General features: G+C 32.7%; 6 protein-coding genes across 9 annotated transcripts; 3 read left to right on the plus strand and 3 right to left on the minus strand.

Moving 5' to 3' along the window:
- Positions 1-9,247: 9,247 nt before the first annotated feature.
- On the minus strand, positions 9,248-25,531 carry Droj2 (DnaJ heat shock protein family (Hsp40) member A4-like). Its single transcript, XM_072546826.1, has 4 exons — positions 25,035-25,531; positions 21,142-21,374; positions 20,666-21,085; positions 9,248-11,173 (listed from the first exon to the last, which is right to left on the minus strand). Exons 1-4 carry the CDS (start codon positions 25,310-25,312, stop codon positions 10,899-10,901), a joined length of 1,206 nt encoding a protein of 401 aa, XP_072402927.1. The 5' UTR covers positions 25,313-25,531; the 3' UTR covers positions 9,248-10,898.
- Positions 25,532-26,106: 575 nt separating this feature from the next.
- LOC140452526 (uncharacterized) lies at positions 26,107-44,836 on the plus strand. The gene is made up of 2 exons (XM_072546852.1): positions 26,107-26,367; positions 41,038-44,836. The coding sequence occupies exons 1-2, from the start codon at positions 26,214-26,216 to the stop codon at positions 41,781-41,783; spliced, it is 900 nt and encodes a 299-aa protein (XP_072402953.1). The 5' UTR covers positions 26,107-26,213; the 3' UTR covers positions 41,784-44,836.
- LOC140452536 (uncharacterized) lies at positions 26,402-33,433 on the plus strand. 3 transcript variants are annotated; one of them, XR_011952204.1, is made up of 5 exons: positions 26,402-28,407; positions 31,758-31,833; positions 31,982-32,196; positions 32,415-32,861; positions 33,035-33,432. XR_011952204.1 is itself a non-coding variant. In XM_072546859.1 (4 exons), the coding sequence occupies exons 1-4, from the start codon at positions 28,254-28,256 to the stop codon at positions 32,420-32,422; spliced, it is 453 nt and encodes a 150-aa protein (XP_072402960.1). In that variant the 5' UTR covers positions 26,402-28,253; the 3' UTR covers positions 32,423-33,433. The 3 variants fall into 3 exon arrangements, 2 of the variants coding, with proteins under 2 accessions (XP_072402960.1, XP_072402971.1); XM_072546859.1 differs by having other exon boundaries at positions 32,415-33,433; XM_072546870.1 differs by lacking the exon at positions 32,415-32,861 and having other exon boundaries at positions 33,035-33,425.
- An 8,168-nt stretch (positions 44,837-53,004) lies between the features above and the next one.
- On the minus strand, positions 53,005-71,994 carry LOC140452520 (nucleolus and neural progenitor protein). The gene is made up of 2 exons (XM_072546838.1): positions 71,726-71,994; positions 53,005-53,977 (listed from the first exon to the last, which is right to left on the minus strand). The coding sequence occupies exons 1-2, from the start codon at positions 71,796-71,798 to the stop codon at positions 53,055-53,057; spliced, it is 996 nt and encodes a 331-aa protein (XP_072402939.1). The 5' UTR covers positions 71,799-71,994; the 3' UTR covers positions 53,005-53,054.
- A 15,091-nt stretch (positions 71,995-87,085) lies between these two features.
- Positions 87,086-119,497, plus strand: LOC140452551 (uncharacterized). Of its 2 annotated transcripts, XR_011952210.1 has the most exons (6): positions 87,086-87,665; positions 95,551-97,292; positions 99,303-99,375; positions 112,008-113,705; positions 116,398-117,506; positions 118,632-119,497. XR_011952210.1 is itself a non-coding variant. In XM_072546881.1 (2 exons), the coding sequence occupies exons 1-2, from the start codon at positions 87,203-87,205 to the stop codon at positions 97,299-97,301; spliced, it is 2,214 nt and encodes a 737-aa protein (XP_072402982.1). In that variant the 5' UTR covers positions 87,086-87,202; the 3' UTR covers positions 97,302-99,290. The 2 variants fall into 2 exon arrangements, 1 of the variants encoding a protein (XP_072402982.1); XM_072546881.1 differs by lacking the exons at positions 99,303-99,375; positions 112,008-113,705; positions 116,398-117,506; positions 118,632-119,497 and having other exon boundaries at positions 95,551-99,290.
- Positions 119,498-120,857: 1,360 nt separating this feature from the next.
- Positions 120,858-138,100, minus strand: LOC140439886 (uncharacterized). Its single transcript, XM_072530058.1, has 2 exons — positions 137,740-138,100; positions 120,858-121,571 (listed from the first exon to the last, which is right to left on the minus strand). Exons 1-2 carry the CDS (start codon positions 137,999-138,001, stop codon positions 120,919-120,921), a joined length of 915 nt encoding a protein of 304 aa, XP_072386159.1. The 5' UTR covers positions 138,002-138,100; the 3' UTR covers positions 120,858-120,918.
- Positions 138,101-144,179: the final 6,079 nt, after the last annotated feature.

Here is a 144,179-nt window from a genome sequence, read left to right on the forward strand (position 1 = left end):
TCATCACATTCCTTGCATGCATATCGTTTAAGTCCTTCATGGTAGTATTGCAAATGGGTATACAAACTATACAAAAAGACGATTGGGCGTTTGAAGGTAAATATCCCATAAGATCAAAAATAGTAATTGACGTTCATCCACTAGAACAAGTGGGTCATTTTAATTATCTAAGGCGTAACAAAAATTTCAAGACACATTACCACAAAATTGACCGCTTTCAGTATCAATGCGAAACAATTCACAGAGCAATGAAAAACAAGACAAAAACGATACAATGATAAAACTTTATAAAACAGTGAACAATTCTCTTATATGGATGTGAAAGCTAGATAATGACGTTTAGATAACTCTAGAATCCAAGCTAGCAAAATTAGATTTCTCAGAGGTAGAGAGAAATGCAGACCTAAGACAAGAACTAAATATCTACTCCATAAATGAGAAAGTAAAGTAATATAAAACAAAATAGAAAACAACATAAAAAGAAATTGGATGAAAATCGACTAACTATAAACAAATACTAAATAAGAAAACAAATGGAATAAGAAGTGTAGAGGATGGATTGAAGTTTGATGTCGGAACAGGCAAAGAATGCCCAACTTCTGGATTGAAGATGTCAATTTCCCAAGTACTAGTTTTCCTTTTTTTTCCCATTATTTTGTCTTAAGGAGGTATAAACAAAAATATCTTGATTTATATCTCTTAACTCTTAAGGTCCATTCTCAAAAGTTGTTCATTTTCATCAAAAGGCAATTTATGATATTGGATATCTTGTTTAAACAGTTAAAATTGGAGATCTTTTAGATTTCTAGATATTTTAATCACTAATAAAGGTATTTTATATGTTTTTTTATGAATAAAAGGATATATACGAAGGATAGTGAAACATCCAAATTATGCGGATTACTTTAATTGATAATACAGATTTATTTTATGTAAAATGAAGTAGAATATTATTCACTTTAAAGACAAGTTAAATATAAAGAAATAAAAGTGAATACTATTTAAGTAAAGAAAGTTATTTAGGATACAGCTTTATAAAAAGCTAATAGTAAAAAACCACAAGTATGCCTTCAAACCTATCTTTTTCTATTATAGCCCAGTCTGGTTAAAAAAAAGGTCGAAAAATTTTTCGCAGATATCTGAAGCTTTTAAGACATAGGATGGGGTTACTAGATGACAAATAGATGAAAAAGTAGTCGTATTTTTACCTTGCGTTTTTTTTTTAACAATAATTTATGGTCACAATTTGATTTTTTGTCTAAGTTTTTTCCCTTATATTTTACCTGAACAATATATCATTTTTTTATATCAAGAATATCTTTATTTTCCCGTTTTTTAAATTAAAAATGATAAATAATTTACGAAGATATTTGCAAAAAAGCAGTTTTTTGCTTGCACTAATTTATAAATTTTATTAATTTTTTTATTAACAAAATAAAATGTTATTAATACATTTGAACATCGAGGAATTACCGTCTTTTAAATTTGTGCGAAATTTCCTCCCGATCGGTCAAATAGTTTAAAAGTTATTTAATTTATTTATCCCGCAGGCTAAATATTTAAACTCTATCTCGATAATTTAAACTATTGAACTTGCTCTATTAATGATGCTAGACACATTTAGCAAATTTCATAGGATTTTTTAAGACTTAAACTATCTCAGAAGTTAAATGCATATTGCGTTTTTATCGACATTATTTACAAAGTAAACATTCGAAAAAAGGGTAAAAAGGTGTTATTTACTTATAAACAATTGTCATAACTTCTATATTTTTCAAGCTACAGACTTGTACAATCATTGGATAGCTGGTAAAAAAACTCACATTTAAAAAAAACCTGACAAATAGAAACGAAGTTAGGGACTATTTTTAAAAAAATCTTATCTCCATTGTTTATAAAGATTAAGAAGTAAAATTTGCACAAATTTTGAATTAAATCTAAACTTTATATTGAAACTTATAGCCATAAAATTCATCCAATTTTTCGAAACTTACAGCACTTCGAAACGAAGGTACTTTCGAAAGATCGACATAGGAAAGTTGAGGGGATAACTGTTTCAGCTCCTAGCATCATTAATAGAGCAAGTTCAATAGTTTAAATATTTAGCCTTGGGGATAAATAAATCAAATAACTTTTAAACTATTTGAACGATCGGGGGAACTTTCGCACAAATTTAAAAGACGGTAATTCCTCGATGTTCAAATGTATTAATAACATTTTATTTTGTTATTAAAAAAAATTAATAAAATTTATAAATTAGTGCAAAAAAACTGCTTTTTTGCAAATATCTCCCTAAATTATTTATCAATTTTAATTTAAAAACGGGAAAATAAAGATATTCTTGATATAAATATCCTTTATGTAAAATCTATTCGTCATCTAGTAACCCTCACATAATATGTCTTACAAAGCTTCAGATCTCTGCGAAAAATTTTGCCGTGAAATCGATGATTTTTGCATAACTAGATTGGACTATTAGCTATATGGTTCATATACTTTCTATCTCTAACTGTTTCGGAAATATGTGTTTTCAGATAATCAGAAGGCAATTTATGACATTGGATATCTTGTTTAAACAGTAAAAATTTGAGATTTTTTACTTTTCTAGATATTTTGATCACTAATAGAGATATTTAAAAAAAATCAAATGAATAAAAGGATATGTATGAAGGATAGTGAAACATCCAATGATGTGGATAGCTTTAATTGATAATAGGTACAAATTTATTTTATGTAAAATGAAGTAAAAGATTATTCACTTTAAAGACAAGTTAAATGTAAAGGAATGAAAGAATACTATTTAGGTAAAGAGATATATTTAGGATAAAACTTTTAGAAAAAAGCTAATAGTGAACAACCTGAAAAGTATGCCTGCAAACCTATTTTTTTCTATTAGCTACATGGTTGCTTGCATTTTTGCCTAAATATATACTCTTTTATTCCTTTATAAAAAAAATTATATATATGAGATGTAAGTTTATTTAGCAAAAAAAATTATGAGTTTTCACAGAGAAGGTATGTAATTCCACATATGCACAAGCCGTAAATTAAGCGATTATACTATTTACTTCAAACTTCGAATGATTTAACATTTATTCCGATACTAGTGCAATAATCTGCAGAAATATTTATTGCTTAATTATATTCAATGAAGACCGCCTATACGATACAAATCGTCCAGTAAATGAATAGGAATGCACTTCATTCCTATTAATAATATTGGATAGTTTTTTATTTGAAACTATATGTGACAAAATTATGTGCCCTATTTATGTTTACAATGCAACACAGCTCAAATTATCATGATATTCCTTTATTTTTAAAATTATTTTGTACAGTGTGTATGTATGTGTGTTAAATAAACGCATTTTTACTAAGAAAGTCTACTTTCTTAAGGCGACCAACGGGAAGGAATGAGTAGTGGAGAGCCGTCTGCCGTCGTTTGAGGTGTCGGATTTTCGGAAATGCACGCAGGGCGCTTCAGCGTTACAGTCACCGGTCTGCACTCCTAGTATCCGAGACGAGCTCTCGTGGGACCACGCTGACGCAACTCATTCCACATAACCAAAGTGAGCTGCAAACTTTACACGTACTCTTCCCATTGAGGACGTAAGTTTGCGGCACGTACCCACTATTTGGACAAGAATGGTAGAGTAGGCACCTCGGCGGCTACCGACCATAGTACATACTTATAACTCTTGGATACCATTCTTATTGTCATATTTTTTCTTCGTGATGTTAACTTTTTACTACCTTAACTTACCTATATTTACCAGAAATAAGCCAAAATTACAAAAAAATACTTAATATTTCGATTTGTTCTTTCAAACAGCTGTATTTATAAAATACTTTGTGAATGAGAACATTTTTATTTAGGTGAAACATCAAGACCATTAAATGTTAGAATAACTGAACATCAATCTGATATTGAAAATAGACAATTTGATAGAGCTCAAATATGTAAACACATGGGAAACTCAACATAGAGTTCAGTGGAAAGATTCAAGTATAGTCCTGAAAGAAACAGATGGTAAAAAGAGAAAAATCAAAGAAGCGGCTCTAATTATGTCAAGTGAATTAAATTGCGTCGCAAATTCCTCGGCAGAGTGGGATCTGGTTACCCAATATTAAAAGAGGAAATCAACAGAAAAAATACAATTATTAGTACATAACACACATATATATATATATATATATATATATATATATATATATATATATATATATATATATATATATATATATATATATATATATATATATATATATATATATATAATGAACCAGAAATATTTGCTGACAACGTAAGGAAGTAAACATTAATATTAGAGAATAAAATTAAGAATAATAATGTCATGAATGTGTTTAGAATAATTAAGTGTTGTGGATGTAAAGTAATTTTTGAATTTTAAACATAGAAATAGATTTTTTATATTGAACAAAGATGACAGACTGATAAATTTTATCAACATTACATAACATCATTGATACAACCTCATTAAGTTTCTCCCTGATGAAGGACATAACCAATGTCCGAAAGCTTGGAATAAAAATTTACAAGAGTACACGTTTCATTTTTTATTGCTGCAAACCCAATATTTAATGTTTACTTTATATATATATATATATATATATATATATATATATATATATATATATATATATATATATATATATATATATATATATAAATATATATATATATATAAATATAAATATATATATATATATATATATATATATATATATATATATATATATATAAATAAAGTTTTATTTTGAGGTTGCAGTCATTAATAGGGCAGGAAAGTGAAACTCTTTGTTCTTATATCAAGCTTTCGCAAAATTTATTTGCTTCTTCAGGATATGCTAAAATATGGTATCAGTAAATACAATAAAATTAGAATTAAATAACATTGTATAAAACTAGTATAAAAACTTACAACATGAGGTTAATCCATTAAATTTTTAAATTGACAAAACATTAAAACTTAACTTTTAAAATTATATATTTATGTAAGTACAATATTTTAATTTTATTTAAAAAATATAAGAAATATAAGATATTTAGAAATATAATAAAAAGAAAAATATAAGAACAAAAAAAAAACAAACAACGAAAGCTTGATACAAGAACAAAAAGTTTCACTTTCCTGCCCTATTAATGACTGCAACCTCAAAATAAAACTTTATTTTACATAACGTGTCAGTCAATAAAATAACATACATATAACCTAGTTTGGTGTTAATATTGAGAGTAAACTAAATGCAAGACCAAATACTTACCATGTCGGGATATCATGAGATTTTTTCCTTAAGATCTACTAGGGGATCACTAACAGGAGAATTTTATTGTCATTATTGCATGTGGTTGTCTTTTTAAAGACAAATCACATGTTATGATTTTTGTGACGGGTATTCTTAAGTTAAAGTTAATTTTATGTAATCGAATGAACTATTCTTCCCATAAAATCACCCCGGGAACAAAACTCAAAAATATTGACAATATAATTTTAAAGTCATCTACTTTAAAATGTATAATATATGGCATATGAATGAGACAGATAAAATTAAATTATTAGAAGAATTTTTTAGCAAATAACAAAACAAAATTTGTTTAATTTATGAAGTTTTGTATTTTGCGAACAATTTTCGAACTGCAAATGTTAACGTCAAATAAACTATTTCAAAAAGTAAAATTGAGGCGTATTCCCAACAAAAATATTAATTACCCTATATATTATTCAAATTTTTGGATTTCTCAGAATACTAGATATTAAGTTAAAGATAGAATATTAAGTGTTTTCAAATGTATTGCAATAAAAAACAGAAAATTATCTTAGGGACAGAAATTTGATACAACATACTGAAAAACTAATAAGTGATACTGTTTATTTCTTGATAATATAAAAACAAATAAATACATTAATATGAATGTGGATATTCAAAAGCTGGCCGCGAATGTCTTGGCAATGTTATAATCTTAAATGGAATTTCTTCTAAAGTTACTCAACATCAGAAACATGACCGATCTAATCGCAAGCGTTATCCGTCTTCTTGTCAGCTAACGCGAGGGGTTTAGTTTTATATACAACATTTCTGACATATTTCCATAAGAAGTCTAATGGCATCAGACCCGGAAATCGTGCTGATCATTCCATCGATTCTTGCCTCTCATCCACCGATTTGGAAATATTCAGTTAAGATACTGCCAAACATTGATTTTGGGTGATGGGGTGGTGCTCCATCTTGCTGAAAGTATATCATATTCGCTGGAATTTGTGAACGAACACACAATAAATAAAATTTTAAATCAAAAACTACATAAGAAAGCTGTGAAAAGTTCTGAAATTTCACATACATTCAAGATATCAACAAATAATATATATCAACGAGTAATACCGGCTTTTAGAACAAACAACTTAGACAAATATAGAACAACAAGAGCCAAAAGAAAAAGCAACTACACAGTGGGGTATACAAACTTAAATGTGGCGTCTGCCCAAAAACTTTAATTGGTCAAACTGGTAGAACTTTTATCAAACGTATAGCAGAACATAAAGGGCTTTCAATAATAGAAAAACAGATTCTACGTACGAACATTCACCTTCTAGACTAATCATTTTTCTAATAACGAATATCAAATTCTACACATTAAAAATAAAGACCTTAAGCTGTCTTTATTAGAATCTATGGAAATTAACAAATTAAAAAATATAGACATAATTCTGAATGACCAACTTGAGACAAACAGTTCTCCCCTCCTTAACTTATTCAGTTTAAGACTATAAAGTGTAAACACATACCAAAAATAGATCATTTGAGAAAGGCACTCTGCCGAAACAGCTGTAGTGATAATAATTTAAAATAAATTTTGTGGTAGTGTAGAAAACAAAAGTTTTCAGTATTTTACTGTTATATAAAATTAGTCCATCAAGTAACGGTCGAATCCATCACTTTGTTAATAAGTTAGCAGGTAGCGTTAGAAACAAACATATAACATTTATTAAATTATTTTAATACAATGTAACTTGTTTAAAATATAAATAATAAATAAATAAAAGAATTGTTTTAATTTTAAAACTATAGAAAACATAGTATAAAGCTTCTCGCTAGTCTACCGTAATATTTATTTTTATTTCATGTCAACATGTCTACATGGGAAATAAGCATTGATTTTGTTGTACATAGGACAATATACATGAGATATGTCTAGAATATTTCGAGGAATCCAAAAATTGAATATACAGGGTGTTGTATTTGAAATATGTAAGTTGGTATTGGCCTGTTACATGATACGACCTGTATGAAAAGATGACATTGCAAAAAATGCGCAGCTAACAATACCGAACGACGTATCCAATCTTTTTTTAACATGTCCCCATTTATTTATTATCGAATTTATTCCTTTTGGCTGTTCCACTCTCCATGGCATTTTGAATAACTTCGGTAATTATGTTAAAAGAATGGAATAGGTACTGCATGGTATAAAACGTACTGAATGTATAAAACTATCATTACGCATAGAAGTTTTAAAACGTGTACAAAGGAAACACTTCGTGTACCTATGTAATTAAAAATACGAATCACCACTGGTGGTTACTTTGACATAATATATGACTGGTGTTTTTACATATGTCTGGTAAGTATATAATTTTATTGCATACGTTTTTAACCATCGTAGTGAAGATGTTAACAGTAAAAAAACGGCATTCTACGCCACGACATTACGCTATGCAAAATTAAGGATAGTTTTTTTCATTTACTGTCATACTTCTTGAACCTACAGTTTGATTCATAAGGTTACATATCAATAATATGTGTAAGTTGCATTGCTGTTTAAAAGATCTATCGTATACATTGTTCTTCTATATTCTCTTTGCTAAGTTCGCTTTGAATACAGTAACTGTTCTCGTTCTAGAATTTTCAAAAAATTTGGAATATTTGCGGCTGCACTTAGGGAGCTCTTTAGATTATATAAAGCAAAAATGTTCGAGAGGTTTTCTCCTCCACCATACAAAAGGTATGGGAGGCTGGGGCACATTGCACCGAGCGAACCGAAAGGTCTAGTGCAATGGAATTCTGATAGAGAATGGGAAAACAACATCAATTTTATAATACATCATGCTTCGTGAACACGGCTGATCAGAAAACCATGACGCCTTCCAATATAATTACAGGATTCAGAAAAGTGCGATACATTCATGACATGTTTTTACCAAAGCAGACTTCTTGTGCAATTATGAGTGATCGACCGCCTGCTGGCACTGTGGATCATCAACCACCCAAGACACACGGTTATACTGTGTCAAGCGAATCGCCCAAATCATGCAGAAGTCAGTGCCCTTGATCCAGGAGCTGGTCCAAGTCAAGCTTTCCTCTCTCCTGAAGATTTTCGTGGTTATACAAAAGTAGAACGAAAAACTGATTGAAAGTAGAGGAAGAAATGCAAGAATATGATAGCTAGGAGCACTCCAGAAATGAAAGCCATTGCAGAAAAGAACAAGCTGGTTCCACTTTCCATGGCAGAGGTAGCAAAAAGAAGGTTATTTGGACCCAAGAACAAAAAATCTGCACAGGGACGTTGATTCATCAGAGGATGACGGATGGTACTCGGAGACAAAAAGGTGTAATTTCATTCGGGATCGATTTTAACATGGGCTAAAAATGATTTCGTGTTTGTGTCTTGATAGGACCAGTTGAACTTATTTTTTACTCCAGATGCTTTTTCTTACTACTTTAAATTAATTCGATAAAGTTTTTCTTTAAATATGGTGTTTTTTTCAATTGTTTCATGGTTTCGCTTGCTCTGTTTCATCATACCTCGGACATGATGCGCAATGAAACAATATTAGGTTTTTGGAAAATGGTTCATGGTCACAAATAATGCATAAAATAGTGGTTGGCGCATTTCTTACATAGATTAGATCCTAATGTAACCGGAAAAAATAAAAAGTTGAAAAAAATCTCAGTTGTGATAGCTCTGGGTAAAACCAACTTTTTTCTTTCATTTCTCCCCAGTCTCATCTATTTTCTCGCATACTTTTAAGATTCTCGACTACTTCTTCGTAGAGTGTCTTGTAAACATTTCCGTTACTATAATATACATATTTTTGTTAAGATAAGTAGAATATGTATTTTCTCGTCCTAAAACGTGTTTTTACGATGCTCTTAAAGCTTGAAGTCCGAGTGTGGAGAGGTACAGAAAGCTTATTTTTGACTTGTATTTAAAATGAATAATAAATAATTAGTCTGTATATATGTGTGTATTTAAATAAATTACCTAATTTAACACGACATAAACAGCCTGTTATACAACTTGCTGAGGAATTATAATGCATACAGTACCAAAGAGGGACAAAATATATAAGAAGAATGTCTACTTATGATATATTTCAGTCACTACGATTTTAGTAGAGAAGAAACGTCACGTGAGAAAATTAAATTAATAGTTATTAACACAATAAATATATTTGTCTAAAGTTACAGTAAAGTAGGCTTCAAAAATTAACGTCCAAAATGTAAACTTGCAAAGAAACAAAGCCAATTTTATACCAGTTTGACATGTAAAATACATGTGCCATAGTGAACTTTTCAGAAAATCTTGAAAGAAGCTCATGGGTCATAACAAGTATGTTTAAATGTAGAATTTTTCATTATTTATCTTGTTAAGTAGTGATAATTACACCTCTTATATCAATGTTTTCTTAGATGAATCTAATTTGGAAGCACTAAGTACCGAAATAATTTTTCTAAAATTGACGTTTAAGTCAACTACTTAGTTATTATTTATTAATACGTATTTATTTAAATATAAACTTATAATGAAGGGTGATATGTGATGCTACAACAAATGTATAAATAAAAAATCTTTACAATTTCTACTGCTACATAATTTATAAAGTGGCATCACAAATATAATTGCATGTTCAAGGTGACTGTAAATTAAGGAATGATATCTTAAATATGTAAAAAGTTTTTTCTTATTTCTCTCTCACCTGATATTTTAAAGAAATCTTGAAATCTTAAGTTAACAGTTAATTAAAATAAAATAGCACCAAAACTAACCGATTATATAAACTACTATGAAACTGACATAGAATTTAGTTAAGAATAAACACCTCATCATTTAATTTAGAATCCACTTTTACGGAATTAAGTTTATACCTCGTCATCAAGGCACACTAACGCATCTTTGCGTAATATTAGCCACAGAGCTAAAGTAATTTCTTGATATGTCAGATTTCTAAATTTTTGACACAATTTAAAAGAACATTCTAGAAAATACTACAAAGCAAAAAAATCTAATTAATAATAAAACACCTGAAAATTCTTACTAAAAAGCTCAACTCCTTTAAAAATGGTATTAGAGAAAAATTTGTCGTTTTTAATAAAATGGTTCATAATAAATAGACAGGTGTATACAGATATTTTTCGAACTACCACTTGTCTAATTTTGACATAAACAATCATTATTCAATTAAGACCAATTCAAATATATTTCAATTCGAAATTAAAATCAATCAATTCAAATAAAGAAATCAAATTAGATTATCCTGAAAATGCACAGCATATTCATAAATACAATAAACATATGATTGTCATTGGAGAGCTGTTATAAAACTTTGATTCTTTCAATATTATACTAATTCATCTTGATGTATTGAACCTGCATTAAACCAAGCGAATTAAACAATTAATACTGTTTTACAATATGTTTAGAAGTTTAAACATACTAATAATAATTTCTTAAAAATAATGCCAAACTTGAACATAACTGCCAAACATTTTTTGGCTTTATATTAGTAAAAACCTATATTTGCTGACCCATTATTCCAAAATATATTGTCCCCCTTTGTTAACATATCTCTAATTTGGAAAGTAGTTTAAAATTGTATTTAATTTGTAGCACATTGTACTCTTTGACCTTGTCCATGCATGTCATCATCTTCATCATAGGCATTCCTGTGAGATCTTCTTCGGGCTTCAGCTTCTGGATCAAAGTCAACCAATGTCACCTCTTCTGCATGGTCAGAGATCATGATTTCTTCTCTGGGTGGCAGAACTCTTTCTAAATCTGGAATTATTTCTGGGGGAAGTGTATCGGGAAACTTAACATAGAACTGAATAATGAAACGTCCTTTTTCAAATGGATTCTTGTATTGTGGCATGCCTAAACAAAGATTAAGTCATATTACTATAAAACAATAATATTAAATAAGCCCTACTAATATATAATAAGACCTAATAACATAAAATACTACAATATCATTACAAACTATTATAAAGAATATGATCCACCACAAGTTAGTGGAAGAAAGAAAAATCAAGGTAAAGAGACGCCAAAAAATTAATGAAATTGAATGTTAAGTAATTAGCCAAAACTTTCAATGTTTCCTTTGTTGACAAATATAAAAAGTAGAATGATGAAAATGTAAAAAAGTGTAAAATTATGATTTTTCTTTGTTTGATACAGAATGTGAAATCAAAATAAAACAGAACACCAAGGATGGATATCAACTACAAACGAACATGATGTTATCATAGTATAACTGTGACAGTGGTTAAAATTGACAATGGATCATGGGAAACACACTTCACGAACTATATAGAAGCAAAGAAAGCTCTGGAGAGGAATAATGCACAATGGAAGACATGAGAGATAAAGAAATAGGGATACCAACATATGATGAATATTTACACATCAAAAACACCTGGCCCAGATGAAATTCCCAAAGATCTAATTAAAAAGAGAGGGGAAAATATATTGACAAGTATCTAAAACCAATTGTTTGAATATCGGAAGCAGAAGAATGCCCGAGGATCGGAAAGAATGCAGAATTATATCAATATTTAAGAAAGGAGGAGTAACAGACTGTAACATCGATAGATGACTAGATAGATAATCACTCAATTCACAGAGAAAAAAATTGGGGACACCAATAAGGAATCAGGGAAGGCATATCCACTACAGTTGCGATCCACATAATTACACAAACAATCGAGAAATGCCACAAACACAACATAGAACCCTACACCCTCTTTGTAGACTTAAGACAAGCCTTTGACTGTATTGGAAGAAATAAATTATTTAATGAAATGGAAAATCAAGATAAATCTGACTAGTAAAACTAATCAGATTAACCAAAATGACTATCAAGAAATCTTGAGCTGAAATAACAACAGAAGAAGGTATTACAAACTCAAGAGCAATAGAAACAGGAGTGCGATGAAGTGATTCCTGTCAACCACACTATTAAACATAAATAGTAGCATATGCAGATGACATAGTTCTTATGGGAAGAGAAAAGGAAAGATTAAAAGAAGAAGTAACAATACTGGCAAATGACGCACGAAAAAGATATCTAGAAATTAACGAAGGAAAAACAAAATATCTACTCTGTTCTAGAAGAAAAAAGAACAAGACGAGAGAAATCAAGATAGAAAACTACACTTTTGAAAGCATTCACCAATTTAAATATTTGGGAGTAATTGTGATTGGCAAAAACAAAAAAAAGTGATAAAGTAATGGAGTGAATACTAGCAGACAACAAAACATAATGATTATATCATAGGCTAATGAAGGACAAGAACTTATCCAGAAATACAAAACTGAATATATATAAAGTTGCAATCAGACCAGTAGTTACATATGCAGCTGAGACAATGTGTCTCACAGATAAAGATGAAGAAAAATTAAGAATATTCGAAAAGAAAATTCTCAGAAGAATTATGGGGCCAATAAGAATGGAAAACGGAGAAATGAGAAGAAGAATGAACCACGAACTAAGAGACATAATGAAGAAAGAAGATATAGTTAGATTTATTAAAGCTCAGAGACTGAGATGGCTGGGACACATAGAGAGACGTAAAAACAACCTACTAATTAAGGTCACCAGATGGAAGCCAGAAACTAAAAGACCCAGAGGTTCAACCATGCACAGATTGAAATGAGGAAGAAAATTGTAACGATAGCCAAGTCATACAACAAACTCTGATAATATGCAAGAAGAATGACCATTCACCTCAATAAGCGAATCAGAGAGCTCTAAGTATGAGCGGCAAACATTCCATCAGAAATGAAGGCCTTGATGGTGATTGCATTTTTCTTTAACCTTTGCACTTGTTCCAGTCCTTGTTATGTCTCACAACACAAATAAAAAATCAATCAAGTAACACATTATTGAGCCACACCACAAAAGTAAAAAGAAATTTAAATTCTGCTACAAACATTATAAAGGTATGCATCATATCTCAGGAAACAGTTTTATGTTTAGTAATGTTGAGGTTTTAGTAAGTATTGATTTTGCACACATTTTTATTTAGTCTCTGTCTAATATTTTCAACAAATTATAGAAATAAATGTTTATTTTTAATAAATCAAGACATTTTTTTATTGAACACTTAAAATAGTGAGAGGAAATAATAATTTAAAGAAGGGAGCTACTTTTTCAGGAAATTTTAAAACATGTAGTAGAAATCCTACTAACTCCTATAAAATTAATTTAGTCAACACAACTCCCTAAATTTCTGATAATTATATTAACTAATAAGATCTTAGCTAAGAGCAACAAGGCTTTTGACAAAATATGTCAACAATAGATGTTACATTCATAGCCAGACAAACTGCTGAGATAGCATGGGAATACAAAACACAGCATTTTTAAATTTGACTAAAGCCTATGATTGTATATGATAATACAAAAATCAAAATTAAAGTTGAGTACAAATTGACATCAAAAGTAGATATCAACTCAGAAATCTGACAAGAAGATGGCTTAAAGCCACTACTCTACAATTTAGTAATGGACATAATCACAGAAAAATGCAGAACAAGGTACAGCCTTTGTTATGATACAATCTTTCAAACCAATTAGAAATATATGACATGAAATATATAACGACATAATTGAACAATTCTCCAAATTCTAGTATCTTGTAGAATAGAATACTTGGAATAGAATACTAGTAATAGAAACATTCAGCTAAGGAAACCTGAAAGTAAGTTTAACCCATTTACGGCCAAAGGTGCGTAAACGCAACCTTTATTGTTAATTTTTTTTTGGCCCGAAAATAATTTTTTTAATGTTCTCTTTTTATTGAAGTAACATCTCAATAGATTGAGGTATATAGTATCATTTTTCTTTTGACAAAAATATTACTTTTTAAATATTTTAAGATTATTATAATTTTGCATAATTTAATGATTTATGCACATCTTCATACAAAAAATTTTTCCGATACTAATTATAAACTTAATTCATATTTTGTATTCTATAATTATAAAAATATGTTGAAATTTTTATTATTCTAAAAATTTATTCATTCATACTTTAAAAATAAGGTCTATAATTGCATGTTTATACGATGGATTCGTATACGCACCTTTTCTTGACTTAAATCAGTTTGAAAGTTTCCTTGTGTTTATTTGTTTTATATTCCATATAAGTTGAAATGAGGCTAAATTATTATCATATGAATGCGTGTATATAGTAGTAGTAGTGCATGTTTTTGTTTATTTTAGTAAATTCTCGAAATAGGAAATGAAGAGGGCACTAATTACTAAAGAGTTAATGGCTTTGTTAGAAGAAGACTCAGACTGTGAAAATGCTGACTCACTTGATGTGGTTTATGTGCCGCCGGAAACAGATGAAATTTCCGATGTAGAAGACATTGATGATAATATTATTGGTACACAGAGCTGAAAGTATCTTTAGTAAAAAGATAAAAAAAGTATTTAAGATACTAAAAGTATCTTAGATACTTTTATTTAAGATACTTTTTGGTTCATTTAAAAATTACTTTTACTTTAGATACTTCTTAAAAGTATCTAGTATCTTTTATCTTTAAAAGTATCTTTAGATACTAAAAGTATCTTAGATACAAAAAAGTATCTTAGATACTTACTCAGGACCTGAGAAATAGATACTTTTCATGGTCCGACAAGCTTCGACCTGTCGCGCCGGCCGTAGCGGTAGAGACGATGTGTATTGTTCTTTGCATCCCGCCCGCCGGCCCGCAGCATTATTAGAGATACTGCTCAGAGATACTGATCTAAATTATTTAGCAGAATTATGCCAAATACTAAAATCGTTTGCTTTGGCACTTGACATTCTTCAAGGCAAACAAAATATGTACTACGGTTTCCTTCTACCATCAATCGTAAGCTTGTTTGTTAAAATTGAAAAGCTTAAAACCAATAAGTTTAAATATGTGGAACCTATTTTGAACACTCTGACAGTATCTTTAAACTCCAGATTTGAAAAACTTCTTAAGTTGACTAACCAATCTGCAATAATTGCTGCAGTTACTAATCCTTTATTTAAAACACGTTGGCTTACTGCATTTCGAGGAATCAGGAAGATCGAAAATGACCTTAGTGAAATTAAGGATTTGGTAATTACAGAAGCTATAAAAATTATGAAGGAAAATGAGGAACAATTAAAACAATTTGATGTAAGTACAAATAACATTACTACTGTAATGAAAAGTAACAAAATGCAAAACGACTTCTTTGAATTTGATATTAACTCCGAATACTCCGATCTTCAAACGTAAAACGAAAACACTGGCTATACTGATTTAGATTATAAACGACAAGCTGAGCTGCAACTATTACAATATTTAACCGATTCTGAAACCAACATACAAAAAAAAATATAATATTATAGAACAATTATTTAAAAAGTTCAATAGGCCATTACCTTCTTCTGCAGCCGTTGAAAGAATGTTTCCTTTTGCAACTTTTATTAATTCACCCCGACGTCATGCCTTGTCTGATCATACTTTTGAAAATTTAGTTTTACTAAAAGCTAGTGGTTATACTAACTAGTTATTGGCTACTAACATGTTACTATTTTTTATATCCTATCCTATTGTGTTTAAAAATTTAATTATGTTGAATGTTCTGTTTTTAATGCATAATGCATCTTATGCTGTTTTTAACACACGAATTTATGTTTATTTTATATTGTTTTGAAAATTTAATGTTGGATTTTTGTTTTCAATACATAGTTATTAGTTTGTAATAACTTAACGTCTTTTATTTCTTATCTACCCCAAAGCCCAAAGTATACCAATATAAATAAAGTATACCAAAATAAAGTACCTGCTGGCTTAAACTAAAATTGTATGATAATTTAAAGGGTTAAAATGATGTTTTTAAAACAAAAGTATCGACAATCTACTGTAGAGTAGTAGAGTACCGAGTACCTTTATATTATACCTAAAAGTATCTTAGTTACTACAAAAGTATCTAAGTATCTTAGATACTAGAAAAGCATTTAAGTATCTTTGATACATAAAAGTATCTAAGATATTTTTACTCTAAATACTTTTCCGGTATTTTGTATCTTTAGATACTTTCACAAAAAAGTATCTTAGATACTTAGTATCTTAGATACTTAGTATCTTAAGATACTTTTTACCTCAAGTATCTTAAAAGTATCTAGATACTTTTAAAAAGTATCTTTTACAGCTCTGTTGGTACAGAAGGAATAAAAACAGATATTGCAGGTATATATGAAATACAAGTGAATGGGAATTCTGATGATGATATTCCTCTGAACCACAGATCAAAACGTCCAAAGAAAGAACCAGGCAAAAATAATAAATCCAAATTTGTCCCAAGTTGGGTAAAAACAGATACTCCTTCGTACTCGGCAGTAATTCAACATCAGTCTGATCGATATTTAGAAAATATATTAGCCAACCATGGAGGCAAGTCACATTGAAGTTTTTTTACTCTTTTTTTGATAAAGAAGTAAGTGAGAGCATTCGATATTTTACAAATATTTATGCATCGCAGAATAACCGCCACAGATTTAAAAAAAATTATTGGCATATGTATATTATCTGGTTATCACAGTCTGCCTCAAGTTGATATGTATTGGTCGAAGGATGAGGATAAAGAAGTGCACATTGTAAGAGAAAGCATGAGCCGACATAGATTTCGTTCAATCAAACAGAACATACATTTGTCAGATAACACTTTACTGAATAAAAATGATAAATTTGCAAAATTGTCACCAATTTTTGAAATAATTAACCGAAAGTTTGCACAATTTGGAGTCTTTGCAAAAAATCTTTCCATTGACGAGGAAATGGTTCCATATTTCGGGCGACATTCGTGCAAAATGGCCACATTGTAAAAAGAGGCGATAATAGTGCAAGAAGAAAATGTCGGATGTGCAAAAGTAATACTATTTATTTATGTAAAACGTGTAAAGTGCATCTACACCCCGAATGTTTCGAAAATTTTCATCTTAAAATTTAATTTACAGTTAAGATACAATATGTTCCTTTTTAAAAAATTGTATGCGTATTCGGCCAAAGGTGCGTATACGCACCCACCTGTTTTTCCTTTCATGAGAAAAAAAAATTCTTTTTGGTTGTAAATTAGTCTTAATTTATGTGTTTTTAATCCAATCTAATAAATCAATTGTCAAATTTCTCTTTGTTTATTGTCTCTGCCCTTAATGGGTTAAGAAAACAAGCAAATAAAGTAGCTTATCAGGATATCAGGAGAAATGTCATATGCAGGAATAAGGATATGAGATTAGATGTGAAAGTATGCATATATAAATTATCTCTAGAGGACCAAAATATAAAATGTTTGTACAGAAAAGAAAAAAAGTTTGAGACAAACTCCGTAACAAAGGAAGAAAATGTAAATGAGCTGTGAGCAAAAATATAGTGCAACATAAGACAAGCAGGAAAAAAGTATAGGAGTCAGGAAAATTAACCTTAACACAACAAAAATATTAAAGCCATAGACACGATTGGCCAAAGATATAAAACATGACCTAGATGGAGTGCAAAGAAAAGTTTGGAAAATCCTCAAAAGGTAGAAAAAACAAAACAGAAACAGAATAATAGATATCTTATATAAAACACTTAACAATGATGGCAATATTATGCCTACAGCCTGGCATATTCTTCCTTAGCTTTTCCCTTTTCAGAAGTCTCTGCTCCTTACTCTTCTTTGCCACTCATTTCTGCCCATAATTGTGTGTTTTTCATTTAAACATTTATCTTGTAAGTCTTTTGCCACACACTCCTTCCATTTCCGCTTAGGTTTTCCTCTACCTCCATTCGCCTCAACTTCTAACAGCTCCGTCCCACACAGTTCTCATTTCTATTTCTGATGTGACCAAATCATTGCTGTTGATGACACATGTTGCTGACACCATAAATTAAAAAAAAATCAGGAATAACCTATGTAAATGAAAAAACAGAAAAGCTCCAGGACACTAAGGCATGCCAAATAAACTCTTAAATTACAGTGGGAAATGATAATTGAAAACAGAGTTATTATAGGAAATATTAATAGCAAGCATGTATCAGACCAGTGAAAGACTGGCATTAAAATACCAGTACACAAAAAAGAAATAATATTTTTATGGTTATGGTAGGTTGGGTCAGGGCTCATTTATGAGCCTTTCAGACATTTCGACCTCCTAACATGGGTCCATTGTATCATCCCTATCATACGGAATAGGTCCATAATGACCTAGTCTTCACCGTTTCTGAATCTATTACAGGCTATATCTGTTATAAGCAGCAGGGGCTTCAAGTCTAAGTCCTTCCTGCTGTTCTGAATGACTAATCCTTTAGTAACTTTGTGGCCTCACAGAAAGCCAAAAGTCTCTAAGAAAACACCCTCATTTGGCTCAGCTGCATAAAGAAAATAATAAAAATCCTACCAATTATTGTAGCTTTACACAATTCCTCCACACAACTCTTAAATTGCTAACAAGGATATTTGCTAATAGAATTAATAAAAAATATATAATCAATGAAGAACAGGGTTTTTAACAAAATAAATCCACTAGTAACAAACCTACCTATATGTGCTTTGCAGATTTGACTAGAGCCTTTGTCTGCTTTTAGATTAAAAAATGTGTTACGATTACTAAAAGAAAAAAGCCAGTTCAAAAAAATGGTAAAGGAACAAATTAACACTAAAAACAAAATGAAAATTGAAACTGAGAATGAAATAACATTAGAAGTAGAGATCAACTCAGGAATCTGGTAGGTAGAACCTTTGAGTCCACTATATTTAACTTAGTAATAGAAGAAATCATAAAAGGAATTAAAAGGTAAAACAATAACACAAACTATGCAGAAAACAACTAAATATCCTTTAATTTGCAGATGACACAATCCATTAGATAATGAAGATAATCTGCAGTGAATGATGTTTTGAATTTGCACCACTCACTGTAGGCTGAGACATACAATATGAAAATATCAATATCTAAGACAAAATCTTTAGTGATGGGAAGAGAACCCAAATGATAAAAACAAAATAATCAAAAGAATCTCAAGATTTCAGAATGTGGGATTAAAAAATCGTTAGCTATGGAAATCTAAAAGAGAGTGTAAGAAAAGCAGCTTATGTATTAGAATGCCTAAGGGATGTTATCTGGAAGGATAAGAATATGAGATGGGAAAATATGTATATATAAATCATATACAAGACCAATAATGACATGATAAAAACTACAGCAAATACAGCAGAAACAAAAAGAATGTTTTGGGCATAAGAAATTAAAGGCTGAGATCAATTGCTGGGAAAAAATTAAAAGACTACCAAAGAACCAAATAGAAGATCTCAGTAAAATACAGGATATTGTACAATGGGGAAGACAATGAAGACAGAAGTGGCACTATATTTCATTTGTTCAACTTGGGAAGATTTTGACAGATTCATTATTGGAAACATACAACACAAAAATACCAACTTCTAACTATTAATGGCCCAAATAAACTTATTGTTGCAGCCTTTGTCTATTTGAAAATGCTATTTGAAAATATTGTCCAATTGAAAATACTTATCTATGAGTGAATATAAAATTTCAAAAATAAAAATTGTAACTTTTGTTCTAATTGATGCAGTTTTATTTTGTTATAATAAGCTGCATATGAACAATTTTTACATTAATTATATTATATATTTACAATAATTTACAATTAATATTGGCTTTGGGCACATGTGGTTGGTTGTATAGTACTTTTTAGCCACTTGTAACTGGTAAAAATTTAACCAATGTCGCAAAAAAATAATTACTAAATTTACCAGTCAGTTAGGGTTAGGACTGAGATCAATGAACTGAGGATAGCAAGTTATATGAATGGATAGTGAGAGACTGATCAGAATATAGCAGTGGATTTAAAACCAATAGGCACAAAACACTACTAGTAAGATACTTTAAAGATGCTGGGATAGCTGGCAATCATAAATAATATAGCCTTATGATCACAAGAACAAACTTAAGGCCTAATATAAGACAAAATTGATTTCATCTTCCTCCCAAAAAATATATATTAAAAAATTATGGAAAAATATGTTGCATTATTTGATGTATGACACATCTTCTTTATTCTAACCAAATATAAACATTTTAAGATAATTAATATAAAGTAACTATAAATAAACTTGACATATGACTTGACTTGGTGATACAGATATAAAATAGTTGAAAAACAATTGTCAGGATGTAAGCACCTCATCCATAGAACAAGCAGTGTGATGGGCATGCTAGCTATGACAATTATCTATATTATTTATTTATTTATTTATTTATTTATTTATATTTATGTCCCAACAACATAGTATAATTGAAAAGAGCTGTAAGTTGAATAGAAGATTAAAAGTACATACCTTCATTTAAAATACATTTGTAGTCCCCATTTTTAATAACTTCACCAGGCAGAACAGTAATCACTAGTTCTCTGTCATCTAATGTTTTTACAGCTTTCTGAAAACCACACAAAGCTTCCACTAATTGAATTTCCATTCTCATGTATAAATCATGTACATTATATCTCTTAAATACTGGATGTTCTTTTTCATCAAGTACTATAATAATATCACCAGGTTCCAATTCAGGTTCTTGATCACCTTCACCAGTGAATACTATTTTTTGTTCATCAACCATACCTTTGTCAATGTGTACTTCTAATACTTTACGTTCACGAACTACTTTTTTACCATTACACTGCTTGCAACGATCTTTAGGATTAATCTTTTCCCCTTGTCCTCTGCAATCAGGACATACTGTTTGAATTTGTTGAAGCATACCTAAAAAACAGATGTAATGAATAAATGCATTAAACTTAAAATAATTTAAAACCTACCTAATCCAATTTGTTGCACTTGTACTTGTACACCTGTACCTCTACATGTTGTACATTGTTCAACTGCTCCTTTTTTGCCTCCTCTACCCTCGCATTTATCACAAATAACATTTTTCTGCAATGCCAACTTCCTAACTGCTCCTTTGTAAAGTTCCTCTAAAGTAACAGTAAGTTGATGGATGACATTTTTGCCCCTATGGTCTTTCCTCCGTCGACCACCACCAAATCCACCACTGAAAATAATTTTTTGATATAATATTGAACTCCTATTTTATATCAGGAATTACAGTTAAGCTTTTAACTAACTATATAAAAGTGAATAAATGGCAATTACAGAATTGGAACCACTTTATTTGAGATTTTGGTGTCCATACTTGAAGCCATTTTAAAAGAAGAGCCTGTTTGTAGCATGGAGGACAAAAAATCGAAACTTAATCTTTCAAAAATAAGGTTGTTTAATTGCCCATTGTTCATTACAAAGTGGCCAAAATGTGCATATTAGTCCAGTTAATGATCCAACAATCTTACAGGAAACAAGTGAAGCAATCCTAAAACTAAAAAATGACAAAGCACAAGGAACAGATAAAATTTCTGCAGAACTCTATAAATTTTAAGGAACACCTTAAAAGATATAGGAACACAATCTGTAGATTTTAAAGTAATATATTATCTTGTTTTGTATGACACTATCATAATTATATAAACCAATGGAACATTTCGGATTCCCTGGCAAACTGGATGTATACTTAAAAGAGACTACCATTATATTTTGATAATTTAACTTTCATAATTATTTTTTTCCACAGTTTTTTAAAAAACATAATGTCAATACATATTTGACTTAAATGCTAACAGGCATTAACCCTGGCAAGGCACCTGGCATGAATTGCATACCCCCAGAATTCCTGATCCATTTTGGGAAATTGCAAAAATTTGTTTGGGTTTTGAACTTTTGGTATTATTTTCAAAGTTGCCATGTATAAGTTTTATTCACATCACAAAGTTACTACAAATTACTACAAATAACCAATCATTTATTATATTTCATAAAAAACAAAATGCCAACATAACTTGAAGGGGTAAGGAACTTATGCATTTTTTTGGCTGGTTGTATATTTTGGCCACTCTGTTAACTACAATTTCTGGAAACCAGCAAGCCTAACCATCAGATTTGCAATTTTATTTAAAATATTTCATTTCTAAAACCAAATTGAAATATGTCTGTAGATTATAATACAAGCAGTAATCCATTAACTCAAATTTTCAAAGTATGTATGATTTCTGTTATATGTAATTTTTTACATTCATTTTGTTTATTCAAAATAAATATTTATAATTTTTAATCGTCCTGTTCATTTCCTACACAGTATTGGTGCACATTTTTTCAATGTTTGACGAACTTGATTTAGTTAGCTTGATTAGTTTTTGCAAGGACATTAAAACTGGAATAATGAAGTTTTATTGCAAAAAAAACTGCAAAAAAGATATATTCACACTTAGAAGACTAAGACAAAAATTTATTTTCAAAAAATTGTCCCAAAAGTTGAAGTTTTAAAAATTAAGAATAATAATGTCATGAATGTGTTTAGAATAATTAAATGTTGTGGATGTAAAGTAATTTTTGAATTTTAAACATAAAAATAGGTTTTTTATATTGAAGAAAGATGACAGACTGATAAATTTTATCAACATTACATAACATCATTGATAATTCAACATCATTAAGTTTGTAAGTAGTGAATTTTTTAATTAATTATACCAACGTTAACAAACTATTCATCACATTTGTAGCTCCCTGATGAAGGACATAGCCAATGTCCAAAAGCTTGGAATAAAAATTTACAAGAGTACATGTTTAATTTTTTATTGCTGCATATCCAATATTTAATGTTTACTTCTTTACGTTGTCAGCAAATACTTCTGGTTCATTATATATATATATATATATATATATATATATATATATATATATATATATATATATATATAAATTTATTTTCGAAAAACAGTCCCAAAAGTTCTTACGACATTGTTGAATATGAGTAGAATTTAAGGGTCAAAACTGGAATGATTAGATTGGGGTCTTTCTATTTTGTAATAGTAGGTTAGGTTAGAATCAATATGAGGTTAAAGTTGTCCCTTCAGCCAAGACTTTTTAACAAAGTCTAGTATGCCTAGTGTGACCAACTAGTCAAAAAAATCCGAGACATGGCCCGAATTACAAAGTCATGTCCTGGCGACCTGGACAAGGCATCCAGGCCATTCGAATTTTCCATGTTTTGGTAAAATTCTATTTTGAAATTTTGAATACTCTATTCTTCTAAGAATTCACATCAAATTGAATTGGTGGGACAAAAACAAGTCGACAATTTCTAGAGTGCAATACTAATACCACATCCAAAACACATGCATTATATATTGTGGTATTATAGTTTTACAAAAACTGAAACTGTGGACTTTTTTCGTTCCTATATTTTAATTATCATCTTCTGAAAAGACGATTCAAAAACAATAACAATTCATATATACACATGAATCAGTTGTCCAAGGCATGCCATGTGCAACGATATATAATGATTGCTCAATTGCTGATAAATGTTTTTTTCCAGTTTTGTCAATCATTTTAAGTAAACAAACTTCTTGATTTTATTCACACTATATTCTTATGAACCATAAAATCAATTAGAACAAATGTTTCTTTTCCAAACCATTACTTACTTTGACCAATATCAAATCTGCTGTTGCAATATGATTTTATGTAAGCATTTATTTTATGTCAATAATCAGTTTGAAGCCACAAATCAATTAGTGAAAAAAATGGCCTGATTTTTATTGAAAAGTCCGGATTTCAGGTATTTTCTTAGCCTTGTCTCAAATTTGACTTAATTGGAGTTGGTCACACTATATGACCTTAGGTGACACTTCTACCAAGTTGTAAGGCTGGAGTTGGTAATGCTCAAATGTATGGAGCCTTATCCTATTCAGCCCTGGGCAGTTGTACAGAACGTGTTCTGCCATCTCGTGCCTAACAGAATCTGCAATTCATACTTTCTACTAGTCTGACTTTGTTCATGTGCCCTTTGAGGCGACAGTGTCCTATTAGGAGACCTACGTCGATTAGCAGATCACTCCTCTTCACATCTAGTAGATCTTTGGATCTCTTCTTCAAAGGCTCATGTATAAAAGCCTTCGAGTTTTTAAGACCAACAATACCAGTGGTGAAGTTTCATCCGTTCCACTCAGTTCAATAATGTTTTTTTGGTTGTGGTTCCTGCTATGCCAATGACAGGTTCTGGCCTATGAATGTTTCTTCTGCCCATCCCCTGCCAAGTAGGTCCACTTTTTTGTTTCCTTAAATACCATCAGGACCCAGATTAAAATTACTTTATTACTTTTTCCAATCCAAATATTCTGAAGACACAAGATTCTGCAATGAAGACACTTCCTAAATTAAAATGTGATGATGTCACAATACCAAGACCATCAAATTACTGAGCGTAAAAACTCCATTATCCAATTATAACCTAACATAAGTTATGAAAAAATACATTGTTAAATAATATTATACATAGGCTGTTTTGTTTATTTTAAGCGTATTTTGGGGATGGGATGGCTTCTGATATTAAAAATATTTGTCACTAAACCCCAGTGAAGATATTTAAGAAACTCAAAATGATAAAAATGACTACAAGGAGGTTGTGAAAATATCCAAAAAAGATAAACAGGAAGTTATTATAAGAGTAGATATTAGGTTTAATTTAATACAAATTACTTCAAAGTTCAGTTAGATTAAATAAAGTGTTTTAAAATATACATACTTTTCTCACTGCGTAACAAAAGATTAAAGTGTTGATGTAATATAGAATAAAATTTTCCTTTGCAAATATGGTTACCTGAAAAACATGTCGAATAAATCCATGGGGCTCGAAAAACCTCCGCCAACTCCTCGTTCCTTCAATGCCTGTTCACCCCCTAAGTCATATATTTTCTTTTTTTCGGGGTCGGAAAGAACTTCATAGGCTTGAGAGATCTGCTTAAACTTTTCTCCCTCATTTGGATTTTTATCAGGATGATATTTTAAGGCTAGTTTTCTGTACGCCTTCTTTAAATCTTCAGGTGAACAGTCTGGTTTGACACCCAGAATATCATAAAATTTAGTTTCATTCACCATGCTTCCTAATACTTGCACGCTTTTTACTTAAAATATATGTATATAGTTCTAAAAACACTGTTCTCGACTAGATATTTGATTCTAAATTAATCACTGCAGATTAACTGTAAGTATTGGAATTCTGGAAGTCTGGAATTTTCTGTAATAATCGACAAAATGTTCTAATGTCGAATGTGAGAACAAGGAAACAACAAAGAGGAAAAGGAAAGAGCGATTCTAGAACTATCGATAATGCTGTCGTCAGAAACGTCATTTTTTTCCTTTTTACAACAGTCAAGGTTACATAATTTTGTTTGTTTTTTGCCTCTGTATGCCTTTATTTAAATATTCAAAAATAAATTAAAAAATACATTAGCTTTAGAAAGAACATGGAACACTTTTTAATACTATATACTTGTATGTCAGATCTCTTTAGATCTATTTTTTTGTAAATACATTTAGAATTTAATTTACTGATACAAAAAGAGCACGCATGTACATCCCATGTGATAAACAAAGATAGAACTAGATTTGTAAAGCTCACTACAATACGTAATTGTATTTGAAAGATAATAATGTGACCACAATATTATCGAATTACATATGTTTTAGTAAATGTTTCTGAAAATGATATTTATCGAAGCATAGTTGTAAAATTCAATGAAACTGCAATATTAAAATTTAAAATAATATCATTGACAAATGACACTGAGACAATAAATGTGGGGTAGGTGGTATCACGTGGTATCATGTATCATAGTACATAATGGGTGGTATGTTGTCATCTGTCATTGCTGTCGTGATGTATACTTGTGGACAAATGACGTTTATGAAGTTTAGTCGTTTATAGGTGTTTATAGTGACGAAATAAATTTAAAATAATAAAGTTATAATAAGAATAATATAAATATAAGAGCAGATTATGGAAAACCTTAAACCATCTATGTATTGTGGTGCTTCTAGTCATCACATTCATTGCGAAAATTTTGAATTTAAAACTGGTGAAAAGTTACTCGTTTTTGGAAGAGATGAAGTTGATAATAAAACCACCTGGCTAGATTTAAACAATTGTACAGGTATATTTTGTTTTTAATAACATATTACATCTGTTTTAAAGCCAAACAATACATGATGAACGTTATTTGTGTTGTTCTATTAAAAATATATATTTAAATATATTTAACTCTATCTTTAAACAAAAAATGTAGGTGGAGTACTGATCCCCTCGCCTTTTTATGTTTCTTTAGTCGTTTCGGTGTTTATTCAGTTAACGTATATCTGTGACTACCTCCTTTTGCTGTCTTAATTGTTTTTATCAATTATATAATTTTAAACAAACCACAATTCGTCATTGACAATGCAATACCTATGGTCAATATTTTCAGAAAATGTCTATTTACTATTTGGTGTTCTATCCATAGGCAGAAAATATCTCTTATTTGTAGGATAGGGAGTTTCTATATGGCTAATATTTATGCTCCCTTAAGAATATGTGAGAATTGACTGCACATATCAAATATTTTAGAACCTAAAAACAAGCATATAGCTTTCATTTTGTAAATATAGACACAATTTTATCAACATCTAACAACCACATACAATCAGTCACCAAAAAATGACTCCAACCAATCAGGAGCATAAATGCTAATATTAGAAAAGAAACTGAATACATATGAATAGGTAAGCATAGCCTCCATGATAAAACTTATGAAATTGGAAATTTACTAATAGACTTCTCTGCTAGTAAGGAAGGGATCATAAGTTCAACCATTTTTTCTAAAGGACACATCTATAAGTCCACATGGCTCTCACCAGATGGTCAAACAACCAACCAGAGAGACCATATGTTGATAGGCAGAAGAGCAATTATAAATGTAAGTGAATGTGAGAGGAAGAAGGGGAGCAGTATGCAGTTAGGATCACTTTCTATTACAAAATTATAAAATTCAGATACTGTATAAATAGATAGGAAAAGAACAAACACCTAAACCAAAAAATTAAACCTGGACAACCTGAAAAATCCAGAAATAGAAAAGCAATTGAAAGAAGATTAGATAGAGCAACAGCTTAAAGAGTGATTGGAGGAATTAAAAACATCAAAGAAGAGAGCTTTGGTTTAATGAAGAATGTAAACAAACAATAAAAAAGGAAGTGAACTATACAGTCCCTGGCCAAAATATTAGACGCACTTCTGTTTTTTAATAATTTGATGTTTTATTCGAGTTTATATGCAGTTCTTTCACATACAAACATACATGAAATGGATTTTTATTCAGGAAATTTATTATATATTTCGTATTTGTCTAAAATGGCAACACTGTCTTAATCAATTTTGGCCTGAACGTAATCAAGTCTAAACCTGCTCCCATCGCGTTCGCAGGTGATTCAGTTGCGAACGTGTCTCTGTGGCTTTATGTGTTGTGTTTGTTTATTAAACAGTTTTATATTACGCAGTTATTTGTTTATTTCGTATGCAGAGTTTAAATAATCTGTTTGTACACTTTCATCATGGGTAAAAAATGCGATCTTTCACCACGTAAAAAAACTGAGATAAAGGCCCTAGTGAATACTAAAATATTTTCAAACCGCGAAATATCACGAAAGTTAAAAGTTTCTGAAGCTAGTGTACGACGCATAAAGAAGAAGATTGAATTAGGGAAAGAATTGAGCCCAAAACGAAAGAAAAAATGTGGCAGGCAGAAAGCCTATTTTCACTCCAAGGTCAGAAAGATCTTTAAAGAAAATTTGCCTGGAAAACAGATTACATTAAATGTGGGGTAGGTGGTATCACGTGGTATCATGTATCATAGTACATAATGGGTGGTATGCTGGCATCTGTCATTGCTGTCGTGATGTATACTTGTGGACAAATGACATTTATGAAGTTTAGTCGTTTATAGTGACAAAATAAATTTAAAATAATAAAGTTATAATAAGAATAATATAAATATAAGAGCAGATTATGGAAAACTTTAAACCATCTATGTATTGTGGTGCTTCTAGTCATCACATTCATTGTGAAAATTTTGAATTTAAAACTGATGAAAAGTTACTCGTTTTTGGAAGAGATGAAGTTGATAATAAATCCACCTGGCTAGATTTAAACAATTGTACAGGTATATTTTGTTTTTAATAACATATTACATCTGTTTTAAAGCCAAACAATACATGATGAACGTTATTTGTGTTGTTCTATTAAAAATATATATTTAAATATATTTAACTCTATCTTTAAACAAAAAATGTAGGTGGAGTACTGATCTCCTCGCCTTTTTATGTTTCTTTAGTCGTTTCGGTGTTTATTCAGTTAACATATATCTGTGACTACCTCCTTTTGCTGTCTTAATTGTTTTTATCAATTATATAATTTTAAACAAACCACAATTCGTCATTGACAATGCAATACCTATGGTCAATATTTTCAGAAAATGTCTATTTACTATTTGGTGTTCTATCCATAGGCAGAAAATATCTGTTATTTGTAGGATAGGGAGTTTCTATATGGCTAATATTTATGCTCCCTTAGAATATGTGAGAATTGACTGCACATATCAAATATTTTAGAACCTAAAAACAAGCATATAGTTTTCATTTTGTAAATATAGACACAATTTTATCAACATCTAACAACCACATACAATCAGTCACCAAAAAATGACTCCAACCAGTCAGGAGCATAAATGCTAATATTGGAAAAGAAACTGAATACATAGGAATAGGTAAGCATAGCCTCCATGATAAAACTTATGAAATTGGAAATTTACTAATAGACTTCTCTGCTAGTAAGGAAGGGATCATAAGTTCAACCATTTTTTCTAAAGGACACATCTATAAGTCCACATGGCTCTCACCAGATGGTCAAACAACCAACCAGATAGACCATATGTTGATAGGCAGAAGAGCAGTTATAAATGTAAGTGAATGTGAGAGGAAGAAGGGGAGCAGTATGCAGTTAGGATCACTTTCTATTACAAAATTATAAAATTCAGATACTGTATAAATAGATAGGAAACGAACAAACACCTAAACCAAAAAATTAAACCTGGACAACCTGAAAAATAAAGAAATAGAAAAGCAATTGCAAGAAGATTAGATAGAGCAACAGCTTAAAGAGTGATTGGAGGAATTAAAAACATCAAAGAAGAGAGCTTTGGTTTAATGAAGAATGTAAACAAACAATAAAAAAGGAAGTGAATTATACAGTCCCTGGCCAAAATATTAGACGTACTTCTGTTTTTTAATAATTTCATGTTTTATTCGAGTTTATATGCAGTTCTTTCACATACAAACATACATGAAATGGATTTTTATTCAGGAAATTTATTATATATTTCGTATTTGTCATAAATGGCAACACTGTCTTAATCAATTTTGGCCTGAACGTAATCAAGTCTAAACCTGCTCCCATCGCGTTCGCAGGTGATTCAGTTGCGAACGTGTCTCTGTGGCTTTATGTGTTGTGTTTGTTTATTAAACAGTTTTATATTACGCAGTTATTTGTTTATTTCGTATGCAGAGTTTAAATAATCTGTTTGTACACTTTCATCATGGGTAAAAAACGCGATCTTTCACCACGTAAAAAAGCTGAGATAAAGGCCCTAGTGAATACTAAAATATTTTCAAACCGCGAAATATCACAAAAAGTTAAAAGTTTCTGAAGCTAGTGTACGACGCATAAAGAAGAAGATTGAATTAGGGAAAGAATTGAGCCCAAAACGAAAGAAAAAATGTGGCAGGCAGAAAGCCTATTTTCACTCCAAGGTCAGAAAGATCTTTAAAGAAAATTTGTCTGGAAAACAGATTTGCTACCACAAAATTGATAAAATTGCAACTCCAAGATGTCAATGTGAATGCTTCTGAACATACTGTGCGAAGAAAATTAAAAGATTTATCATGCAGTAGCAGATTTAGAGGTAACAGATCAGAACCAGAGTAACCAGGTATTAACATACCCAGCCACAATACAGAGAATAATGGATGCCATTTTAAAGCACTGAAGAATAATAAAGACCCAGATATTTGCAACATACCAGGTAACATTCTCAAAAATGGAGAACACACATGATTAATAGATTTCATAAACTAATAAAAGACATGTGGAATACAGAAGAAATTTCAGGAAACTGGAAAAAGCAACTAAAGGGGTTTACATGGGCCATAAATAGGAATTTGAGTTACACATTGATAAAATATTGTTACATTGTTCTGTGGGTTGAGAGATTAAGTGAAGTACAACATGATTTAACCAACTTTATTTTACTTAAAAACTCACTTAATTACAAATACCACAATTACTAATTACTACATTACTTATTGCTTAGAAAAAATTCACATTGATACATAGAATCATCAATACTACTCTCCAAGGCCGCCTCTGCTGGCTTATATAATGAGAACTGAATGTTCTCGAAAAATCTTCAGGAAAATCTTTTCTGATAAGATAGCATTAGTTCGTGGAATATTTCGGTGGCAAAGAAAGATCTCGATTTATCTAACGCACAGGCCACAATCAGGTATCTGACTCACAACATCACCTCCTCCTTTAAGGCTGTTCGCCTCGAACAGCACATAAATGTCCAAGGTCGATGGATTCTGCCCTTCATAACGACCCAGTCTCTCCAGGTGGACAACCTTTGGCTTACACCTTGGCATCAGTTGCACCCCATATACAAAATCGTTTATCCTCAGTGACCAGACACTAGCATTGCTGGAGTGTAACCACTAGCAGAGCTAACAAGGATAGCAGGAAATGAGGCACCAGTTTGTCCCAGTCTCTCTAGTTTTCATGTACAAGCAGTGACAAGTGATAGTCCGGTTATGTCTTTCTATCATGCCATTAGACTCAGAATGAAGCGGTCACATTCTGGACTTCCTAATTCTCAACAAAGCAATCATGGTCTTCCAAACTTCTGATTCAAAGTTGCACCCCAGGTCACAACCCCAGGGAACCCCATGTCGGGAAACGACATTCTCTAGCAGGGTCTCGTCTCTTGGTTAGGTCACAGAATAAGAAACAATCAGAATACCCACTCTCCTTGTCAAGATAGTACGCGCATCTCGTTCACCCAGAGAGAATCAACCATGTTTTAAACGGAACCAGTGCTGTTCAGTGAAAATTTATCTGGCGTGCGTTGAAAAGTTCAGTGGTAGTGTGTGTTAGCACAGAATAATATTCTAAACCTAGAGTATTTTGTTACGTCTCATTTTTAACTTTAGACTTTAATATTCCTGTGGTATTAGTGTGTTTACTATTTGTCATTTGTGTTATATATAAATAATATAAATGTAAATATATTATTGACATACAATATATATATATATATATATATATATATATATATATATATATGTATAAATTATATACAAATATAAATTATTTATATAATTATACAAAATATATGTAAGTTTAAATGTAAATGTGTCAAATGTCATACGATAAATAAATAAATTTATATAATAATTGTAGATAAGATTGGCAAGTCACGCAAAACAAAAAATTGCGATAATGTGCCTTTTTTCAGTTTCCCCAAAGATAAGGCAAGGTAAGAAATACTGGATATAATACACATGGTAGTTTAAGTTAAAAAAGTTTAAATTGAATTATCAAATAATGAGTATTGGATTGAAGTTTACTTAATATCATGCAATAGATTTTCTTTTCTTAGTTTAATTTTATTTATGTATTTACAGAGCTGTAGTATGGTTGCTAAAATGTGGAATACAAGAGTCAACAATTGATAAGCTGGATATCTATAAAATATGTGGGGCTCATTTTGAGAATAATTTTTTTAAAAATCATTTGAAGAGTCGTTTGTATCCAGACGCAGTACCAAAAATATTTCTCACATTAGAAGGTTCGAGTAAAGAGAGCCAAAATGAACATAATTATGATCAGAATGTATTAAGTAAGTACTTCACTTTTTTTTATTCTACAGGGCGTCAAATCATGACTTAAATTTGATGTCATATATAATGACTACCATGTAGAATTCTATTTCTGATTAATCCTAAACTTACATTAAATTCAAATCATATTATTGAGGTTTTTGTTAGCCAAATTACATCTTTCACATACAGGGTTCATATGTGGTACATATTTCTATTAAAAGAATATATTTTTTAGATCCTTAAACTTCTGAAGAAGATAATGAATCTCCTAGCAAAATTAAAATTTTACAAGGCATAAGGTTAGTGGCACCTTTTACATCTGCTTCTGAAATGCCAAGTACTCTTACTCATACAGTACCTGTTCCAATACTCTCTTCCGGCAATACACAAACTGACTCCAATTTGTCATCTAATTCGCCTAGAAAACACCCACTCAGAAAATTAGTTAAACAACTTAGAAATAGTAAAAAAACAATAGTGTTGAAAATATTTGTCTTTACCTGTAGTGTGGGTTTATTTTCAAACTGTAGGAAGCTAAGAACTAAGCTCAACAGTTTATTTATGAATGTATCCTATTCCCATTACAGTATTATCATATTCAATGAGACTTGTTGACGTGTAACTATGCCAATGAAGAGCTGCAGTTGTTTGACCTCAACCTATATAGAACTGATCGCTCCAGGTAAACAAGATTTTTTATCACAGTTCTATTGTGATAATTTATTTTTAGGAAAACCACTTAATCAAATTGTGAATATTTTTTATGATATAGTTTACTTAGCTATATAATTATTGTTACGATAAATTCTGACCCAAAACTGTAAATATATTATGACTAATTCTTTTCTGTTGTAGTTATTTGAGAGTGCGGCGATTTCTCATCGAAGACCCCAGACTGGTTTTTGTCCTGCTTGGAAGTTTCGAGTCGTGGAGATGACTCATCATAGGCCTTTCGCCGAAATAGCAGTCTATTCGATGGATTTCGAGATACAGCTGTTTTCATATATAATAACGGATTTTTCATTGAGGGAAACAGTTAATTTTGAAGATTCGCGCCGCGTGTAAATTGTATCGTTCGTATAGATAAATTATGTATTATTAGTGGTTTAATAAATTGATATAAATTATCGTGTGTTTTAATAAATTAAAATAAGAACAATATAATAAATTCATAACATTATTTATTTATCCCCCTAAAAAGTTATTCAAAACATAGATTCCCTTCTTGGTTCTCACCAGAGTTGAAGGACCTGATAGCTGAGAAAAAAAAAGCTCTTTTATCTAAATCTCTTCTGGATTGTCGCACTTTTTCTCAGCAGTAGTTTTCTCGCAATATTCAGCAGTACATTGTTAACTCATAAGTTTTGTCCGCAGCAGGAGACAGCAGATTTCATAAATATGCATATTTCACAACATCACAAACTTCCTAGAGGACATAGATATTAAGTGAGTGTCTTGCTATGTACTTTACAGGTCTAAAGTTGTATAAAACAAAATTGAGAAAACAGTTTTGTTTGCCAAGTTCAAAAACTTTACTAAAAGAAATTGGTAAATGAGAAATAGTAGCTGGGTGCAATCCTACACTTTTTGAAATTCTTAAAATGAAAGTTAATAATTTTTGTGATGAAGACAAATTATGTATGCTATTTGTTGATGAAATGACCATCAAAATTAATTTATTTTATGTCATTAACTCAGGTAATATTATTGGACTGGAAGACGACGGTACAGGTTCCAAAAGTTTCAAACCAGCATTAACTGCCACTGTATTCATGGTTAGAGGTATAAAAAATAAGTGGAACTAACCTATTTGTTTAAATTTTTTAATTCTTGTTGTCCAGTTAAAATTGTAAAATCTACACAACGTTAAAGGAAATGGGCTTACAAGTATGTGTCTTAATCAGTGACATGGGGTCCAATAATATTCCAATTGGATAATCTCTTAAATGTTGATCCAACAAATCCGTATTTTTTGTAAATGATCAAAAAATTACATTTATGTTTGATACCCCACATCTTCTCAAAACTGTCAGAAATAATTTAAAAAAACATAATTTTATCAAAGAAGGTGGACATGAAATTTCCTGGAAGTATATAGAAATCTTTTATAATTTAGACAAATGATATCCTCTAAGAGCTGTTCCAAAATTAACAGATTCTAATATTTATCCAAATACACGGTTTGGAGCATTTCCTGCTAGTGCCAGTAGCACAGCAGAGTTTGTAGATATGACGGACAAATTATTTGATCATTTAAATTCTTCACATACTACTAAAGCCAAACAATTTGGAGGAGCTTTTAAGGGATTACAATATCAGGTAGACTTTTTAAGGGATTGTGAACTAATTTGAAAGTAATTGACAAAGGTGGAGATGATGTCACTAACAAAATAAAATTTTTGAAGTGTTTCCGAGTCACAATAAATGGGTTAATAGTATTATGGGACATTTTAAAAGGTACTTTTAAATTCATTTTACTCGAAGGCTTAACCAAGACTGCTTAGAGAATTACTTTGGTAAAATTCGACAACAAAATGGTAATTGTATGAATCCAACTGCAATACAGTTTCAAAGAACTTTTAAAAAACTTATTTGTGTACGTCTGTTAAATTCAGGAACAGGTAATTGTGAAAGTGGTATGGATAAAATACTATTTCGTTTACACGACATTCCACGATTCCATTTACACGAAAATAGTATTCTTGAGAATCAATTGCCAGTTCCCCAGTTATTTGGAACTGAACAGGAAATAAGTATTCGTCGTGAAATTCAACAAAATGATTTACTTGAAAAAAATTTTTAACGTTACGTGTGTGGTTATCTTGTTAGAAAATGTTTACAAGTTCATTCGTGTTCGATTTGTGAAAAATATGCCCGTGGTGTAGAAAATTTAGATTAACAACTTTATTTTGCTACTTCAAAGCCTATGAATGTGGCAGCAGTATGTTTGGAAAATTAATGATGCTGAATTAAAATTTTGTTATTTATATTTCACATTTAGAAGTTTTGTTTCAGAATAAGTTTGAGGAAGATTGTGTTCAAACAGATATCCTAAAACATTTACTTATTTTTAGTGAAAATATAGTGTTAGATCATCCGTGCACAAATTTCCCTCGAATTTATCTTGTTAAATTGTATTTCAAGTTAATGTTATTGTCCACTTTAAAATCCATAAATCGAAATTGTAAAAAGTAGTAATAAGAATCTGATTATTTGGAAACATGAATAATAGTCAAATCAGTTCAAGAATTTCATACTACATTTTCATTAAAGGATTATGTTACTTTTGAATTATGTGGAATTCTAATTTTTTTGTTTATTTAAAACACATTTTCGAAATGTAACAAAAACATACAAAAACTTAATTATAGGTATTTCCAAATTTATAATTTTTTTTGTTAATATTAAATTGATTTTTATAATTACGATTTATATATTTTAAAGTAGAAAATAGTCATACTCGAGTATACAACTTTAAAAAATATAGATATAGATTGTATAAAAATAAATTTTTGCAACATCTGTAAAAAATTATCAACATTATTTTGCAATATTTGCTATGTGCATAATTTGCATAAAAACTTATTTTAAAGAAGATATTATGAAAAATACAAAATTATTGTCTGGCATCCTTAAGTTGCCATATGTATTCAAGGAGCCAGTTTCATAGGTTTTAAAATAACAACAGAGAGATTCATGATCTAAATCTTTAAAGGTTTTGAATAAGTTTCACAAATTATTGTTTTGTAAGTGTGTGCTGGTGTTGACTCAAATACTTCACTTCGTTCAGAAAAATCTGAATTTTGTAATAAGATGGCGTCTGCATCATCTTCGCAGTTTTCGGTACCAGAATTTAACAAATTTAAACATAACAATTTCTAAAGCCCCTTTGAAATTGAATGAGAGTTGTATTGTTGCAATTACAGTGCTGTCGTGTCATTTGTCAAAAAAAATTCCAAACATCTTGATTCAATCTTCTAGACAGAAGATACTCAAATCCAGAAACTTCTAGTACATCCCGCAATTCCATCACACCATCAATTGTTATTCTTCAACTCTTAATAAACTTTAACCGGTTTGTAACATTAATGTATTTCTGAAAAACTTAACCGATTTTAAAAAGTGTCAGTCTTTTAAAAATGTGATTTGGTACTTCAACCCCTTGAATGCCCTATTATAATTTTTGACATTAGTAGTTGGAGAATTCAACAGATTAAATAGCGTATCAAATTTTTCTACTACTTCTGCAGTGGTACTTGCTTCTGAAGACAAAAAACCAAAACGAATACTTATATAGTGTAACAAGTTAATGCTTGTTGCTACTGTTGTACTTAATACCTGAGTAGCATATATTTCACTTTCATTTTTTTAAATTCATTTTTGGAAATATGATAATCTGTAACTTTACAAGTGCTCGCAATGGACACTGTTCATTATGTTATACAATGCTTTAATATGGTCCCATGAAGTTTTTTTACCATCAAGTAAAAAATTACTTCCTAATAAATTATTCCTGCTCGATTTAACAAGTGAGGTGTATCAAACATGTAAATTACTTTTTGTTCATTTACATAAAAGAATGGTTTCTGAGGACTAACTCACAAGTAAACTAGATAATTTAGAATTATTGGAACGTAAATCACTTGTTACAACACACACTTTTATGCCACATTTTGTAAGTTTTTCTGTAGTATTAGATAAAATTTCTATTAATTTAATACCTACGTGATGTAGATAATATGATAGAGGTTGTTTTCAGTTACTATAAAGTACTCTTAGCATAAAAGTGGTCGCTTTATGAACAGGTTTCAAGCCTTTTCTGTCATCTCAAAGTCTTCTAAACCTATAATTTCATCTGCATCCGAATTATAAAATAAATTAGATTTTATTGCAACTTCATCAAACCATAACAAACAAAATTTACTTTGCTCAGAGATATTCTTTACTTTCAACTGAATTTCAACAGGTTTCATTTTTATATGTTCAATATGCTTCACTAAAGTTCTGTAACTGGGCAAGCTAAAGGTTTTTGTCAATTTATTTTTATATTGTAATTTAGGACCAGTGAAATACATGTCAAGACACTTTGTTTTAATTTCAGATAAATATCTCCGCCCTTTTGGTTTCTTTAGAGCTTGTGACCCTTGTACTTTTATAAAATTTTCTACTTTTGTAGATGGATAAAATCTGAAAGTAGCTTCCTTATATTCTTTAAGTGAAATATTTGGACAAACTTCTTTTCTCATTGTTAACAGTTGATCTTCTAGTTCACAAACTTGAAGCTCTAAGACTCTAAGTGGTAGTTCTAATTTCTCAGATGTTTATTACTATTTCGAAAAATGAATATCCACTGTAATTCTTAGACTTGAAACTGTTTTAAATGTATATTTTAACTTCTAAGATCGAAAAAGTAGATCAACTGGCAAAAAAAGTCGAATGAGCTCAAACCATACTGCAAAATTGAAAACATATCCGTACATTGATCTAAAGAACCTGGTTGAAATCCACTGTACTAATACATGGCAAAATCGTTGGGAAAAATTAGGTGCAAAATTAAATGTAATTTGCCCAAAAAGAAATGATGTCCTGGAGAATCCTTCAAACAGAAGAAACCAAGTTATTATTAACCATCTAAGAATTGGCCATACTGCCTTAACACACAAATACCAATCTACTTCAGCTGCTCTGATCCACTGACCGTTAAACATATCCTGCTTGATTGTCCGCAATTCATGGAAGAAAGAAGATTCTGCGGAATCACAGATGATAATCTCAAAACAGTTCTCACCAAAAAAATCTCAACAGTGTTAACCTATTGAAAAGACATTAAGGTATTCAATTCTGTTTATTGTAATATTTATTGTGTTTGTTATATCCACTAATAACCCTGCGCGGTTGATGTGGTTTTGTGTTCAAATAAAAAGAAATCTTCTAATATCTGAATACATAAATTCTAATTGTTCTTTTTCTCACCTTTCTGGATCCTTCGGAAAAGTAAACAAAATTTCATTTCATTTCAAACATGTATTTTTACAATTTTTAACGGCAAATATGTACCCATCACTTTTTCTCGACTTGTATTCATTTTACTTCTAAAATAGTAAAAAAAAACGTACAATATAGACAAAATACGAGTATCATATACTTTGTATTTGTTTATTAGTTATGTGAAAATTAAAAATAAACCATTTATGAATGACATTTGTTTTTTATTTCTAGTAAATTTCCACTCAATAAGTAAATTCCATTCAGTTGTTTATTGATTTTACATCCATTTGTATTTCCAATTTAAAAGCATGTCTTTACAATTATATTATTTATAGAAGAGCATCGTCCTATGAGAAATCAAATGAGGGGGGGGGGGTCTTATTGGTGCAATGGCGAAGGTAAAACCCCTCTAAACCTCGCCTAGGACCCAGAAAGTCCCGATTTAAAAATACAACTCTGATATAAAAGTCTACAGATAACATCATTACTTAACATGGCTTTAAAATTCAGACCTAACTTAAGTATGCATACATATATTTTATGAAATTTTACTATATTAGTAATCAAGTAAAACATATTTATAATAATGTTAAATTAACTAACTTTCTTATAAATAAGCCTATAAAATATAATACAAATTCAATACAGATACAAAACAAAAAACACATGTGAACTACAAAAAATTTTTAATCATTTTTTTTTTAAGGACAATACTCCTGCTTCTCCATTTTTCGCTTTTTTGTAATATTCTTTGCCTTTTCCTGAAATGCTTCCTCCGCCTTGCGCCTTATTCCTTGAATGTCTCTCATTTAAAATAAAAGGGTAAAAGTTTCATTGTCTAATTTCTCTATGAAATTTCTTAAGTCGCCCATTTGAAGTCTTCGTTTGTTTTCTTCCTGGATGACATTTGTCTGTTCCAGCTTCCCTCTGACAAACTCATTAATTTCCTCGTCATGCCTTAATTTGATAACTGAAGTTTTTCCCAAACACATTGCAGCATCATCTAAAACAGAGTTAGCACCCATGCGCTCCTCATACATTCTTACCAAGTGCACATGCGTACACAAGGTATTCCTCACCACATATTCGGCACTCTCACACTGTTATCGATGAATAAAAATTTTACACACTCTACATATCTCCAGTAAATTTTGTTAATTTTTTATTATGGGTTGTATGGTTGTTTTGTATGTCTGTATTTTTGTCTTCATTTATAAATACTTGATTTTTAACATTCCATCTATTGCCTGCGATTATTCTAGCTTGTATTTCTTAGTTAGTGTTCAGTTTACCTGTGATTATTGCTTTGAGATACGTGAATATTTCGGCTATTTCGAATTCGTATGCTTTTCCTTCTACTTCTAGTTTTAACTTTTCTCCATTTCTGAACTTGCCATTTGTTCATTCGATACATTTATTTATGCATACCCAATTTTCCTTTTTACTTTGACTAGCCTTTGTACTATCTTATGTACTTCTTTTTTTCCTTTTGTGAGCACAACCATATCGCCCGTCGAAATATTCTTTCCATCTCTCCACGATTTCTGGTTCTCCGCTTAAACTATTTCCCGCTTTATTTTCACAGCCTACCAAAAATAGCTGAAAATGTGAAATTCCCATTGACCGCGCGAACAATGAAGTGAGAACGTACTCGGAAGGAACAGGATATACTCTACGCGCGGGCTGGCTACTACAATTGCAATCTCTTCTCTCTTTTCAGCTCTTCAAAATTTAGCTGTCCATTGTCGGATGTTTCTTAGCCACGATATTCTTTTCCTTCCTGTTCGTCTCTTTCTCCCGATCTTTCCTTTCACTATTAATTGAACATATCGGTACTTATTTCTCAGTATGTGGACCAAGTATGATGTTTTTCTAACTTTCACTGTGTTGAAAAGTTCTCGTTCCTTGCCTATTCTATGGAGCACTTCTTCGTTTGAGGTATGCGATATCCATGGAATCTTGAGGATTCTCCGGTAGATCTATATTTCAAAAGCATCCAATTTACTTACGGTTGATGTTTTAAGAGTCCATGTTTCAACTGCATAGAGGTGAGTCGACTAGATGTAGCATTTTGATAAACGTAATTTTGAGTTTCGAGTTTTATTCGAGAATTGCATAGGAGTCTTGATTTTTTCGAAAGATTTTCAAATGAGCGTAATATTCAATATTTGGTTCATACTCGAATGCTACACGAAGGAACTAATCAGATGTAAATACTCGATATACTTGTTGGCATTGTCCGTCATTTGCCCGTGTGTTAACAAAGAACCACCGCGCCTCTTTAGCTTGTACCTCTTGTGATTGTGATTCACACAATTGTTCCATGCTTACATTCACATCTGCATTATCTTGTTGGATTTGTTCACTGTTCATTGTACTCTTCTATTTAGCATGTTTTTAGGTGTATTCGTTCGACGGCCCAAATTATCACCTTGGCGTCTTGCTGGCATTGTTCACTACACATCACAGAAATAGATCAGTTTGATATACTTATTGATGAAAAACAGCATGCTGGTAATGTTTTTGTTCTTTTATTATTTTACCGACCCTTCACAATCATAAAACACGAATATAAGTATTTCTTTGAATTTGAAATGATTCGAATACACGTCACTGCTACTATCGATCGATGCACAAACAATATCTAATAATGGCCGAAAACTCTGTAGGGAGTGAGTGTTGATAAAAGTAAAATAGTATCACTATTGAAAAATAGCGACTGGTAGCAGAAGGGTGAAAATTTAGGGTTTTATGAGTTATTTTGATGCCAAATCGAAAAAAAAATAAAAATTTTGGAGGGAGAAACTCTTATCATCTATTTATTATTATTATATTTTTTTATTTCTATTTATTTATATTTTTTATTGTAGGAATAATTACTCCAGAAACGTTCAGTTTGTTCACGGCTCTAGACTATATTAATTTCAAAAGATGTACTTTGGAATTTTCTGCCAAAGCATTTGCAGCTGTAAAGAATATAAAAGCCATAGACATAAGGGAAAGTAAAGTCTCTATTTTTAAGGAGATTTTTGAAGACTGTGAAACATTGGAGTCTGTTCGTTTAAAAGATTTGAAAATACCAGATCAAGATTGTTTTTCTCCTCTAAAAAAGTTAAATATGTTGACAATAGAAGAGTGTCAGTTCGAAAACAGCAATAGTAATATTTTCAGAAATTTATTTTCGTTACAATATTTGATAATCGAACGGTGCGAATTGCCAATATTCGGTGATGTTCACCAGGATTTAAAAAATTTGGAAATGCTTATTCTTATGCATAACAAAATTGGAGAACTAAATTGTGACGGAATATTTAATCTACTGAAATTAAAAGAAATTGCCATATTTAACAATGAAACTGTATCTGTTATAAACTACGAAGGGTTTCAAACTATGCCTTTGCTGGAAACCATACTTTTTGAAAACAATGTATACAAAACTTTAGATTTCCGTGCTTTTCCTAGTTTACAACTTGTTAAAATTGGTACATTAACTGATGTACCAACACCAGCAGATGTTGAGCTTTTCAAAAAGTTTGATGATATGAATATAACATACCAGTTTACCTTTTGTGGTAAGATCGAAGTTGATATGAGTAAAGTTATGATTTGTGCATAAAGATCTCTTTATTTTCCACACTATTAACTCTATTAAATACTAAGATTAATTAGAGCTTCATTTGACATCTTTTGCACTTTTTTACTAACTCTAGAATTATTGTATGATTATATGTGTGGAATTCTGAAGGTTTTATTACAATGTTTGTCACTCTATTCTTTGTCGTAAATCCCAATTTCTTTTTTATGCCTAATATTGACAGTTCCATATTATTTTTTAAGTTACTATTAATTTTAAATCACCATTTTTTTTTATAAAAGGCATATATCAGTACCATGTGTTATCACAGCTTCCTCACCATACATATACAGTCTTTATTTAACTGGTTATAATTTACCTTCTTGATATGAAACCTTTATTGACACGGTTTGGAAGCAATTTACTAATTTGCCATACCGACTTTATAACAATATAACTACCTCCGAAAGTTGAGAGTCAATGTAGAACAATAAAACTCACAACTTTCTTTAGGAGCCAATTGTTAGGCCTCGTTTAGTTCAAAATCCACAAGGAAAATAATTCCTGCAGCTGGCTGTATACCACGTATCACAAAAAGAGGTTAATCTTTGTATATGGGTATATTTTATAAAAACCCTTAAAAGGGCTACATTAAAAACACGAACGTTTTCGGAACAACAGTTCCATCATCAGGTTAAAATACAGGTTACCATGCCTGAGCCACCAAAATATTTGGGTAAAAACACTTTAAAATATATTATGTTACCAAAGATAGTACATGATGTTGATAATATTATTTGATGTTTAATATTTTAATTAAATTTTACTTCAGGTAACATACACCCATGCTTTAAGTGAGTTCCAGTGTCCGGAGAGTAAACCTCTTCAAACGGACTTCAGCTGGTAACTACCAACTGAGTTACAAGGGAATACTTGATTAAAAAAAAATTAATAAATTTCTTGGCATGATATTTTTCCAAGAGCGTAATTAATTTTCAGGTTGCTTACTGTTATACTCTTGATATACAGCTTCTGCTTTTTTATTTATGTGTCGTACGATGATATCAACTATTTCAATAGATATGATTTTCTTGATCGTATCCGTTATTGATAACATTTCTATACTTGTGTGAGTTCCAGTCCTTTGCCTGACTACCTGACAATGTTCCTTAAAGGAGTTTGATGATTGTTTACTCCAAAAAGTTTTATCTTTCGCCAAATACGTTCTACTTATTTACCTGACTTGAGACTTAAAAGACAAAAAAGTTATGAATAAAAATGTCCAATACCCCTCATAAACTAACCGGTTATGACTTCAATTTAAAAAATTATTACGTCAAACTATTGGGTACATTCCACTAAATAAATGTACAGAACAGTTTCAAAAATATAGCGTAAAGTTGAACAACAAAGCAATCATGAGCCTATTTGCCGATTAACTCATTTTTGGAGATCCGCTGATACAAATCTTTCCTTTTCCTTTAACCGGATGGCTTATTCAGTGCTCTCGATCTGCTCGTCGAGGGCTCCTCCACGAGAGAGCATTCTACCAGTAGTCACACTGACAGTGAAGGAGGAAATACATCAATACAATAGGACATCAAAATGGAAGAAAATCCAGAGATTTTAAAATTTACAACACTGAAGCGTATATAATTAATTTGTATTACTATATGCACAAATCAGTTAAACCTTTTACGTAGAATATTTGACTTAAGTCTCTTTATTACTAAAGTGCTTCCAACATATGCTTGAATATTATAAATTGTTAATATAATAAAAAAATGTTATAATTACATAAGGGTACAAAACATGTAAAATAAAATATTTGAAAAACAACTCATATTGTTAAACTTTTATTTTTAATATATATCAAATAGTTTTATACAAAGTAATGTTAGTATTTTGCAGCTTATTTATTTTTATATATTTATATACCTACTCGTATTAATGTAATCTAGTCACTTTAATAACTGTTATAATTGGAAACAATAAACGTTTTGCGAGCTGTTGTTGTTTTTTTGTAATTTTCTTAATTATTTAACATATAAAAACGGAAAATATCCCAACTAACCGGGATCTATTCCAAGGAGATCCGTTGAATCGATTACCGTTCTGTCTAGCGATTGAACCCTCTATAACAGCTACAGTCTCAGCATTAAAATTAGTAACATAGTGGTAGCTTAATCGCCCGTGATAGACGGATGAATTGAAATTAATGACTACTACCCGAAACCATAATTATAGATCATATCATTCTGACTTTACAACCCTGACATATAGATCAGATACCTACTTAAAAACTATAAATAGTGTCTCAAATGACATCAATATGCAATTCTGACTAGAGAAATACTGTATTCTAAATAGGGTCAAGTGATGCAAAAAGCCGAAATTTCTGTCAAAAACAAGACATTCAATTTTTCCTAATGCAAAAAAAACAATAACCTTATAAAACATACGTTACAAATTACTTCCACATATATACAATTGAAATATGTATTGAATAATAAATAAACGTAAACACAAACATGAGGAAAAAACTATCGCATCAGGCTGTGAATTTTGCTTAAAAAAAACTTTTAAATTGTATATACGAACTTTTCCTGTTGCGCTGCTGTACGAGATCCTAAAGACTTGGTAAGTATCGGATTTCTAAAATAGCACAGGCGGCTTTGATATTCCGTAACAAGTTTAGTCTATCTTAACTCGTTGGCAAGCTAGCACGTCGTAAATAACAGGTGCAAAAACGAGACACTACCAAGTTTAAAAACGAGACACGTGCCAGTTAAAAAACAAGACGGAGTTTTTATACCTTTAAAGAATAATGCCTAAGGTTTACGTTCCCAAAAAGCGCCCCTACGACAAAAAGGAGATGGAAACAGCCCTAAAGCTCATAGAGGATAGTACTTTATCTCTTAGAAGTGCAGCTACACAGTTTAAAATTGACAAATCTGCTCTTTCGAGAAGACGTACTCGTGTACTTGGTAAATAGGGAAGAAAAACTTCTCTAACCAAAGAAATTGAAAAAGACTTAAGTGATATTCCTGCTCTCACTAAACCGGAGATACAAGCAATAGTTCAAACCTATGTACAAGAAAACCACCTTACTATCCAGTTTAAGGAAGGAAAGCCTGGCAAAGAGTGGTTTAAAAATTTTTGCAAGCGTAATAGACTAAGTCAAAAAAAAAGCTTGAGCAACTGGAAAGATGTAGGTCAGCTACAAGTGATCCATTCATCATCTTTGGCTTTTACGATCGCCTGAATACTTGCATATCTGATTTGAAATTGCAAGACAAGCCCGGTCATATCTGGAATTTAGACGAGACCAGGTTTTCTTCCGATAAAATCAGAATAAAAGGCGTTGCTGGTATTGGTCAGAAAGTTCACCGGAACATAGAGGGGTCTGGAAAGGAAAATACCACCGTAATGGCCTGCATTTCAGAAAGTGGTACTTTGTTGTCTCCTCTAATAATTTTCCAAGGACAAAATTTATGGAACAGTTGGAAAGGTAATATGTCAACCTTTTGTTAAAATATATTTAGTAATAAAAATATGTTTTTTAGGTAAGGCCGATTTACCGAATACATGCTACGCAGTCTTTGAAATGGGATGGATGACTTGTCAGATTTTTCAAGAGTGGTTCCAAAAGTTTTGTGCACTGGTTCATGAACGCCCACTTCTTATCATACTAGATGGACATGTTACCCATTTGGATAAATCGACGATAGAATTGGCTGTGCAAGAAAATATAACTTTATTGAAACTCCCTGCTCATACAACTGACTTACTGCAATCGCTTGACGATGTTTCTTTGGTCCATTGAAATGGAATGAAGCTTTGATTAACTGGCAAAGACTTAATCAGAGAAAACCATCTAGAAGCGAATTTAGTGATTTGATTTGTAGCATTTGGAATGAAGGTTTATTTGCAGAAATTATTAAATCTTCTTTTGAAAAGGTTGGGATATTTCCATGCGATAAAAACAGATATCCAGCAGAATGCTTAGATTCTGCAAAGCTACTTGGATATAAAGAACATGGGGTGTTTAAAAATCCACTTGATATTTTCGAAGATTGCGATGAAGAAACTCCACTGTCGCAGACCGAACAGTTTATTGAGTCTGTTTCAGATCAATCTAACAGTGCTTCTCCCAAGCCATCTTGTTCCTTTGAATTATTACTACTGGAGAAAATTCTAAGAACCCCAAACATAACAGCAAGAAGAAGAAAGATCGACTCTATGGCAAAAGTCCTAACAACAGAAGAACTTAAAGGAAATATAGGAGAAAGAACAAAATGAGAAAAGTAAAGGTGAGAAATCTACAAAATCAAGAAAGAAACAAAAGGCGAATAAAACAGTACCTAGTTGAAAGTGACAGTAAAAGCAGCATTGACGAACAGCAAGTTTACCAAGATGAAAGTGATGTAGATTATTTGACTCTAGAAGATATTATTGAAGATGACTATGATGACGAGCCTTCAGAAAATGGAGAAACAAACTTTGATATTACGGAAGCATATGAACTCTGATTACGGGAAAATTATTTTATCCTAACTAAATTTAATACTAAGAAGGGGCAAGTTTACTACGTGGCACAAATTCTTAAAATTTTTAAGAGCGATGTAGAAGTAAAATATCTGAGATTTAAATTTATTTTTCCAGCCATTGAGGATTTCATCGACAAAAGTGACATAGAAACGAAACTGCCCCTGCCAGAAATAGAAAGTACGACCTGTCGTATCTCTCAGCAATATTGGTTTCCTATCGACTTTGAAAAGTACGTCGTTCAATAATATGTAGTACGAAGTACCTAGAATAATAATGTTTTTTACTTTAGTTCTTTACATCCTAATAAAAATCTTTTTACTTCGTTTTTGAATTAGGTATGGTTTATTTAACTTGTTTTTTAAATAGTTTTCTTTTTAGTTTAATAGCAACATATTTTTGTATTTAGTTATGTGAGTTTTCTCTAAGAATATTCTTACAATTTAAAACCTAACTATGTTATTTGATTTAGTAAACGCTTAAAACCTTTGCACGTGTATCGTTTTTATTCCCCAGTGGCTCATTATTTGCACACTCATAAAATAACTAAAAGCGCAGAAAATAGTGTCTTATTTTTAACCTCTCACTGTCTCATATTTAGCCTAAATAGTGGTTAAAAACGAGACACCGTTTTTTAAAAATTACGCACTTACAAATTTTTTGCCGTGAAGTATACTACATGGCTTTCTATGTACAGGGCAATATGACAAAGCCTTAAAATCGGGTTTTTTGGTTACAAAAAATTAAAAGATTTAAAAATCGTCTCGTTTTTGCACCACGACCCTATACTGAGAGGAAGGATTCATCCCAGAGGATGAGTGAAAATAGTATGTACAAATATATCGAAAGCGTAAAACAAGCACGAAAAATCGACTAAAAATAAATCAAAACCGATTTACCTTAAAAGTTCACACGCAGGGTAAAGACAGTAAACATTTGTTCCTCGCTTAGCTATTGGTTTGGTATTGTTAAGTGGACTAAAACGGACATAAAAACTCTTCAGCGAAAGGTAAGAACACGTCTTGCAAAGGTCTAAATACACCATCCTCATAGTTAGTAGAAAGAACATTACCGCGGTATGTAGAAAGAAGAGAACTTTTGAATATAGGTCGGCAATTAGTGCTAAAAACAGATTACTAATTTAAGTACTTATTTTCAGAAGCAAGCAATAATTTAACCCAGCTTAAGAGACTTGCACGCTCTTTAAGTATGACATTCTTCTTCTTCAAGTGCCATCTCCGCGGCGGAGGTCGGCAATCATCATAGCTATTCGGACTTTTGAGACGACCGCTTTGAAAAGTTCATTTGATGTACATCCGTACCACCTCTCAGGTTGCGCAGCCATGACATTCTACGCCTCACTATGCTTCTATTTCCTTGGATCTTTCCCTGCATAATCAGTTGGAGCAAGGTGTATTTCCCTCCACATGTAATAGGGAAGTATGACATTAGGGTGATACAATTCATTGGAGCGAGGAGGATTAACTCTCGTAAACAAGAATCACTCCACCCTACTCTAGACCATCCACTCCCGCCGATAGCGCTCTGATGCGCTATAGAGGCTTTCTGATCAGCAAAGTGCTTGTCATGTGGGATTCTTAGGTACACAAGGCATCCCACACGAAATCCTACCCCGAACAATGCAAGACAGCGTAAGGCGCTCTATTCCTACTATCTCTAGTGACTTATCATCGATCTTGTATGTATTGCTTGCTGGGGCCCCGCGTTCCCGCTCTGGGCTTCGCCCAGTTGGACGCTCGAAGATGTGGGTCACTCTTGCCCGTTTTTTTGAGTTTTGTTAATATTTTTTTGTGGTTTGCGCCTTTTGTTAGTGTTTTATTAATTTTTTTGGTGTTCTAAGTCTTTTTTCGAGGGCTGTCTGAAACATATAAAATCAACATTAGTAAATATAGTGTCATGCCAAAGGTGAGCGCATTTTCTTTTTTGCTGTTTGGTCTTCTGTGTTTCCGTCTATGGTACACATCATGCCTTAATATCTCTTACAGGATTCGGTTTGGGTGGTCTTCTAGCTCAGCGAATTTTGATCTTGCTTTTTTCTCCATCATGTCCAGCACCCTGATTTGTTTTAGGTCTCTGAATATGAACCGTTCAGGTATCTGGGCACGTTTGCAGCTTCTCTAAGGCAGTTGTTGTTTGCTGCTTTAATCTTCTTTTTGTTGCTGTGACTTGTGCGCCGGTGCCCCCATGCAAGAGATGCATATGTAATTATTGCATCGTCAACAAACAGTGTCGTCAGTAGATTTCTTATAGCCACGTCCAGGTTCCTATGTTTTGCCGCGATTGCAGTGTCGTCTGCATAAAGGCCGATTAGCGTTCCGGGTGTTCCTGGAACATCTGCTGTGTATATGATATACACGAGGCGTGATAAGACTGCCCTCTGTGGTACTCAAGCTTTCGGGATTCCGTGTGTAGATAGAACTAGTCCTATCTGGATCCTAAATCTCCGGTCATTTAGGTATGAGGAGATGAGTTTTGTCATGGCCCTGCTGTATCAATAATCTCTCATTTTGTATGTCGGGCCTTCATCCCACACTCTGCCGAAGGCTTTGTTTAAATCCAGGAAGGCTGCTCCTGTATATTGTTTGTCATTAAATCCAGCGGCTATGTATTCTGTAAGTCTGAGTACTTGTAGTTCGCTGGAATGTTGAGCTCTGAATCCGAATTGTGCTTCTGGGATTAACGCCTGTCTCTCTCTGATAAAAGTCTGGTTTGGATGACTCGCTCTACTTACTGACTGCTGGAAGTAAACAACACCATTAATGGAAAAACAACACCAAAACAAATAACTCTGATACGAAATAAAGCGAAAAATAAAATAACTCAACCAAAGTTTCGCGATCTAATTGAGTTAACTAAATATCTCAAGAATCCTCTTAATAACAGCGGCGGATCCAAGGGGGAGGGTTCACGGGGGACATGACCACTCCCAAAACAAAATTAAATATCAATCAAATAATCCTAAAAAAAAAATAATTTAAAATTCATCAATCCTATAAGCAGGAAGTCAAGAGTTAAAATGATTCAAACTCATTTATTCTAGGGGTAAGTGTAGGATTATACGGAAGCCTTTTTAAATTGCTCTTTAAAAAATCAACAATTCTAAATACAGTAATACCTCGACTAAGACTTTCACTAAGTTACGCGATTTTTAAATATTGTCAATTCGTCATTTAAGTGCCAGAGAATCGTTCGATTATTGATGAAATAGAATTACCGCCCACATATTATTGCTCATTCAATGTACATGACATGACTTTTCGCACGAAATCAGCACATTTTTATTTTGTATTAGGTATTTCTTATCTTAAGTTTTTTTCTACGAATTGGTTGTTTGTAATTTGAATATGCATTATCATTGTAATTTGAATATGTATTATCATTGTTGAGACTGTATGCTCCATTTTATAACTTATATATAATAAATATCAAAGTGAATATTGTTGTTGCATTAGCTCTGTCTGATACGCTAGTGAATACAAATAAAGGAGCTGGGAGCTGCTGTCCAAGGTATTTGTGAAACAGTAGTTTGTCTTAGTGATGTTTTAAGTACAACTGTATCACTTAGTCGTCTTCTTCAGTCACCAAAATTAGATTTTAAGTAGGCTTCTGAGGCCATAGAGGACACTAAATGCATTCTTTAAAATAAAAGATCAAATGCTGAATCTGTTTTTAGCAAACTTTACTATGAAGTAAACAAATAGCTGAACAACTAGACAATGAATTGAAGATGGCTCGTATAGTTTCTCGTCAAAACCAATCTGCTAACTTTTGCGAAGAATATTTCCGAAGATCTATTTATTTACCTCTTTTAGACAATATCTTAACTGATTTAGAAGAACGACTTTCACCGAAAGTTATGAATCTATTTAATCTTCGAGTTGTTTTACCTAAAACTATAACACACCAGAAGATAAAGTTGCATTAAAAAAAATTGTTGACACCTTCCGGGATATTATTGGACCAACTACTTACTGCATATTCCACAGTAGAACAAGAGTTTTCACTGTGGATTCAAAAGTGGAAAAGAGTGGTCATCATCATCATCATCAGTAGCTCGACAACCCTTTCTGGGTCCTGGCTTGTTCTAGGATTTTCCGCCATTCTGTTCTGTTCCTTGCTTTGTTTTTCCAGTTGGTAATCTTAAGTGTTTTCAGATCTTGTTCCATGTATCTAAGTTTGGGTCTTCCCTTTGACCTTCTTCCTACTGGTTTTTGCCTCATAATATGTTTTGGTGTTTCAGTCTCCAACATTCGTTCAACATGGCCCATCCAGCGCAGACGTCCGATCTTTATGGATGTTATGATCTCGGGTTCATTGTATGCTGTGTATAGTTCAAAGTTATATCTTCTGCGCCATATGTCATTTTCCTTTGCCCCCTTATACCTATATATGTCTAAGGATTTTTCGTTCAAATGTGCCTAATAGGTTTTCATCGCTTTTCGACAGTGTCCATGTCTCTGATCCATATACAAGGACCGGTTTTAAAAGAGTGGTGCAAAATAATGAAGTATTAGAAAACTGCGATATTCATATGTATCCAAATATCAGAATATTTCTGCAAATAATAATTACACTGCCAGTCAGTGCAGAAACAGCAGAGTGTTCTACGCTTAAGCGTCTAAAGACTTGACTTAGAAATAGAACTTCTGTGGTAAGATTAACTGGTTTAGTACTCATCAATGTGCATCCTGAAATTTCTCTAGATGTTGATGCAATCATAGAGCGATTTGCTAAATCGGATAGGCGAAAAGAATACATTTTTATATAATTATATAATATTTACTTATCTTATTCTTATAGTATTTTTAATCACTGAACTTTTATTTACCACTCGTTACCGGCTGTTGCTGACAGTTCGTGAGAAAAATTTCAATACCTAGTAAAAAAATATTTCACTCACTTATAGCCTAATATGCCTAATTATAGAAATAACTATTCCTTATTTATATCATGTTTTTTGTTGAATAAATTAATTTAAATAAAATGCTGTTTACACTTATTCTTAAGGTTTCTTCTTCATTACGGAAGTTTGGCTATAACTACAGCAAATTGCTCTCTATCTTGAGCTGTTCTTAGTATCGAATGTGTGTCCAATCCTGTCCAATCTCTTACATTCTTCAGCCAGGAGCATTTTTTCTTCCTGGACCTCTTTTTCCTTCTACTTTCTCTTCCATTATGAGTCGTAGAAAGTTATATTTTCTTGTCTGTTAATTACAATATTTAGAAGTTCTCTCTGTCCTCATTCTTCTCAGCACCTCGTTATTGGTCACGTGCTCTGTCCACGAAATCTTCAGCATTCTTCGAAAAGCACACATTTCAAAGGCTTCTATACGCCTCATACTTGTAATTCCGAGAGTCCATGTTTCCACTCCGTATAGCAATAAGAAATAAATGAATTTTTTTACAAATTGATATCGGATATCCAACGATAAGATAGAGTTTATTAGGAATGTTAAATACATTCATTAATGTTTACACTTACATTGAGTTATTGCCTTTAAATTACTTAACTTTAGTTTATACTTTTGTACACTTGATTTTACTGTCGTAGAGTATGTGGGTTTAAATTATTTTTTTTTGTTTAAGTTTAAGACCCCTTAATGTTGTACCCTTCTTTGCACCCGTAGGGTATTTGGGTTTTAATAACTTCTCATTGGGTTAATATATTGCTTAAAGTAATTATTGAGAAAATGGTTCCCTTACATGAGGCACAAATCATATCATAAAGGTGCAAAAAATCTAAATTCTATATCAAAATCGCCCTTAAGACCCATGACCCCCCCCCCCCCGACAAAAAATTTCTGGGGATCAGCTACTGAAAGGTGCAAAAATCTAAATCCTGTATCAAAATCAACCTAAAGACTCATGACCCCCTCCCCCTGACAAAAATTTCTGGATCCGCCACTGCTTAATAAAGAATTTTATCTTAATCTACAACCAGAATCTGGGGAAACGAAGGTCCATACACTAGTCGCAGAACTATGTAGCAATGTTAACAAGCAGTGGTGGCTATAGGCATCATAGAATTTTTTGTTATTTCTACGAGGATATTATATATGTTCATTTTCCAATATATTTTGCTAAGTTTCTACCGATTTTTGTTTAAAATATCAATAAAAATATGAAATCAACTTATACATTTATTTTGATATCCACATTCCTTCCAATGAATATCTTAGTATAAGTAAGATTTGAAATAAATTTAACCTGGGCAGTTTTTCCTGAGTTGCCAAAATTTTAATTTTTGAACAAGTGTTGTTTTTCAAATAAACGCTGCAATTGTTAAGAACTGGTTATAAAAAGTATGAAATATTCCATTCTGCACCCACGTTCTACGACGTTTTCTACCTCTTCGTTTACGTAATAACAAAATGAGAAGAAGAGTCTCTCTTCGTCCGAATCCGTGTTGCAACCGAATTGAATACGAGCGGCCGTGTTGCAGTCGCACACGATTTCAACCGGACAGCAGTCAAGTTGCAGCCAAATCCAACCGCAGTACGACCGCTCTCGTGCAGTTTAGTCTCGACTGCTCTAAGCACTCCTCTATGGGGCATTAAGACCAAAATAATATAACCCGACATGCACTCGAATACCAACCGAGCGACTCGAGACACTGTAATGTATAGGATTACTTTTTAAAAGCAGTTCTGATTCAGTACCAGATTCATAGATAGCTGAATAAATGCTACAAAAGTACACAATTTTAATAGTTCAAGTTTATTTTAATAACATCAAGATATGCGATTATTTCTTATTAGTAAAATATCTTGATTTATGCTTCAGTTTCTGCTTCTTTGTTATATTTCCTTTGTTCTTCTCTTTTCGATAGATTTTGGACATTGTCCTTTTTCTTTTTTTAACGGGAGACACAATATCATCTATTTCTATAACAACTCCGGGATCCTCATCATCATCATCTACTTTAAATGTAGTAATTGGTGTTAATAATTCTAGATCCTTATCGTCCTTTTCTTCTTGTATTAAAATATATTCATCACAAAACTCTATATCGCTATCATCTACCAAATCGAAAAACTTCATGATCTCCGAAGTTGGTAGAGAAGGCTCGATTATCTGAATGTCATCATCCAACCAACTGATGTTCAACCATTCTTTGAGATCATCTGGCAGTATATAACCTTGCGGCAACCATTTCTTTGACCCTAAAAGCATTTTGGAGAAGCCTATCAACTTTTTGTAGACTTCACATAGCTGATTTACTGTAAATTTGGCTAAAGTATATATCCTAGAAACAATACTATATACAATCAAGGCCACTTTCCAAAATTGTCCCGTTTTAATTCTAACGAGTAAAAGGTCTGCAGCCTCCTTACAAAAATCCACCATTTTTTCTAGTAATTTTGTAGCGCCTTGTACTCGAATAAGTATATAATCTAGTAAATTTCTTGATGGTAAACGAGTATCTAGTTTGTATCTTCTTGGAATAAGTTCTGAAAATCTGTCTACATATTGTGGAAGATTCATATTAAAATACACTTTAAGACACTTGTAAATTCTTTCTAAAAATTTAAAATCCTTGGATGTGCGAAACTTCTGTTTCATGCGATAAACTATTCTTGATAACACCAAATATTCTGCTTCCATGTGTCTATCCTTCTTAAAAAATCTCTTGAACTCATTGCATATATGAGTTAAACCATCTAAATCTGAAAAAAAGAATTATAAATAAATCACTAGGTACTACTTTTATATATTTTTTCAAAAAATTAATAGTAAATACCACGAATTAAGCATTAGAGAAATTTAAATTGTCCTGAACAGATTGTTTATTATCTTCATAAATTATATCTCCAAATTGATGATCCAGTTATGTCCATAGTAAAAAACAACACAGTCTCATAGTATGCAATGAAATTAAACACTAAAAAAAAACATGATACATTTCATCTGCGCAAGAAATTAAAATAGACCGAAAGAAACGGAAACAACTATGCTCAGTAGTTAAGACGTATTGGGCTCAGTGGGACTCATTTATCATGGAAGATAGCTTGCTCAAACGTTTTTGATCCCAAAGAGCAGAATAGCCGAAGTACTTCATCAGTTACACGACAGTCCATCAGGAGGGCATTTCGGTGTAAAGAAAACCATTCAGCGAATTCGGGAACGGTTTTATTGGATGAACAGTTCCGACGACGTAAAGGACTGGTGTAAAAAATGTACTATTTGTGCTACGAGTAACGGGCCTTGCCGAAAAAGGAGAGCTCCTATGAGTCAATATAATGTTGGAAGCCCGTTTGAAAGAATAGCTTTGGACATCGCTGGGCCATTTCCAGAAAGTGAAAATGGAGCCAAGTACATGTTGGTAGTAATGGACTTCCGGATGGACGCACTTCAAGACCAGAAGGCCGCCACCGTTGCAGATAAGTTGATCCAAGAATATATCAGCCGATTCGGAGTGCCTTTGGAGATCCAAAGTGACCAAGAAAGGAACTTCGAAAGCGATCTATTCCAAGGAATATGTGATAGACTAGGCATGAAGAAAACAAGAACTACAGCGTATCATCCGCAATCGGATGGTATGGTAGAACGGATGAATAGGACAGTTAGCAAGTATTTGACAACGATGGTGTCCGATCATCAGCGAGACTGGGACCAATATCTTCCGTTCTTCACAATGGCCTACAGATCTGCTGTTAACGAATCAACAGGCCAGACACCAGCCAGAGGCCTATTAAGACGCGAGATGCGACTACCTTGTGATCTAGAGTTTGGGTGTCGACCTGGAGAGGATGTAGCAGGTGAAGATTATGTGATCGAATTACGAAGAAGAATGGACGATGTACACAAGTTGGTCCTTTCCCATCTTTAGATTGCTAGCGACCGAATGAAGAAACGGTACGATACGCAAGCCGAAAAGGGGTACTTTAAAAAGAACGACAAAGTCTGGCTCTATAAATCCCAAGAAGCGAAAAGGTTGTTCTCCCAAGTTGCAGCAGTTTTGGGAAGGTTCATACCTCATTATGGAGAAGATCAACGATGTCATCTACCGAATAAGCAAGATCCCGAGGGGAAAGACGAAATAGTACACCATAACCGGCTGGCGTCTTTCGAAGGTGACCACGATGTAGATGAAAAAGTGGAAGTAAACCAAGTCCAAGATGTGTCTGACCTCACGTTTGCGGAATTCATGGGGGCCTATGGACGTACCGGTAAAGCAAGACATGGTGTTACTACTGAAGAAAAGCAAGATCTACTCGCGCTTCCCGATGACTACTCGCTGGCCCTTACCATCCCGGGTAGTATCAAAGACGCACCAGGGTTGGCATCCGTCTTTCGAAGCAAGTTCGGTCGAGTTGCATAACTTCAATGCCAAGTGCCAGCTGCTGGGAAAGCCTTGAAACTCCAAGATGCATCACGTTACCTTTTTTACCTGGTAACAAAAGACACTGCCCGTGACCAACCGAGATGTATGGGAAGCCTTACTTCAGTTGAGAGAGCACATACTAGAGTCCGACGTGCAAAAGTTAGCCATGCCAAAGTTGGGGTGCCGCCAATTAGATTGGAGGGTTATCCGAAGTATGGTGGAGGAGATCTTTAAAGACACCGAAGTCCAGGTGTTAGTTTGTTGCAATCCGCATAGTTACTGGTGAGGAGAGAAAACCGTCCCTTGTCATTTTTATACAACTGGAAGTTGTAAAAGAGGGTCCAGTTGCCGATACCAGCATACCGTTCCAGTTCCAGTCCCGCCAAGTTTCCAGGAGGAACCATTTTATAAGAGGGGGTCAATGTTACGATAAATATGACATTTGACCTGTAAACATGTTAATATTCTAAACAAAAATTCTTTCGTAGGTTCTGTGAGCCACTATAAAACCGGTTTTCTTTCCATGCCTTTCTAGTATATTCTCCGACCCGCTAGAAACCTATCTGGCGCCCCCCTTCTGTTCGAGAAAGGTCAACACAGGTTGCCGAGGGGATTCCAGAATAACGGATATCTTATATAAATAGAGGACCTTTTCATTTTAAAGTTAGTCAAAAATTAATATCGGGTCGAGTTTCGAATTGTAACGCGGAAATAAATATTGTAAATAAATAATATAAATTAAAGTAGTTGTGATAAGTGTAAGAATATTGTATATATAAATTAAATAAAGACTTTAATAAACTAAGTGTTAGAATATTTTTTATAATAAATAAAGTTATTAAATTAGACTAATAAACTCAGCTCAATACATATAATTTAGAAAATTATGTAGCGTTGACGGGTACCTAGTTGCCTAGTAAAGTGACTTCTACTTAAGTACTCGATCGTGAGAGTACTTTCACAATGTCAACGGGTAAAGTGACAATTGCCATAAAGGTTAGTATTTTCTGACATTGTATGGTGAAAATTTTATTTTATATTTATTTATATTTTCATTAAAATATTTTAAATGTGCCATATTATACTGAAAAAGAACAAACAGTAATATTAAAATTATAAACTACAAGCCCGTGGGCAAAAATATTGGCTCCAGTAGCAGGGACAATCTTTTATTTTCGGCAGGGTTGGCAGGTTTAAACCATGGTTTTTTTATTGCTTTTTTGACGTGACAACGTCTTAAATTAGGTTGTGGCTCGGAGTCACTCATGAAAAAGTGTAACGCCCGCTCACGTCTGTTACGATGAGTCACCGAACGAGAGAGAGGCCCGCCGGACCGGCGACTGTCTTGCGTCCCTCTCCCACTCAAACATGATCGGTCCGCTGGTGCGATGCTATTTCTCCTATCATCGTCCTATCCTCAACAAAATCATTCAAATAGAAATTAGTTAAGTTTAAGTTTACATGTACAATGTTTTTGTAAACAAAATATATTTCTATAGTTAAAATTTGTGCAATTCTTATTTTCATTCAATTCCTTGTTCCTATTGTGCAATTTAATAATATTCATATCAATAAATATTCTACCGAGAAAAAGACGTTGTCACGTAAAATCTTCGCCCGTAAAACCGACTTTACAGGCAACCGATTTTTTTTCTCTATGTTGTTGATATTATCCTAATAATGAAAACTACAGCTCAACAAACTACAAATACAAATTTGATGATTAAATTTTTAAATTAATATATTTTAAAGTTTCTAATAATTAAAACAACTCTAATTTTACACTAGTAATATGTATTTAAATTTTTCCTCATTTTGTTATCTCAACAAAAATATAATAATTCAAGACCGGTCCTGATGGAGATCCCTTTTGAATATCTCTATTGTATTTTATTATTATTCAACAAGGTGGTTCTCTCATAGCATCGTTCACTGTGAGTGATGGTGCGGCGATCAGGGGATTCCCAAGTTGATCTTCTGTAATTTCAGCATAATAGTTTATAGTTTTGACTTGTCATTTAGTACTTATTTTAAATATTTTACTATTTTTATAAAGACTTGTGTAGTGATTATTAAATTGTAAAAAAGAGAAAATGTCAGGTTTAAGTGGACGAAGACGTGACTTAGTATGGAATTCCTTTGAAAGTATTAAACTTAGCAGCAGAAAAGGTGAAAGAGCAAAGTGTAAAAAATGTGGGATAACTTTAGAGGGTCAGGTATCAAGAATGAAGAATCAGTTAATCAAATGTTCTTCTGGAAATAATGATAATGATGATGACATTGAAGGTACGAAAAATAATTTTCGTACAAAAAATTGCACTAATGGCAAATTAATAATTAACAATATTAATTTTTTACATTTTTATAGACGAACAACCGTTGTATTATCTAGCTTTTATATTGGCATATTTCTTCACTTGGTACAAATTTTGAACAATGTCAGAGTTATTTAAAATTTGACTTGTGATGTGATCACAAGAGATTTTAATATTCCTGCATTTTTAAAATTTAAGACGGCAGAAGCATGACAAAAAATGAAGAAAACCCAGATTTTGTTTTTTAATACCATATTTATAAATTATAGTTGAATATTAATTGTTTCTATTGTTCCTCCCCATTTTTGTGTATTTTGTATTTGCGAATCTATTAAATAAGTTTTTATAAAAGTATAAGGAACTAGAAGCTTTTCATGCCTTATTTTTTGTTTCTTTTAGCCCTATTAAATACTTCTTTGTTACGTAAAAGAATTTCTTGTTTTCAGATACTCAAGAAACTGTGACTGCTAAGTAATAGGGCTTCTTCTTTCTCCTCTTCTGCATCCTTTGTTTCAACAGAGCGAAACGATAGTGCAGGCACTGAAGACAGAGGTGCAATGATGTCCAGACCAAGTACTTCTTCTAATCCCCAATCATCTCAACTAGTAGCTCAAAATCGAAAAAGACGCAAAACTGAAAGTTCCGTGGAATCCTTTCTTATCAAAACAAGTACAAACCAAAAGGAGACTCTAAACAGGCAAATAGCACGTTATACATTTGCTACAAATTTGCCATTTAAACATGTTGATCATCCACAGTTTATTCGTCTCATAGAAGAACTTCGACCTGGTTACAAGCCACCTTCTTCTTCTTCTTCTTCTGGTTCCTATCCGTTTCGGATGTTGGAAATTATATTGGCAATCATGACCTTGCTCGCTGCGGCTCGAAACAGCTCCGTTGAGGTTTTCTTAAACCATGTTCTTAAATTCCGCAGCCATGATATTCTCCTTCTACCGGGTCCTCGCTTACCTTTGACTTTACCTTGCAATATAGACTGCAGCAGGGAGTAACGGTGCTGATTTCTCATAACGTGTCCCAGATATTGCAATTTTATGCGTTTGATCGTAAACACAATCTCTGGTTCCTTCTTCATTTTTTCTAGAACTTCGTTGTTCGTGATCCTTGCTGTCCATGATATTCTCAGCATTCTTCTATAAAGCCACATCTCAAATGCTTCAAGTTTTTTAATAGTGGTGTCTGTAAGCGTCCATGCCTCCGCCCCGTACAACAACACAGAGAAAACATAGCATCTCAAATGTCTCATTTTTGTATCCAGGGATATGTTGTGACTTTTGAAGATGGCGCTCATTTTGTTAAAGACCGTTCTTGCCTTTCCTATGCGGCACTTTATTTCCTGTACATTGCTCCACTGTTCGTTTATAATAGTTCCCAGGTAGCAATACTGTTTTACTCGCTCTATCTGCGTCCCATTAATGTATAGATGAGCCCCATTTATATTCTCCTTGCTGATAATTATTTGTTTGGTTTTGTGGGTATTAATGTTTAGTCCGTACTGTTGACTGTACTCGTTTATTCTGTCCATTAGCCTCTGAAGTCCCTCTAAACTATCTGCTATCACCATGGTGTCGTCGGCATATCTAACATTGTTTACTCTTTCACCATTTAGAAGGATGCCTTCGTCTATTCCGTAAAGAGCCTCGTTAAAAATTTTTTCTGAGTACATATTAAATATCAACGGCGATAGAATACATCCCTGTCTAACTCCGCGTAGTATTTTTATGTGATCTGTTTCTTCTCCGTTAATTTTCATGTATGCGGTCTGATTCCAGTATAGTTCTGAAATTATTCTGAGGTCTTTGTCATCCAGGTCTGCTTCTTTTAAAATGTTTATCATCTTTTGATGTTGAACTCTGTCAAATGCCTTTTCATAGTCGATCAAGCACGCGTATACGTCGCAGTTAACGTCCCTGCATCTTTGAATCAGTACCTGTACTCCGAAAAGTGCCTCTCTGGTACCCACTGCGTTAATGAAGCCGAACTGTCTGTCTGATATTTGTTCCTCGCACTTCTTATAAATTCTTCCATGGATGACTCTAAGAAACAGTTTCAACATGTGGCTCATTAGGCTGATTGTTCGATATTCTTCACACTTTTTAGCCCCCTGTTTTTTAGGTATCGCTATGAATTCTGATTCTAGCCATTTATCAGGGATGATTTCTGTATTGTATATTTTATTGAAGACAGCCGTGATCCAATTTATTCATTCATCCTCCAAGAGTTTTAAAAATTCAGCTTCGATATTATTATCAGGCCCTACAGCTTTTCATCCGTTTTATTGCTTCTTCTACCTCGGATTTAAGTATGTCCGGGCCCGTCATCCTCTCTGAAAATGGATGCCTATAATCCGTTCTTTGATCTTGAAAAAGTGTCTCCAAATATATTCTCCATTTGTCCTTCATCTCTTGGGTGTCAAGTCACCTAGTCGAAGAGACATAAGCGGACACTTGCTTGACAGTATTTATGATAAGGAAATGCAAAAATTTCGCGATTTTATACAAAATAAAGTTGTTTGCTTAGGTTTTGACGGTTTGACGGTTGTCCATAACGATCCCATATGGTGTGTTGCAGTTACCACATAGTCTGGTGAAGTTTATTTATGGTCAGGCCATGCTCAGACTGCAGAGAAGTGTGTATAGAATTAAGAAGTATGACGGCGAATTGAAATGAAAAGTTCGCTCAGTAGTTACAGATAATGCTGCTAACGTGAGGGAAAAATAAACACTGTAACATATATGTATGCTTGTGTTGCTCAAAATATATAAAGAAAGTGATGTACCTTAAAGCAACCAATGATAAAAAAACTCAATTTAAAACTGACAAAAATGTTTAACAAAAATGACAACTTCATTTTGAAATTCCATGAACAAAATCTAATTAATTATGATCTAATTAGCAAATTAAAACAAAAAAATATTTAATGAATTTTAATGTAGACGCCAGATTAATAAATATATGTTTTTCTCATCTCAGGGTTCTTAATTGAGTTCAAAGACATTACCTTTTCTTTTAATAGTGCTTGAGAAAAAAGAGGAGTAGAAGGAAATAAATAAAAGAAATTAATTGGTGCAATAAATTAAAATTATAATGACCAAATACCTTTGTAGATTTTCATACACTAAATAAATATCTTATAAATAAATGTTTCCCTAAATTACTCCGTTGCATATACAATTAACCACAAAACAATTCAAATTTTTTTTTTTTTTTTTGCATAGACTTTTAGTCATTCAGCCAGACTCAACATGGTATAATTCAAATTTAATATAGTTCAATCAACGTCTCGATTCCACAATTTGCTTAATATTGTTCTGAAGCTATTTTCTTGTTTATTTCCACTTCGATTTCCGAAGTGGAAATTGAAACGTCAATAAACGTATTTTAACCTTTAATTGTGGCTTATTCCCATTTAAATATAAATCCACAATTTGCCTTTGTACTTTTATAAACGGATTTACTTTAATTAGTTCCCTATCCAACAAACTCCTTCCCGGATTCTGCTTATAAAACAAAACTGTCGACAAACTCCCAACAATGTTTATTTCTCCTATTGGAAGGCCAAAATTCTCCTTAGCTATGCTTCGCTCCAAAAATAGTAAATTATTTTACTTACAAATACTGCAACTACAGCTTTTAACACTTTCTTTGCACTACTTTTCGCCACAATAATTTTTCTTTCATCGGTTTAAAAAAACAAACTATCGGCACACTCCTTTCGATTTTGTCTTCACTCGCTTCAAGTCCATCAGCAGAATATCGTCCTTGCTTTTTCAATCTCATTCCCACCTGTCTATCTCTTTCATAATTTCTTGTAACCAATCAAAACATTATTTCTTTGCATTCAGCCAAATTCCAAAACTCTACAAATTCTTAAAACTCAACTAATTTCAAATTCCCGTAATTGTGTACAAATCATACAAGACAATAACTTTCTTTCTTTCTCCTTCGCCGTTAATGACCGCTTTTGAGATAACAGAAATGAATCCCTGAAAACGGCAGGTAGAATCATATTTCAATGCAACCTATTATTTACAAATTATTCTTAAATCTATCGATTTTCATAATTTAGAAAGTCCCAGTTCAAACATAAATCTAAAATTGAGAAAGTCTCTATTTTAGCACTTCACCAACACTATAAAATTAAAACCGTATATCTAGAATATAACTATAAGATAATTTTACAAATTGTTTGTCTTCTTATTTTTCTCTATACATTTTTGTCTATATACAATTTCGGATCATATTAACTTCCCCGCCTTTGATTTTTACATACCAACATTACTTTTTATCTATAAACAAGAAATAATTTTATAAAAAAATAAACTCTATTATTCATTAATTTCATTTTGCCCGCTAATGTATCTTTGTTCATGTATCTACGCAATTAAATAGAAAATTGAATGTAGGTTTGATTTATTCATGGTAATTGTATATATCACTTATAATGCATATTCCCCTGATGTTTCCAGTCTCTAAGTGCTCTAAGACATAACTGTTGATTCCATTTTCATCAGGCACCCTGTATGGGCCTTCAAATACTGGCAGCAATTTGAAACAGATTAAATTTGACACTCTCAACGCTCTTACAATTACCTTTTCTCCTGCTTCAAAAGTAACTGGCCTTCTTTTTCTTTGTCTCTGTTGGCGTTGGAGGTATTTTTCTCCACTTCTCCTTAATCTTCTATCTACTATTTCTGTTACTTGTTGGTATTCCCTTTGTTCTGGTTCTTCCCAACGTCTTGGTGGTGTTATCCCTTTCATCATAAATACGGGTGCCTCTTTCGATATTGTGTGGGGACTGGAATTCAAATACTCCTCTATTTCTGGCACTTTTCTATCACAATGTCTGTGTTTGCCATCCGATGCTATGCGTAAAAATTTTGTGACCTCTTGTATAAACCTCTCTGAAGGGTTGCTCTGTGGATGCCGTATACTCAAAAATTTTGTATCGATTCCTCTTTGTCTCAATTGTCCTTTAAATCTATCATTTCGGAAATACGTGGCATTGTCTAACAGTATGTGTCTCAGTGTTCCAACTTCTTCAATAAATTGATCAATCTTTCCAACTATTTCCGTACCTTTTGAGAATAGGTCCACCATTACCAAAATATGTTTATTTCTTTGTGTTGTTTGGATTAGGTCACTTAGCATATCCACTGCAACGATATTGAGTTTCTGTCTGGATGTTATGTTTCGTAGAATGTTTTAATTTTTAAAGGTGCTTCTTTTATATTTTTGACATATGTCGCATTTTCTTGGGATATCCTTTGCTATTTTATAGTCATCTTTACTAATATAATTTTCCCTGAATACGAACCAGACTTTCCTGCTTCTGATGTGTCCGTTGTTCTGGTAAATATTCTCTATTATTCTTCCTGCTAATTCGTTATTTATAACATACAATTCTCTTCCTTCCAATCTCTTAATATAAATTTCATTTTCTCTTTCTACCCTTCTTTGTTCTGTTTCATCCAAATTTTGTTGATCTCGCATGACTTCTCTCATATAATAAATACCATCCCTATCGATCAATCTATTGATTCCTACTTGTAGTATTCTCTGGTCTTCCTTCATGAAATTTTCATCTCTAGTAAGAGCGTCTGTGATTATGTTATCTTTTTGTTTCATGTATTTGAATTCGAAATCATATTCTTGCAATAACAATACACCGCGATGTATTCTATTATTAACAAACCTATTTTTCATTATGTGAATTAAAGCAACGTGATCTGTTTCGACTGTAAATTTTGAACCCGATAAATAAAATCTTAATTTGTTTATACAGAAAAGCACATATATATTTCCTTTCATGAGTTTTTGTTACTCTGGAAACGAAACATATCGGTACCTCTTTGTCTTCGTGTACTTGTAACAAAACCACTGTAAATTTATGGATCGAAGCATCTGTCCTTAAAATAAAAGGCAATCTGTAGATGGGATGATACACTCTAACTCCACACTCTAATTCCTGTTTTAAATTAATAAAAGCATTTTCTTCTTCTTCACCCCATTTCCATTTTATATTTTTCTTTAACAGACTGATCAATGATAATTCCTTTTGACTGATATCCGGGATGAGCTTCTTGAAATAATTTATCATTCCAATAAATCCCCGTAACATTCTCAAATTTGTTGGCCGTGGATAGTCTTTAATGACCTGTATCCGATCTTTCTTATCCCATTTCGATCTAGTTTAAAACCTAAATAGATGACCTCTCTTTGAAAGAATTTACATTTTTCTATATTTAATTTTAAACCAGCCACATCCAAAGCTTCAAGTACAATTTTAATATGTTTTAGATGACTTTCAACATCAGGTGAAAAGATTAACAGATCATCAATAATGTACTACAAATTCGTCATGTTTATCTAAGAGAGTAGGTATGTAATGCACAAACTAAAACTGCCCAGGCACTCTGTAAACCGAAAGGTACTACTATAAATCGGTAAACTACCCCGTCGATGGAAAACGCTGTATAATCTCTACAATTTTCCGCAAGTGGAATTAACCAAAAACTATGCTTTAAATCGATTTTAGAAAAAATATGTGATCCCGTTATTCTCCCGAAAATTGATTCTATATTCAAAGGTGTCTCATATTTACATACCGTATACTGATTAATATTTCGCGCATCTAAACAAAATCGCAAATCTCCATTACTCTTTTTAACAATAACAACTGGAAATGTATATGGAGAATCGCACCTTTCTATTATCTTATCATCTATCATTTTTTAAATTTCTTGGTCTTGGTCTCTTCTCAAGGTAAGAGTCACTTGGACTGATTTTGTTTCATTTATTTTAATTCTCCACTTGTATGTAGGAGAGCCTGTTGACAAAGGGTGGTAGTTGTTTTCATGTATTAAGCTTACTAGTTCTCTGCCTTTAGTTGTTGTGAGACGAGATCCAAATAATATATGTTTGCTGTTGAAGTCTCCCCCTGCAATAAATTTATGTCCTAAAGTTTCGAAGAAGTTTTTGAAGTCTTCTTTCTTTAAATTGTATCAGGGTGGACAGTAGACTACTGCGACTGTTAGTTCGTAAGACCTCATACTGACTTTGATCACTGTAGCTTGCAGGCAATTTTCAGCATACTTTGGTAGTTCTGCATGTTTAATAGTATTTTTTGTCAGAATAGCTGATCCAGCGTGGGCTGTATTGTCTGGGTGGTTTGAGGAATAGGTTGTGTAGTGAGATATCCTAAAGTAAGTTTGACTTGTAAAATGGCTTTCACTTATTAACAGAATGTCAATTTGTGCTTTTGAAGTCCATTGGCATTCCACTCTGCTATTTTAATGAAGCTATTGAATTTTAGATAAACGTTGTCAGCATGTTTAGGACCATGCTGTTTTGTTGCAGTAATTGTTGGAACATGTTTTTGAATTTGTTCATCCTGTCATTAATGTTTGATTGTTGTTCAGTACCATTTCTTACTGCATTAGCATAGCTGCCTTGAGATTGTTTTGGGTAATGGGTTAGAGACACTGATGTTGCTGTGCGCATTGTAGGTCTAGTCGTATTGTTAGCGTTTTGTTGAATATTCATACGATTGTTGGCATTGTTTGGCTTGAGTAAGTTATGATAGAATTGGTATCGTTTGTAGTTGGCTGGATGGGCACCATCACATAAAGCACACCTAGCAGAGGTATATTTACTTTTTTTGCAGGCTGATATATCGTGTTCTCCACCACATTTGACGCACACAAATGGTCTGTGGCAGTATGATCTTGAGTGGCCATATTGCTGACATCTCATGCATTGGGTGGTCCCTTTTGTTATTTTTGGAGGTTCCACTTGTATAGCTAATTCCACTTGTCTATTTTGAAGATTTGTCAGTTTGTAAATGTCTTTCGTTATTTTCTGCTGGGTCAAAGTCAACGAAGAATATATTTAAAGGTTGTTTCGTTGTTCTACTTATGCAATTCATCGCGTTTCTAACCTCATGTCCATTTTTTGCTAATTCAGTTTTTATTTCATCGATGTCCGTCATATGGTGTAGGTGTTTGATGACTATTCTATAGGCACGCTCTTCTTTAGGTTGATAAGTATGGTGTACTACATTTTTGTCCCTTGTGTATTTTATTATTTTCCTATATGTGTCCGGTGTATCGCAACTTATCTTTACTGTGTTGTCTGCTAAGGATTTTGTGATGTATTGTGTGTTTTCTGCTATTGGAGGTGGTTTTGATGTTTTATTTGCGTTTTGTGTTAGTTTTAGTTTATTCTTCTTCCTCTTAGAGTAAGATCCCAGAGCGATCAGACATAACTTATTTTCACACAGATGAAACCTTAGAGTCTCAGTAGCGTCTCGCGTGCTTTGAATACCTGCGTATTTATGAAACTTGCTGAGTGACACCTGGGCAGGTACCAGGTGAGATAGGTAACTAAAAATAAGAGCTATTTAACTTAAATTTACATAACTGATTTTTATACATATTTTGTAGAATATTATTTTGAAAATACTGTAATAAGTGTCAGACACTTGTCATGGACCAGAACTTTTGTCAGACGCTTTAAAGCTCCACTAAAATTAAATGAACTTTACTTACTTTTACATGTCTGATTTTTAAATATGTTATTGATGGAACTATAATAAAGTTATATTTAATCAGTCAGACAAATTAGAATGACCAAATATCCCTCAAACACAAAAAATAGTAAACCAGAAGTATGAGCGCGAGAGTGCTGTGCTTGCATTTCAGAGTGAGTGAGACATTGCGATAATTATGTAACGATATATGCATAATTTAAAAAATGATGATTCGAATGTATGGTTAAACGCAGGCACCGGAAATAACCAGAGATACATTAATTTGACAAAGGTTTACGAGTACTTGGGACCATCTTTATGTAGAAGTTTGCCAGGGTTTCACGCTCTAACTGGATGTGACTTTAATCCCGCCTTTTTTTTTTAAAGGGCAAACAAAGACCATTCAATATATTAATGAAGAAACATGAATATTAGCGAGCTTTCATGCAGTTTGGAGAATCAGAGTTGTTTACCGATGAAGCCACCCAAAAAGATATTTTCAAAATAATCCAAAAATTTATCTGCGAAATTTATAGTTTTCCTGATACGTGCAACATTAATGCTGCCCGGCTTCAACTGTTTTTAAATAATTACAGCGTATCTAATATTAACGAAGAATTCGATCGCAAAAATTTAAAAAATTTTGATGCTAGCAGTTTACCACCATGCTAAAGTGAGTTATTCCAACAATTCCGCCGTGCTAATTACATTTTTAGCATATGGAATAATGCAAATGCAAAACAACCAACCATTTTAACTCCTGAACACAATGGGTAGAGATTAGAAGAAAACCAAAATCACTTTCATTGGTTTGATGGTGACCAATTACCAGCAAACGTTAGTGAATTCCTTCAAACTTCAGGTATTATACTTTGATTTCAGGTTTAGAATTTATTATGTTTGTGATTTTCTGCTTTTTAATTCTTTGAACTATTTTTTGCAGAACAACCAGCCAGCAACAACATAACTGATAATGATGAAGATGATGACTCGGATGAGCAGCATCATGATTGGTTGAATGATGAAAATTGTAATAATTGCGACAATGAATATGATGATTAAAATATAGAAAAATGTTTGTTTCAATCAATCCCAGTTGAAGATTTTTTACAAAAATTATTTTTTTTTAATTATCCTAACTATTGTCTTTTTTACAATAAAGTAAATATAATTTCTTATGAAACCAAAGTGCTCCGAATTAATTAATTATCCCAAATATCAATACATTAATTTACTTTAATATTTATCTTAATGCTAGAGTTCATCATATTAAAATAGAGATGCCAAAATATTTAATCGGATCGAAAATAGTAAGTATTCTTAATGAATTTGAATTGTTTACTCTGAGGCTCATGCGCACAGCACTCTCGCGCTCATACCTCTAGTTAACTAATTTTTGTGTTTGAGGGATGTTTGGTCATTCTAATTTGTCTGACTGATTAAATATAACTTTATTATAGTACCATTAATAACATATTTAAAAATCAGACATGTAAAAGTAAGTAAAGTTAATTTAATTTTAGTGGAGCTTTAAAGCGTCTGACAAAAGTTCTGGTCCATGACAAGTGTCTGACACTTATTACAGAATTTTTAAAATAATATTCTACAAAATATGTATAAAAATCAGTTATGTAAATTTAAGTTAAATAGCTCTTATTTTTAGTTACCTTTCTCACCTGGTACCTGCCCAGGTGTCACTCAGCAAGTTTCATAAATGCGCAGGTATTCAAAGCACGCGAGACGCTATTGAGACTCTAAGGTTTCATCTGTGTGAAAATAAGTTATGTCTGATCGCTCTGGGATCTTGGACTATCTTGGTCTGGGAGTGTTATTTTAGGTGTGGGAGAGAGGGAGTGGGAGAGAACTATATTTGTTATTTGTTACTGTCTCTGATGGTTTATTGGTAACATCTACTTTTTTTCTTTTCAAGGTTTTTTTGACTACTTGCCAAGGATTTTCTTTATTTTGCTCGCTCTCATCAAATCTTAAGAATTCTTCATTGCTAGTTGATGATCTTCTATGGTGGTGTTGGCTATTATTTATTGCCTACTGTGTGGGAATTGGTTGAGCTTCAATATTCTGAGATTGCTGGTGTTGTGGTGTGTATGTGTTGCTAGGTGGGACATCCTGTATAGTAAGTCCATTATTTGTTGACATTTGTTGATTGTAATTAATTCCTGGCCCATTAAAAGCATGGTCATGTATTCATTTTTTATCTACTAGTCAATTAGTTGACCACTTTTATCAATACATACACTGATAAGCTAATTTGTTTTGTTTTTGTTGATTTACACTTTTCATAGCACTATTGATAACGGGAGCAATCGACTGTATACTACGAAAGCTAAGCGGGTACTAAAATCCATACATGAGACTAATGTGTTTTCTTTGCTTTCGAATCAGGGATGCTCGATCTGTTAAATAACTTCTGATAGCTTCTTTGCAATCTTCAAAATTACCGGTGTGTTGAAATTTATTTTTTATTGTTCTAATGAATGTCACTGGATGTTGTTTTCTTACGTCCTCGCCAAATTTGATCTTAATGTCACTCGAAGTTTGTATGATAATTTCTCGATTTTCCTGGACAACAGTCCTTTTTCCTATTTCTTCTACTGCCTTCTGGATTTCTTTAATTTCCTTTTTTGTTTCAACCTTATCTTCTTGTAAAGCTCTCTCCAGTTTCCATTCCACTTTCTCTATTCCTTCTTGTATTTCTTTGCATGCCTTCTATTCCACAGTTTCTATTTGCTTCCTCTGACTCTCTAGTTTCATTTCTGTTTCTTCTGTTAGTTACTGACTTCTTTTTGTATTTGTTGTTGATAACTCTTCATTTCATATTTTCTCATATGCTCACTTCAAATTTTGAAATACTCATGATTGGTCAATTCAATTTGCTGATCATTTGAATGACAATCTTTAAATCCCTGTAATTTGTCTTTACCAATAATTCTTTTTTGAAGTGCCGTTATAAATATTGCTGTGTAGCTGCTAATATTTCTTACCACAACCTGGCGCTGTGATCTTTTGTCAAATTTGACATTTTCAACAGTTAACAGTTATGGTATGCTGAGAAACGGATTTTAAAGCATTCTTCAATAATGGGCAAAATGTTATTTTTGTAACTTGTTTCCAAAATTATCAAGCCTACATTTTTGTTCTTCATCTTTCCAGGCTCTCTTCAGTGGCCTAATTCCACCTATATCCATTGGTTGCAGTAAATGAAATACAGACAGATGCAAAGTCATATGAGAAACATGGTCATCAACAACAAAGATTAATACAGGTCATTCAATTTTCTCTTTGGTAAGCCAAGGTAAAAACATATTGGATATGTATTCATGAAAAGTTGGTCCACACATCCACCTGTTTTCTGAAGTACAAGTTACTCATTATTTTGGAATACTACATGATATATAACTCTGAATCCTTGTGTAATTAAATAACACCATTAGTGGAGCAAAACTGACCAGCAGTGTTAGCGATAATCAGTATGGTTAGGTTTTCCTTCTTATCTACTCCTAGGCCCTGATTCTAATTGAGATTTCGACTCAAAACATGTCGAAATTAATATGGCGACATCGAAATGCGACTTTGCGAACCTTGTGGATTTCAGCTGAACTAACCAAACGACGTCACTAATTTTCGATTTATCGAAATTGATTGCAACTTCAAGAAAGTGGTTGAAATTTCATTTCGAGTCGAAATTAATCTGACATGACTGGCTGGACTGGGAGAACAGAGAAGTGAACTTAGGTTCAGTTTAGGTAGGCGGTGTTGTGTTTTGATCCTTGCAAGGAAAACTGAGGCAAAAAGTATTAATATGGCTGTGTTTTACGGACATTTGCTAGTTTTGGAGGAATTAGAGAGGATAGATATCCAACGCTTACAATGGAGGATAAGAAGAATGTTACGGGATACTCAAAATTCTTTTTCACTAAGTGATGCTCAATTTAGGCAGCAATTCCGGCTTAATAAACAAGCTGCAAATTATTTAATAAGGGTATTAGAACCATATTTGGAAGAAGGTGAAGCAGCGTGCAGCCAATAAACAACAGGGCCAACCCAAATTTTCAGCAGTGTCAAAATGATAAAGTAAATATCTCCAGTTTTAACTACAATCGAAATGAATAAGAATCGCTAGCGATTGCGACTGTCATGGCGTAGTCGCTTTTAAATTTCGACATCAAAATGAAATAGAATCAGGACCCTGCACTGGACATTTTTTTCACCCTTTTTTGCTAAAAGTTTATCTCTATTTGGCTAAAGGAAAATACTATTTCAGCAGCATTAAAAAGTCTGTGTGGTTGATCAGGAATAAACAGTACACTCTTGTCCATTAGACCCCTTCTCTAGCTGGTGTTAAGATAAAAGAGAAAGATAAAAGTGTTAAGTTCTTTTCAGAAATTTCAGGATGCAAACCTAGAAAACTTTTATATACCTTTTTAGCCCAGGCCTTCCATTTACAAATTTGGTACTTATCTCTTTTGGTTTCCTTCACTACAAGTTTAACTTAATTTATAAGTTTCGTTTTTTAAGTGGATAATTAATTCTAGAAAGTTCTAATCATCTACTGTACCAAAATGTTTTCTTCATTTTTGTTAAGGTTGGATAAGCACCAGCAACTGACCTTCCTCTTCAAACAAGTAGAAGTGCTGCAGCCATTTGATCTAGAGTATAGTTTTTTTCAGAGCCTTAGTAAATACCAATGTTATGAACATGTAGTATCCTATGATTGAGATCCCCTGATAATGACCGGAAAAATGTATTTGTAAGAAATAAGTCTTATAGTGGTAGCATTGCCTTTGCATGGCAAATTATATGAGAGTTTCCTTGTAAAAACATAGTTAATTCAGTCACTGATTGAGGTGTCAGTAACTGGACAGACAAAGATGTATATATAATCCAGTAATTGACAGACACATTCAGCTCTTGTGTCAAATTCAACATGTCCTATTACCTTATTCATTTGATTTTAACAGAACAAAATAAACATTCTTACTGAACATAAACTAAATGAAATTAAATAACTTATTTTTCTAGTGATTGGAATTAAATTTTAAAAATCGTTTGATGCCCACTGATCATCCCCTAATTACTACACTGTCTTCTTATATGGCTTTTACTTTAGGTGTACCTTATAGTTGCATAAATAAATAACATAAAGGATAATTTCATACTTGCAAACTATCCTCTTTTTATATTATTAATAACATAAATAGTCTCATACCTAGATCATGGTTCACAGTTTTAAATGTAGAAATTGCTGGATATGGTAAAAATTTTAAATTCCAGGCATCCATGTTCGTTTAATATATATATATTGTATATTACATAGCAGTTTAATTTTGCTTTTTCCGTATTTTGATAGATGTAAGCAATTTTAGAATCTTATTTACTCAAAATAAAAATAAAATTTTAGGTTAACATTTACGTTCCTGTGGTTCCTGTTTAAAATACAACTTCTTCTTTTTATCGACTTTCGACTTGCTTACTTTTGTGTATTCGTCAGCACACTTGATGATAGAATCGGAGATATAGTATCAGAGCATGGTACAATGAATGTGTACCACAGAATACTCCAGTTGTGATTAGTAGTATTCTGTGATTGTACCATGCTATCAGAGTGTATACTAAAACGTGTACCGTTTTTGTATACGCATGCCCGATTCTGGTTGCTTAACTGTCATCAACACGTGCTTATTCTTTAACTCTGATTGTTTTACGATAGTCCGTAGGCGCCTGTGGTAAATACTCGACTCAACAAGTGCATTTGACCATTTATCTAATTTATTTAGTAGTTAAAAGTTTATAGTTAGTTATAGTTAAAATATATAAGTTAAATGTATAAGTTTATAGTTATAGTTAAAAGTTTAATTTATATTTAAAATGTCTGGTTATTGTTGTGCGTTTCGCGGATGTTCATCTGTGACAGGAAAAGGAATAAGTTTATTTAGATTTCCTAAGAATAATAACAGGTAATTACTATTGCTTTGTAATTATTAATAGTTATTACATAATAGTATTATGTAGTTTTACTTTCGAACAGTAAGCCGACGCCGACGTGTCCGTCCGAGCTCTCGTTAAGGGAGCAATAAAATGTCATCAAGTGCCACCAATCACGCACTTCGATGTTCATCGCCCTTTCTTCTGGAACATATAATTAAATTTAATTGGTTGAGAAATGAAAAAGTTTCATATAAAAGTTAATTTATCTTTAAATATGGGACATTTTCGGATCTCGAGTCAGTTGTGATGGTAGTGTCTAACTCATGGTTTTACCCGTGTAGGGTAGCTCCCTAGAGCACTTTGCTCGAAGGGCTCCGTTTCTTTCTAAGACTCTGAAGCTGAGTTTTTTTCTTCTTAGAAAGAATGTGTTTTATTTCAACCACCTAATAAAACCACAATGGCATTGTCTCTTCAAGATAATGCCACAATAAGAGCGTACCGGCCAACTACGCAATATAACACCATATTGCGCAATAGTTGGATAAATTAATAAACATGGAAACTTGCACCAAGTTGCAATCAGTTTTTCATACGTTTATTAATTACACCGGAGACGACATGGCGCCCAACCTTTCAACGAACTCTACCACGACTCCGAGATGTCAGAGTTCTCATGCTCCGCGATCGAAAATCGCAAACAGTTCCAACACGATGCCTGCATCAAAACCACTCAAGAAAACAGCGGGGAGAAGCATCGGATGTTAGTACACCAAACTAACATGCCGATATCCACCTTCTGCAGCCTTGAAACCGTCGATGTGCCATATCTCCGACGAGCCAGCCTACTTGATGCTAAGTACCTGATGCAATGGATGTCTCCGCAGTAGCCAGTCACTGCCTGCCCTACCATTATGTGGTCCAGAGCACCACGGAGGCCCAGGCAAACTCACCTACGACACACCGGCGACATGCAGATGGGAAATGTACAGCTAGAGAGGACGAAGCCGCCGTAGAACGAGAGCACAGGATGGACCTGCAGATGCTGTCAACAACACCGACCACCGCCTGTGAGTGTTTTTGTGCAGTGTAAGTGCGCGCTACGCGAGTGTACGCGAGTGTAGTGTGTGTTAGAGGACTTGTAAGTAATTTGACAATATAGACATATTCATTTTGATATATTTCATGTTATATTTGATATATTTTATGCATTTTTTTTCTTTTCTATATGTGATTTGTAAAAAAAAATTGTTTTCTTAAGTTTTTTTAATAAAATCATCTTTTTTTATCAGCCTCAGAGTCTCCAAAGCAGGGGGGATGTCATCAAGTGCCACCAATCACGCACTTCGATGTTCATCGCCCTTCCTTCTGGAACATATAATTAAATTTAATTGGTTGAGAAATGAAAAAGTTTCATATAAAAGTTAATTTATCTTTAAATATGGGACATTTTCGGATCTCGAGTCAGTTGTGATAGTAGTGTCTAACTCATGGTTTTACCCGTGTAGGGTAGCTCCCTAGAGCACTTTGCTCGAAGGGCTCTGTTTCTTTCTAAGACTCTGAAGCTGAGTTTTTTTCTTCTTAGAAAGAATGTGTTTTATTTCAACCACCTAATAAAACCACAATGGCATTGTCTCTTCAAGATAATGCCACAATAAGAGCGTACCGGCCAACTACGCAATATAACACCATATTGCGCAATAGTTGGATAAATTAATAAACATGGAAACTTGCACCAAGTTGCAATCAGTTTTTCATACGTTTATTAATTACACCGGAGACGACAAAAAAAATAAACTTTGGTCTGCCAAGGGATAGTTCAAAATGAAAACATTAAATTTGGTATCTCCGAAGGCTCAGGTCAAAAAATCAACAGATGGTGGCCAGGAGTCAGTGCGCTCGAAGACAACAATACGAATATAGTATTTTTAGGAAATAAAAATATATAGAGGGTTTTATACACTAGAATATTTTATTTAAACGAAACAAAGAAATTTCTAAAATGCTCAAACTAAAAATTGTTGGAAACATAATTAGACCGATAATTGGGAAAATCTTAAAATTACAACAGAACATGACTTCAAAATTTTAAAAACATGGTTGCAAATAAACAAACTTACATTAAATTATGAAAAAACTAAATACTCATCTACTTTTTGCTATATACAAAAGTTGTCTGTCAATGTTTAATTTTCACTGACGAATTGTGATATTTTGTAAATATTTACACATTATATATATATATATATATATATATATATATATATATATATATATATATATATATATATATATACATATATTACAGTGTCTTGAAAAACGAATAAAACCATTCCGAAAGCTCGACGAAAAGTCAAAAGAGTGTTTCTCTAACATCTCGGCCCACCTTCTGACTGCAGCCCTAATAAACTGGTGTTTTTGGTTATACATATATATATATATATATATATATATATATATATATATATATATATATATATATATATATATACATATATCGCACCTTGAAAACCATATGGCAATATCTGCAATTATTTCGTAAAATGACCTGTTAATGCAGTCTAATAGAAAAAAAAATCTATTTTTTAATGCTATTTAGCAGCATCTACAAGGAATTTTAAATTCGGCACCAGAAAGATACGTCCTTATGGCTTTTGTAAAAAATCTATTCATCTTTTTATACCATCAGGCATTATCTGCAGTTGGTGCTCTATGGCTCTAAAATAGGAACAAAAACTCAGATCCATATGGCAATATCAGCACTTAATGCCAAATGGTTTTTCAAGCCTGGCAAAAATGTAACATTGCCTGGAACTACTTTTATCTATTGTGTTGTGAGTAAACAATCGTTTTTAATTTAGTTAAACGTAACATCCCGTAGTAGCAGCTTGCCTAGTACTTCACGAGTACTTTTAGCACATGCATTTGACATCCCCTATGAGAAGGAAACAATTTTTTTCCATTTATGCCACTGAGGAGCACGAGCGTCTCTCGCTCAATTACGTGAGGAGATGGAGTCTACACACCTTCTTTTTCTATTGCATTTGATACGCTCCCTCTAATATAACGTTCTTTAAATCAAAATTGGTATTACCTTTGCTTAATTTTTTTCTTGCAGTATGACTCAGTGGAAACGAAGAACATTACGGTTGATTTAATTACTACTATACTTGAGGAAACGAGAGGAAATGAGAGCACCAACACGGTTATTAAATCATACAACATTGGTGATCAAAATGAAATATCTGTTTATAACGATCCAAGTGATATTCAACCGTCATCAAAATCAAGTGATAATGAGGAAATATGCTCATCCGAGTCATTATTTGGAGAACTCAGTGATGACGATCATACCTAGCACCCTCAAACCAAATCGAATTTACCTTCGGATGACAACACAGAAGAAGAAATTTGTCCAAGACTGAATAGTGTTACTGATTCTAATACTCTTAAAAATAAATGTATTGTGGAGATAAGCCCTCAAAAGAAAAGTAGAAAGAGGAAATGTCAATCGGATATATGGGGCAAAAATAAAAGAAAGAAATTACGCAATTCAGGAATGGATTATGTTAATGGCAAAACTATGGAATGGAAAAACTAATGTGAAATATAGAAGAGTAATTCCAGACAGTAATCGTGAAGCAAACTATGTCTATTTCTTCGAAGTGGAAGGCAAGAAACAGAGTGTGTAAGCACAATTTTATTGCAACACTGGGAATAAGCGACAAGACTGTAACAAATATAAAACGTCGTACTGTAGATGGGTTTATCCCAAAAGACAAGCGAACAAGACAAGAGGAACTCACAAGAATATAAAAAGAATCGACCAAGTCGTGAAACAAAACATAATGAGTTACATCGAATCCATTCCTAGAGTGGAATCTCACTACTTAAGAAAACAAACTATCAGAGAATTCGTCAGTGGTGACAAAACTCTGGCTAATATTCATCGCGATTATATAAAATTTTGCGAAGAGAAAGGTTCGGTGTTCGGAAATTACGCTACGTTTAGGACCATATTTAACACGGAATCTAATATAAGTTTCTTTAAGCCCAAAAAAGACCTCTGCTCGATATGTGAAAGTTACAAAAATTCATTAGATAAAACTACATTAGAAGCAGCCTATAATACTCACCGTCAAGAAGTGGAACTTAGTAGCAAAGAAAAAGAAAATGACTCAAAATCTGCAAAATCCAATACTTGCATTACTGCTTGTTTTGACTTACAAGCCGTATTACCGACACCTTCAGGCGATGTCTCCTTATTTAATTGCAAAAGGAGATTATCAATTCAAATCAAGAGATTTATAAAACATTAGTGCGAAGTATTATGACATATGGGGCTGAAAATTGGATCATAAACAAGAAAAACAGCAGTAAGATAGTAGCAACAGAGATGGAATGCCTGCGAAGATGCTGCAGAGTAACAAGAATGGATAGGAGAAGTAATGACAAAATAAAGCAAAGAACATCAATAGAAACAGACATACTAACATATATAGAACAAAAAAGACTAAAGTGGTATGGACATGTAAGAAGAACTAGCGACAGCAGATGGATAAAGAGAATAACCGAATGGAGCCCCATAGGAAGGAGGAAAAGAGGACGACCCCGAAAATCCTGAAGGAACGAAGTAGACGACGCCATGAGTAAGAGAGGACTAAACGATGGAGAATGGAACAACAGAGAGAGATGGAAACGGTTGAGCGAGGGAAGGCAGTGAATACTGTAGAATCCCTAAATATATATATATATATATATATATATATATATATATATATATATATATATATATATATATATATATAGGAGATTATCAACATTTAATTTCACAATTTTTGACCTGACCACAAATGCAGGACACTGCTACCTTTGGTTCGAGGGAATTGCTAATCGTGGTCCAAACGAAATAACCTCATGCCTGTTACAATTTCTGAGCCAGAGAACAGGAAATAATATTATATTCAGATAACTGTAGTGGGCAAAATAAGAATAAGTATAGTGTCTGTCTTTATCTCTATGCAGTACAGAAATTGAACATACCTAAAATTACCCACAAATTTTTGATAACAGGTCACTCCCAAAATGAGGGAGATAACACGCATTCTTTGATTGAGAAACAAAAAAAAAGGGCATTAAAAGGAGGACCAATTTATGTGCCTGCGCAATGGGTGACAATATGTGACTGGCAAATGTAGTTCAAACAGCGAAAAAAACAGGTGAACATTACAAAACTAATGAAATGTCTACATCGGATATATTGGACTTTAAAAAATTATCTAAGGAAATGGGGAACAATTATAATATTGACGAAGAAGAAAATCGGTTCGTCTGGAATGAGATTAAAATAATCAAGGTGGAGAAGACACTTGAAAATAAGTTTCAGGTTAAGACAAGCTACAATGATACAGAGTTCAGAACCATTAATATAAGGCGAAAACAACGAGGGTTGGTGGCTAATATGGAACTAAGTAAAGCATATTCACATCCACCAGGAATATCCAATCTAAAAAAACAAGATCTGCTCTCACTGTGTAAGGCTAATGTTATTCAAGAGCACTACCATAGGTTTTATGAAGATTTGCATGTGAACAATGGAACAGTAGAAACCGAACAAAAACAGAATACAATATGCATGATTTTGGTTAAGTGTTAAAACCAAAAAATTGTAATAAATAAGTACAATCTTAAATAAAAAAACTTTTATTTGATATGAATTTTTATCATCATTTAGCATCATTTTCCAAAATTGATATATATTTTAAAACCATATGGCCGTATGTGCTAAAATACCTATTTGCTGAAATAAATTTCACATACTCCTTACTGCATATAAAAATATGCAAAATTAAAGACAATTATGCTAAATACCAGGTTTGTAGCTTAATTTTTGGAATAACAGTAAATAATATTAAGTATAAAAAAAATTGAAAAGCTCAAAACTCAACATTATGATTTTTGCAGTTATATATATATTTTTATATTCTGTCGTTTGCTTATTACGAGTATTTTGATCAAGACTTGCTTCCTTACAGCTCTCAACAACACTGTTAATTAATGTTTGCAGATCTTCTGGAGTAGAAGCTAGGAGTACTGTATCGTCCGCATATCGCAAATTATTTATGAAGTCACTGTTCATAATTATTCCTTCTTGTTTTTCAGAAAATGCATTTCTGAACATTCTTTTGGAGTAAACGGCGATGTGATTCCAAACCGTCTACTAAAACTTGTTTGATTCCAATAAAAATTTGCAATTATGCGAACGTCTCTGCCATCCAAACTAATGTTTCTTAGAACTTCGATCAATATAGAGTACTTAATACAATCAAATGCCTTTCGGAAGTCAATAAAAATAAAAAAAATCATGGGCGTACAACAGTACGCCCAACGAAAATATGTAATCCACCATTTTGTTGGCGGCCATTTTGGATTTTCTATAATGAACTCTTTTCTACTAGTCAAGCCCTTTCATTTGATACCCATATTGAAGTAGTTGTGAAAAAATCCATCTTGGATATACAATGATACTGAATGTATGTAGTGTATGTATAGTCGGTTCGCTAATCTCAGAAACGACTATCTAGTATTTCAGTAATTATTTTTTTGCGAAAGTTAGTTACATTTTAACAGACTAAAAGTGGACGACAATTACTATATTTACAACCAAGCACACATGCTCATAGCTAATATTAAGAGTAAACAAACATAAATCTTACTCCAATCAATAATTATTTATTTACACCATAATATAATTACACAACAGACAACGGAAGATTTGACCAATTATTTAAAGGTAAATGCTCCAAATATACATTTCCACTGCAAGAAGTTAAAGGTTACGGAGTACCAAGCAAGCTTTAAAGTTTCATATCCATTGGATTTTAAAAATGAAGTTTTCAATCCCAGCATCGGGCCTGAAGGTTCAATGGTTTGTCGTTTTGACTTCAAGTACAAGAATTGTACTAACCGCAGTTAACAACAAAACCATAAATAATTGTTACAAATCCGGCTTAGGCAAACTAGATACTACAAATAATTTTAAAAGCAATACCAATCAACCAAAAATCGTATGTATTAACTCTGAATCTATTGTAAACAAAATAAATTGTATCAAAATATTACTTAAAACTAAAAGTATGGATTTACTATGTATATCCGAATCATGGTGTAATGACAATAATATAAATTCTTTTTATCTTCCTCATGCTCTCTTGTAATGATTCGTAATACTTTTTTGATTATTTTTTAGGTTATTACATTTTTATATTTATAGAAATATACTCGTACAATACTTCTTGGTTTTTTATTCGTTTTAGTCGAATATCCTTTACTCCGATATTCGACTTTAAAGAAAAAATGTAATTTTAATAGGTTTCCAAGACATTAACAATCGATTTCAACATAAAGTTTCTTGTTGTCGATCACAAACATTTGTCACCCAAAGAGAATTTGAATTTTCAGAGTTTGTGAAATTTCCGTGGCAGTTACAATGGCTTTGTAATTTTTCAATTATATTACGAAAGATAATTTATTAGGAAATTCCACGACGAACAAATTATATCTTGTATCAACACAAGCCAAAAAGAATCGGTGTATTATTGGTCTATCAACACCAGAATAAACAAAAAAGTATTTTCATCTATGGTTCCATCAATACGATTTTCACCATTACTTTGCGTTGTGCGATGCATTTGCAACCTTTTGTAAATCAAAAATAATTACACCATTAAGAATGTCAACAAAAGCCGGCCCTGCATGTAACTATTTTTTCAGTGCAATATTTCATATTTATTGAAAGTCAACATAAATGCTCAATTTTATTTAAGAATTTATATTGTGTGATATGCCCACTGACTATTAGTTTTCTGGTAACTGTCATTGGCGGCTTGCCCACGAAACTTCAAAGGAGTGTCGCTTCTCTGTGTTCGTAGTTTCTCTGATAGTATTTAGTTTTGAACCATAGAATAACAGAACAACACATAGAAGCGACACGGCGGTCCAAAAGCGTGTACCATTTTTGTATACGCATGCCCGATTCTGGTTGTTTAACTGTCAAAAACACGTGCTTATTCTTTAATTCTGGTTGTTTTCGATAGTCCGTAGGCGTCTATGGTAAATACTCGACACAACAAGTGCATTTGACCATTTATATAATTTATTTATAGTTAAAAGGTTATAGTTATAGTTTATAGTTATAGTTAAATATATAAGTTTATAGTTATAGTTTATAGTTAAAAGTTTAATTTATATTTAAAATGTCTGGATATATTTGTGCGATTCGCGGATGTTCATCTGTGACAGGAAAAGGAATAAGTTTATTTAGATTTCCTAAGAATAATAACAGGTAATTACTATTGCTTTGTAATTATTATTAGTTATTACATAATAGTATTGGTTTGACTTTCGAACAGTAAGCCGACGCCGACGTGTCTGTCCGAGCTATAAAAAATAAACTTTGGTCTGCCAAGGGATAGTTCAAAATGAAAACATTAAATTTGGTGTCAGTGCTATTTCTTTTATTGAAAGACGCAAGTCTCCGAAGGCTCAGGTCAAAAAATCAACAGATGGTGGCCAAGTGTCAGCGCGCTCGAAGACAACAATACGAATATAGTATTTTTAAGAAATAAAAATATATAGAGGGTTTTATACACGAGAATATTTGATTTAAGAGCGTAGGCGCAAAATTTCGGGCAAATGTTTTTTAAATGTATTCATTTTTTTCGAATCCTGAAAAAACTAATAAGTATTTTTGAAAAATTTAAACGCAGAATGAAAGACCACATTATTACTGAGGGCCAAAAGTCCCCGAAAACTTCTATAATGTTTATTTTAATAAGTTACAGGGGTGAAAAAAAAAGAGAAAATTTAGTGTGATTTTTAATTTCAAATATCTCATTCAAAAAAACTTTTTGTTTATTCTAAGGGACTTTCGGCCCTCGGTAATAATGTAATCTTTCATTCTGTGTTTAAATTTTACAAAAATATTTGTTAGTTTTCTCAGGATTCCAAAAAAATCTTAAAAAGCATTGGCCCGAAATTTTGCGTCTACGCTCTTAAACGAAACAAAGAAATTACTAAAATGCTCAAACTAAAAATTGTTGGAAACATAATTAGACCGATAATTGGGAAAATCTTAAAATTCCAACAGAACAAGACTTCAAAATTGCAAAAACATCGTTGCAAATAAACAAACTTACATTAAATTATGAAAAAACTAAATAGGTACTCATCTACTTTTTGCTATATACAAAAGTTGTCTGTCAATTTTTAATTCGTTAAATATAAATAAAAAAGATCAAATATATGGATCGAAGTACATAAAATATTTAGGAGTTTTAAATTCTTTTTAAATGCAATCATTTTTTTCGAATCCTGAGAAAACTAACAAACATTTTTGAAAAATTTAAATACAGAATGAAAGATTACATTATTACCGAGGGCCAAAAGTCCCTTAGAATAAACAAAAAGTTTTTTTGAATGAGATATATAAAATTAAAAATCACACTAAATTTTCTCTTTTTTTTTCACCCCTGTAACTTATTAAAATAAACATTATAGAAGTTTTCAGGGACTTTTATTTTTATATTGTGTGATATGCCCACTGACTATTAATTTTCTGGTTGTTAGCACAAACCATACATACTGTATATGTATGGTCTGTGGTTGTTAGCTGTCATTGGCGGCTTGGCCACGTAAAGACAGTTTTACATTATGCTATTTTCATGCTAGGCAAGAGCCATGCAAGACAGATCATGGAACTGCGCATGCCCACGGGCTATTTCCATGCAATTCCTGTGCTAGACGAAAAATTAGAACATGTTCTATTTTTCATGCTATTTTCTTGCAATTTATCGTTAAAATTCATGTTACCAACATAACAATTTATAATAGATTACAGAATAAAACATAACCTTATCTCTATCTTTAGCGTATATCATAAATTGCTCTACACACAATGGGAATAAATTGAGATATAGCTGATTCTGATACTCTAAAATTGTACATTAGAGATCGAAACGTTTCACCAGTTGCCAGATACCTTAAAGTTATAATTTATTTTGTCCTTGATGGAATGCACTGGCGAAAATTGGTATCTCTTTTCCGAATTAAGGGATTAATTTTTTCCAGGAGCTTAAGGAAAGTGGACTCGTTCATTCGAAGAAAGTTTTTAAAACTTTGAAGGTCTCTAGCATCCAAGAACTCTTGGGGTAACTTCAAATTTCCCAGTCCTGCATTCAACCAAGGTTTGACCCAGCATTTTCTAGGTTTTCTTTTTTTATTATTTTTCATGATTGTTGCTACAACAGCAATATTCAACAATAACAATGTTTTCTTTTCTTTGGTTGACATCCTTCACCCTTTTAATAACCATAAATAGTATATATTTTTTTGTAGTACTTAATTATATTTATTTAAAATAAAATAACCTCAAATTGATAAATATTTTCTCTGTTGGCAACAATGAAAGTGGGATCTAAAATTGCACAGAAATATCTCTGATGTAAAAAGGTCAAGCTAGGCAAGAGATGTGCCATGCAAGACGGACTTGCATAGCATGAGACTTGCATAGCCTAGATGTAAAGCTGCCTTAACGTAACTTCAAAGGACTGTCGCTTCTCTGTGTTGGTTGTTCTCTGTTTTGAACTGTCAAATAAGTCATTTTTGTCATATCTTCACGGCGACAAACACGAAACGACCAAACCACACCAAACCATCGACAAACCACAATCCACAATATCAGAATCGAATCAGATATCAGCCACAATATATACTAAAACTCAATAATACTTGATAATACTCTGGCGACCAACAACAATAGAAATATAATTGGGGCGCGTTCAGCAGACGGAGCTGCTCCACAACTGTTGAGTAAAAGTCTGCAAAATCAAACCGCTACCGATACGCTACTTCCGGAGCGGCCTGTCAAATTTGGTAGCGTAAAAATGTATCGCTACCTCCATCCAACATGTTGAGAGAAATGTCATTCATGACATTTCTGTACTAAAATTGAGGGTTAGGTCAAAGAATATAGCGTCTATATTCTTTGGTTAGGTGTTTGTTTGTTTTGTTTTTACGTTTTTACTTCCAGCCATATATTACTTTATTATATGGACATATCCATTGAATTTATTTAACTTGTTTAGAGGTATTTCTTGATTGGATTTCTAATTCCTTTCCAGCTGTTTCCTAATAACAAAAAGGTGATCCATTATTTATCTTTACAATTTAATGACTGTTTGGTTCCATTCCTTCATGTTTTGTTCATACTTTCTTTTCACTTCATATATTAGCTATTAAAAATGTTTACGTCGAAATTGATCATTACTTATAGTTAATGTTATCTAAAAAGAAAACTCTGAAAACTTTTGTTTTCTACATCTCTATAACTTTTATTATAATTTCTTCCCACTACAGCTATTTCAGCATTTTGTCTTTCTCAATTGACAAACAAATGTCTGCTTTACACTTTATAGTCTCTGAACAAATAAAGGAGGGGAAAGCTGTATGTCTCAAATTGGTCATTCAGAATTATATCTGTATATTTTAATACATCTCACTGCCATGAGAAGCATAATGTGATACACGGGTAATACGATTTTACAGCCGCGAGAATCAAATATCGAATACACACGCATTTGTAATGCTCACACATCACAAATTATGAAAGCTCTGAGAAGCAATTGTGGTCTCTCATATCAAAGTATCATTAATGCAGTTTAAACGTAGACGGCTGTAAGCAACAGAAACTATATTTGGCCTCTGAGATATGTGAACCAATGTTTGATTCTCACAGCCTGAAAAGTGGGTTACTGATAAAAACTACTTAAGTCAACTATTATATATTTATTTTTTAACGAAAACTATTATTTAAATACATTGTTATTTTAATAAGAAATTAACAAAAACTTTATATATTAAAAAAATATTGTTTTCATTACACTATTTAGTTTCTCTTGTTTTTTTTTAACTCATTTTCACAGTATAAAGAATTGCACAGAGTACACAGTGAAATCAACAAACACCTACGGGCTAACAGTTGGAAATAAATAATATTCATTTAGAGCAAAATTGTATTTTTCTGTAAAATGGCCTATATTGTGGAAATGGACATATAATTGTAATAAACGATATTACATTGATAAACACGGTCGCATGAATCATATGGACTTGTTTTTGTGTGAATCGGCATGTGATGCACACTGCTGTAATATACGATATCAGTCAACAAGGCTGCGTGAATCATATAGTGATTCTCGCCTCTAACTAACACAAATTAAAGTTTTTTTTTTAAGAAATGTGTAGATATATACTTAGATTTTAATTTTGTGTGTATATAGAGTTAAAAAGATATACAGCCAGAAGGGTCCTTTTTTTTTTCACTATGGTGCAGTGTGAGGGTTCATAAATTTCTTAATTTAAGGATTTGAAATTGTTCACTAAACGAATTATTATGATATAAAAGGTGAAGTGTGCATGTAGACTCTGTTTTTTGTTGTTGAAAGCTCTTTTGTGTTCTGGTATACATTTGTTTTAAGGTTCTACCGGTTTAACGGTAATGTTGGGTTTTTGATTAAGTTTGTTATACCCCACTGTATAAATGTTTTTTTATGTTGGCTCTGATGCTTATTATATTTGCTTAAGTAATTGTTTGTTCTGAAAGCTGGTGTTATTCCTCTCTGTTTCTGATTTTTTAGTTCTGTTGTTATCATGCCTATAGATGTAATTATTGTTTCAATTAGTTGATGGTTTTATTACTTACATATCAAAGTCTTTCTTTCAGGCACTATATAGCTTTCCTTATTTAGATGATAATTGTGTGTAATGTTTAATCTAATTGTCAACTATCTAATATGTTGTTTCCAAGTAAGTGAAAATTTACTATATATTTACTGACGATTTAAAATGCTTTAAAATGAACAAATGCCAGGCCGAAGTCTGCAAAAGGATATTGATCGCCTCTAAGTGGAGCACACAAAATGGTATTTGGATGCATCAAAATGTCATAGTTTTCATTTGCACCTTCCTCATCCCCCAATAATATTCGAATATAGTAAACACAATTTAACCATATATTCTACTTTTGAAACCAAGGATCTAGGTGTGAACCTTGACTCTTAACTATAAATCACACATTTCCACAACAATACAGAAATCTATGAAGCTACTTGGATTTGTGAAGAGAACCATCAAAGATTTTTCTTACGTCTCTGCTATTTGATCTCCTTCTCCATGGTTAGATCCCTTTTCATTTACTGGTCTACAGTTTTGTCCCCCTATTACATTGCATCTAAACTGAAACTTAAGACTGTCCAATTTTCTGTCATGCCATTGTATGGATGCATGTATACTGTGAATATGTTGCATTAGAATGTATACTGAACTTCTCTTGAGGTATATAGAAATCAAAGAGACTTAATAGTTCTATTTAAAATTATCAACAGCCTGTGCACCTGCTTCAAACTTCTCTCCAAAATATTTGTTTATTATTCTCCAATATTGCAACTAGGTATGTGCAGACTTTTTATATTCTTTTCATAGATTCAATTACTCTTATAACAGCTTTACTCCCAGAACTCTTCTATTAGCTAACTCTTCAAAGAAGCTCCAAATTTTTAATCTATCAGTTTTCCCCTTCAAAAGTGATAATTCTGATCCAACTTTGTAATACTTTCGACTTCAGCTTTTGTATTGTGTTTAGTGTTACATTATCTGCATGCATTAGATAACTTAATACCATTATACCTTGTGACTTTTTCTGAATTGATTTGTTATCATATTTTGTGACTTTTATTTATTATATATATTATTTTTTTTTGTAATCATACTATTCATATATTCTTCTTCCAAATCAGTTTTGTATTAACTACATTTATAGCACTGTAAATAAAACTTGTAAAATGTTGTAAATAAAATGATATATTTTTAGTAGCTTTTGTTTTATTAAAATTAATTATTTTACAGAGGAAAGTGTGTTTATAAGCCAAATAAGAAAAGTTTGTAAATATAACATAAATATTAATGAACCAAAATATATACAAGTATCATCATTCTATTTGCCTTTTCGCCACATTAATAGATGCTCCACTTTTTATCTAAAGGAATTGTAGGGTATTGAATTGAAATGGGTATAACTCCTAAATTTCCTAGTTGCTGAGTTCCTAAAATATTTATATGTAGTTTTCAAAGAACTAATAATCTTTACTAAAACCTACTTCATCACATTCCCTACTCATGCGAAAATGCTTTGCAAAAAGATCTCCTATATATTATTGGTGAATGGTTTCCTCATAAAAATTTTGATTAGGAGGCACTTGAGCTCTCTCAACATTATTTAGCTCTAATTCTTCATTTTGTGTCAACTGATCCACAACATTTCCAATTAGCTGGATATTATTTTCCTCGTCCGCAAGTTCTTCCACTAATACTCTAATTATGTCATTCCTTTCTATATTCCTATTATATGAATGTGACGTAAAGTTAAATAATATTTAAAAGTCAAGCTAAATTGGCAATCTACTGACAAACGTAAACAAAGAACAAAAATATTTAATTTTTAAAATGACAAATTATTTGACATTGACAGATAAGGTAGCGGTAGCGGAATCCAGCAGGTTTTGACTTATGACATTTGGTCCAGCGCTAACCGATGGATTCGGAAGTAGCGGAGTGGTAGCTGCTCCGTCTGCTGAACGCGCCCATTGTTTGATTTATTTGATTTAATATATTAGAACCATTATTTAAACTTACGTTTAAATTCGAAATGGAGTTAAGTAAAGATTCTATAAAAATAAAACAGAGTGTTTTAATATCTCACAAAGATGCAGATTCTCTAGAGGAACATGTTAATCTACAAATTAAATCAGAACTGGAAGAGTGCATGTTTGAAAGTAATTACACAGAGGATTGTCTATCAGACTCATATTGTTCTAATGATATTAAAATAAAGGAACATATGTTACAATGTGAAATAAGTAATCAATTCCCATGCATTATTCCCGTCATTTCCATGCAAGAAGTTAAGACAGAAATCAAAAAAGAACTGGATGAACATAATTTAGAAGTAAACCATGTGTATGAAACTCAATTTAAAAGTACAAATACGAAAAAATTAGACTCAGATAGAGATGTAAAATTACAGATAGGAGCTTCAACTGAGATATGTCATAAAAAACATTGTGAAAGTAGGAATAGGAATACATCAAAATTAATGTCCAGCAAAAAAAGTAAGTTTTAGTCTAGACATAACTTGCCTCAAAGAGAACAAATAATATTAAATGATAATTATTTTCCCCTCTGTAAGTCGATAAAATATTTGGGTATGATTTTGGATACAAAACTGACCTGGAAACTGCATGTTGATTGTATGCTTGATAGGTGTAATAAAGCACTAAACTTTCTCAAATAAATTACATAAGCTTGGTGGGGTGCTGATATTGAAACATGTCTTCTATTTTATTGTTCTTATATCAGGTCCATTTTAGATTATGGCTCTGTACTTTACGGATCCGCTAGTAACAATATTTTAGGTCATATAGATGTTTTTATAAATACAGTTTTGCGGTGTTGCATGGGTGCTATGAGATCTACCCCTATTGAACCACTTTATGTTGAGACAATGGAACCGCCCAGTAAATTTAGAAGAGAATATCTCAGTCAAAAATTTCTCCTTAAAGTTCATTGTTACAACACTTGTTTATATAAAGATATTAGTAGTTTAAAGTATTTTGACTTAACAAATAAATATTGGACTCACAAGAATTCTCCACCCTTATGCTAAGCATTTCAAAATACTGCAAATAAAGATACTGAACTTACAGTTGCAAATAAAGTGGTACATTTTAAAGATTTCTTTGAGTTACTGGATCAAGTACATATAATACAACCTATTTATCATGAGTACCCTTTAATAAGTCGTATTGTTTTAAACAACTATCTAACAAATTGGTCAAAATCTGTTTGTATTTATACAGACGCATCTAAAAGTTCAAAGGGTACTGGTTGTGCCTTTTATATTCCAGATAAATTTATAGAAAAAATGTTTAAGCTGCCCACAAATTTCTCTATTTTTAGAGCCGAGGCTGCAGCCATATATGAAACTTTAAGTACAGAATAATATTATATTATTATTATTATATTAATCATGTTTCACTAATTCTTTAAATATGTATATGCATATTTAAATTCGATAATAAAGCTTATTTTTTGGACAATGAAATGCTGAAATTATTTTACATATTACCGTTGAACATACATGAGAAAATGTGGATATACAAGAAAAGGAGCGAGAAGGTGGCCCTCAACAATTTCCAAAGTAGTGATGCGAAGACCTGGTTCGTTTCAGTGAACCAGGCCTTCCAGGTCAATCATTAAAATGACCCGTTCATATGAACTATGAACGACTAATTAAATTTGTTGTGTAAAGGTAAAGTGTGTAGAGTTTAATATTGATATGTTTATGAATCTTTCTGAGAGTATATGAATTAATGATAATGCAGGACCCGTTCATAGAGGTTCGTTCATTAGAATGACTTTAATTATATTGTTGTTTAAGTGTAGAATTCAATATTTTTACCATAAATTTAAGAATGAAATATAGTTTAAGGTTGACATTAAGTTTTGTATTTCTGAAATCATCAGAAATCATTAAAATACTTATAAAAAAAATATTTGAAAAAGTTAAGTAAAATTACAAATTCCATATTGTTATCTTTATGAATGAATGATAATGCAACAATTAAAATAGATTTTATTTCCGACAAATTTATAAACAAAAAATAACAAAAGACAAAAAATACTTTAAATAAATTTGAGCACTTCGTGTCAAACAAAAATAATTAAAAATTATAAATTTGCGTTTACAAATAAAATTTGTGAAACTTTATTTCCACTTAATCTATTTCGTTGATCTGTCAAAGTACGTCCCGCTTTTGAAAAAAATCGTTCTGTTGGAACCAACGTATCAACAATGAGTTTTTTCTTGACCAACTCAAATAGATTCTAGACCATCTCTAATTAGGACTCTTAACAGCATTCACCCATTTATCAAACATCCCTATAATGTCGTGGACTTAAAAAACGGTATGGCTTGCCAGTAGTATCCATGCAATCTGGAACACAACATCTTCTTTTTTGTTCAGTTCTTCGTCGGTCCATTGTTATTCCATGTAATGTGTTCGATTCCATAATAAAAAAATCGTCTAAAATTGTACCTTTTTGCACTACTTATAAAAAATAAAACTTGACCTTTGACCACAGCATACTCCCATTGCGCAGGAACGAGACTAGCAGTGCCATCAAACGAGAGGGTGCCCAAATCAAAACGTGCGTTGACCTTGTCTATCCTTGTTACCAATCTAGGTGTAATTTATCTGTGGTCAAGGACATGACATGGTGTCCAATATCAAATCTTTAGAATTCATATCCGAAATTGGACAGTATAATTTTATCACCCAGTAGACCGAATGAATCTATTTGTTATTAAATACACACACGTAGTTAATTAGGTTACATACACATTTGGTCAATTATCAATAATATAATTTGGACATCAGTCAAAAGTGCTGATAAAGTTAAACAATTTACATAAATTAAATACACATGTCACGCGAGGTCCGCGAAAATATTGACCCAATTAAAGTTTATATAAAACTAATATCTCTTGCCTAGAGAGGCATTCAATCAATATTCACTCAACGAACTTGATAGTCTTCAACGATCAACTTCATCAGTCTCTACTCAAAGTAATCCCGGGTCAACACCCATATTGTACGTCTCTACAATAAACTCTGCTACTATTATTTGGTGTTTCCATTACAACTGAACGAACATCTTCACTGAGCCAACGAAGGGGATTTGTTCATGGTCCTATCGAGAAACAGAATACTTCAAGGAAGTTTGAGAGAGCCTATACAGTCCACGCCAGCAACACCCTCAGTAGCAGAGAGAGACCACTAGACCCGGGAGAACGAGAGCAGTACTAGAGCCGAGAGCAGTACCAAAGCCTAGAGCCGAGAGCAGTACCAAAGCCGAGAGCCACACTAGAGCCGAGAGCAGTACCAAAGCCGAGAGCCATACTAGAGCCGAGAGCAGTACCAAAGCCGAGAGCCATACTAGAGCCGAGAGCAGTACCAAAGCCGAGAGCCACACTAGAGCCGAGAGCCATACTAGAGACGAGAGCAGTACCAAAGCCGAGAGCCATACTAGTGCCGAGAGCAGTACCAAAGCCGAGAGCCATACTAGAGCCGCAGAGCAGCCAAAGGACAGGACCGATTGCAGAACCCACCAGAAGCGAGGGATCCTCAACGTCTAAGAACACAAAAAACCGTAAGTTTTTGAATAATTACAAAATCTTCCAACTTTTACAATCTTACAATTTAACAAGTTTTTTTTTATTACAATTTAAAAATTTAGAACAACAATCTCCACTCTATCAATCGTATAATAATGTACTTTAGAATGTATACCATTTAAATAATACAGAGAATTGATAAAACAAAAATAAACGTCATTCACAACTATAATTTACTAAACAGTAATTTTGTATGACAATTTGAAAAAAGAAACGTTCATACATATAGCTTGCTTTTAATTTCAATTAAATACTTTATTTCGAAAAATTAAAATAATTACGTAGCAAATAATTTCATTTATTTTGATATATATCATTGTGAGAGTGTGTCGTTTACATCTTGACCTACCTCAGTACAAAGAATAGCACAGCAGGCAAGGTCAAACTCATATTTCGCTAAATTGCACATTCCGATAGAAAAGAAAGTGTTATAGTACAGGTATACTTATTTAATAAATAACGTACATTTCGTATTGTCTAATATATTTACCGCTGAATGTAAAAATTTATAAAAATAATCATGGAAAGTATATACGTTAAGCAAGCGGAAATAGGAACAGAAATAACGAAACTCGTTTCAAATACAAAAAAGGATTCCCAATCTCGGAAAAATCAACAATACATCCGGGATAGACAGGAAAAATTAGAAGAATATTGGGCAAAATTTTTAAATAACTACGAAAACCTGCTAGAAGGGGGTATAACGAAAGAAAAATATTTTGAAACAAAATACTATGATCAGGTATTTAAGATATACATTAAGGGGAAAACCCTGTTGGAAGAATATGGAAGGGTGCTGAAAAGAGGAAAAGCACCGAAAGTAAAGGAGATACAGATAAGAAAACAAAGAATCGAGGAATTATTACGGCCAGAAAATGAACAAGACTTGCAGGAGGATGAAGAATTGCAGTCAGAGTTAAGAGAATACATGGAAAAGGTGAATACACTAATGATTGAAGCAGCAGTAAATGAGGAACTAGACGCTACAGATAATGGAGAAGTAGAGAGAATAAATCATCTAAAGAGGAAAGTCAGGGAAGTTTTAAAGAAAATAAGGCCAGGAATGCAACGGCCAGAAAGCACACAGAGGAGGGACGGTGTGACATTGCCGCAGGTAAAAATCCCTGTATATGAAGGCAGATATGAAACGTGGAGAACTTTCCACGATCTGTTTACTAAAGTAATACATGAAAACGACCAGTTATCAAACGCAGAAAAAATGCAGTACCTAAAAACTCAAGTAAGAGGGGAAGCCAACAGAATGATACAACACTTAAACATATCCGAGGCCAACTACGAAGTGGCCTGGAACATGCTAAAAGATAGGTATGAGAACCCAAGGATGATATTGTTTAAATTAATAGACAGGATGCTACTAGCGCAGGAAGTAAAGGAATCTTCTGCTAGAGCATTGAAATCACTACATGACACCTTCCTCGAAAGTCTGGAAGCCATAGGAGGGTTAGGAACAGACACGGAAGCGTGGAGCCCATTGATAGCCCGAATTATCATAACGAAATGGGACAATGAAACTAGGAGGCTGTACGAAAACCACATTGGAGACAGTAGAGAGATACCGACGTACAAATCGACACAAACATTCTTACAGCGAAGATTTCAGACACTGGAACTGCTGGAGTCAGAAAAAAGACAAGGGAAGCAAGGAGAATCTCTTAGGAAACCAAGAACACATTGCGTGATATGCAACGGAAATCACGGAGTACCGAACTGCAGAGAATTTCAGGAACTCAATGTAAGAGACCGGAACAGGATGATAAAAAAAAAGGATTGTGTACAAACTGCCTAGCACATAAAAAAGAAAAACAATGTTATTCACAATATAGGTGCAGACACTGTGGCGGAGACCACCACCATATGTTGCATTATGAAAAAGGAAACACAAGCAACAAAAGAAACTCCAATGGAACGAAAGGAGAACAAACACAAGAAAGAGATGGAAGAAAATACTAGTAGCTATATAACGATGTTAAAACCCATAAAGGCAGAACCGTATAAAATATATAATCCGGTACCAGGATTTTTCACAGAAGACCTTGGAGAGGTCGTCATAGACCGGGGAACATTTCGAATAAAGGTGTTACTCGAAAAAGGAAGAATTCGAACAGAGCACCAACTAATAGGAAATATGATACAAGGCGTACGAGAACTGTGTCATGAGATAAAAATCGTGAATTGTAAGGATATAATAGAGAAGTTAGAGGAAGGACAAAGAAAGGCGGAGTCAGTAAGCGAGGGGTTGACAGTAGAAATAAAAGGAAGGGAAAGAAGAGGAATATTAGGAACAATATTAACCTCAGTATTTGGAGTCAATGACGAAGCCTACAGTAACATTGAAGCATTAGATAATAACTAAAAGGAGCTAATAAAGGGATCACAGCACCAGGCGAAGATAATGTTAGAAACAATAACATCAATCAATCACACAGAGAACAGGATAAACGAGCAAATGAACAAGTTTAACAAAGCAGTAATCACAGGTCTACAAGAAATATCTAAAGGACTTAACGAAGTAGAAGACAAAGCACAAAAACTAGAAACCGAATATAGCACGTTACGAATACAAACGATAGCATTACAAGTTATGGACTTCATAAACGAATATACTCAATTTTACGAGGGAATATTAAACCTTCACTATAACCACGGACACTTCATTGATACAGTGAAACCGGGTGAAATAACCAAATTAATAGGGAAAGCAGGGCAGATACTGCCTCAAGGGGTCGAAATACGACGACAATCCATTATAGAAACAGAAGTCAGTCATGACGACAGATATATAACAGTCATCGGCTACTTCATAGTGACAGGGAAAAATAAGTACAGCATGCTCAAAGTCACGGCCATACCACTTAACGTTGAGGGGTCGGTGTTGCGCACATTTGTCGCCCCAAGGAATCTACTGGTCGTAGATTATAACACACTGCACTACTTCGAATTGACCGCGGAAGATAGAGAAAGGTGCTTACTGTTGACAAAGGCGCAGATAGCGTGCTCACCAACGGCTATAAGAAACATGGATACCCAACCAAACTGCATACTTGAAGAAATTTATGAGCGATCTAAGAATAGCACATGTCCAGTGGTAGCCAGGACAATACAGACAGCTCAATGGAGTAAGATGGGTACTCCCAACCTCTGGCTAGTTATCACGCCAGTCACGATACACATATCCATTATTTGCGATGGAAATCGGAGCGAAAGAGTACTGGAACGAGTCACATTCCTGAAGCTTTCACCCAAATGTATCGCCCAAACGAAAAATATTACATTACTCCCCACTAGCAGTGGGGTGGACAGAGCAGTGACGAGTTACCTGAAGTCGCCAATCACTCCCGTGGCCCAACTGGTGGCGAGGACACCCCGCAAGTTTAACACGCCTCTAAACACCTACCTTGACATACCAGGAGGAGAGCTACGTCATGTGTTACTTGAGGAGGAGAGTCTGGAACAAGAAATGACGCATACGCAGTGGCGATCGATTCACGAATCTAATTGGCATTATTTTGTGGCCACCGGGATCATTACTATAATGGTAATAATTGGGATACTCACGTTATGGAAGTACCGTCCTGTTGCACGACTATGTCGTTCAGGGAATCCACAAACTCAGACTAACGAACAGGAAGTGCCTGTATTAGTTAGTAATCGGCACAACAATGTACCGTCGACTTCCCAAGTTGACATCCCACTTTCCACATTTTCATCCAATTGCCCTAATTTTAATCTAGAGATAGAGTCGGACATTGATAGCTAGGGTACGGTTGGAAGATTATTGATTATTCTTAAACTATTTATAATTTATCATGTTTGAATTTTACTATGTTATGTAATACTTATATGTAAACTTTGAGTATTGACACTTGGGCCAGATTGCCCGATTCCGCAGTATGTCCAATACCAAATCTTTAGAATTCATATCCGAAATTGGACAGTATAATTTTATCACCCAGTAGACCGACTGAATCTATTTGTTATTAAATACACACACGTAGTTAATTAGGTTACATACACATTTGGTCAATTATCAATAATATAATTTGGACATCAGTCAAAAGTGCTGACAAAGTTAAACAATTTACATAAATTAAATACACATGTCACGCGAGGTCCGCGAAAATATTGACCCAATTAAAGTTTATATAAAACTAATATCTCTTGCCTAGAGAGGCATTCAATCAATATTCACTCAACGAACTTGATAGTCTTCAACGATCAACTTCATCAGTCTCTACTCAAAGTAATCCCGGGTCAACACCCATAGTGTACGTCTCTACAATAAACTCTGCTACTATTATTTGGTGTTTCCATTACAACTGAACGAACATCTTCACTGAGCCAACGAAGGGGATTTGTTCACATGGTATTAATAATATTGGATGGAGATGCATTAATAGGACTCAAAGATACTTAACACAAGCAGGAATCAGCTCAGAATCATAAAAAGCATCACAAAAAAAAATGATCAGCAAACCCAAATAGAATGGATTACGCGACGTGGCACCAACTAGTTTGGAAAATAAAATTCTAACAGACAAATATTAGAGATTAAAGTGCAGATAACGCTGCCGTCTGGTGCAGAATACGCCACCCTACATAAAATGACATAATTAGTTATCATCACTTAAACGTTTGTCGTAGTGTAGTTTTTACTTTGTTTATTATTCTAGAGTTGTTGCATTTTGTTTATGACTTGCCGTTTCTGCATGCAAAATTTTATAGTTTGATTTTTATTTTAGGTTTACATCAGAACAAGATTAAAACTAAATTCAAAAGATCGTTGGTAACACACACAGGAGAAAAGCGTTATAAGTGCGAAATTTGTTCTAAGCAATTTAGACAAGATGGAGATTTGAAAAAGCATTTAAGGATTCACACTGGAGAAAAGCCTTACAAGTGCGAAATTTGTTTTAAGCAATTCAGTCGAGCAGACACATTAAAAAATCATTTAAGGATACACACTGGAGAAAAGCCATACAAGTGTGAAATTTGTTTTAAACAATTTGGTCAAGGTGGAAGTTTGAAACAGCATTTAAGGATACACTCTGGAGAAAAGCCGTACAAGTGCGAAATTTGTTTTAAGCAATTCCGTCAAGCAGAAACATTAAAAAATCATTTAAGGATACACACTGGAGAAAAGCCATACAAGTGCGAAATTTGTTTTAAGCAATTCAGTCAAGCAGAAACATTAAAAAATCATTTAAGGATACACACTGGAGAAAAGCCGTACAAGTGTGAAATTTGTTTTAAACAATTTGGTCAAGATGGAAGTTTGAAAAAGCATTTAAGGATACACTCTGGAGAAAAGCCTTACAAGTGCGAAATTTGTTTTAAGCAATTCAGTCAAGCAGAAACATTAAAAACTCATTTAAGGATACACACTGGAGAAAAGCCGTACAAGTGTGAAATTTGTTTTAAACAATTTGGTCAAGATGGAAATTTGAAAAATCATTTAAGGATACACTCTGGAGAAAAGCCTTACAAGTGCGAAATTTGTTTTAAGCAATTCAGTCAAGCAGAAACATTAAAAAATCATTTAAGGATACACACTGGAGAAAAGCCATACAAGTGCGAAATTTGTTTTAAGCAATTCAGTCAAGCAGAAACATTAAAAAATCATTTAAGGATACACACTGGAGAAAAGCCATACAAGTGCGAAATTTGTTTTAAGCAATTCAGTCAAGCAGAAACATTAAAAAATCATTTAAGGATACACCCTGGAGAAAAGCCTTACAAGTGCGAAATTTGTTTTAAGCAATTCAGTCAAGCAGAAACATTAAAAACTCATTTAAGGATACACACTGGAGAAAAGCCGTACAAGTGTGAAATTTGTTTTAAACAATTTGGTCAAAATGGAAATTTGAAAAAGCATTTAAGGATACACTCTGGAGAAAAGCCTTACAAGTGCGAAATTTGTTTTAAGCAATTCAGTCAAGCAGAAACATTAAAAAATCATTTAAGGATACACACTGGAGAAAAGCCATACAAGTGCGAAATTTGTTTTAAGCAATTCAGTCAAGCAGAAACATTAAAAAATCATTTAAGGATACACTCTGGAGAAAAGCCTTACAAGTGCGAAATTTGTTTTAAGCAATTCAGTCAAGCAGAAACATTAAAAAATCATTTAAGGAGACACACTGGAGAAAAGCCATACAAGTGCGAAATTTGTTTTAAGCAATTCAGTCAAGCAGAAACATTAAAAAATCATTTAAGGATACACTCTGGAGAAAAGCCTTACAAGTGCGAAATTTGTTTTAAGCAATTCAGTCAAGCAGAAACATTAAAAAATCATTTAAGGATACACACTGAAGAAAAGCCGTACAAATGTGAAATTTGTTTTAAACAATCTAGCCAAGATGGAAATTTCAAAACGCCTTTAAAGAGGCACACTGGAGAAAAGCCTTACAAGTGCGAAATTTGTTTTAAACAATTTGTAAGATGGAAATTTGAAAAAGCATTTAAGGGGAGGTCGTCCCTGGCGGTACAGTAGTAAACAGTGTTCTTCTTCGTAAAATACCTATTTTCCTTGTTCCTTTACCATTGCAACATTGTTCCTTTCTGTCTGTCGTACTCTTTTTTTGTATCGTTGCTTAATCAATACTGATTTTTGTATTACTCCGTAAATACCAAGATACTACGTATTGTATTGAAATGTTCACGTTTCTGGTCATAAAATACTATTTTTTGTATTACGATGTAAATACCAAGATACTACGTATTGTTTATTAAAATTATAATAGTTTATAGAAATGTTCACGTTTCTGGATCATTTTTTCTTTATATAATCTTCTTATCTCTAAACCGTGCTCATATTTTTTAACATTATCTTCTATATGGGCTTCTAGAACCCTTTGAAGTCGTTCCTCTTCCTTACATTCTTCATTGTATGCTTCTAGCAGTCTTTGATCAATAAAAAAGTGTACTAATGGAGATTTTGGGAATTGAACTAGTTGCCGGAGTGATACCGTAACATATAAAACCTTTAAACTATTTATCACAGCATAATGGTGCTTTCTTGCACTTGTGTTTATGTTTACCCTGGTAAGGCGTATCACATTTGTCGCAATAAAATTACGTACCCTACAAACCTTTCAAGCTGTTAATCACGTCGAAGTGATTCCCATTTTTATATAAAGTTTGGTTGTTTTTTCGGGGCCCTCGTAGATTAAAGTATTGAAATTTTCTGCAGAAATAATCTTTATCTGCACCTCCAACAAATCCTCCGCATTCTTAAAATGATTAAGACATATTTTCATTTTTGCTGTGACACATATTTGTTATCTATAATGTTTAAATCATACTTTTGTACTTTTCTCTTATAGCCGCAGCGAGCCTTTGGTGTGGCAGTACCTGTTCGTAAATATGGCAAACTGTCAATTTCTAGTACCAATTAATATATTATCTGAAAATTTTTCGTTAATTATTAACTTGGAGTTGATAGAATTCACCCAAGTATTTCATTATGTATTAATAACATTTTCAATAAACGATTTGGTGTATGACGGAGAAATATGGCTAGGTCCGAATCACGATGTGGGTGATTTGTTCCAGTTACAATTTATCGTTGATGGGTACGTCTTTTACATAGAAAATCTATATATAAACGAGCAGATAGCAGAAGAAATATTTCCAGAAGATGGATATTTCACAACAGCCAATGTGTTTATAGCATTCACCCCTACTGCGACTAATGCCATCATGTAACTCTAATGGTAGGCTTTACCGGCTCTCTCTTATAGTTGTATTTTTTATTGACATTTATTATTTTACGGTAGAACTTTTGATCCAGTCCAATAAACAAAACTGTAAATTTTTTTTTTTTTATTTTACCATACCTCTTATAATAATAATAATACACAAAAGACAGTTGATTTTTAAATTTTTATGTTCTTATACCCTTATAATAATAATAATACATGTTTGAACAACCTTATGTTTAAGGTTGGCTATGACTCCAGTCCGAATTCTTGAGTTGAACTCTGATATAGAGTCAGCCCAATGTACTCTATGCTTTGCAGTTTCGTAGGCGTAAGGCCTGTCCCTTTTAGTACTTGTATATAGTGTTGTTCTTCTAAAAATAACATATTACTTAAAATTTTGTCATGTTGATCGCTTGACTCTTTTAGCATTAAAATGACTACAAATCCCATGCCATTTGGATCATTAATTAACATATTTGGGCCCTCTTTGACTTTCTTTTACTTTTGTCTTCACCATGAATACGGTTTATCGTCACATATTTGTATGCTTTTTTTGTTTTTTGTTATGTGCTTGTTATTCCTATATTTAACCTAATTTTTTGAACGAGATGCTGTACTGTCGGATAATTGACTGGCAGGGGAGGTTGGTGGGAGTGCCTGTTTTCCTATTCCTTTACCATTCTCCTTTTTTCCTTCTTTTCTGTCGTGTTTACAATTGTTCTTTAAACATTTTGAGAAATATTATTTTGTTAAGAATGTACATACTGAGTCTTGCTCACAAGACGCTTCAGTTTTAGGTACTGAAAAGGCACACATCTGGTTACTTGCTATGTGATATAATAGTCTTGTACACACAGAAACACGGTAAGTAACATACATGTTTTTTACTATCCAGTATAATTGTTTTTTTTTTAATTATTACGCTTTGAGACTATTACATAACATGTTACCCACTGTCAGCTGGTTTCGACATACTGTAAGAATGTTAGTTGGTTAATCATCAAAACAAAAAGAATATTAGACGAAATCTATATACAGAGCAGTCTCGATGGTTTGGCCATAATGAAAAACGATCACTGATACTTATGTCGAGCAGTGATTATGCTTAATGTCCCTTTGGCGTTCTATGTCACATAAGTAGCACGTTTTGTGCCGATTGTCACATCCTTCACGTCGAATGTCATGTCATTCACGTTCTGCGTCGACTGTCACATAACTGTCATGTCCCGCGTCGAATGTCACGTCATTCACATCGAATGGCACGTTCTATATCACACATTAACGTTCTGTCACGTCTTACGTTGAATGTCCCGTTCTACGTCTCACATCCCGTGTTAGGTGGTTAATCGCTAAAAATTAGACGATATCTATGTAAAGATCATAACCTCGCTGGTTTGGCCATAATTAAAAACGATCATTTATGCCCATGTCAAGCAGTAATGTTTGATTTATACCATTCATTCGTCTTCATATATAATTTGCACATCATCCTAAGTTAAGCCGTTTAAGTGCTATTAGCTCAAGATTTTACGTGTGTTTATATGGAATGACAAGCCTAGTAAAACGCTAAAAAAGGCGGTTGTTTAGAGCTCTTTGGCACGTAATTACTACTCAACATGATTGAAAAAAAATTGAAGTGTGATTAAATATCCATACAATGTCTATACCATTTTACACTATGTTGAACGGTACCATTATTATTATATGCACATGTTCGACCCCTCGTAAAACACCTAAGTATTTAATGCGTGAAACGATTGCGTCTACGTTTCAAGCTGGTCGATCCTCTAGCGTTTAATGCCTCATGCGCGAAGCGGTGGCGCGTACAGTTCATGCTGTTTAGATCTTTTGTCGCTAGCTTTCTTTTTTTATATCCATTATTGCCTGCTTATATCAATTGGTTACCTAGCTGTGTGGTTGGCGCTTGTACCTTTGGTACTGTGGGTTCTGGATTCAAACCACACGTAAGGAGGAATTTTTTTAATTGTTATTTATTAAATAATTTAAAAATAGCGTTCAATGACGTCATCGGTGCGATTACGGCCGAGATGCGATCACGTGGACGGCCGGCCAGGCGTTGGGATCAATGGTCAAAGTGGGGTATAGTGTCTACCTTTCTACTGTCCTACAAAATTTGCAATTTACGGTGGTATGTAAGAATAGTGTTTAGTTAAATTATAGTGCAATAATTAGATAAACTGCAAATCATCTGTATATAATAATTAAGCCGCAAACCGCATTGGTTTCGATTTACAATTTAAATAACCTTAAAATTTCGTATCGATACAAGGTGTATTAAGGTGTGCACGCCGTTGTTTTCATAAACTGGACAGGTCGGCACCGAGAATTTGGGCCCCACTATCCAAGATAACTATGGAGTCAAATAATGAGCCAATCTACCACTGTTAAGTCATATTCCAAAGTTTTAGGCCAGCAGTAATTTCCAAAAAAAGATGAGACTATAATTTTCGGTGCAATCTTGTCGTTCGCGGTTAGTTATGCCGGCCAGTCATTATCAAGTAGACCTGTCCGGTGTAACTGATAGTTTTTTGCGAAAATAAATAGCCTTTCAGGCGCCCTGACACTTGATGTCTCAGGACCAGAACAGGTCTTAGTTTTTAACAATCCTTTGTTGTAAACAGTTTAGATTTATAGTTTGAAGATTTGATATTTTACGGTTGAAAATGCATTTGTATATAATAAAAAATGTCAAAACATATTAATGAAGTTCTTGGTGAGTTCATTCAAATTAACAAAATGTTCAAAATCCAATATGTTGTCTGGTGCCTCTGGATAAGCCAACAGCGCTATACGAGCAACATCTGCTTCAGATTCTTGCAAACTCTCACTTGCTCGTTGAATTCTACTTCTTATTTGTACTTTGTTGATGTAGATGGGCGTCTCCGTAACGTTTATCTAGTCGAGTGAACAAGGTCTGGTAACATTTTTCTTGAAGATAAAAGAAGCAAAAAATGTACTAATTCTATAGATATACATACGTATATTTAATTGTTGATTATTGTTAATTCGGTTTAGTCGGAAGAAAGTTGGAGTTACCGAAGAATTGGTCGGCGGTTTAATATGTCCCACACATCCGTCTCACGGGTGTTAGAAAGATTCCTCGAAACAGGGGATCATGCTCACAGACCAGGGCAAGGACGAAACCGGGTAACTACCCCTATTCAAGATCGATTTTTAAGAATTTCTGCTCTTCGACAACGTTTTGTAACACATCGAAGTCTACAAATTCAGACGTGCATGCTATACAAATTAGTACTGAAACTGTTCGCCAGCGACTTAGCGAATACAACCTAACACCTAGGATTGCCGCCCGAGGTCCTCTATTAACTGCAGAGCATCGTAGAGGGAGACTACATTTTGCCAGAGAAGACGTTAATTGGTTAGAGGCTGACTGGGAACGAGTGCTATTTACTGATGAATCCCGATTTTGTTTGTACAATAACGACAGACGTGTTCGTGTGTTGCGACGACCCAACGAACGATAAGCTCATTGTAACTTCTCATACACCACATTTTTTGGTGAAGATGGATGATGGTGTGGGGTGGTATTTCTTTGACCGCACGTACGGACCTAGTGGTCATACAAAATGGAACTGTTACAGCTGACAGGTACATATTGGAGATCCTGGAACAACATGTATTACCATTCGCTCCTTATATCGGTGAAAATTTTTTACTAATGCAAGATAATGCCAGACCTTACACTGCACAGATCGTCAGAAATTATCTAGGAAAGGTAGAAATTAACACTATGGAATGGCCAGCACATAGTCCGGATTTAAATCCGATTGAAAATCTCTAGGATATCCTTGGTAGGCGATTAAGAGCGACACCGATCCAACCAAACAACTTACAGGGAATGGGAGAGAGGCTGATCCAGATTTGGAGAGAACTAGACCAAAATGAAATACGGCAATTTTAAGTATGGGCCAACGGTGTGAAGCTGTTATACGTAGTAGAGATGGAAACACTCGTTATTAAGACTTTTTTAATATTTTAGTTTACTTTTCTTATCATTATTTTTTTTAGAATATTCCGTTTTATTTTTTTTTTCTCCTGCACTTCAACATTTTCTGATTATTAGACAAATTGTTATAATTACTAATAAAATGTAGACTAAATCTGGTAAAGTTTTATTTTTTATTCTTTGCCTGTTTACAAATAAAATTGATTTATTGAAGTGGTGATTTAATTTCTTGAAGAAGTGTATTATTATATGATAAATAATATAATTAATAACAAAATGGCTTTATGTCTCTAGCCAAATAGTCGTTGTAGTTTAAGTGGCAAACAAAGAAAAAAAGACAATTTCAGGTAAAGGGAATGGACACATCAGATGTATACGACTGACCTGCAATAGAAAATTCTTTTCCTGGTAAAAATTTCCAATACACCATATCAGGTGAGAAAGTAGTGTGGGCTTACTCTAAAGTATTTAAAGTAATGAAATCAACCTTATTGACTGTTTTTTTTATAAGTATTTTTATAAGCAAAAAAATAACAAAAAAGAAAGACCGTTCTCTTGTTGTTGTGTCTACAGGACATTCTTGCTCTTCATTGACTTCTAGAGGTGTCCCAACGAAACTTAAAAAACAAAACAACAGCTGCCGAACTATGGATCATTAGTTAATTTATAAGCCAGAGAGACCTCTCGCCAGCTTAAACTAGCATAATATGTAGCTTCACCAGGAATTCCACTTAAGAAAAAAGCGGATTTAATAAGTTTATGTGATGCAAGATTTATACCAAGGCTTTATCATACCTTTTTCGAGGGCGACTACGAACTCCCCCACGCTACCTAGATTTTAATGGGTTCAGTTTTATAGCAGGATTAAATGCGACTACGAACTGCCCCACGCTACCTAGGTATGTACTTAGATAATATTTTTGTGAACATATATAGTTTTTATTTTACTTTATTGTATTCAAAAAGGAACCCAATTCCCAAAGCATTAGCGAAAATTTTAAATGATTAAATAATGAAACTATAACAATATAATCGAATGATTTATTTATAAATCTACATTAACTTATATACAATAACAAAAACTGCAGTTAAACAATAACAATGCTTAATTCTAATGTCCGATTAGTAATAAAAATAAGTAAGAGTGAACACTATATTTTATATTTTAAAAGTTAGCTGCATAATAATTGCAAACTGACTTAATGAAATCTAATTTAGTAATGTTTTGATAAACGTAATAATCATTTAGAGCATATTTTCAGTAGTAATCATGATACTATGATTAAGAAGATACGATATTGCACATAAGTCGTGACGTAATTGGAGAGTTGCACGTTCGTAATGTCAGTTTTTTGTATGTGTCAATAGATAAGCTTTAATAAATAGTTTGGAGATATCCTTTTGTGTACGATTATTGTAATTATTAAATCTTTATTTAATATTATTATTTTACTAATTGAATAATTTCATCACAGAATGCATAAAAATCCCATTTAACTTTAACAAGAATTCAAATTCTACTCTCCAATGACGGCATGCGCGAACACGACCGATTTTGTACTACGGGAAGATCCTATCTTGTTAGTCATACTATCATGGTAGTAATATCCCTAGGACATTGATAACAGACGAGATAATTTCATGACAATCGAAAGCTCGTGCCTTGGTAACAGCACGAAGCCGAAGGCTGAGTGCTGTTACCAAGCAACGAGCTTGAGAAATTTGTCATGAAATTATGAGGCATTCATCAATGTCCGAAGGATATTTGGCGGATAATTTTTCGAAAAAAAAATGAATATTCCCCAAATATATTTGTGACTGTAGGTTGTATTTCTGGGAATTTATACTTTGAACATTCTCATTGCCGAAACGTGACATTTTGAAATTTATTTGGATGAAGCTGTCAAACTCGATCGTGTTGTCATAGGGATTGAAAATTGCACTGAATGCAATTATCAGTCTAATGTTGACATGATTGGGTGAAATTGTTCCACATGACACAAAATGTCTGTAAATTTAAATATGTCAGGATGTGATTTATAAAAACATTCGTTAAATTTCGAGTGAAATGATTCACATGCGTTTGTAATAAATATAAGAAATGATGTATTTGAAGCCCACATGTAAGGTGAAAATGTTGAATCTTCCTTTAAATAATTATCAAGTAGGTAATCACAAAATTGCAAAACTTTGTCATCTTTCTTTCTGTCACAAAAAATTCATCAGAAAAAAAGTCACCAACATCAATTGGATCTAAATAAGGAATGCCGAAAAACAATTTTAAATATTTTTAAATAACAGTTTGATTTTTATATTCCGAGGACAAACCTAAATTTTGAATTTTTCGGTACCAATTTTGAGTTAAATGAAATTTGCAACAAAAAATAATAATAATGTCGGGCCACACTAACTTGGCTGCATTTTGAATTGCTATTTCAAAATCAGAAATTATTCGCTTCGGTTTGGAATTAAAATTCAAATCTGTATATATTGTTATTAATGTATCAAAAGTACATTTATTTGTTAACAAACAAAATACTAGAGGAACATAAAAACCATTTTTGTAGCCATGTATAGTAAACATCTGACAAAAATATTTACAACAGTATTCAAGTTCCATCTACATACAAAGAATCTACATTACACAAAAAGTAAAGATTTGTGAAACAACTAAAAATTGCGGAATTATTTTTCGTAGATAATAAAAAGTTTTCACCTGTATTTGTTTTTAAATTTAAGTTCACTAACACTTCTTGTAGAACTTCCTCCTGTGACTTGGGCAATGATGGTGTGGATTTTGGTCTTGCAGCATAGATATTTCTTCGAACTCAAGAAATGTCTTTCGTCGTCAGCGGTAAATTGCTGAAATTTTCCTTCTTCAATTCCTTGTGAACATCTTTAAAGGTCTTTCACATAAATCTTCTACAGATTTCCTCTTTGTAGAATTACTAAAAATTTGCCGGTCAACGTGGATATCTGGAGCATGATTATGCTCCACCGATGCTTTTTCAAGAATAACGTAATTTTCATCACCTTCCTTTGTGTGCACTTTTTGTTGACACCCTTTTTTGATGCATCTTTGCCATCTTTGGAGACATGGGCCTTTGAATATTTATATTCATTAATTAAAAAATAAAAGTTCTCCCCTTTGACTAAACATAGTCGTTGGATTCGCCATTTAAAAGTTAAACACTAACGGAGAAAACTATACCGTAATACTTGCAACTGAAGTGAATAACTGAAAATATTTATATTCGTACTTTCAACTATAATCAAATTTGGAATTTCTGGTTATTAAGACTTAATTCCCAACTATCTCGGCGATGGGGCAGCAGGTACTTGGGATTAATGGGCCCAGGTAGTTCGTGGGGCCGTTAGATAACGCCGTTTTTCGAGGTGTTGAAGGCCAAAGACAATGATGAAGATAACTAAGTCAGTGTAGTTTATTCTGTTAACGTGTACGGAATATAAGAGAGTTTTTAAGCCCCTTATTTCAGTAACGTTATACGTTATTCTGATCATACTCATTAACAGAAAAATAACGGATTACTTTATTAGCGGATAAGGTATTCCCTTATTTAGGTAGAAATAAGGGTCATGTTATTAAGGAATTACGTATTTATAATGTTGTCAAATGCCATATATCTAAATCGTAAAAAAACGAAAAAAAAAGTCATATGGGCTAAATATCATATGATGTGGAATACGTAAGGACCGAGTTAGTAAAGGAATATCCCTTTTCTTAAATCTAAAATTTGCTTCAGCATATTTGTCTTTAATTGTTTCCAACACAAAATGTAGGCTTGATGCAAAAGGTATTACAGGATCAAAAATATTGTGAAGAATTAAGCCTCTTATCAAATTGTGATCTATTAGTTCTCCGTGTTTTCGTCGTCTTATTATATTTTCAATATATTCTTTCATTATGGCAAATACTTCAAATAAAATAGGTTATCTAACTGCCGTTTTATAGGTTAGGTTTGTCAAATGTCAATTAACGTTAATTTGTGTTAGCGTAATTTCTGAAAGCATTCAAAAACGATTTTAAGTAAAAACCATATGCCTTATTTCCTACTCAATGCGCATGACAAGTATAACGTTTTACGTTTATCGTACATCAAAAAGTAGAGGGCCTAAAAACTCTCTATAGCTTAAAAATAAATGTAGTTTTTTAAAAATGGCAGTGTCAATAAACATTTTTTTATTATCCATTAGGAAATAGCGTTTTACTAAAACTTTATAACAACATTTAAATAACAATTACTCAATATTTTTATGATGTATATTATTTCAGACTTAAACTGTAATATCCAAAACTATTTTATAACATTGTGGAAGAAATTCAATTTAATGTCATTTAATATTTTCAAAACAAAACATCTATAAATAAACGTAACAGTTTTAAAAGTTGTTGAAACGTTCAGTTCAATATTGTAACAACTCAAATTCCTTTTATTTAAGCCAATAAATGAAAAATGTTTTAAAAGGTATATATATTACTGCTTTTTAAGATTGTACAAGACTAATTTACCTAAACTAACAGCTAACTGAAAAATAAAAATAATTTTCGATGAGGAGTCAAAATTAAATAAAATCAAAAACTTTAAACCAGTTTTTATCAAAATGGTTGATTTTGAGATGGTACAATGTTGCACTGAGGCAGCGATATGTTGTATTAGGAGGCAGGAAAATGAAAGTTATGCTTCCCCAAGTCGCTGATCCAAGAATGAGCTCGTTTATTATTGTCAAACAGAAGCAGCATTTTTTTTAGTGTGTTTACGGTCCCAATCGCGCACTCAAGTCGTACTTTTTTAAAAGATCTTGGGTTCTTTGACTTACCGATAATTAACAACTTTTTTTATCTTATCACTCATGTTAACAACAACCATCACCGTTATTATGTCTTTCGAAAGTTTTCACAGTGCAGTAAATTTTGTTTCCTTTTTAATTCGTTTTATCGTAGTTTGTAGTTATTGATCATATTTAATTTTTAATTTAGTTTAGTGAAGACTCTTATAGAAAATACCTTGTGAAAATCTTTTTATGTCTGTTTGATTTATACCATTTTGTAAACTTTAACAATGAAAGAGTATGTTCCTTTTATTAATAGACATAGAGGCAGAAAAATTCAAGTAATGCATATGCAATGATATACTCGAAACTAGAATTTATATTGATGAATCCATAATATATTTTTAAGACGAGAATAAGAATTTTTCTGAAAATGTGCTATTGTTTATTTTACTAAATATAGGTGGTGTGCACAAACCGATGTAAATCAAATCGGTTGTGGATGACATAAACATCACATTCGATTAGATAAACAGTCAAAATTGACGTCTTTTTTATGTTTAACCGCTTTTAAGAACTTCGGTTAAGTAAGATTTATTTAAGATTACTTTGTGCATGTCATATCATTTTGTTTATTAATTTTTTTTTAATTTAATTAAATTTAATTAATTGATTCGTGCTTGTTTTATGCAGTACTTCAGCTTTGTTAACGCATGTTCTTCTAATATTTATTTTGCTACGTATTTGACCGGGTATATTTTTCTAGTTATGTTCACAGCATTAACTCTCTAGCATGGTATCTCCTATAGACAGGTAGGCAGATGGGCAGTTTGGGATTAAATATACACAAGAATGAGAATCGGTAGACAATTAGGTCTTTTTGGTAGATAAATTGCCGAATCGGTAGATTTACCGATCTTCCGAAGTATTTTGTAGTTGATCATCTAAAAGATGACTTGCTAAAGCAAGTTCTCTCCATTGTCTTGTATTCGGCACCACACTCATACTTCATACCAGTGTGGTGCTCGCTCAGTATTATGTTCCCCCAATATATTGATTTGTTCTTGAAATTTCCTCAATGGTCGGAGTCTTTCGGAAACCTTGAGTCCACCTTAGAGCTCTCATAAACCGATAGACCTTGTGTACCACTAATTGTAGCACTCCGAGAATGATGACACTATAAAACATTATGTCTTGTTTTCATAATGCAGTCCATACTTCTTGCTATAAAATAAAAATCGTTATCTAGATATTTCGTTGTTACCTATAGAGATATTTGGTTAAGTTTATGTGAAACTATGTTATCTATGTATTATTTAAACTGAAATTACATTTCTCTCCATCTACATCAGAAATCTACATTTCTAGTTAGCATTATTATCAATCACTTGAATGTTTGTCATAGTGTGGTTTTTACTTTATTATTCTATAGTAAAAACCCTCAATTTAGAAGAGTGATATCATAGTTTAAACGCCGAATATCCTCAAATTTAAATGTACACAGCGGCCCTCGAAAACTGCCTGTTTTCTCGATTGCAATTTGCGTTTCCTCATAAGAAATTACAGAATATATAAAGTAGTATATTTATTTGTGCTTCTCTATAGTAGACTTGACCAGAAGTTGTCGTACAGTGTAGCCAATTCTTGTTCACAAGTAGTAATTATTCTTCCACGCAGCGATTATTACTGTCATAAAAATACAAAAAAGCTGATTTTTTCTATAGTAAAAATTAAGCACAAAATTGTAATGAAATAAATTTTATTTATATGTTCCGTTTCGTTACATATTTAAATTTATAAAATAAAAATCGATATTTTAAAACAATATTTTTCAATCGTTTGGCAACTTTGGAATTAGCGACGGAACTCCGTTTTAATTCAGATCCACAGAAACCCGTAAAACTACTTTTTGTCGAGCGAGTGCCCATCAACAATAGTTCATTACATTGGCGTTTCTGAGGGTAGGGTATTTTATGCGATAAGTTTGTGTTATTGATAAAACGTGTTATGGTTTGTCGTTTTATAGTAAACTTTTAGTTATATTCTGTAATTATTTGGTTTGAGTTTTATTGGAGTTGGACGAGAAACCGAGTTGTTCCAAGAGAAGACTGCAAAATTCTGATGTTGATTCCAAAAATGAAATGCCGCAAAAGAGACGGAAAATGTTAACGTCCGAAGAGAAGGTAATAATACGAAACGTTTATGAAGGAATTGTCGGCAGAAAAATGGAATTAAATGTTAGCCAAGCGGTCGACATTTGTAGCAGTTTAACAAAAGTATCCGTTAGCTGTATTTATCGTGTACTTAAAAATACATCGAAAAATAAAAAGCAAGAAAAAGGTAAAACTAGAGGTAGGAAAAGCATTGTTTTGGATGACGAGACAAGGAATATTATACGTCGAAAAATTCATTCATTTTATTTTCGGAGTGAAATTCCAACACTGAAAATATTTCTCAAGAGCTCGAAAACGATGACTCCTTACCCAAGATATCTCGTAGAGTCTTAACCAGGACCATGCGTGAATTGAACTTTCGATATGTAAAACTCAACAGAAAAAGTATGCTATTAGAAAAAAATAAAATTATTGTGCGGAGAAGAAAATATTTAGTAGAAAAACGCAAAATTCGCAGCACTGGACGCAAAATATGTTATTTGGATGAAACCTGGATTAACCAAGGTTGGAAAAGGTCATACAGTTGGAAAAGTTTGGCAAGATTTAAATGTCAAAAGTAAACGCGAAGCATTTATAGAAGGCTGATATACAGGATTAAAAGCTCCATCAGGAAAGGGACGGCGTTTAATCGTCACCCATATAGGAAGTGATACAGGTTTTCTTGATGATGGTTTTCTTCAATTTGAGTCGAAAAAAACAGGTGATTATTAAAGAAATTGAAAGGGAGGATTCAAGAATGGCTTACAGAAAAGGGGATTGCATACGAAGAATCAATGCTCATAATTTAGCTACTTGACATTGCACGGTTAAGGAAAATTGAATATCTTAAATATGCTGTAGATGAAATGCAAAAGATTATGGTGTCAAACTTCTGCGTCTACCACCTTATCATTGCGAACTTAATCTCATTGAACTTATCTGGGAGCAAGTGAAAGGAGAAGTAGCACGCAATAACAGAACGTTCAAATTAAACATAATTAAGAAACTTTTGATTCAAGCAATCCTCCATGTAACTCCAGAGAAATGGGCTAAATGTATAGGCCACATAATTAAAGAAGAACATCGTATGTGGGTACTTGACACTCATATCAAAGTTTTCCTAGAGCCAATTATAATTACACCAGGTGGTGAAGATAATGACAGCGATAGCAGCACTGCATCTTCAGGTTTAGACAGCGAATAATATTTTCTAATAGTTTAATATGAACATCAGCATAAAAAAAACCAAAAACAAAAAAAAACGAGAAGATCATAGTAAGTGTGTATAGTGTTTGTGTTTAAACACATCAAACATTATTTTTATTTTGTTTTTATAGAATTTTATTTCGTTTTATAGGATTTTATTTTGTTTTGTTTTATACTGTTTAAGTGTTTTGTTCATTTTATTTAATAAGACAATATGGCTCTTGGCGAACACCCATTTAAAAAAAGTATCGCGCCACAAGACATACCTCTGGGGTGGTGTGGAAACTGTCTTAAAATTTGTTTTAAAAAAAATTTCATTGTGTAACTCTTTAAGGACGGGTCACGTCAAAAGACGTTTTAGCGTAACTTCCGCGACAGCCAGTTGGTATCAGTAAACTTTCTGCAAAATGACTTCTTTTTTATAGCTTTTTGTTTGTGGCATTCTGTATTTTTAGGGGAATGTAGGGAATGAGCCACAAAATATTTATTCATATGTTTATTTATTGACGTTTCGATCTCTATATCCAGAGACCGTTTTCAATTATACAAATGATAGTACTATTTATTTTTTATGGCTTTTCGCTTGTCGTTCTGTATTTTTAGAAATAATGTTGGGAATAAGCCACAATATATTTATTCAAATATTTAATTTACGGACGTTTCGATCTCTATATCCAGAGACCGTTTTCAATTATACAAATGATGGTACTATTTATTTTCTATGGCTTTTCGCTTGTCGTTCTGTATTTTTAAAAATAATGTTGGGAATAAGCCACAATATATTTATTCAAATGTTTAATTTACGGACGTTTCGATCTCTATAAAAAGACCGTTTTCAAACATACAAATGACAGATATATTTATTTTTCTATAGCTGCTTGTTTGTGGCATTCTGTATTTTTAGAGAGAAGGTTGAACATAAGCCACAATATATCTATTTACATGTTTAATACATTGACGTTTCGATCTCTATTCCGTTTTTAAAGATAGAAAAAAAAAGAAAATAAACAATATAAGATTATAAAAATATATAATAATAAACAAATAAAATCAATATAACTATCATTTATATCTTTGAAAGCGGTCTTTGGATATAGAGATCGAAACGTCAGTAAAAACTTGTAAATAAATATATTGTGGCCTATTTCGAACATTAATATTTGAAAAATAAAGTATAATTAACGTTAAAATAAAAGTAAGTGTACGTCACTGGATTTCCAAACGGCTTTCCGCATTTCTGGGCCTTTAAACGATTACTCACTCTCTCAAATTGTGAAATTATACTTTAGAGTTGTTGCGTTTTTTTAATGATCTGCCCTTTCTACATGCAAAGTTTTACAGTTTGATTTTTGTTTTAGGTTTACGTCAGAACGAGATTAAAAGGAAATCCGAAAGAACGTTGGTAACACACACTGGAGAAAAGCGTTATAAGTGCGAAATTTGTTTTAAGCAATTTAGTGAAGCAGGAACTTTGAAAATACATTTGAGAATACACACTGGGGAAAAGCGTTATAAGTGCGAAATTTGTTTTAAACAATTTACTCAAACAGGAACTTTAAAAATCATTTCAAATTGCACAGTGCAGAAAAGCCTTACAAGTGTAAAATTTGTTTTAAGCAGTTTACACAAGTAAGTAATTTAAAACATCATATTAGATCGCATACTGGAGAGAAACCTTACAAGTTTAAAATTTTTTCTAAGCTATTTAGTCAAGATGGAAATTTGAAAATGCATTTAACGGTACACACTGGAGAAAAGCCGTATAAGTGTCATATTTGTTTTAAGCAATTTAGAGTATGAAGTCATTTGAAAAGTCATTCGAGAGTGCACACTGGTGAAAAACCATACAAGTGTGAAATTTGTTTCAGTCAATTTAGTATACAAGGAAATTTGAAAAACCATTTGAGTATACACACTGGAGAAAAGGCTTATAGGTGCTATAAATGTGAAATTTGTTCTAAGCAATTTAGTAGATATGGACATTTAAAAAATCATTTAAGAATACACACTGGCGAAAAGCCTTACAAGTGCGAAATTTGTTTTAAGCAATTTAGTGAAGCAGGAACTTTGAAAATACATTTGAGAATACACACTGGAGAAAAGCCGTATACGTGTGAAATTTGTTCTAAGCAATTTAGTGAAGTCGGTAAATTGAAAATTCATTTGCGACTGCACACTGGAGAAAAGCCTTACAAGTGTGAAATTTGTTTTAAACAAATTTAGGCAAGATGGACATTTGTAAAATCATTTAAGAATACACACTGGAGAAAAGCCTTATAAGTGCGAAATTTGTTTTAGACAGTTTACTGAAAATGGTGAATTATCGAGGCATTTGACAACACACACTAGAGATTAATAGTTCAAATATAATGTAATTCTAAAATAAATAATGTTTACACTTGTTTATGAAATTGGTGGTCACTTGATTGATCAATAATAAAACAAAACATAAAAATACAACAGTTCATTAATTTCCACAGAATATGGCCAACTTGATATGTCTGCTCTAAAAGCAGGGTTATCACGTTTTCATTAAAGGATGAGGTAGCTAGATCTTTTCTTTTCTTCTCCACTTCTCGCAAAACATGCCTTTACATTACATCACATTTATAACCGTTGCAGTATACACGGCGATTTGGCACATAGTGGAGTGTAATATTACAATATGTGCGTTCACATCTAAAGCATTTTTTGCAGGCTTCCCGTGTAAAGACAGCATCAGACATTTCTTGGAAAATATATTCAGTGAAAAAGAGAGAGACCACAGATGATACCCCATATTAGTGTGAAATTGATAAATATTTACTTTTTGATAACTACTGCAATAAAGCATGTCCCGTCGAGATCAGGGTTACGAAAAAAGACAAATGTGGAAATTGATAAAGATTATTTAATAAGTTTGGTTCACGGAAGACCTGTAATTTGGGATAAAACAAGTGAAATATACAAAGATAGAAATAAAACCAGAAGTGATTGGCAAGAAATTTGTAGGGAACTGAAGAATAATTTTGAGGACTTTTGATATTTTGAGAAATCTGATGACAAGAATAAGTTCGGTAAGTTTTTGTGGATATTTCTTTATTATTGAAAAAAAAATGATTTAAAAAATCCTTTATAAAAGGTTGATATCTTTAACAAGACCTTTTCGGGCTACATCAAAGAATGTTTTCGAACTAACAAGTCCATCATTAGTGTAGTTACCATGTATATATGAGAGAAGCCACTAAATATGTGGGTAAAAACCCTTTAAATCATATTAAATTTGTTATTTATTACATCTTGGCTGATAAATTCGTATGATGTTAACGTTTTAAATAGATTTACTGCTCGGCAACGCAAGACTCTCAATTGGGGTTGCTGCTACTGAAACGTAGTCTCTATATGGGCCCCACCTAGCAATTGTATACTATAAAGAAGTACCAAGATAGGGAGCCGGAGCAGTAACTCATAAAAAGTATATTTACAACGAGCAGTTACAATTCTAAACAAAGGTATTCGAAGAACGCCAAACAGAAGATAGTTTTAGTAACACTGGATTATCAGAAACAGCAACATTTGACACTAGTTTCAATTACAATTACAATTTTTTCAAAAGGCCAGTAAGAAGAAAACGTAAAGCAGACATTATTTAATTACAAATAATTGAAGTTCTCAAGGAGAAATCTGATCGTCACCAGTCCTTTTTTGTTGGTATAATTCCTTTGTTGCAAACTTTTAATGAATTTGAGATATTGGAATTTCAGATGGAGGTACTACAAATAATACAAGCAATTAAGCAGTGACAGCACATCCTTCGTAGTCAATTGTCCACTGCTACAAGAGCTAACATTCCAAAGTTTCCTACATATCAAATGAATGATCGTAACATATTGACAACTTCATAACATATGTTACAACGAACGTCTGACTTTCTATTATTTTATCAAGCTGGTAAACTGTATCAGCCGCAGAGGTATCCTCTTTCAACAATACTTCAGACAACTCAGTCACAGTTCAGTGAATTTCAAAATTTGTTAGATTCATTTGATTTCACTTAATATTAATTTTCAATACTATGTAGTTCAATCTGATGTTTTGTAATGAACAATAATAAATTTGAATGTGTTTTTACTTACCTAATTGTAGCTGCCAACATTTTCATTGGGTTAATGCATTCTCTCATAAATGTGTTTTGCTGTTGAAGAGAATTCTTTAACCGATGATGTAGTTTATTAAACGTGGATATTGGCATCCTAAAGTAGTTAAAAAATTCCTCATCTTCTAGCAATTCCAAGAAAAGAGTATAAAATATACCAAACTCTTTCCTTTTCATATGAATGGGATGAATCCACACATTTCTAGTTCTCTTTCTTCTCTTTATATGCCGATAGAAAACGATCATGGCAACGATGTGTTTACGAATGGTGGACATTGACTGACATTTCGGAACGGACCACAAAACCATAAAGTGTGAAAGCTTGCCAGTCCATCGGCGACCGGGAGTATGTGAAGCCGCTCTAATTAGTGTTGCCCAAATGCAAGAACAAGACGAGACTTAGACAGTCTTGGTCTTGCGGCAATGCACCTGGTCTTGGTCTTGGTATTGCACTTCCGGTCTTGGTCTTGGTCTTGCAGCAAGAGTCTTGCAAGTCTTGCAGTTACCCATTAGCCTATTGCTATTTATTAAACGTTACTTTAGATCTTAGAACAGAGTAAGTACATTTTAAACTTGAATTAACATAGCCATAATAAAGGTCGAAGAAGAACGTCATGGCTTAGAAACCTGAGAAATTGGTTTAACAGATCCTCTGTATCTCTTTTCCGAGCTGCCGTCAACAAAATTACTATAGCCAATTTGATAGCCAACGCTCGACAATCGAGCTCGGCACATGAAGAAGAAAAAGAATAATAAAGACCAACCAAATTAATAAATGTCTAAACAACTGACATCGGGTGGGGTTTGAAGCCACGATCTAAGCGATCTGCGCCTATGCTCTAACTAACTCATCTATCTACCATGCCCCACGGATGTCAATCTATTTCTTAATAAACGTTTGCATTTACTACGCTTACATGTGCTAAAACGTGGTTAAAGCACAAAAAAAAACAAATTAATGACATCAGCATGCCTATACTTTAAAGAATATTATCTGCCTAGATGGATGGACAAAACGGATACTGGAATGGAGACCAAGAGATGATGCCTACCGAAGCAGAGGTCGTCCACCAACACGTTGGACTGACGATCTAAAACGTTGTCATAGGAATTGGATGCAAGAGGCACAAGATCGAAATAGATGGAAAATTATGAGGGAGATCTATGTCCAGCAGTGGATAAGCGAAGATTGAATGATGATCTGCCTAGAAAGGGATTTATGAACATGATAGGCAAAAAATCCACATACATGTATCAAGGGCACAGATTTTTTAGGTGATCAGATAACAAACTATAATCCACTTAGTAAAGCAAAATAAATGTTTTTACCAATCTCATTTCTACTTTTATATAAAAAACTAACTTATAGTTAAATAAAATATAAAGAATAAAAAAAAATAAAGAATAGGTACAAAAGCAATGATAATCAAGAGAAGTTGTTTTAAATTAAGGAGATAGTTACTTAATAAATACATTAATTTACCAAACTAAAGTAGTAGGTAGATAATATTTATGTAATTGGTAATAAGGTAATAACTATATTTTTTACATCTTCACTTTTTCTAGCGGTTATTAAAAAGCTTGAATATCTCCACCGAATTTTGGTTTTTCAGGAAGAAATATTTGTAATTCCTTTTTGTGAAAAGATATTAGATGCTTCCTTAAACCTGACGTGTTTCTGGTGTTCATTTTCATTTCAACCTTCCTATGTAGGCACAATTTACACAAAGCAATTTGATATGCATAAATTATTTCGAAAAACATCAAATTTGCTCTCCGGGAACAACAAGGATTAGATGAAAAACAATTATTACATTAGAATCAAAGGAAAGCTCAATTATTGGGAATGAAGTTAAGTGATGTCGAAAAAGTAACTACTATACTACTATAATTTATGTTCGTTACTATCCAATACCCTAAGTATCTAATAACAAACCGAGAATTATATATCGTTACTTCGGTATTTTGTTTACATGGTAGGCGACATTATTTGTTATTAATTTGTCTAGTTACTTTTGACTCTTTCAGCAAATTTTCTTTAACCGAATGATCTCATCGCACACTCAGCAGAAACAATTGCTTCCACCGGAGGAACAAATAGCAACATGTAGCAACATTTTTGTTGCCTGTGTTTCTTCTTGTTTGTAAATTTAGGAACTTATTAGCAACAAATGTAAACTTTTTATTTCCACTGACAGAACTTTTTGTTTCCGGTCGTTTCTGATAACTGAGAGAGAGCAACTTAGTGTTTCCACCGCGGTTGGTAAACATGGATCAAGATGATGAAATAGCTGCAGCAGCGGCGGCCTATATAGTGTTGTCGGCAAAAAAGAAAAAAAGAAAGCACAAATGTTGGGTGAAACCAAGTCTCTGTGATAGAAGTGAATATGGTGGCATGCATCTACTCAATGTATTAAAAAAAGACGATGTATACATAGGAAATAATAAAAATAATGGTAGTGTCAAAATTTTTTTACGAATGCCCAGCACCGATTTTGAATGGTTATTATGTCAAATTGCCCCCAAAATACAGAAAGAAGATACAAATTATAGACAAGCCATTTCACCAATGGAACGACTACTGCTCACACTGCGATTCCTTGCAACAGGCGATTCTTACCATTCCTTGATGTACTTGTTCAAAATTTCGGTATCATCAATTAGTAGAATTATACCAGAAGTATGTAAAGTAATCGCTGAAGTTCTGAAGGATAAACTTAAGGTAAGTAGATACCTCGGTAGATATACAGCTTTTCAATCAAATGACATAATGTAATTAGTAGTAGACATTTTATTAAATTTTAATAAAAACCAATTTTTTGAAGTGTGAGAAAAAAATTAACAAGATATTCTATTTAAATTCTAAATAAAAAATTTAAAAAATCTAATTAAAAAATTAAAGAGATATTCTTTTTAACAAATAATATTTTATCAGTAATTTACATCAAGTCCTGCATCTGACATGGCCAGACGTATCGCATCAGATATAGATGATTCTTGAAGATTTCTACAAGGCTGCTTTTCTTTTGAGAGTGTCGAATTGTTTGTCTCTGTTTGGGGAAGATAGTTAGTTTCATAACAAGAGCTATTTGGGGATGGCATAGGTGTGTGTGTTGTTGAGGCTGGTGATGTTACAGAATCATTGGTACTGGATGAGTAATAGTTCTGGTTATCTGAATAATATCTTGCTGTGTTGTTATTGGCCGAAGGTGTATGCCAACTTTGATAACATGGAAATGGCTCATCGTATTTACCCATAGATGCGTCATACAAAATATTAGAGATCAAATGCTCTACCGTGTTTTTAGCGTTTTCATTTTGAAGATTTTCGATTTTACAAGCAACTAGTTCGCCGAAAATTTGGAACCGATTACGTGGCTTTTTATTTTGTAGCTGCTTCAGCAATACATATGCCTCTTCCTGTCGTTCGTCAGTTTTCACATCAGCTTGTCTTTTCTTCATTGTTTTTGGACTTTTAAAGAGCCTAGATCCCTGTTTACTTTTTGTAGTGCTGCTTGTGGAAGGCGTTGGAGATCTGGTTCTGTTTTCATTAGGCTTTGTAGGTGTTTCAGTAATAGCAGCAACAGTTTTGTTCAGAGTGTCGACGTCATTGTTCGCCTCTCCAACAATAAAAGAAGAATCAGTTACTGCATCTGCCTCGTCTGCTATATTGGAATCTTGCGATTCAACTTCCCCGCTGTCCGTTGCACTGCTGTCTGACCCATCATCTTCACCCTGAAAATTAAAAATATATTTTTACTTCTTACTCTTTTAATATGAAATACAAATTATATTTAAAGCGAGAGAAGTTTTGATTAAACAAATTTACCGGTTTTTAATTTTTCAGATGCCTCAGAGTAGAGAGGAGTGGCTTATTACGGGACATCAATTCGCTAATCTTTGGAATTTTCCTAAATGTGCCGGGGTTATGGATGGCAAACACATTATGATACAAGCACCAAAACATAGTGGCAGTGAATTTTATAATTATAAGTCCTTCTTCAGTGTGGTGTTATTTATTGTGGCCAACGCAAATTATGAGGTGATGTATCTTAATGTGGGCAGCCAAGGTCGTATATCCGACGGTGGAGTGTTTGACAGTACTCATTTCAAAAAAATGTTATATCAAAACACGCTCAATTTGCCTGAATTAGAACCATTGCCAGGAAGAACAAAAGCTGTTCCGTTTGTTTTTTTAGGAGATGATGCTTTTCCCCTATCACCAAACTTATTGAAACCTTACCCTGGCACTCAAGAGAAAGGTTTCTCAAAACGAATTTTTAATTACCGCTTGTCACGCGCTAGGCGTATTTCTGAGAACGTTTTTGGAATCATGTCTGCTAGGTTCAGGGTATTAAGAAAACCCATGCTACTTGAACCCGACAGAGTGGAATTAGTTGTTGCTGCATGTGTATATCTCCATAATTTTCTGAGAAGCAGTTTACATTCCCGAAAGTCATACTCACTTCCTGGCACCTTTGATTCAGAAGACAAAGATACGGGCGAAAGGATCCCAGGTTCTTGGAGAAACGAAATAAAGAACAATATGTTTGCATCACTGCAAAAACAAGCACGTAATTCAACGTTGGAAGCTAAACAAGTTCGAGATGAATTTGCTCAATATTTTATGTCACCCGAAGGAATGGTTCCATGGCAAAATAATTTTTAACTTTGTATAAAAATTACAAATAAAACAAAAAAATACGTACCTCACTTGTAGTTATTCCTTTTTCAGTACATTTTCTAACTTTGTTCCTGCCCGCAAGAAACAACAAGACTTCATAAGCAAACCATTTTGAAATAAATACGGCGCCGGCTCCCGACGTTTTTAACGTACGATATTTTTTTCTTTCTCTATAGAATTGTGCAATAACATTTTTCATTTTTCTTTTCACTTCTTCTATATTTGAGCCTGTTTTTTCTGCCAATGTTGTCCAAGCATCGTGTTTCGCATTTCTACATTTATACTGGTCGTGCTTTGTATTCCATAAACACTCACAAAGCTTATAGTTTTCGATTAATTCGAGTACTAACTCATTTGTCCACATGAACAGCATTTTTCTATTTTTTCACACGTCCGACCGACTATAAATTATTCCACGTTCGCCGTCGAGCTGCACTAGACAAAAACAAGTCACTACAAGTTGCTGTATCTGTTTCCACTCAGACAACAATATGTTTATGTTGCCTGTTGTTGCCGTATTTCTTTTGAAGTTTACCGCTAAAACTGGAAACCACCAACAATCGCAAACATGCAACATTTGTTGTCGAAACAAGAAGAAACACTTAGGAACTTTGAGGAACTTTGCGAAACATTTTTAAGCAACAAGCAACAGAAACACAAAAGTTCCTTCATGTTCCTCTGGTGGAAACTATACTTTAGGCCGATAAGATTTGTTTATTTAGATTACTCCTGACTAAATTATAATGGTAAAAAAATTGAATTATTAAGTGGTTGTTCGTAACAATTATATTTTTTTAGCTAGGGTAGGGACATATTTTAAAAAATATCGATACGATATTACTGTCGGCGTAGCAATGCAAGAAGATTATTTTTATGATTAGAGAGCGGCTATTCTCAAAATATGGACAATTAATTTTAGAGCGAAGGAGTCTGCTGTAAAATGTACAAAATATTTTATTTTAACATTGTAATTATGACCTCTGAGCACGTGTCAAATGTGTTTTTTTAATGAATATTTTAATTCGGTATGTATGTTTATGGTATTGTTTGTAATTCGCATAAGTCCAGTTTTTCAAATTTTATTACATATTTTTTTGCATCTCATAGAGTCTTTAAGCATATACCCAAACTACTATACTCGCTAAAACCACACTCAGTCCTAACTGCAAGACGCAAGAGTCTCGCAGGCTTAGTCTTGTTCTTGCTTAAATCTTGCACGGTCAGTCTTGGTCTTGGTCTTGCTAAAATTAGGCGGTCTTGGTCTTGGTCTTGCAAAAACGCAAGAACAAGACCAAGACCGATTTTGGGCAACACTAGCTCTAATGATATACATTGTACTAATTATTAAAAAAAAAAAGTCTATTGAAGAAGCTCATTTCTGAATGAAATATTTTATCATTTTTATTCATGCAATTTGTAGGTACGTAGGTACATATATTTTAGAAATACATTATAATATAGGTATATTAATTTGTTGTTTAAATTCTTTGATAATGTTTTCAGCATCTTCAAGTTGCTCCATCAAACTTTTTATTTCTTTTCTTTTGTTTTCATAGGCTTCAGAAATATGCTGGAGCGCAATTTCAGTGTCGACGGATACTCTCTTTGCCCGATTAGCTTCGTTCATTTCTTCTATCATAGCTTTCTTTATTCGTATTCGTTCGTTTTCCAAATTGGAGATTGTTTTCTTTAATAGTTCTTTTTCATCGTCTAAAGCACAACACTGTTTCGCAGTAGCTTTAGTTTCTTCGAGTGCTTCATCTAACTGTTTTTTGTAATGTTCGATGTCTTGTAGAAGTTGCTCATTTTCGTACTTTAGTTTTGTGTTTTCTACTTCTAGATCTGTAAGAAGTTGTTTCATATCTAGTATTTTCTCTCGCAACATATATTTCTCATCGTCTTCCCGTAGTTTTCGCAATGCTTCGTTGGACTCTTCATATTTTCGCTCTTCTTCTTCAAGTTTTTTTGTCAAAGACGTAATGACTTCCCCAGTATTGTTCTTTTGTGGTTTTATTTCAAATTTATCGTTTCGTCTGACTTTTTCTATTATTTTGTCAAGCTGGTAAACTGTATCACGGAGTTCATTTTTTGCTTCATTGTCACCTAATAAAAAAATATGATTAAAACTATTGATATATTAGTAAAATATAAACAAATATTGGAACATACATAAATGAAATGGGGTAATATATAAAAAGATATATTGATATATTTTTGGATATCTGAGCTAAGATATCTACCTTATATACTTTACAGCTGTTATGATGTGTTAATGATGTAAACCAGTGACGGTATCGGAGTATCGAAAGAGGTGAAACAAATCCTCTCTGGCCTAACCTAACTTAACCGTACGTAAGCTATCCTAACGTAACTAATTCGTATCCCATTTTTTCATTTCTGTTTCTAACTTACCCAACTACAGCTCTCATTCAATTCTGATAGCTACTTAGAAAAGTCAGTAGAGAAGGACTCTATCTGAAATAATAGTTGCAAAATCTAATTCGGTCGAAACACCCAATTCTTTAGTAAAACAGGCTTGACTTACCAAACGGTTACTTAAATATAAGGTCGATTCTCCTGTCCTTTACACTTGAAAATTTGTCGATGAGGACTTCATAAAATGGGTGTGTACTTATCAGTTCGTTCAGTAAATCCTTTTTCTAAAGTCTGTCTGGTCATTGTGTTGCGAAGATATGTTATTATACTCTTGAGGCATGAAAAACTCCATTCTTTAATCCCAATTTTAAATTTCGCAGAAAGACATAATTACCCTCGTTTCGGGTTGTGGCACTATTTTTTCCTTTAATTTTAATCACAAGACTCTTACACACAAAATCTATAAAAATCATACAAGCCATTTCCGAGATAATTGAGGCGTTCCATACTTAAAACTAAACCTATAGATTGCGAATGAGGAGAAAAACAAAAGCATTATTTTAAAAGTGCAAAAAAGGCCTTTATTTTAACTCATAATACTGCCCCTTCTCAAGTTTGGAAGAAAATTGATCAAATGCGGGGAAAAATACGCACACAAGAATTCCAGCTCTTTTACATAAAAGTAATTTAGTAACCGATGATCAACAAATCGTCAACGTAATCGCCGAAAATTTGTATCAACGATTTAAAAACAAGAATGTACTCCAAGAAACAAATCCTCCTGTACAATATCCTTCCCAATCTCTCAAATTTGACCCTACTGTCTTAAACACTCCATTTACACTATAGGAACACTTAAATATTCTTCCAACTTGCAAAAATTAAGCTACATGTCCCGATAACATTTCCTTCATATTCCTCAAAAATCTTCTCATATCTGCCATAATAAAATTGCTTATACTGTACAACATAATATCAGAAATTTTCAATATTATGAAGGGGAATTTATCGTTAAACCCATAAAGAAACAGGACAAATTCCCGAATAATCCAAATTCCCGAATAATCCAAATTCCTACCGTCCTATTTCACTGACATGCACCTTGTGTAAGCTACTAGAAAAACTAGTAAACAAAAGACTTATGCGGTATCTAGAAAAACACAAACTTTTAGACTCAGCTTAATCTTGATTCCGCCAATTACGAAACACGGCTGACAACTTAGTAATGGTACAAACAAAGATCACAAATTCCTTTCAAAATAAGCAAGATTTAATAGCAACATTATTTGACATCGCCTTCGACACTCTATTACGTTTTACAGTATTAACCAAATTAAACGAATACAAAATTACGGGAAATACATTATCATTTATCGAACAGTGTCTTTCTAATCGCCGCTTCAAAGTATTAGTTAATAAAAAAGCTTCCTCTACCTACGTTCAGAAAAATGGGGTACCGCAAGGATCAGTTCTAAGTTGTACTTTTAATAACTATTAATGAATATTCACAACCCGGTGAAGTACCTACAACTTATATGCTGACAACCTGATTTTATATCGCCGCGGTAAAGATACGTTCACAACTACAAACTTAATCCAAAAAGTAGTAAATGAATTAACTTCTTGGTCTATAAGCTTTAGTATTAATTTCTCTGCTGAAAAATTAAAAGTACCTACTCAAATTCAGTCGAAGAACACGTAGCATATTATTACCTCAATTTACATTAAATGGTACTCCGCTCACAGTAGCTAATGAACACAAGAGACTAGGTTTAATTTTTGATAGTAGACTGACATGGAAACCACAGATTACAAATGTCAAAGCTAATTGTTTAAGTAGATTAAATCTATTAAAATCTCTAGCAAACCATCACTGGGGAGCTGATGAAGATATCCTAATTAAGGTAAACAGATCTCTCATTCGCTCTCGACTGGATTATGGATACGTTGTATACATGTCAGCATCAAATACTAATTTAAGGACTCTTGCCATTATTCAGAATGCCGCATTACGAATATGTCTCGGAGCTTTCAGATCCAGTCTCGCCGAAAGTATTCGCTGTGAACAGGTGAACTTTCGCTTCGCAGGCAATAACTTCTTCTGAAATACTTTGCTAGAGTATCTTCTAATCAAAACAACCCTATATATAAGCTAATATACAAACCCCATAATTGTAAGCATAACAATAAATACCAGACATTACCTAAATTTTACTTCGTCTTTCAGGACCTGTTGATTTTTCAATAACAGATACTCATATACTGTCATCAACTCCCTTGGATTAATAACATACCAAAAATTAACCTTTCGCTTAATAATTATCACAAAAATGAAACCAACAGCCAAATACACTAAAGAACACTGCAACATGTAGAGATCCGATGTCCTCCATCGACTCAATTGAAAATATATTTCGAACATCTATTGGTTTATGCCATACATGAAACAACAAATTGGCTCACTTGACATTTTAGGTAATGAGACTGCGATACTGCTGCAAAAGAAGCAATTACAACCAAATCAGACATCAAATCTGTTCAACTAGCATCAGAAAACTACTTTTCAGGTAGTTTCTTTGTAAAACAAATGGAAGAATTCAATCTCGAAATTAAAAAAATACAACCTACCATCGAAACCTTTCAGCTACCTAACTTAGGTAGAAGAGACAAATTAATCGTTCGCAGGCTAAGAATTGGTCACACACGGCTGACACATGGACACCTGACGGCTTCGGAGAAATCACCTGTTTGTGAAAAGTGTAGTGAATCATTAACCTTTCAACATATTCTTATACAGTGTGTCAAATACGAGCAAGAACAAAAAAATACTCTATGCAAGGTCTTACAAATGTTATCCCCAACCAATTAGAACTTGTTAAGAATGTACTAGATTTCCTTCGAGAAACGAACTTATTACTTCGAACTTTGTATTACAAAATTTAGTGTAGTGTGTTTTTTATTATTTTCTCTTTCACATAATTCTCTTTATTGTAAATTATACCTAATGTAATGTAAAATGTATAGTAACAAAATTGACCCAGTGTCAATGATCTTGTAGTTGACACACAATAAAATAATTAATAAAAAAAGCATTATTTTAAATGTATAAAAAGGCCTTCATTTTTGTTTTTTAAAAAAGTTTGTAGGTGCTTTTGAACAGATTCTAGGATGATTTTAAGTGCGACATGTTTATACTCCAAAGGCATTATTTCGCTCATTCAATTTTTTAAATTTCGCCCAAAAGACATAATTAAAATTATATTTTGGTTTCGGGTAGTGGCACTATTTTTTTTTTCATTTTTGTTTTATAAAAAGGTTTATAGGTGCTTTTGAACAGATTATAGAGTGTTTTTAAGGCGAGACATTTTTACACCTTTAAATCATTACCTATTATTTCGCTTATTCAATTTTTTAAATTTCGCAAAAAAGGCACGATTACCCTCATTCCGGGTAGCGGCACTATTTTTTTCTTCAGTTTTGGGTACAATAGAACAAAAAAAAAGGTGTTATGGTCGTGGCATATTATCATGCACGTTGCGTTTTCAGTACGTAGCGTTTAGTTTCCGAAAAATATAATTTAAATAGTTTTAAATTATGAACAATTCACACTGTCAGGAACGTAGCGTATCAGACACCTTAAAACAATATTTTACGGATGCAGACGGCTACGTAACGAGTCGTAACCTGTTGGTACGGATAATGTGAATTAAAAGTCCGTCGTTTTCTCCTCGTTGTTTATTTAGGTACCTATTTGTTTGATTTTGATACAGAGTATTTAAAAAAATAATTTTTGAAGCTATTTTGTCATTTATGCACGTGTTTTCATTGCTTTGTGACAATTAAACACGGAAGTGATAAGCAATTAGGACTTCTGCATGGAAGTGATACCTCTTCTTTTTTTAAAAATCTTTGATTTGATATTTACAGTTTGATAGTACAAGTTAAAATGGATTTCGAAAAATTAATTGAACTCGTACGCGGTGAAGAAATTTTATATAACTAGAATGATAAATGCTATTATGATGTAAATAAAAAAGAAAATATTTGGAGGGAAATCGCACGCAAATTAGGACAAAATGGTAAGTAAGTATCAAATAATACCACAAATATTTAATCCGTCTAAAATGTATTAATTTTACGAAATACATAGGAATTATTGCTGCCAGTCAAGTTTTCCAGCAGCAGATTGAAAAAATGTTTTAAAGTTGTCCCTACTGTGAATGCTAATAACGAATTTTTGTCGCCAAAAGCAAGAACATATCTTCACCGCACCAAACTGAAATGTTCTATGTATGAAAATGTGAACGCGCAGTCCGATTGCTTGACTGGAAACGCTACGTGCCGGAAACTATACGTGCATGATATTATGCCGCGACCTTTACAGTAGGCAGTACACTAGACTAGCACGAAACTTTACACTATGTTATGTAAGGTAAACCGACCTAATGACGGCTCAGTTAAAGAATATTTGACTTTAGACTTAAATATTAAGGAAACGAAATAATAGAGAAAATGGATTTAAGCCGCGTTTTCACGATGACAATTGGCGAGACAATTGTCAGAGGACATCTGACTGGCATGGAATTATTGTCTTAGTCTAAACACTTAAGGCCAATTGCCTTGCTAACTGCCCTCACAATTGGCCCAAAATTCAGTTGTCTCCGGGAGTAGACTGAGGACAATAAGCTGCACCCAGTGAGCCCCCCACCACTCGAAATCTCAATTGTCGCGACAATTGGCGCTGTGTGAACGGTGTAGGCCAGTCATCGAGCAAAAAGACGAAAGAGGGAATCTAATCGTTATGAAAAGGAGACCAAAAAAGTGGCCTCTGATGGCGGACATATCCGGAAATGCGAATGCGCCAAATTTAAATTTCATGACACTTCACAATAATCATACAGTGGTGAAGGGGTTTTAATTTATCTATTTATTTTTTATATTACATAATATTAATACATAATACACTTAAAATACTTTTTTAACACTAGAACACAATAAAGTTTTAATTAAATAATAACGATAATAGTCTAAAATGTGAAACAATTGTTAAAAAACTTCAATATAAATACAAATAATCTTTTATGTGACAGTTGGAACAAACAATAACATCAGTAATAACATAACAAAACTAAATTTGATTTCTTAAACAAGGAAAGAGGCTCTCTTTCCTTGTTTAATGTGGCCACTCAAGATGGCACTTCCTGTCTAACAATATTTTTGCCCCCACTACATTTACGTTCCCTCTTCTGTCTTTTTTCTCGATGAGACCAGTAGTGCTGTTTTGTTTTTTGTCAGTTCCCTCACCGGACACAACAGATGACGAGCAGTCGGCCATGTTTTAGCTGTCTACTGCCATGGCAATAGTTGGCCCCGTATAAACATCTTCTCGTTCAACTGGACTGGCCTCCGACAATCCGCAACCACGTGATGATAATTGTCCAATGACAATTGTCTCGCCAATTGTCATCGTGTAAACGCGGCTTAAAATATATTTGATAGCTTGAGGTTTTATTTATCAAAATATTGAATAAAAAATAAAGAATGTGTTTTTTATTCTCCAAAAAAAATTATTTTAACTAAAATGCAAAAAACTTTAATTCCGGCCTATTTAAAAAATTAGTGGTAATTCCGGCCTAAGGCTGATCTAAATCCGGAATGCACATCAAAAAATGTAAATATTTATTTTAATATTTTTTAAAAAATATTTTTATATTACTTAGTCTTTTTTCCATTTGTTGCATAAGAGCAAAGAGCTATGAAAGATCTACAAATTATTTATCTCATTTACAGAAAAAAAAAAACCCTTTTATTAATGTACTAAGATGGTGCAATTAAACAAACAATTTCCTCTGGATCATACCAAATAATATAATCTGTCTCTGGCCATCTCCAATGATATCCTATTTTTTCCATAGCTTTGATTTTGAATTTATCTTGTTATTTCTTCTACTACTCCTGGAAAATGTTTCCCCTCGTAAACTACAATGGCGTAATCACCTAGTTCGTAGTCGCCCACCTCTAAATCCATAGAATTGTTAGGTTTCGGCTTTCTAGTTCTTTCTTTTCTGTTTTTCTGCCAGAACCAACATTTTTGTTTAAAATTTTATTTTCTTTTTTATTTGCTCCATCTATCTCTCCTCTACTTCATTCTCAATGTTTAGGTTTAATTTAACAGCTTTCGAAATTTTAATTTTTGCTGTTTTCTTGTCATCAGATTCTGCATTTTTCTTCGTGATCTTCAAGCTTTTGTTTTTTCCTTGCTTACTTTTCATTTTTTACAGCTTCTGCTCTTTTCTGGTATTCCATGAAATCATCAGCAATCGTTACTACAGTTGGTAATTTTTTTTGTAGCTTTCTTTTGGACATTTGAGATATTTATCTGAGAAATAAAATGCATTTTTAAATGGCGTTAGAAATTTTGGAGTGACAAAATAGGATTCAGCAGAATTTATGTGAGATTAATTTTCCAAATAAGTTCAGAAATTATGAACTATTTTACGCCATGAAGCTTTGATAGGTCGTAAGATAGCAACATCAAGCGGCTGCATGATATGTATAGCATTTGGAACCAGTGCTACCAAAACAATTCCATTTTCACGACGAAACTCGCTCAATAATAAGGTATATATTGCTAACATGTTCATCCAAAAATAACACGACAGGTCGCTTAATGCTTTTTCGTTCAACCAAATTTATTAAAATAATTTACGACATACTCATAAAACGTTTCTGTATTGATCTATCCACTTTCATTGTATCCGATACCCCAACCTATTGACATAGTTGGAACTAAATGTTTTGGTAGCCTTGTATAGGGAAACAAAACCATTGGTGGTGGGATATCTCCACTAGCGGATATTGTTGCTAATACGGTCAGACATTCTTTTTCATCGTTACCAGGTCTATTATATACAGTTTTAGATCCTCTTTTAACTAACACTTGTTTGTCCTGTGGAGCCATGAAAAATGCTGTCTCGTCACAGTTGAATATTCGGCTTGGAACTTTCAATGCATCTGTGATACCACTTTGACTGAAATAATCATATACTTTCTTGAACAAATTTCTTATCCTTTTCTTTGTGACTAAGGAACGGCTAGCTGTCAGATTTTGCGATACACGAGGTCTTACTTCCAGATGCCGGGTTAGGAAATGTTGGTACCATCTATTCCCAGAAATTCTATTCTTAAATGGATTGACTGTCTTTAGATTTTTAAAAAGTGTTAATATAAGCTGATAGCGTATTATGGGCGTAAAACACGCGACAGCCAAAAAAATATCCATTTTACAATTAGTTTTTCCTCATCAGTAGTTAAAACTGGTTGTCTTCCAATATGTTCGTGCACATACTTTTGGATTCTTTTATCTTTCAATGTACTTTTTGGTATACCATAGGCATGTTTAATTCTTTAGAGGCAGACATGCCATTTTTCATGTCATTTAGGGCCCGATCCAGTAGCTACTGTTAATATTTTTTCTTTGCATTTGCCTAGGCTTTTTAGTGCTGACCATGATTCTAGAAAAAAAATCAAATGTGAATAATTAAGTCTTTTTTTGTAGATACCATGTCAGGCTAAATTTGGGTTAGGCCGAAATTAGAGCAAATGCGAAATAGAATAAAATCTAATACCACCCAGAATAAAATAAAATTATGTTATTGTTTTTTTTTTGTAATTAATAAATTGTCAGACTATGTTTAAGTTACAAAAAAAAATTTTTTTGGAAAAAGTTCGAGTTTTTTTTTCAATTTTCTACCATTAGAAATAACTACCTGATTTTCATAGTTGTAAGCTTCCTTTTTTCTTTTGTAGAAAAAAAAAGTATGGGACGGAATTTGATAGTACGTTTTTGGTAATATTTTTTTAAAAGAATATATTACTTTTTTTTAATAATTTTTGATATTAAAGAAAAAAAAGTTGAATTGAAAAAAAAAACACCAACATTCGTAATTACGGTCCATTGGACCGGAATTAGATTAGCCACTAAAATTGTGCCCTAATACCGATCTGATCTATTTTTTGTAAATTCTACTTTGTTTTGGCCCAAAAATTAAAGTGTTTTATAAACATTACAACTATTAAACATTTCTAATGAACAAACTACTGCACGCAGATAAAAAAATATTTTCTGTAATAATTTGCAGGCAAATATTGTAACCAATGAATATCTCAATGCTTACCTGAAACACTAAGGATTGACGACCGTTTTCGGACTGATTGCGTCCCTTGATTGAATCGAACTGACTAAAACAAAAGCTAGAACATGTCACCCCACCATTTATACATAAAAAATGGCCTAATAAATTCCTTGCTAGGATATACACGGGCCGTAGCATTAAGTTTAAGCAACTTAAACGTATTTACAACAGAATTTCAGTTTTTTAATAGGCCAGATTTACATCACGAATTTGTATAGGCCGTTAATAAGTAGTTTTACCTTATATCTTTAAAATTTAAATATTTTTAAAATTGAATAAAGTAATTTTATTATTTTTTATTTTATTTTACCAATTTTATTATATTAAATAATTAAATGAATTATGTTTGCTCCTAATGACACCTGTTGACGTATTAACAAAGCATACGTTGTCTACTTCTGATAGACCTGTCAAATTCAAACGAAATAATAAATTATTAAACTTAATTAATTATAATTAATAAAATAAATATACTTTGATAGTAAATTTAATTATTATATAAACTAAATAATATTATTTAAAATAATAATACTATTTATATAAAATTATTCTAAAACGAGAACTGTGCTAAAAATTTAAACAGATGATTCAATATTGTTATTAATCGGATGATATTTATGACTTAAGTTTTGACAATCGTTGCCAATCGAATCCTTTATTGACAAATATTCTTTTAATTCTTTACTTCTCATTTAATTTCTATATTGTGTTAGCTTTTCTTTCATGCAGTTTTTAATTTAAACCTGCTTAGAATAAATATATGATGACTAGAAACGAATTGTTCGAGAGCAGTGATTTGATGTGAAGAACCGTTATTTTTTGGCGCTACCTGTACAACGCCATCTTATGGCGTTAGTTCCGTGACGAAGTCATCTTGTCGCGTTAGTTCTTTGGCGCTCGCCTCAGCATTTTACTATAGAGAAAAAAGTAATACAACGACAGTATAAAAGCTTCGCCTCAAAAAAATTTGTCCCATAAGTGTGCTCTCAAATTTCAAAAATAATGTTTTTGCCATCAAAAAAGTGGATATTTTCTGTGGAATTCGCCATCCCTGTGTGAATGATCTTGGTGAACGTTTTAGTGATATAATTGATCAAGCTTATAAGTCGGTGACTATCACAGTGCTGGTCATTTGGTTTCTTCGAGATTATAATGAATATCTGCAACCACTCCTACGAGATTTGTTCGCTATTATGTTGTTAAAAAGTGCAACTAGATTATCAAGGAATTGTTTGTATGATTTACATAGGTAGTATCTTTAGTATTTCACAGTGTAAATTATCCGGACCTGCTGTATTGCTGTTTTTCCGTGCTGTAATGGTATATTCTCTCTATGATTTAAGGATAGAAGGTTCTGTTTCTCTTTCTCCATATAGCAACTAATTTTTCTATGTAGAATTTCCATATTTCTATCTCTCCACATTGACAAGCTGATCAACGAACCAGGTGGACAAATAATTTCAAACCTTTAACAACAAGGAAAGATGTATTGAATAGATGGGTGGAATATTTTAACCAGACACTTAATATAGAGGAAGAAGAAGAAAATCTGGAAGACGAAAGAGATGAGGTAAGGTAAACAGACGAGAGAGATGAGGAACTACCAACGATTAGAAACGAAAAGAAATATGGACTCAGAAATTTCTCCCCAATGATTGGATTATTGGAATACTTTCCACGTTACACAAAAAATAGGATATCTTTGAATGCATACAGCAGAGATAAACTGCAGAATTTGCACGGTCAAAAGATGCTCAATTTCCTTCTTAAATCCACAATTATATCAAGAATTAAAAAAATTAAACTCTACAAAGCCATAATACGCCCAGTCCTAACATATGATTCAGAACTGGACTCTAACAAAAGTAATGAAAACATGTTGGGATGTTTCGAAAGAAAAGTACTAAGGCTAATTTATGGAGCGGTCAATGACAATGGAGTGTGGAAAAACGACACAAGTTCGAAATTTATAGAATATACCAGGAACCAGATATCGTAAAACCTATTAAGATAGGACGCCTGAGGGGGATAGGGCATGTAATGCGGATGGAACAAAATGACCCAACTAGAAAAATGCTCCATGATAGACCCATTGGTCAGAGAAGAAGAGGAAGACCCAGAACAAGGTTCCTTGACTGATGAAGACATGAGAAATATGAATAGGGACGACTGGAGAGAAATTCTTGAGGAGGCTAGAGAGACCCACGCAGGGTTGTAAAGCCAGATTGATGATGATTAATCGGCTATGAATAGGAGCTGTAGAAGAGCAAATAAATCTGTGACTTTACAGCTCAGATTCATATTATATTTAAAAAACATTTTGAAGAAAGGTGTGGATCTGAAATTAATTGGAAGAGAGAAGTGGGTAGAAAATTTTTAGTTAATACATCAGTAATAAATGCATATGCTACATATCGACCCATAACGGGTAAAAATACATAGGTATAGCATCGCAAAGTTGATGAGGAAAAAAATTGTATAATTGTAAATTATAGCAAGTAACTGATTTAAATAATCTTTTAATGAAGTGAAAGAATGTCAATTAACATTAAATAATATAATTTAAGATTTTATCACAGTTTAACCCCTAAATCTCACAATCTCATCCAATACCTTGTCTTCGCTGATTTGTATGGAAAATTTTAATTTAAGTTATACTTACAAACCCTATTAGAAATAAATCATTTAATTATACATTAACATCAAATTTAGATTTCTTTACTGTTTTAATTTTTTACCGCATAATTTCAACCCTTATAAAAACCATCCCTTGCGAAGAAATTCGAATAGTTGTAGTATTTTTTTTTTCATTGAAACTATAAATGCAATAATTTTTTTAATCAAAATGTTATGAATTTATTTTATTTTAACTTTAAAAAACAACCCTTATTATTTTGTAAGAATGGGTGAAAGCTAGCATATTATGTGTATCTTACAATGCTACAGTATATGCGTTCTGATATCTCCTAAAATATGTGGTTGGATTTTTATTTTTAACTCGGTTAGCTTATAAGCTATGAGGGACTTAAAAAATCATTTTGTAGGTATTTTTAAGGGCAACAAGATCATTTAATAAAAAATTTTAACCCTTATTTTTGAAAGGGTTTTAGTTAAAAGGGCTTTAACGAGTCACTATTACGAGTGTATGCAAACTTTGAACAACCATATCTTAACCAATTTATGTCTTACAGAAAAACAAACAAAAAACTGAAATGTTTAGAAAAGCAAAAGCTATATTTTTTAAGATTTTTTGTATCACTAATAGGCTAGAAAAAGTTATACAGGATCCAAAGTTAAACTCTAATCTGAAGCTAAAAATGTTGAAGAAAGAAAAAAGTAAACAATTAAAAGTTGAAAATAAATCCCAAATAAAAGTGGGCGCATTAAAACGCAAGGCTACAAATAAAGGAAGAAGGTGTCGAAGACAAATTAATTTTGAAGAATCGTCTTCAGAAGAAGATATAGATGAATCAAAAATATGTGATGACAACGAATTAGATGGCAGTTTTGAATTATTTTCCGAAAACACTGAAATGTGTTTGGTTTGTGGTGAGTTTGGTGTAAAAACTGAACTATTGTACAGATGTGTGTTTTGTGGACAATGGACTCACGCTGAGTGCAGTGGGTATGATTGCCCCGAAAGCTATCAGTGTAACTTTTGTTCTATCAACTAAGTTTTTTGTTGTGGAAACAACTTTTGATTTTTAATATATCTACTTATGTATCTGCTTATCTTATTTTCGTTTAAGTATTTAATATTTTCGTATATAGCGATACCATATACCATCAGTTGTCTTATTATTTTCTTATTATTACTACTCTCGGCATTACCCCAAACGTCTGTCGGAATTACCGCGGTGATCGGGGAAATACCGCACTGCTAAAGTTAGGGAAATATTGTTTTTAAATACGTAAATGACATTGTTTTACCAATATTACATACCCAATGGATGCGGAAAATTCCAATTATAGTGGGTATAGGTATTTTCATAAAAAACCTAACTAATATAGAATAAATCTGAAAATTTAAATTATCGTAAGGTTTCCCTAACGGTCTACCCTATTTTTTTCCAACCAAACCAAACCAAATTTTTAAAAATAAGCACTTTGAAATGGTTAAATTTACAGATCATATAAACAATAGATAAATAAAGTAAATTGTAAAGCGGTACCGCTTAATTTCATTTGGGGATGTTTTTCACGACGTTTTTACGAAAAAAAAAACTTTATTTTGAGCAACAAACAACTTGCTTAGTCTTGATGGTAGACAATTAAAAAACCAAAAATAAAGCTATTTTTAAACACTTTTAAAAATTTGCTATAGGTTTTACCCGAAAAGGGCTTCATTTTTGGTTATTTCACGTTAAAATATTTATTTTGAAAAATAAGAACCTACTTTTCATGAGCTAAAGCTCTGCTTTTACTTGGTTTATAGACTTCATAAGTACACCATTTTCTTGTTTTTTTATAAACCAAATTTTTTCTAAGAATATTTTCTTCGATAAAATACTTACTTTTTGAGTTATTTTCAAAAACTGTCTGAAAACGTGATTGTGAAACGTGAAAAATAAACATTTTCACTTTCATATAACTCAAAAAGTATTAACTAAGTGAAAAAACTCTAGAACAAAAGTTCCTTAGAATTTGGCAACTTATCTATTTGCGGACTTATTTTGAACGTATATTTTTCACCCCCGAGGGGGTGTGGCTTTCACCCCTTAGCAAAAATCCAAAAGTGAAGCAGATGGTAAGAGGAACCTAAATCCAAATTTTCAAACAAATCCTTCGTGACGAGGAAAATTACTTTCCAAAACGGTCTTTACTGGCGTACTACGGTAAGACATAAACCCGATTCAACACCTTCAAACTGTACTAGAATAAATTAATTGTTTATGATATCGGATTAAATGCCTAATCATTTTAAAGTTGTCGGTGACAATTACTCAGTTAGGAATGAAATATTGTAAATAGGTAGAAAGTACATATTTTACTATTTGAAGTTATTTATAATTATATTGTTCATTGTGTTATTATTTATGCTTAAGGTATTTACAAAAAATTTCAATTTGTTTTAGTTAGGGGAAGGTGTCCTAAAATGACATTATTTGAGACATTGTTTTGCAGATACCAAATACCAGTTCGAAATATTAAACCGAAAAAAATGTAACACATTCCATTAAATACGTTTTATTCATATTCTTCAAACAACTCATAACAAAAACATCTCATCTTAACTTGTGAAAAAATATTTTTTAAAAAACCTTACACTGACATTTTACAAACATTTATCATGTAAAACGACACAATCATGGGGGTGTAAAATGACATATATGCTCACAACAAATGGTAAAAATGGTAACAACATGAAAACGTAAAAATATAGGTAAGTAAACTAACAAAACAAGAACTAAGTTTTAGCAAAGCACACAAATAAAGTTTTTTACTTTTGGAGATACCCCGGCCCATTCACAAAGTGTACAATTGTTGCATTTTATGCAACTAATCCAACACTCCCTGGACCGAGAAGAATTTCTAAATAAATCATTACAGTAAAGACAAGCCACATCATTCTCATCATCTTCGGCTGCAAACAGATCTTATCTTATTCATTCTATCTTACCGATTTTTCTATCAGATGTCACTATTGCGTCCATAACGAAGCCATTTTATTGTTGCTTTCTAAAAGACAGAGAAGATTATTTTTCACGTTAAGAACGGCTATGAATAACTGTTCTGATGAGACTTATTAAGTCGAAATACGTATCAACAGATACATAGACGCTTTGAACGTGAAATCAAATCTTTGCTGTCTTTTTCATTTCAGATCTTATTCACTTTCTGTTTGTGGAATGGAACTTGGCTTAAAATATTGCTTTTAAATCAATAAACATTCTCGTATCTTTTCTTTTCTTTCTTCTGGTTGAGTTCTTCCAAATTAGGAGTAGTTATCAAAACTCCTGAGATTGTTTGTCTAGATTTTCTTTTTTTAGTTTCATTTACTACAGGCACTGGAGAAATTTCGTGCAGTGTAATTATTATTTTTTTTTAAGGTATATTTTCTTTCGTATTATCTTTCTGATCAGCTCTGGTCTTATTTTCTTTTTTGTGTTATCTTGCTCTTGTTGCGCCGTTTTTTCCATAGCATTACTTTCTTCTATTTCTTCTCTGACCGACTTTTCTGGTAGATTAGACGTATTTTCTTCTGTACTGGTTGTTTCTAATATTCTATTTGTGGTCTCAGCTGGTTAAAAAAACTCGCCTGGGAAAATAATTGGATTGTTGGTAAATGCCCATTTTCAAAAAACCGCTTGTAGCATTTTTTATTGTTGCTGCTTTTCCATAAACTGAATTGAAAAGGTCGCCGATTTGATTCTGTGTGATTACCCGTTTGGATCGTTTTTTTACCATAGTGCACATTCCTGGTTATAAAATGTTTTCAAGAGATCAAAGAAGGAAACATCAAGCGGTTGGATACGATGTGTGCAGTGAGCAGGGAAGCATACAATAATTATTCAACTTCTTTTGGCAAATGTCAATGTTTTCAGTGATTTATGGCTGGTGTGTCTATCCAGAAGTAATAAAACTTTTGATTCGAGAGATGCCTTAACCAAGTTCTGGAAATGCTCCACCCAGAAAACGAAGTTATCAGCTCTCATCCATCCAGTTTCGTGACATAACTTTCTTCCAGTTTTTGCAAAAATTTTTGGAGGCCTCTGTACTGTGTAGAAACCACTTTCGTCCATATTATAAATCTGATGAACTTCATTTTTTTCTTTTTCCATAGTCATTTCCAACGTATTAAAAAAAATGATATTTGAGGCTTTTTAAATGTCACAGCTCTAGCTGTAGACACAGCTTTAGGTTGCCTCAAGGATATTTCAGGATGTCGCATACGAAAACCTCTCAGCCACTCTCGTCCAGTGCTGCGATCTTTAAATCCATTTGAAATGAAATTTTTAGTAGCAAATTCAAATGCAAGTAGTATGTTTGTAGTAGTTATCCCAAACAATCTACACTCTAATAACAGTATGTGCTCTATAAATTCTTTTTCTTGATCGTCACGATTGTCTGGTTGATGTTCTATCGCGTTTATCCACCATAATGTAACTAAAAAAGAAAACAAAATGATAGTTTTTAAATAAAAATTAATTTGAGGTTTGTTTCTAAAACGACATATCTAAAATGATATTTTTACCGAATTATTTTATGTCAGTCAACGACAATCTCCAGTTCCGAGTGTGTACATGTGTAGTATACTTATACTTACACTTTTTTCCTAGCGTTGGTTTCACTTTAAAACAAATAGTATTTTCCAGTAAAAACTAATTTGCAGCAGAACACATTAAAACATTTACACCAGTAAAAATAATTGTTTGAGGTTAACTTTAATGTATCATAGTTACAAACAAAATGGAGTGCCAACATGTAATTCGGTTGCTTTTTGCCACATAAAACCGTACCTGTTCACTAGATGGTGCCAGTACTTTTGAAATAGGTAACGGCATGTCATTTTACATGTTATGTAATTTTATAACACCTTCCCCTACTATTTAAGACATCTCTTTTGTCTCCTTTGAACCTAACTCTTTTTTTAATATGCTGCTGTTTCATATTATAACCCTTATTTTTGGAGATTATAGGAAACAACAAGCTATATTAAAAAATACGTATAAATACACAAATAATATATAAAATCCTACCAAATTTGGACGGGGTTTTTAAATGCCGAATATTTTCTCTTAATGTGTTGTTAAGAGTTAGTAAATTTTCTTTTTCTTTTTGGAAATATTGAAATAGATCGTCGTTCATCTTTAATGATCGGATCTCCTCCAACTGCTGGGATAATCTTACTATATCATCTTGTAATTTTATATTTTCTTTATAGAGGAACGACTGATTTTGTAACAACGTACTATTGACTGATTTTATAGCATCTTGAGATATATTACACGAATCTGACATTATAACACTGAAATTTTATTATATACACTATAATTTGGCTATTGTCACATATGTCACATATTAAACGTCCGTCGAAACTTCCCTTCCACTATTAGTATTTGACTGGCATTTTGAATGTTCCCAACGCAACGGCTCCAACTGAATCGTCATTTATAGAAACAGGCGGTACCTGTTTAAAACAACGATTGTTGAGTATAAAGCATATAAACGCAGTTTTTTACATAGATATAAAAAACTATTAGTTTTAGAATAATTTTTTTAATACATAAAAGTTTTGTAATTAAATTTTACATAAGATAATGCTAGTTTTAAATCTTAAGACTCATTATTATTATTGAAATAATACAAAAAAAAAACAGTTAAAAAAATGTTTTTTTGCATAGTTTATTTCCATACTAAAATCAAAGTTACGATCTTCATATTCCGAGAAAGATAACTCTTTAATATATTTATTCATCACCCAAAATTTCATTTGCAATCTAATTTTTTTAAATGGATAATTTGCAAAATTGCAGGTCAAAAACTAAAACCTTTTGAAGACCATTGACCGTATGAAACAATAAAACCACTTTAACGTTGTATAATATATATATAGTTCCTTTTAGACCAAATTTTTTGAATCTAATTAAGAGCCTTTTCTATTGATTTTAAACGTTTTATCGTTTGGCCCCTATTTCCTCAGGTAGCTGTCGCTTCCTCCGTGGTTATTGTTAGTTGTTGATCTCGAAACCATCAGAGTCTTCTAACTCTATTGCCACACATTGGTCGCATTGCTCCTGTAGTGATACTCTCCCAAGGTAACATGCTCCTTTTATAACTTGGCTGCACCGTACTGATGACGACTAAATAGTCAGAAACACATATTACCGGTTGCCTTCCGTCAATATACCTATTTTGTATTTTGTTTTTCTGTTTTGTGAGATATGCTATTGCATGTATCCTTTAATATTCACTCGCATTAACCTTTTCTATTGATGTTAAACAATTTAACGTTGGAAATTTGTTTCTTCAGGTAGCTGTAGCTTCCTCCGTGGTTATTGTTAGTTGTTGCTCTGGAAACTATCAGGGTCTTCTAATTCTATTGCCACAAATTGCTCATGCCCATTTTATACTACAACTTCAACAACTTCAAACTTCCACAAGGATACATTTTAGTGAGTTTTGATGTAGTGTCTCTTTTCAATAACTTACCTCTATCTAGTGTTATTACCTCCTTAAGAAATCATTGGAACTCCATTCAACCTAACTGTTCTGTTTCATGGGATGTATTTGCAGAACTGTTGCAACTAGTATTTGACACTAATTTCTTGGTCTTTGATGACAATTATTATCTTCCAATATTTTTCACACCTATGGGTTCCTCAATCTCTCCTATCCTAGTCAACTTTGTACTGGATGATTTGGTATCTGACCGTTTGGGTCTCTTTGAATTTCAATACCCTTTTATTAAGAGGTATGTGGATGATTTATTATTAGCCTTACCCCCAGTCAAGATTCAGGCCACCTTGTCTATCTTTAATGAGTTTAATCCTCACTTACAGTTCACTGCTGAACTTGAGGACCCCGTCACCAATAGTATTCCCTTCTTAGACATGCGTGTCATTAGAATGGGAGATAACACCTTAACCACAAGTTGGTATAGGAAACCGATGGCCTCTAATAGGTTTCTCAACTACCATTCTTGTCATCCTTTCAAATATAAACTAAACTTAATTAAAGCTTTAAGCTATCGGCTAAATAGATTGACACATCCGATTAATCGAAGGGAATCACTTCAATTATTAAGAAGTATTCTGATTGAGAACTCCTATCCATCCTCTCTCATTAATAAATACCTTTACTTACAAAGCTATGGCTCCTCTTTAGATGACACTTCCAATGGTGACCAACTTAGAATAATATCAAATAATTCAATTAATAGCATTGTTCTGCTTAATACTGATCTTGGGACTCCTACTACCCATTATTCATCTTTACCTTATTTTCCTCAAGTTACTGAGAAACTTATTAAACTTTATAAACAGAATAACATACCTCTGAAAATTGCTGTTAAGAATGCTAAGACTGTTAGAAATTTGTTTTCAAAAACAAAACCACCCTTGTCTCTTTTGGAACAAGTTAATACCATTTATCACATACCTTGTGCTGAGTGAGACTAATGTTACATCGGTCAGACTGGGAGATCATTGAAAGGGCGCCTTACTACACATCGTAGTGACATCAATTTATCTAAACATACTTGTGCTCTTGCCCAGCATGCTATCAATGCCAAGCATAAGATAGACTTAATTAAGTTAAGATTCTTGGCACATATGTTCCTCCTGCTTTGATTTTTCCTCGACAGAGAGACGAACTTATGATCGATGCACCTAATATCGATGCGCCTTCGCTCAAGAAAAAGGATGGATGACTTCCGAAATTTTCTCTCTCTCTCTCTCTCTCTCTCTCTCTGCAACATTTTTTAAGGTATTCAAACGCTTCTAAAACCAACCAAGTTTTGTTGTTACTCGATGGTCATGGTAGTTACAAAAGTTTTGAAGCTCTTCAGTTTGCAAAAGAAAATTGTATTATTATGTTTTGTTTTCCTGCTCACTACTCTCATCACGTTCAACCCTTGGACGTAGGATTTTTTAGACCACTTCAAACTTAATACGGCCAAGAAATTCAATTATGGCTGCGACAGAATCCAAGTAAAACAGTTACCCAATTTAAAGTAGCCAGTATCTTTAATAGAGCATATTTAAAAACTGCTCTTCCATCAAATGCAATAAATAGATTAAAAAAAAAAGAAATAGAACCGTATAATTCAGATGTCTTCGAGGATTGGCAATTTTTGCCGTCTATAACAACAGATAGAGAAAATTATGAACAAAACCCACTACCAGGTTGTTCTGATGAGAACTCACTACCGAAACATCGAAACCAAAATGTTTCTTCGATTGAAGGTTTATCAAAAATCACTGACCAGAAATCAACATCATCGTCAGTCCTAAACATCTCGGTCGAAGATATTTGTCCTCCTCCTTTAGCTGGAGTATCTGAAGTAACTCAGAAAAGGGGTAGAAAACGGGGTAAAACAAGATATTTAAATTCAACGCCAGAAATTGATGATATAAAACAAAAAATTGCAGAAAAAGAAGCAAAAAAAAAAGAAAACAAGACGCAAGAAAAGTGAAAAGGCAAGTTCGTGTTTCAACTATAAACAGTTCTGAAGACGATTGTGAATCTTCTTTTGAAGAAGACGACTTGGACGATGTAGCTTGCATTTATTGTAACGAACAATTTTCGCATTCATGATCCAAATAAAAATGGATTCGTTTTCAAGTGTGTAAGAATTGGTGTCACAATAAATGGCAGATGTAAATCCTGGACGTAAACAATTTGTGTGTGAATTGTGGATGTAACTTTTTTCTTAAAAATACCTACTTGTAATATTATTTATCGTTTAGAATATCTTTATGTGGTCATATTTAAAGCCTGCTAAGTAAATAATTAAAATTATTATGGAGCTTTTTCCTTAAGGGGTCCATCATAGGCACATTTCCCCTACTTGTTTTTTACATGTCGTAAATAACATCACGGATACCATTAACATTCAACTCTTCTGTATTAGTTTTAGTCTTTTTGTGATACCGTTTTTTAGGAGGTGATTTTAAAAGTCTATTATTTGTAACAGCTTGAGAAATAACTAAGATAAACTTTTTTTAAACAAGTTTTAAGGCTGCTGCAACACGCTAAAATACATAATAAAACATTGCAATACAAAATTATATATTTTAAAATCTTTAAATTACCTTTCTCACAGCATTCAATGGTAAAAAAGGGCCGTCATTATTTCGCTCATGTTCAAAATAATCAATTAACCAAGTAACCAGTCCTCAACAACGACTATTTAGTTGTTTAGGCATTTTAGCATGCACAAAAATAATTAGTTTTTATAGCTATTAAGCTATATTAAATGTATTTATAAATACAGTTTATTAAAGTTTATATACACATATGTCCAAAAGTTTGGAATATTGGAATATTTCATATTTTTATCGATTTTTATATATAAACTCTTCTGAATAATTAAACATCATTTTGTTTCAATTTTCAACAATAATAAATAAATCCCAAAACCAGATAAACGATATGCAAAAAAATTATTTATTCTCTTGGAGGGAAAAACTTACAATGTACATACAAACTTACATTTAAAAGTAAATTAGTATAGAAAAAAATAATTTTTAATAAAACTAATAATTAGTAATTCCTCAATTGGCCTGTATGCATGCCTGTAGGAGATTTGGTATGCTACCGATTAACTGGTCGAGCTGGGCTTGCGGAATTCTCTCCCATTCTTCACGGGCAGCATCTTTTAGTTCTCGAAGTGTAATAGGGGGATTGCTTCTTGATGCGTGTTTTGAGAATGTCCCAAGCATGCTCAATAACGTTCATGTCAGGGGAATTCGAGGGCCACTCTAATGTAGATATTTCTTCTTCTTCCAGAAAATTTTGTACTGCTGCTGTTCGATGAGGAGGTGCGTTGTCATGCATAAACACAAATTCATCACCTACTGCCCCTTGCAATAGACGTACGATAGGATTTAAAACTTCCTTGATGTACACAGCACCAGTGACTCTTCTCGATAGAACCAGCAGTGGCGTCCGTGTACCACTCATAATACCACTTCTTCTTCTTAAAGTTCCATCTCCTATCGGAGGTTGGATATCATAACGGCTATGGTCACTTTGTTGGCTGCTGCTCTGAAAAGTTGTAGTGAACTACAGTTAAACCATTCTCTAAGGTTCCTCAGCCAGGAGATGCGTCTTCTTCCTATGCTTCTTCTTCCTTGGATCCTTCCTTGCACAATAATTCTCAGCAGCTCATATTTTTCTCCTCTGGTTATGTGACCCAAATACTCTAGTTTTCTTCTTTTTATGCTGTTCATAATTTCTAACTCCTTATTTAGACGTCGCAGTACCTCAGCATTGGTAATCCTTTGAACCCACTGAATTTTTAATATTATTCTGTAAAACCACATTTCGAACGCTTTATTTTTCTTATGTGTTGCTTCTTCAATGTCCAAGCTTCCATTCCGTATAGTAAGATAGAAAATATGTAACAATTTAGAGCCCTCAATCTGAGATGCAACTGAAGGTCTCTGTTGGTAAGCATTATCTTCATTTTCACAAATGCTTGTCTTGCAGTTTCAATTCGGACTTTGATTTCTCTGCTTTGGTCATTTTTGTCATCAACCCAATATTTGTATGTCTCTACTTTTTCTATTTGGGTTTGCTCTATCATTAATCTTTCATTTCCATGTTGCGTTTTTGAGACAATAATAAATTTAGTTTTTCTCTTATTTATTTTTAGTCCGTATCTAATGCGATAATCGTTAATTCTATTTACCAATTCTTGTAGCGATTCCAGGGTATCTGCCATTATAACGATGTCATCAGCGAATCTTATGCTATTTACTATTCTTCCGTTTACAGAGATTCCATCACCCAGATCCGCTATCGCTTCCTGGAATATGGCTTCACTGTACACGTTAAACAGTAATGGTGACAGAACACAGCCCTGTCTTACTCCTCTCTTTATATCTATATTTTCGGACTTTTGTTCTTCTATCTTTATATTGGCCTTTTGATTCCAATACAGATTGATAATGATTCGTAAGTCTCGTCTGTCTATATCTTTGTTTCTCAGTATTTCTATTAGTTTTTCATGTCGGACCCTGTCGAATGCCTTCTCGAAGTCGATGAAACAGGAATAAATATCTAGGTTCATATCTAAGCATCTTTGAGAGAGGACATTAAAAGCAAACAATGCCTCTCTCGTTCCCAGTCCCTTGCGGAACCCAAACTGAGTATCATCCATATCATCTTCTAGTTTTCTATATAATCTTCCATGAATCACCTTTAGAAATATTTTGAGGGTATGGCTTATTAGTGATATTGTCCTATAGTCTGAACAATCTTTGGCATATACTGTTTTTGGTATTGCTACAAAATAGATAGTCACAGATAATCACAGAATACTCCTAATAAAGGCTGTAGCAAGCCGCTATATTGATATTAGGATGTTCTATATGTGCAAGAGTAAGACTGACAAATCTCTCAGTATGAGACCTCTTATTAATAAAGTGGTATTATTTAGTGGACACTTTAGTGGAATTCAAATTGTTTAAAA

This window comes from Diabrotica undecimpunctata, chromosome 1, assembly GCF_040954645.1.
Source record: "Diabrotica undecimpunctata isolate CICGRU chromosome 1, icDiaUnde3, whole genome shotgun sequence".
NCBI classification, from domain to species: Eukaryota; Metazoa; Arthropoda; class Insecta; order Coleoptera; family Chrysomelidae; genus Diabrotica; species Diabrotica undecimpunctata.

Coding starts and splice junctions, on each gene's coding strand:
- Droj2 (XM_072546826.1), bottom strand. CDS start 25,312: ATGGTGAATGAAACTAAATTTTATGATATTCTGGGTGTCAAACCAGAC. Junction 21,375..25,034: donor TTATTCGACATGTTTTTCAG/GTAACCATATTT, acceptor AATTATTTTCAG/TGGTGGATTTGGTGGTGGTC. Junction 11,174..20,665: donor CAAATGTATTTTAAATGAAG/GTATGTACTTTT, acceptor ATCTTTGTTTAG/GCATGCCACAATACAAGAAT.
- LOC140452526 (XM_072546852.1), top strand. CDS start 26,214: ATGGAAAACCTTAAACCATCTATGTATTGTGGTGCTTCTAGTCATCAC. Junction 26,368..41,037: donor AGATTTAAACAATTGTACAG/GTATATTTTGTT, acceptor TTTTTATTGTAG/GAATAATTACTCCAGAAACG.
- LOC140452536 (XM_072546859.1), top strand. CDS start 28,254: ATGGAAAACTTTAAACCATCTATGTATTGTGGTGCTTCTAGTCATCAC. Junction 28,408..31,757: donor AGATTTAAACAATTGTACAG/GTATATTTTGTT, acceptor TAATAATTGTAG/ATAAGATTGGCAAGTCACGC. Junction 31,834..31,981: donor TTCCCCAAAGATAAGGCAAG/GTAAGAAATACT, acceptor ATGTATTTACAG/AGCTGTAGTATGGTTGCTAA.
- LOC140452520 (XM_072546838.1), bottom strand. CDS start 71,798: ATGGATGCCTGGAATTTAAAATTTTTACCATATCCAGCAATTTCTACA. Junction 53,978..71,725: donor AACTGTGAACCATGATCTAG/GTATGAGACTAT, acceptor TCTTTTTTTCAG/ATTTAGATGGTTTAACTCAT.
- LOC140452551 (XM_072546881.1), top strand. CDS start 87,203: ATGGAGTTAAGTAAAGATTCTATAAAAATAAAACAGAGTGTTTTAATA. Junction 87,666..95,550: donor ATTAATGTCCAGCAAAAAAA/GTAAGTTTTAGT, acceptor TTTTTATTTTAG/GTTTACATCAGAACAAGATT.
- LOC140439886 (XM_072530058.1), bottom strand. CDS start 138,001: ATGTCAGATTCGTGTAATATATCTCAAGATGCTATAAAATCAGTCAAT. Junction 121,572..137,739: donor AAAAACCCCGTCCAAATTTG/GTAGGATTTTAT, acceptor TTTTTTTATTAG/GTGACAATGAAGCAAAAAAT.